Raw genomic sequence first — 119,135 nt, forward strand, 5'->3', positions numbered from 1 at the left:
GGTTCAATTCGTCTCTGTCACCGCCCTAGCTCACGTCGAGTCTGACACCATGCCACACACATCCTTAATGCAGGAGTCCCATACTTATCCACATTCACACGATAACGCTGCCAGTTTTAGACCGATGTAGGACTGAGTTATACTTTCCCCGCCTGGCTGACTCCCAGTGCAAAATTCCTGCCTCTGGGCTATGAATGCTTCTCCACCATGCACAGTGTGCCCCCCCATTATTTCTTAAGAGTTGTATATTTTTCTCTGCCACATTATCAAATTGAAACTTGTTCAATTTCCTCTTCTGCCTGCCACCTGGGCAAACCAAGCTGTTTGCAGCCATTCATCTACTTGTCTGCACGTTGCCCAGCTCAAATCATGGCTTCCACTTTCTCTGGTTCTCTGAGGTTCAAGAAGGACAAGTGCAGAGTCCTACACTTAGGACGGAAGAATCCCAGGCACCGCTACAGGCTGGGGACCAACTGGCTAAGCAGCAGTTCTGCAGAAAAGGACCTGGGGATTACAGTGGATGAGAAGCTTGATATGAGTCACCAGTGTGCCCTGACTGCCATGAAGGCCAATGGCACATTGAGCTGTATTTGTAGGAGTGTTGCCAGTAGATCAAGGGAAGTGATTATTCCCCTCTATTCGGCACTGGTGAGACCACACCTGGAGTATTGTGTCCAGTTTCGGTCCCCCCACTACAGAAGGGATGTGGACAAACTGGAGAGAGTCCAGCGGAGGGCAACAAAAATGATCAGGGGACTGGGGCACATGACTTACGAGGAGAGGCTGAGGGAACTGGGGTTATTTAGTCTGCAGAAGAGAAGAGTGAGGGGGGATTTGATAGCTGCTTTTAACTACCTGAAGGGGGGTTCCAAAGAGGATGGAGCTCGGCTGTTCTCAGTGGCGGCAGATGACAGAACAAGGAGCAATGGTCTCCAGTTGCAGTGGGGGAGGTCTAGGTTGGATATTAGGAAACACTATTTCACTAGGAGGGTGGGGAAGCACTGGAATGGGTTCCCTAGGGAGGTGGGGGAATCTCCATCCTTAGAGGTATTTGAGGCCCGTCTTGACAGAGCCCTGGCTGGGATGATTAAGTTGGTGTTGGTCCTGCTTTGAACAGGAGGATGGACTCCTGAGGTCTCTTCCAACCCTGATATTCTATGATTCTCTCCATATAGCCATCCTCAAATGTTCAAAAATCCTGAGTTGGGCTGTCCAAAAATCACAAGATCATGTAAACATATTTGATTTGGGGTTTATTTATTTGCCTTCTACCTTTTGAGCCTTTAGGGGGCACTAGGGTCACATTTGGAAACTTTCTCCACCGCCACGAGAGTTAGAAACTTCCTTTTTCTTTCAAGAGGGAAGGCTGAAATAATTACAGATGCATTGAGGCCAGAAGCTGGGGCTTTAAGGAAAACAATACTGGTTATGTGACACATGACAAAACCATGACAGTTTGCAACACTGGTTTTTTGAATGCTGACGTTACTGGAGATGTTAGTTGTCCAGTTCTTGTTTGTTCTCCTCTTTTCTTTGTGTTTTGTTCTGACACCACGGCAACAACTGTTGCCAACTAGCTGTTATAAGAGAAGCCGCCGTCCCACATCTGCATGGTTAAGTCACGCTTTGTTATTGTTGGATCTTGTTCACACACACGCCAACCAGTATTGATCTGGGAATGTGGCTCGCCCTTTGGGGATCAGAAAAACATTTTGTGTAGTGAATAGAGTTTTAAGTAAATTCTCATTTTACTGGACCTCTTTTGCTGACTGGGAGCCTAGACTGGAATGCAATAGAGGGGGCTGTGGGATTTTTCTTTTTTCTTGGCTTCTTGATAACCAGTGTGGGGGATCAGGAGCACAGCTTGTGACTGGTTGGTGAATCTAACCTCTGTATTAACTACCGGTTTTGGGATAAACTGCTCTCCTTTTTGCAGCCTGCCCTGATCTTGGGATTTTCAATGTGGGCTGCCCTCTGCACCTCTGGTCACAGGTCAAAGTAACGGTGAAGATCTCACTTGCCAGCTCCAGCCAAGTTACAAAACCTTGGCCAAGGCTGGGGGCCAGCAGATCCAAAAGATGATAAGGACTAAAAAAGACCAACCCGGTTTCTCCATCACCAACAATTTTTAATGCAGGACTGGATGGTATCTCTAACAGTTCTTGGGCAGTTCTGAGCTCAGCATCTGCAGCACCTGGTTGCAAGCAGCCCCCTGAATCCAACGGCCCTTTCCTCTCTGCACCCTCACGTCCAACCTTGGGGCATCAGCCCGGCCATACTCATGCCAGGCGCCGTGGCTGCATCTCTGGGGCATGTGCCTCTTTGAGAGCCCCGTTGAAGCTCTAGTCCGTTTGAACATGCAACTCCCTCCAATGGGCGGTGGGTGGAGTTGATATTTGCCCAGGGGGTATCGCTGGACTCCACATTTCTATTAATCCCTGGCCCTCCAAGCCCAACTGGTCTAAGGAACCCGGCTGGGCAGTAGCAGATTATCCAATGGACTGACGGATCCTGTGCCCAGGGGCTCTGGTCAATTGGGGGCCCCTGGAAAAATAGATGTCCCACTCCAACGGAAATCCGAGAGACCTGGCAGAAGCACTGGGTGGGGAGGAGGAAGCCCCAAAGCCCGGACCCCCGCTGCAGCCTTCGGACTGGAGGGCTCTTGCTCCCTGCCGAGGCCTCAAGGTTAGTGGTCAGAGCAGGGGAGGGGTGACTCAGTGGGAGGGGAGTGGGGTCTAGTGGGTTAGAGAAGCTGGGGGCCTGGGAGCTAGGGCTCCTGGGTTCTATCCCTGGCTCTGGCAGGGGAGTGAGGGCTAGTTTTAAAGCAATGGCAGTTTCTTAGGTGGTTTCTCTGCTAAGACAGTGTCCGAAGGTTCATTTCTGTTTATGGGTTGCAGCTTCTCCATCTCAGAGAGGAGGCGGAGCGTGTAGAAGACACAGAGTTAAGGGGAGTGACCTTAATACACAGGGAAGCACAGACTCACGGACGCTTTGCTGGGCAAACACAGACCATCTGAGTCTCTCTCTGCGCTGGGTCCTGCGCTGCCCAGGTGAGTCGAAACGATGGGCAGGGGCCCCTCCTTGTGTCTGAAGGGGAATTTCTTTGCTAATCCTACCCAGAAGCCACAGACATTTGCTATTACCAAGGCAAACTGTGGGACTCCCTGCCACTGGGTATTAGTGGGCTTAGCCTGTGGGATTCCCTGCTACTGGGTATTAATGGGGTTAACGTGGGGACTCAATAGGCAGAGTTGTTAGGTTAGATCTGTGACCTGGGTGAATTTTTCTCCCTTGTTTCATGTTAATCAAATGAGATATTCCCCATTTATGAATCTCTAAGCCACAGGTCACTCCCACAGCCCAGGAGTTCTGACCTCCCACCCCTTCTCAACCCCTCCCCACTCCCAGAACTGGGGATAAAACCCACGAGTCCTGGCTCCCACACCCCCTTCTCCAACCATTAGGCCATTCTGCAGAGCACAGAGGTCGCCAGTCTAACAAGTCTGTGAGGGGCACATTCTGGGACAGAGGCAATAGCCCAGAGGTCCCTGGTGCAGAGCTGCAGCCCGACTGTGGGGTAGAGAAGCAGCTCGGTGGCTTGAAGCTTCCTGTGTTACAGTGAGGCTGAGAAGGACCCTGCGTGCTCTCATGAGTCAGGGTGTAGCAGCAGTTCCTGTGACAGGCAGATGAGAACAAGGTGGGTGGGGGTGGGGTGGCTTTTTCTACCTTGTAGCAGTGAGTTCCACAGGCATCAGCTCCAGCATGCTAGGAGCCAATAGCAACGATCCCCACCTCCCTTGGCCAGCCAGTCCTAGGCCCTGAAACCAGATGAGTCGGTGCCTCCTAGTGGGGAAAGGCCCCGTGTCCCATTCCCTGCCCCACTGAGCCAACCATCCCTCCAGGTCACAGCCAATGTGATGTTCTCTGCATAGCTGTAACTTGATCTATTAGACAATTGTCCCCTTCCTCACTCGCTGCACATCTGCTATCCCTCTTTCCCTTCCCTGCTGCCCACAACTCTATCTTGTAGCAGTGAGTTCCTCTGGCCATGGTCCGTTGCTGAGAATACCCAGCCTGGACATTCTGGAGGACCAGAGGGTGCCCAGAGAGGTCCCCTCTGTTATTTCTCCCTTCCTCTTCTTCCACTCTCCCTTTCCCCCTCCTCTGTCATCCCTTCCAACCCCTCCTCTGTCTCTCCCCAGGGCACCATGGACCGAGGCAACATGACCCTCTCACCCGTAACCTGGACAAACTCCAGCCAGCCTCCAGCATCCATGAAGAGCACTAACCTGGCCATTGCTGTGTTGTTCTTTGCCACCTTCCTAGTGGGTGTGGTGGGGAACGGGCTGTACCTGTGGGTGCTGGGGCTGAAGATGAGGAGGACAGTGACCACGCTCTGGTTCCTCCACTTGGTCTCCTGTTCTCTCCTCTTTACCCTGATTCTCCCTTTCTTCACTGTCCATGTTCTCCTTGGTTTCCACTGGGTCTTCGGCACGGTCATGTGCAAGGTCCTCAGTGCCTGCACCTACCTGGGCATGTTCTCCTCTGTCTTCCTCCTTGCCCTCATCAGCCTGGACCGCTACACCCTCACCTGCCGCCCAGTCTGGTCCCGGCGTCACCGCACCATGTCCTGGGGCAGGAAGATGGTCCTGGGTGTGTGGCTGGCCTCCTTTACCCTTAGTGCTCCCTACCTGGCTTTCCAGGAGACCTGGGAGAAGGAGGGGGGCAAGGTCATTTGCGCCACTTATTACATCCTCTCCAGAGACCAGGACAGAGCTGAGACGCAGGCCTGGAGGATACACATTTATGTTGTGCTGTTCGTGGTCCGGTTCCTGCTGGGCTTTCTGCTGCCCTTCTGCATCATCGCCGGATGCTACGGCCGGATGGGGCTGGAGATGAAGGAGAAGGGGCTGGCACGGAGCAGGAAGCCCTTCAAAGTCATGGTGGCCGCAGTGGTGTCTTTCTTCTGTGGCTGGCTGCCTTACCACCTCTACCAGAGCTTGACGCTCATCAGAGATGTGCCACAGTCATTGACTGATGCCTTCCTGCTTGTTAGCATCATCATGTTCTGCTTCAACGTCTGCTTCACTCCAGTCCTCTACCTCTTTGTGGGGCAGACGTTCCATCAGGTGCTCAGGACGTCCCTCTTCGCTCAGGTCAAAGCGGCTTTTCATGAGGATCTCGATAGTGATGTGTCTGGACCAGATTCTAGAGGGAGAACAGGCGAGAAGCTAACTGCGTGGAAGTAGAGAAAAACTTGAAGTCCTGCAAGATCTAGATACCTGTTAGTTTTAAACTGGTTGGGTTCTAGGTATCTCAAGATGTCCTAACTGAATAGAGTTTCTTTGGGTCTAGATTCGCAGCTGGCTCTAGATTCTCTTGTGTTCTATGTCTCATGGCATATTATAATTAAGGCTCAGAGTCTGTCACGGAGGTCATGGATTCTGTGACTTTTTGTGACCTCCGTGACTTCTGCAGCGGCCGGTGCTGGCTCAGGGGCTGCCTGAGCCGGGCAACCCCTGGGCCAGCAGCAGCGGTTTGGGTGTGTGGGATGGGACTCAGGACTAGGGGAAGGGGTGGAGGATGCGGGGGGGGGTACTTACTTTGGGATGGGGCCTTCCTGGCTCCCACTGGCATGGCCCTGCCACTCCTAGTCAGAGGAGGGGACAGGGAGCTCTGCGCGCTACCTGCACCCACAGGCTCCACCCCTGGAGATCCCATTGGCTGTGGTTCCTGGTGAATGGGAGCTATGCACCTGTGGATTGTGGTGGGAGCAGTGTGCGGAGCCCCCTGGCCCCTGTGCTGCCTAGGAGCTGCAGAGACACACGGAGGGGGGTAGGGAGCCGCTGCCAGCCCTGCCTCCCCCCCAGCATCAGCAGGGATCCCAGGCCAGCTCCCCCAGCACCTGCAGCACCTCTGGAATGCCCCCCCAAGAGCACCTGCAACCCCCTGCCCAAGCTTTAGTTAGGGGTATATAGTAAAAGTCAGGCACAGGTCATAGGCCATGAATTTTTGTTTACTGCCTGTGACCTGTCCATGACTTTTACTAAAATTACTCATGACTAAAATGGAGCCTTAATTATAACCCCCTAGGGTCCAGAGGCTTCTAGATTCCTGTTTGGTTCTAGAACGCTATAGCTGCCATGGGTAGAAATAGTCTAAAACTCCATGTGAGCCCAAGAGGTCTATATTAGGCTGACTCTGGAAGTGCGTGTAGTTTTGGATGTCAAAATGCTTTTCAACCGCATAAAAGTCCACGCATTCTAAATCCATCACTGTTGGTAGGTCTTCATGGATTCCAAGTTTCTTAAAGCCTGGTAGGGTCCCTTGGGCTCTAGGTTCCTGGATAGTTCCAGAATCTTGCACTTGGGGATATGGTTTTTATACCCGGTGGTATTTCACAGGTTCTAGAATCCTGGCATTCTAGAACCTCAGGGGTTCGACCACTCTCAAACTTTAAAAACCAGTCTTTTCTCGAACCTTGTTCATCCCAAGCACCTGGTATTAAAACTGATTTCATGGTGGGGTAGCCCCCCCCTCCAAATGGAATAACCAGACATCACTGGTTACTTTGGGGCATGGAGAAAATGGGTCAGATTGTGAGCTGATGTAAATCAGCATGGCTCAGCTGAGCTTATTTCAGGACTCCTGAGTTCTATCCCCAGCTCTGGGAGGTGAGTGGGGTCTGGTGTGTTAAAGCATCCTAAATTGGGAATGGCTCATCTGATAGACTTGTGTTCAATGGCACAGAGCCCCCTAGGTTGATGCTGCTTGTGTTCGGTTGCAGGGAGTCCCACAGGTTAACTCTAATGATATCAAATTTCTGTGGCTTCTTATATTCGTAGATTCTAAGGTCAGAATTGACCATTGTAACCTTATAGTCTGACTTCCATATAACACAGGCCAGAGAACTTCCCCAAACTAATTCCTACAGCAGATCTTCCAGAAAAATGCCCAACCTTGATTTAAAATAGCCAGTGAAGGTGATATGATACAGTGAAAATGATACAGTGAAGGTGAATCCACCGCAAACCTCAGTCAGTGGTCCCAATGGTAAATTCACCGTGCTGTTAAAGACAAGCACCTTATTTCCTGCCTGAATTTGTCTAACATCAGCCTCCAGCTACTGGATCATTTTAGACCTTCCTCTGCTAGATTGATGAAACCACGGTCAAATATTTGCTCCCCATGGAAGTACTGACAGATGGGTATCAGGTCCCTGCTTAACTTTCTCTTTAAGCTACAGTGATGGAGCTCCTGGAGTCTCTCAGTCTCAGACTGTGTCTACACTGGGGGCAGTGCATAGAACTCCACATATCAGTCCAAAGGGAATTAAAACACTCCCCTTCTGGGGGCCAATTTATTAGGCCTGTGGCAGGCTGGACGAGGCCCTAAGAGCCCCTGCTGGAGGCCTCATGGCCCTGCCACATCCTGACCCAGCGCAGTGGAGAGGGTCCTCTAAGCTCTTTTGCTGGAGCTGGAGGAGTGCAGATGGCCTGGCTGAGCTACAGGACCTTGGACAGAGCCCTGCTAGCAGAGACCAGGGGGAGCGAGAAGGAGCTCTGGGCTGGCTGCTGAGACTCAACCAGGACAAGCCCCTGCGGTGTGGGTGAAGAACACGCTGGGGCTCTGGGGAAGTGGCCCCGGGAAGTGTAGCAGTGATACAGTTTATTTAAAGGCACAAGGCAGATGGCTGATATCGATCCAGTCCCTAGGCTGGGCTCCGGAGTCGTGAGTGGGCTGGGATCCCGCCACCCACTAGCCACTCGGAAAGTGGGCTGGACTCTGTGTACCCCAGAAGGTGGAACTGGACTCTTTTAGTGGCCTAGCAGGAGAGCTGGGGCCAGAAAGGCCCAGAGAAGGCAAAGACCTCGCCTCCTGGGAGGGAGCCCTGGGGCACCACTCCATACCAGAGCAGGGACAATTTGAGAGAGCCCAGAAGGGGCTGGGAGCCCGTTTGAACCAGGGTGCTGTGATGGACGGAGGAGCGAGTCCAAGGAGAGAGCTGCAGACAGAGACATTCCAGAGGGCAATGAAACAGAGGGCCTCTGTTGGACTTGTACCCTGGCCAGAGTTTGATTTGTATTTCACATACAGACTGTGTGTGACTCCTCCGGAGGGCTGAGTTGCTGAGGACTCACCACAAAGCTCTGATCCGGGGGGGGGGGCCACTGGTGATAGGCCACTGCCACCCCGTTACAAGGCCTGACACGCATCAGTCGTCCAGACAGCAACAAAAGGCTCCGGCAGCGGGACACTACACTGCTAAAGTGAGGTGTGGAGGACACCGCATGCAGGTGCAGAGAGCTGCACTGGGTACATACCCCAAAAATCTGGGGTGTCTTTACTAACCTATGCTGGGCCTCTCAGTCCACCTGTCTGCTTACACCTGGGCGAGCTGTCCAGGCAGCGTTCGTACTCTGTGTGCTCTTGTAAGCTGCGTAAGGCAGGCTTTCCACCCTTTTAATCCTTCTCTTGGCTCTTCTCTGACCTCTCTCCAATTGATCACCATCCCCCTGGGACTGTGGGCACCGGAACTGGACACAGGATGCTGGCAGGGCTCTAGTACATCCAGTGGTCTAGATCCTAGCAGGGACTGTCTGGGGTCAGGACTCCTGGGTTCTTTCCCGAGCTCTGGGAGGGGAGTGGGATCTAGTAGTTAGAGCAGGGGGCTGGGAGTCAGGACACCTGGGTTCTGTCTGAGTTTGTTGGGGTGGAAGGGAGTGGCCTCTAGTAGGTTAGACCAAGCTGGCCTGGGGGCCAGGACTCCTGAGTTGTATCCCCAACTCTGGGAGTGGGGTGGAGTCTGGTGGTTGGAGCGGTGGGGTGGCTGGGCATCGAGAAAAGAGAAGTGAGGGTTCCTGTTTCACCTACATGTTCTTGCTAAGTCCCTTGGTGAAGGAATTCATGGAAAGGCTGCCACTTCCTCTTCTAGCTTAAAACCCTCAGTGACTCGGAGCTCTCCCCGGCGCGTCCGTTGCACAGACCCTGGCCACGGAGCTGGGACCCAAAGACCCGTGACGGGAGCCCAACACGACTGGGAAAAGAGACCCCCCAGTTGCACGGTATGCGACAACAAGGGTGAACTGTGGGGTGTGGGGTCTAGTTGGCAACCGCAGGGGATCTGCAAGTGCGGAGTCCTGGGTTCTGGCTCAGGGAGGGGAGTGGGGTCTAGTGGTTAGAGCAAGGGGAGGAGCCGGTAGCCCGATCTCCTGGGTTCTATTCTGTTAGAGTGTCTTTGGCTGGGTGGTAAAGGAGATACTGTTCTTCCACTACTGAGGCATGAGGGTCCCTGTATCTCTGTCTGCCCCACTTTCTCCAAACTCTTTCAGTCCCTCCCTCCTACTCCAAGGATCTCCCCGGCCCTGACACTGCTATCGACCCCCGCGCCAGCACAGGAGCCATCTCTGGCCACCCCCAGGGAAGGTGGGAGGGGAAATCAGCTCACAGCTGCGAGTTTTCTTCTTTGCCATCATCCTGCCATAGGGGGCTGGACCTGCGGGGCTGGGGCTGAAGATGAGGAGCACGGTGACCAGCCAGCGGTTCCTCTACCTGGTTCTCAGCCCCCTGTTCTCCTCCTATTGTATACCGGTGTTTGCTGCAGTTCTGCTGGATGCAGCGTCCCCTGAGGGGAAACTCTCCATGTCCCTTTCCTCACGCCCCTGAGTCAGCCAAACATCCAGATCAGAGCCACATCGTTTTCTCTCTGTGGTTCTGTGTTTGACCCTCTAGACTATTTTCCCCTTCTCCGCTCCTCCCACTTGCGCTGTCCTCCTTTCCCCTCTCCACCTGCCATCCAGTCTTGTAGCAGTGAGTTCCAGCAGTGAGGAAGGGTGCTGCAGAGTGAGCTCTGGCCACAAGGGGGCACTCGGGTAACAGGCACCCTGTTGCAGAGACCCACAGGTAAATATCTCTTGTGTGTAGTGGCAGGGGGTCCCGTGGGTTAACCCTGATCGTTTCCAGTGGTGGGAGGTACCTTGAGTTAATGGCACCGGTGTCTAGTGGCAGGGGGTCCCCTGGCTTAGCCATCTTGAGGAACAGATCTTGCGATTGCTCTTCTGCTTCAGTGAGGAAAAACATCTATTTGCCCTGGGACTTTCCCTTTCCTGAGTTGCACACTGGCAAAATGATTGTGTTTGCCACACCTTGGGCATCCGTGCCCACACGCAGGACAGTTCCATATGGCTACGACTGCATTTCTAACAACCCTTCCTTGCTTCTGGCTTCTCTTGTTTTCACAGCTCTTGATGGCAGGCTTTTATGAGCAGCAGGATGCCCTCCAGCCCGTGACCGCAGGTCTGGGCGCTTACGAAGGTGGATTTACACTGTAACGTACGCACGTGGTTTTCTGGCTCACCTGTACGTCTCGATCGTCTTGCCGTGGTTTCAGCTGCCTCCTGTACGGCCCCCAGCTCATTCGAGGGGTTCAATTCGTCTCTGTCACTGTCCTAGCTCACGCTGAGTTTCACACCAGGCCACACACAGTCCTAATGCGGGAGTCCCCCATGTCTCCACATTCACAAGATCACGCTGCTAGTTGTAGATCGATGTCGGACTGATTTATATTTTCCCCGTCTGGCTGACTTCCAGTGCAAAATTCCTGCCTCTCGGCCATGAACGCTTCTCCGCCCTGCACAGCCCCACCCCTTCTTCCTTAAGGCTTGTATATTTTTCTCTGCCACATTATCAGATTGAAAAGGAGGACTTGTGGCACCTTAGAGACCAATCCATTTATTTGAGCATAAGCTTTCGTGAGCTGCAGCTCGCTTCATCGGATGCTGTAGCTCACGAAAGCTTCTGCTCAAATAAATGGGTTAGTCTCTAAGGTGCCACGAGTCCTCCTGTTCTTTTTGCGCATACAGAGTAACACGGCTGCTCCTCTGAAAACTATCAAATTGAAACCTGTTCAGTTTCCTCTGCCACCTGGGGAAACCGAGCTGTTTGCAGCTGTTTGTCTCTTTGTCTGCACGCTGCCCCGCCCAAATCATGGCTTCCACTTTCTCCGGTTCTCTGGTGAGGTTCAACAAGGACCAGTGCAGAGTCCTGCACTTAGGATGGAAGAATCCCAGGCACCGCTACAGGCTGGGGACCGACTGGCTAAGCAGCAGTTCTGCAGAAAAGAGTCTGGGGATTACAGTGGACGAGAAGCTGGATATGAGTCCCCAGCTCTGGGAAGCCCCGATGCCTGGACCCCCTCTGCAGCCCTGGGACTGGAGGATTCTTGCTCCTTGCCGAGGCCTCAGGGTTAGCGGTTAGAGCAGGGGAGGGTGACTCAGGAGATCTGGGTTCTATCCCTGGCTCTGGCAGGGGAATGGGGACTGGTTTTAAAGTGATGCCTGTTTCTTAGGGGGGGTCTCTCTACTAAGACAGTGTCCAAATTTATTCATTCATTCCCATTTATGGTTTGCAGCTTCTCCATCTCAGCGAGCAGGCAGAGGCGGAGCGTGTAGAAGACACAGAGTTAAGGGGAGAGACCTCAACACCCAGGGAAGCACAGACTCACGGACGCTTTGCTGGGCAAATACAGACCATCTGAGTCTCTCTCTGCACTGGGTCCTGCGCTGCCCAGGTGAGTCGAGACAATGGGCAGCTCCCCTCATTGGGTCTGAAGGGGAATTTCTTTATTAATCCTACCTAGATGCCACAGACATTTGCTATTACCAAGGCAAACCAGGGGGACTACCTGCCGCTGGGTATTAATGGGGTTAACATGAGGACTCAATAGGCAGAGGTAGTAGGTGGGGTCTGTGACAGGGGTGATTTTTCTCTCTTGTTTCAGGTTAATCAGATGAGGTGTTCCCCATTTATGAAGCTCTAAGCCACAGGACCCCCCCCCCCCCCGCGTTCCTCCCACAGCCCAGGAGTCCTGCCTCCCAGTCTGCGGCTCTAACGCACTAGACCTGACTCACCTGCCAGAGCCAGGAATAGAACCCAGGAGTCCTGGCTCCCAGTCTCCCCAGCTGTAACCATTAGGCCAGTCTGCAGAGCACAGAGGACACCGTGCTAACGAGGCCTGGGGAGGGGGGCTGCAGTCCCTGACAGAGGCAATAGCCCAGAGGTCCCTGGTGCAGAGCTGCAGCCCGGCTGAGGGGCAGAGAAGCAGGCTGGTGCATTGAGGCTTCCTGTGTTACAATGAGGGTGAGAAGGACGCTGCATGCTCTCGAGTCAGGGCGTAGCAGCAGTTCCTGTGACAGGCAGAAGAGTACAAGAGGCGGGGAAGGATGTTTTTTTTTCCTCATCTTGTAGCAGTGAGTTCCACTGGCCCCAGCTCTTGCATGCTAGGAGTCAACACCCCCGATCCCTACCTCCCTGACCGTGCTAGTCCCAGGCCCTGAAGCCAGATCAGAGCCAGCGCCTGCTAGTGGGAACAGGTCTCATGTGCTGGGCAGGAATCTGCTTGGGAAATGGGTGACAAATTGGTTGGGGAGGTCATGAGATGCAGCCCTCTGAATGTGAGCTGCTGCTAAGATCCAAATTGCACTGACACCCCCGTGTGTAGAGCAACTGCCCTGAAAACCGGCGCTCTGCAGCGGAGGCTGGGGTGGGGTTTGTGTGGCAAATGTGGGAGCGTTGGGTCAAGGAGCTCCCAGGATTCAGCCCCTCTCCCCAAAATATGAGCCGATTTCTCGTTTTCAGATTGTCAGGACGTTCTCGGTGCAGAGCCGGGGAAAAACCAAAGATTCAGGCCTTCCTGAAAGGCAGAGCACGTACAGCCCCTGATCTGGGCTATTGAATGGGGGCTGGGACTGGTACAGAAATATTTCAGACGTTGTTCCATTACTAAAGTGTTTGTACTTTGGCTCACAGGCAGTTCACACCTCTGCAGGCTGTAGCTTGCACAGGAACTCTCCAGTGAGTAACACACGCCCTGAGCTGTGTGCTGACGGGGGGCGGACCACGGGCACCGTTCTTAGTCTTTGCACCTAGAGATGAGGCGTGTGACGTTGTCCTCCCCCATCTTAGCACATCCAAGCTGCCGTGCGTGAGCTGTCCCAGCTGGCTGGGCATTCCTGGGGCTTTTTAGCCAGAGCAGGAGGATGCAGCCTTTCACGGGAATCAGTTCACAATTCGATGCAGGGGTAAAACGTAGAGAATGCAGGAATCCTTGCTTTTATTCTTCACCTACCCTAACCACTGGACCCCACTTCCCTACCAGGGATAGACCCCAGGAGCATTCCCTGCTCTATCCACTAGATGCCACTCCCTATCCAGAGCTGCGGATAGAACCCAGGAGTCAAAGCTTCCAACACCCCCACCCACTCTAACCACTAGATCCCACTCCCCTCCTAGAGCCAGGGATAGACCCCAGGAATCCTGGCTCCCAGCCCCCGCTGCTCTAACCCACCAGACCCTACCCCCCACCCAGAGGCAGAATTACTCAGTAGTTCTGAAGTGAAGTCAACAGACATACACTGCTTTACACAAGCTGAGACTCTCGCCGGTTCACTCCATTGCCTTATTGACTTTCAGCTTAGTCTCCCAAAATTTTTTGCAATTTTTTGTGCTTCTAGTTTTTGGGATGTTTCCCAGCTGAGCACCCTTAAAGAGACCTGATTTTCCACAGGGAAGGTGCTTGACACTTTCTGAACATCAGACCACTCAAGTTGGAAACACCTAAAACCTTGAAGCTCCAAGCATGACCAGCCACCCTAACCCTAACCCCAGCCCTTTGCCCTTTGCACAAGAGTCTTGGGCCACAAAGCTCCAAGTAACACTCCTTCCAGAGCTGGGACCTTCCCTAGATGCACAGTGTGACAGGTTGCCCCCTTAGGATATCACCAGATGTGCTGAGATACCACTGAGCCTGCCTGTTATGCCAACCTGGGCACCCTTTTTACCGGTCTTGCTGAGCCAAGCGATTAAGCTTCCTCCAGCCCACACACAGGCAGGGCCACACCAAACTGCAGAACGAAACAGACACTGAGATCAGCTCTGGGAAGCCTCAGCTTAAGGGACTTGCCCCAGCACTCAGGTATCCACCTCCCTTGGAGTGCAGACCGAAAGGTATATTATGAAATCCACCTCCTCCCTCAATGTGGAGGAGGGTATACACAGCCTCTTCCCCCCCTCCCCACCATGTCCATTATGAAATGTACAAATTGAGTTATATTATGAACAAGAAATAAGTTTATTATTAACAAAAGGTGAATTTTAAGTGAATATAAAACACCAAACAAAGCAGATTCCTGAGCAAATAAAACAAAGTAAGCTCAATATACAAATTGTAACCTGTAATTTCTTATCCTAAATGTTATTTTCGGCTGGTTTCAAAGTTTCTGTGGTTCAGAGTTTCAGTTACATTTCTTTTCAGATTGGACCCCTCTCTGTCTGGACTCTCCCCACCCCGCCTTCCCTTCAGGTGGCTTTACCAGTCTTTCTTCTTGGGCAGAAAGGCCATGGAGAGGAGGAATCACATTTGCCTTCCTCTCGACCCTTAAATAGGATTTACATGATGCGGGAATCCTTTGTTTCCCAAACTTGACCCCCTCTTGCCTTCCGATGGAAAGTTACAAAAAGTCCCAGGTAATGTTTAGCATCAGGTGTCAAGACCACCTGACATAGTAGTGTCACAGTTAGGTCCCTGGAAGCCTCACAGGAGGGAGAGAGATTAGTATCTTCATAGTTTAGTTGTTCCTTCCTGATGGCTTATCACATTTGATGGCCTGTCGTCTGGTGGGTGTCTTCCCAATATACACCCAGATTCAAAGAATCTGGAACCTGTTCAATTCTATATGGTTTGAAAACACTCCAGAATCCAATGGGATCCTAGCTCCAGTCAGGAATCTGGAACTCATGGACCCTATTGAGTGTAAACACATTGAGAGATTTAAAACGAAGATTCCAGAGCCAGCCAATGATGCAGATCCCATGAGAATCAGTTAGGTTCGAACACATTGAGAGACCTAAAACAAATGAGATTCTGGAACCAGCTAGTGATCTGGAATACCCTTGAACACACACAGAGTTTCATAACATTGAAAGACCAAGAACAAATGAGGTTCTAGAGGTGGATAATAATCTAGATTCTTTAAAGACCTATTGATGTTGAAAAGATTGAGAGACCTAGAACACATGGGATTCTGCAGATGACAAGGAACCTGGAATCCCAAGGACACTGCTCGGTTTATAAACATTGAAATACCGGGAACCCATCACATTTTAGTTCAATCAGGGATGAAGGAACAGGTGGGATGACAAGTTTCCAGTGTTCTCTTACTCCAGGCACTTTCAGTCCATCTCCAGTTCTGGTCCCTCAACTTCTGTCCCTTGTTTCCCACTGGGCTCAGGTGCTTCGCTGCCGAGATCATCAATGAAAGCTGCCTTGACCAGAGTGTGTGTGGGGGGGTGGAGGGTGAGAAAACCTGGATTTGTGCTGGAAATGGCCCAACTTGATGATCACTTTAGATAAGCTATTACCAGCAGGAGAGTGGGGCGGGAGAAGGTATTGTTTCATGGTCTCTGTGTGTATATAATGTCTTCTGCAGTTTCCACAGTATGCATCCGATGAAGTGAGCTGTAGCTCACGAAAGCTCATGCTCAAATAAATTGGTTAGTCTCTAAGGTGCCACAAGTCCTCCTTTTCTTTTTGACCAGAGTCATGAGGGACATCCTGAGCACCTGCCAGAACATCTGCTCCACAAAGATGTAGAGGACGGGGATACAGCAAGTGTTGAAACACGTCAGGAGGGTGTAAATAAGCAGGAAGGTGCTCGTGAATGACACCAGCAACGCATTCTCGTAGGGCAGCAGGCCGTGGCAGAGGTGGTAGGGCAGCCAGCAGACGAAGGATGACACCACGGCAGTTACCATGACTTTGAAAGGCTTCCTTCTCTGCGCCAGCCCCCTCTTCTTCATCTACAGCCCTGTCCAGCCATGGCATCCCACGTTTGTGCAGAGGGGCAGCAGGAAGCCTATCAGAAACTGCACCCTGAACAGAACGTGTCCTCCAGGCCTGGTCTTGGCTCTGTCCCCCTCTCCAGAGAAGGTGTAACTATTCGTGCAGACAACCCTGATCCGTCCATCTCCAGGAGCTCCCGGAAACCCAGTTAGGGAGCACTGAGGGTGAAGGTGACCAGCTACATGCCCGCGAACAGCTTCCTGACCTGGGCCACGGTGGGGTGATGCCGGGACCCAACAGGGCGGCAGGGGAGAGTGCAGTGGTCCCGGCTGGTAAGGGTGAGGAGGAAGATGCAGAGAACATGCCCAGGGAGAGGCAGGCGTTGAGTTCATACATGGCCATGCCGAAGACCCAGTGGAAACCCAGGCAGAGGTAGACGCGAACAGAGTTATAAAGCAGGACGTGAGCAGGTAGGTGAGCACCAGATGGAAGGAGAAGAGGGAGGTCACCATCATCCTCAACCTCGGCCCCAGAACCCACAGGCACAGCCCACAGCCAGCCATCCCAGCAGGGGATGCCACAAGCAGCTGCCATTTGATTTCCCTTCCCGACAAGCTGGGGGTTGCTCCCATTGGCTGCTGGGCTGGCTGGGAAGGTGGAGGAGCCATGAGGGGCGGGCTGGCTGGGAAGGCGCAGGGACTGTGAGGGTCTGGGCTGGCTGGGAAGGTTGAGGGGCCGTGAGTTGTGGGATGGCCAGGAACGGGGAGGTGCCGTGAGGGGCTGGGATGACTGGGAAGGCAGAGGGGCCATGAGGGGCTGGGCCAGCTGGGAAGGTGGAGGAGCTGTGAGGGGTCGGGTTGGCTAGGAAGGCGGAGGGGAGGTGAAGAGCCTGGCAGTGGAGGGGCCGGGCCAGACGGGAACTGGAGGGGCCGGGCTGGGTGGGAAGTGGAGTGGCCATGATGGGTCAGGCCAGTCAGGAAGGTGGAGGGGCCGTGAGGAATCAGGCTGGTCGGGAAGGCGGAGGGGCTGTGAGGGTTCGGGCTGCCCAGGAAGGCGGAGGTGCCAGGAGAGACCTGGCTGGTTGGGAAGGCAGAGGGGCCGTGAGACCCTAAGGAGGTGTGGGAAGAACACAAAGGGAATTGGAGAAGAGGGAGAGAGCGACAGACGTGTGGAGCCCTAACGCTGACAATCCCTGCATTTCATTCTCCTCCCTGCACAAACCGGCAAGTCCCCCAGCCCGATCCAGGGAGAACCAGGAGTCCTGGCTCACAACACCCATGCCCCCGATCTATCTCACTGGACCCCATCCCTTCCCGGAGCCATGGATAGAACCCCAAAGTCCCGGCTCCCACCCCACTCTAACCACTAGATCCCACTCTCCACACAGACCTGGGGATAGAACCCAGGAGTCCTGGCTCCCAGTTAGCCACTCTAACCACTAGACCCCACTCCCCTCAGAATTCAACCTTGGTCTCGTGTACCATGCCGTTGGGGGCAGTTTTCCCCCTAGCGTTGGGTTCCTGTCGGGGGTCTCAGGGTCCCAGCTCCGAGGATGGGGCCTGTGTAACGAACACCCCGGGGGGGCTGGGTGTGACTGAGATTTTATCTAGAACAGGAAGGGGCCGCATTTCACAGGAGTTGTCTCACCCAGGGACGTACCCACAACATGTAGATAACACAGGACCCCACACAACTATTGACCTGCTCTAACCACTAGACCCCCACCTCAGTCCCAGAGCTTGGGACAGAACCCAGGGTCCTTACTCCCAGTGTCCCCCGCCCCCACTCCAAACCACTAGACCCCCCCCCCCAGGCCTCGGCTGGGAGTTGTATCATTTGTGACTCAGCATTTGTTCTGAGCTAACAGCGCTGGGTTATCTCTGGATCGTGGTGCAGCCCGTATCAGGAAAGGACTTGTGCAAAATACAGGCCCTTCCTCTTCCCAGGGGCACGCCTCAATAGAAGAGCTTCTGGCCAAGCATCTAGTTCATTACAGCAGGGGGGCTGGGAGCCAGGACTCCTGCCTTCTATGCCAGGCTCTGGGAGGAAGTGGGGGCCAGTTTTAAAGCAATGGCTGTTGTTTAGGTGATTTCGCTGCTAAGACAGTGATGGATGATCATTTCCATTCACGGTTTGCAGCTTGTGGATCTCAGGGAGTAGGTGGGGGTGGAGCATGTAGAAGACACAGAGTTAAGGGGAGTGAACTCAACACACAGGGGAGGGCTCCGGCGTGCTGGGGACAGAGTCACGTACGCTTTGCTGGGCAAACACACACCATCCAAGTTTCTCTCTGCGCTGGGTCCTGCGTTCCCCAGGTGAGTCGAGACGATAGGCAGAGGCCCCTCGTTGGGTCTGAAGGGAAATTTCCTTTCTAAAACCACCTAGAAGCCACAGAAATTTGCCACTGTCAGGAGGACTCCCTGTCACTGGGTATGAGCAGGGTTAGGCTGTGAAACTCCCTGCCACTGGGTGTCAGTGGGGTTAGCCCAATAAACTCCCTGCCACTGGGTAGCACTGGGGTTAACCTGGAGCATTCAACAGACAGAAGTAGGAGGTGAGATCTCTGACATGGGTGAATTTTTCTCTCCTTTTCACATTTAATCTGATGAAGTGTTTTCCACTTATGAAGCTCTAAGACAATGGACCCCACATCCCTCCCACAGCTCAGGAGTTCTGACCCCCATCCCTGCACCCCATTCTAAGAGCTGAGAATAGAACTCAGGAGTCCCAGCTCCCACCCCCCCTTCTTTAACCATTAGGCCATTCTGGAGAGGAGAAAGAACTCCAATCTAACAAGGCCATGGGGGGCGCTGTCCCAGGTAGAGGTAAGGACCCTGAGGTTCTAGATCCAGTTGGGAATCTAGAACCCATAGACTTTGAGTTTGAACACATTGAGAGGCTTACAAGAAATGAGATTCCAGAGCCAGCAGAATCCAAGAGAGTCATTTAGCATAGAATACATTGTGCAGGGCTGGCAGCAAGGCGGGGGGCAGAGAAGTAGGTCAGTAGATTGAGAATGTGTTATAATGAGGATGAGAAGGACCCTGCCCACTCTCACAAGTCAGGGTGTAGCATGAATTCCTGTGACAGGCAGATGAGCACAGAAGGTTGGGAGTGGGGCGGCTTTTTCCAGTTTGTAGCACTGACTTCCACCATCACCAGGTCCTGCATGCTAGGAGTCAACAGCACCCATCCCTGCCTCCCTGAGCCAGCTAGTCCCTGCCCTGGAGACAGGTTGGAGCTGGCGATTGCTAGGGAGGAAAGGCCCTGTGTCCCAATCCCCACCGCTCTGAGCCAGCCCGTCATCAAGATCACAGCAATGTGGTATTCTCAGCTTCGCTGTGTATTTGACCTACCAGATTGTCCCCTTTCCCCACTCCTTCCAAGTCTGCTACCCCTCCTTTCCTCCTCTGCGGCCCATAGTTCTGCCTTGTAGCAGGGAGTTCCACCGGCTATAGCCCAGTTGCTGAGAATACCCAGCCTGGATATTCTGGAGGACCAGAGCGTACCGAACTATGTCCTGTCCAATAGTGTGTTCCTAACCCCCTCTGTTATTTCTTCACTCCTCGTCTTCCATTGTCCCATTTCCTGTCTTTTGTCACCCCTTCCAACCCCTCTTCTGTCTCTCCCCAGGGTACCATGGACACGACTCTCCCACCAACCACTGGGGAAAATTCCAGCCATACCCCAGCAGCTGCGAGCTCCGCTCACCTGGCCTCTGCAGTGTTGCTCTTTGCCACCTTCCTGGTGGGTGTGGTGGGGAACGGGCTGTACCTGTGGGTGCTAGGACTGAAGATGAGGAGGACGGTGAACACAGTCTGGTTCCTCTCCCTGGTCTCCTCGCACCTCCTTCTCACCCTGCTGATCCCCTTCTTCATTGTCTCCCTCCTCATGGGTTTACACTGGGTTTTCGGCACAGCCATGTGCAAGATCCTCAATACCTGCATCTCTCTGGGCATGTTCTCCTCTGTCTTCATTCTCACACTCATCAGCCTGGACCGCTACACCCTCACTCACCACCCCATCTGGAGCCGGAATCACCGCACCGTGCCCCGGGCTGGGAAGATGGTTGTGGGCGTGTGGCTGGCCTCCTTCTGTATCAGCACTCCCTACCTGGCTTTCCGGGAGACCCGGGTGTTGGACGGGGACAGAATCATCTGCATTAACAATTACACCCTCTCCAGAGACTGGAATGGAGCCGCGCCACAGGGGCTGGGGAGACGGGTCCACGTGGCTGTCTTCACAGTCCGGTTCCTGCTGGGCTTCCTGCTGCCCTTCTGCACCATCACGGGATGCTATGTCCATGTTGGGCTGAAGATGAAGGAGAAGAAGCTGATGTGGGCTGGGAAGCCCTTCAAAGTCATGGTGGCCGCGATGGTTTCCTTCTTTCTTGGATGGCTACCCTACCACCTCTATCACGGTTTGAAGCTCTCCAAGAAGGAGGTGCCAGAGTCAGTGATTGGCACCCTCTTGGTCATTTACACCTTCACGTCCTGCTTCAATGCCTGCTTCACCCCCATCCTCTATCTGTTTGTGGGAGAGAAGTTCTGGCAGGTCTTCAGGACATCTTTTCTCACTCTGGTCAAAGCGGCTTTTGTCGATGATCTCGGCAGCAGTGCCTCCGAGTCTAGTGGAAGATATGAGAATGCAAAACAGGTGTCAAGGTTCCTTCGCCACTTTGAACTCTAGGGTACAGATGTTGAGACCTGCATGAAAACCTCCTAAGCTTACTTTTACCAGCCGAGGTTAAAACTTCCCCAAGGTACAAACTATTTTACCTTTTGCCCTTGGACTTTCTCTGTCACCACCAAACGTGTAACTAGTATTATTATTATTAGGAAAGAGACCGTTTGGAAACATCTTCCCCCCCCAGAAATCCTCCCAAACACTACGCCCACCCTTTCTGGGGAAGGTTGATAAAAATCCTCACCAATTTGCGTAGGTGAACACAGACCCAAACCCTTGAATCTTAAGAACAATGAAAAAACATTCAGTTTCTTAAAAGAAGAATTTTAATAGAAGAAAAAGTAAAAAAGAATCACCGGTAAAAAAGAATCACCTCTGTAGAATCAGGATGGTAAATACCTTACAGGGTAATTAGATTCAAAACAGAGAGAATCCCTCTGGGCAAAACCTTAAGTTACAAAAAGAAACAAAAACAGGAATATCCATTCCATTCAGCACAGCTTATTTTCTCAGCCATTTAAAGAAAATAGAATCTAACGCATATCTAGCTAGATTACTTACTAAGTTCTAAGACTCCATTCTTGTTCTGTCCCCGGCAAAAGCATTACACAGACAGAGAGAGGCTTTGTTTCTCCCTCCCCCCAGCTTTTGAAAGTATCTTGTCTCCTCATTAGTCATTGTGGTCAGGTGCCAGCGAGGTTATCCTAGCTTCTTAACCCTTTACGGGTGAGAGGATTTTTCCTCTGGCCAGGAGGGATTTTAAAGGTGTTTACCCTTCCCTTTATATTTATGACAACAGGTTATGGCCTGAAGATGCGCAGCCTTAGGGAGAGTTGAAAACTTGGCATCCCATTTGTTTCTAGATCCCTGATCGTTCTAAATACTAATGGGTTCCAGGTATCTCACTGTTCAAACACCCTGCAGTGTCCCTGGATTCTAGATTCCCTGCTCTCTCCAGCACTCCACACATTCTAGGTCCCTCAATTTTTTCAAACTCAATGGGTCATCAATGGCACTTTTGTAGTGGTAATCAGGGTGGCTCATTTCAAACAGTTAACAAGAAGATGTGTGGAACAGTAGGGGCAAATTAGCATGGGGAAATTAGTTTTCTGGTTTTTTTAAGTTCTTGTAGTGACTCATCCACTCCCGGTCTTTATTCAGGCCCAGTGTGGTGGTGTCCAGTTTGCAAATTAATTCCAGTTCTGCAGTTTCTCGTTGAAGTCTTTTTTTGAAGTTTTTTTGTTGAAGGATTGCCACTTTTAAATCTCTTATTGAGTGTCCAGGGAGGCTTGCTGGTTTTTGAATGTTAGAATTCTTGACATGTGATTTGTGTCCAGTTTATTCTTTTGCGTAGAGACTGTCTAGTTTGGCCAATGTACATGGCAGAGGGGCATTGCTGGCACATGATGGCATATATCACATTGGTAGATGTGCAGATGTTCACCATCACATTAGGCCTCAATAAAGACTGGGAGTGGATGAGTCACTATAAGAAATATATCTTCCCATTTTTTTTTACTCTCCCTGCACCTGATGAAGTGGGTTTTAGCCCACGAAAGCTTATGACCAAATATATTTGTTAGTCTTCCAGGTGCCACAAGTACTCCTCGTTGTTTTTGCTAATACAGACTAACACGGCTACCACTCTGAAATCTATAATTTAGAAGAGTCTGTATATTACAATAGCGGCATCTAGCTCTTCTCCGGTACTTCTAATCAGTAGATCTCAAAGAACTTTATCAAGGAGATCAGTAGCACTCTTCCAGTTTTTACAAATGGGGAAACTGAGACACAGAGTGGGGAAGTTTCTTGGCCAAGGTCACCCAGTAGAACCTTCGGTCCATCCAGTGGCACAACCAGGAAGAAATCCATGCCTGCTGTGTCCCACCCCAGGTCTCTATCCATGCATCTCCTTAGATTGTGAGCTCTGGGGGACAGGGACTGTCTTTTTGCTCTGTGATTGTATAACGACTAGCACAGTGGGGTCCTGGGCCAGAACTGGGGCTCCCAGCTGTACCGAAATAAAAAATAATAATAATTAATCATTCCCAGGTGTTCCTTGAACTACATAAATTCTGTGAGTTTTGTGGGGCAACTCAGACATAATTTACAAACACCACGTGACACGCTCACTGGGATATTTCGTGTGAGGAATCTCTGGCTTAGCTTAACAGCAGCTGGTAAGGAGAGCAAGCCCGCAGAACGAAGAGCGGCTCCAAAGAAACCCCCTGCCCGTGAACATTCAGGGTGGTGAAGAGGTAACGTCCAAGCTAGTAACTGAGGTGCTATATGGAATGTGGGTGATCACTTCTAATATTATGGATACCGATATTACAAATTTGCATGAATCAGACCACAGATGCCATGGAAGGTATCAGTGGAAAAGGAATGATTTGCTAAATATGGTAAGCTTGTTTATATGTATGTGTCATCTTTGAATTATGAGTTATAAATATGTGTGGTATATTGATAGCTCCAACTCGTGCTGTGTCTCTCGGTGTAACCCCCAGACATTGGCATTAGCACTGCCTAGTCTGTTCGATCAGCTGTACGGTAAACACATTGAGAGAAGCCGGGGGTACGCCTCTGAGTCAGCAGGACTTGTAGGAACATGCCTGTTGGCAGGGGACTCCGAGAGCTTCTCCATACCCCCAGGCTGGGAACTTGTGTTTGGGACAGAGGATGTACCCAGGATATAAGAAGGCAGCTGCATCTTCTCCATTTTGTCTTCAATCCTGCTTCCGACCTCTGGAGTAACTTCTCTGCAAACTGCAGCTCTGAACACAGGACTGAATGACCCATCCAAGCTTTGGTTGTGTTCCAGAGGGACTTGACAAGCAAGGAAACTCACCAATGCCTTATAGAGGTATAAAAGAAAGAATCAAAATCACTGACTGCCGGTGTAAGGGCCTTTTCTCCCTGTGACAGTCTGAGGCCCTGTGCTTAGGCTAAGGCCTTTGGCTAAGCAGCAGGGACAGCCCCAAGCTGGGAAGCGACCAGTCACCTCCTCACATTCCAAACTAGTCAAGCTGGGGCTGTTCGGAAGGGGATCCGATCTATCACCTCCAGAGAAAGGGAAGAGCCTAGAAGATGTAAAAGGAAATTTAGGTTGATAGTTTTCTGTCTGGTAAGAACTCACTTATCAACAGACACAGCTGGGAAACCCTTATGTCTTTAGAGATGTAGTTGTGAAATCCTCACTTCTGTATTGTTTTCTCATTATAGTTCCCACTTTGCTGTTGTTTATTTGCACGGTCTCTGTCTGGTTCTGTGATTGTTTCTGTCTGCTGTATAATTAATTTTGCTGGGTGTAATCTAATTATTGTGGTGGGATATAATTGGTTAGCTAATCATGTTACAATATGTTAGGATTGGTTAGTTACATTTCAGTAGAATGATTGGTGAAGGTATAGCTAAGAATATTACTATATAAATTAGGGGCAAACAGGAAGTAAGTTGGGATTCGAAAATAAGGAAAAAGGAACTTGGATTTAAGCTTGCTGGAAGTTCACCCCAATAGACATCGAATTGTTTGCACCTTCGGACTTCGGGTATTGTTCCTCTCTGTTCATGAGAGAAGGACCAGGGAAGTGGGAGAGTGAAGGAATAAGCTCTCTAACAACGATTATTACTTACTATATTTTATTTCAGGTAGCTCTGGAAGCCCCAGTCCTGGCCCCAGGCCCTGCTGTGCAAGGTTCTGTACAAACAAAGAGCAAAAAGGGAGTCCCTTCCCAAGAGAGCTCACTGTCTAGGCCTCAGGAGGCCTTGGTACTATTCCTGGCTCTGCCACTGGCCATCTGGGTGACTTTGGCCCAGTCACTTCCACACTCTGTGCCTCAGTTTCCCCATTTATAGTAACCAGGAGACTGCTACTGACCTCCTTGGTAAAATACTTTGAGAACTACTGAGGACATGCACTAGAGAAGAGCTAGATAATGCTATTATAATACACAGATTCTCCTATAATACACTACGCCAAATAGATTTTAAACCATTAGGAAATCTAGAACCCCTATGAGATTTTTAGATCCAGCAAAGAATCTGGAACCTCTTGGCTTCTATATGGTTTGAAAACACTCTAAAATCCACTTGGGTCCTAGAACCAGTCACGAATCTGGAACTCACAGACCCTATTGAGTGTGAACACAATGACAGACATAAAACAAAGATTCCAGAGCCAGCCAATGATGCAGATCCCATGAGAACCAGTTAGGTTCGAACACATTGAGAGACCTAAAACAAATGAGATTCTGGAACCAGCTAGTGATCTGGAACCCCTGAACGCACACTGAGTTTCACAACATAGAAAGACCAAGAACAAATGAGGTTCACGAGGTGGATAATAATCTAGATTCTTTAAAGACCTATTGATGTTGAAAAGATTGAGAGAACTAGAACACATGGGATTCTGAAGATGACAAGGAACCTGGAATCCCAAGGACACTGCTCGGTTTAAAAATATTGAAATACCAGGAACCCATCACGTTTTAGTTCAATCAGGGATGAAGGAAACAGGTGGGATGACAAGTTTCCAATGTTCTCTTACTCCAGGCACTTTCAGTCCATCTCCAGTTCTGGTCCCTCAACTTCTGTCCCTTGTTTCCCACTGGGCTCAGGTGCTTCACTGCCGAGATCATCAATGAAAGCTGCCTTGACCAGAGTCATGAGGGACATCCTGAGCACCTGCCAGAACATCTCCCCCACAAAGATGTAGAGGACGGGGATACAGCAAGTGTTGAAACACGTCAGGAGGGTGTAAATAAGCAGGAAGGTGCTCGTGAATGACACCAGCAACGCATTCTCGTAGAGCAGCAGGCCGTGGCAGAGGGTGGTAGGGCAGCCAGCAGACAAAGAATGACACCACGGCAGTTACCATGACTTTGAAAGGCTTCCTGCTCCGCGCCAGCCCGCTCTTTTTCATCTACAGCCCCGTCCAGCCATGGCATCCCATGTTTGTGCAGAGGGGCAGCAGGAAGCCTATCAGGAACTGCACCCTGAACAGAACGTGTCCTCCAGGCCTGGTCTCGGCTCTGTCCCCCTCTCCAGAGAAGGTGTAACTATTCATGCAGACAACCCTGATCCGTCCATCTCCAGGAGCTCCCGGAAACCCAGTTAGGGAGCACTGAGGGTGAAGGAGACCAGCTGCAAACAGCTTCCTGACCTGGGCCACGCTGGGGTGATTCTGGGACCCAACAGGGCGGCAGGGGAGAGTGCAGTGGTCCAGGCTGGTGAGGGTGAGGAGGAAGATGCAGAGAACATGCCCAGGGAGAGGCAGGCATTGAGTTCATACATGGCCATGCCGAAGACCCAGTGGAAACCCAGACAGAGGTAGACGCGAGCAGAGTTATAAAGCAGGATGTGAGCAGGTAGGTGAGCACCAGATGGAAGGAGAAGAGGAAGGTCACCATCATCCTCAACCTCAGCTCCGGAACTCACAGGCAGAGCCCACAGCCTGCCACCCGGACCAGGGGGTGCCAGACGGAGTTGCAACTTGACTTCCCTTCCCGAGCAGCTGGGGGTTGCTCCCATTGGCTGCTGGGCTAGCTAGGAAGGTGGAGGAGTAGTGAGGGGCTGGGCTGCCTGGGAAGGTGGAGGAGTAGTGAGGGGCTGGGCTGCCTGGGAAGGCGGAGGGGCCGTGAGGGACCGGGCTGGGTGGGAATGTGGAGGGGCCATGATGGGGCGGGCCGGATGGAAAGGCGGAGGTGCTGTGCAGGGCTGGGAAGGCAGAGGGGCTGTGAGACCCTAAGGAGGTGTGGGAAGAACACAAAGCGGATTGGAGAAGAGGGAGAGAGAGACAGAATTGTTCCCTGATCTTTCACACTGGACCCTATCCCCTCCCAGAGCCATGGATAGAACCCCAGAGTCCTGGCTCCCACCCCACTCTCCCCGTTCCAGCTCACTAGATTCTACTCTTCACCCAGAACTGGGGATAGAACCCAGGAGTCCTGGCTCCCAGTCTCCCGCTCTCGCTATTAGATCCCACTCCCCTCAGAATTCAATCTTGGTCTTGTGTACCATGCTGTTGGGGGATGCTTTCCCAGTCGCGTTGGGTTCCCGTCGGGGGGTCTCAGGGTCCCAGCTCCGAGGATGGGGCCTGTGTATCGAACACCCCGGGGGGGGCTGGGTGTGACTGAGATTTAATCTAGAACAGGAAGGGGCCGCATTTCACAGGAGTTGTCTCACCCAGGGACGTACCCAGAACATGCAGATAACACAGGACCCCTCATGAATATTGACCTGCTCTAACCACTAGACCCCACCCCCGTCAAAGAACCGAGTACAGAACCCAGAGTCCGATCTCCCAGTGCCCCCTGCCCCCACTCCAAACCACTAGACCCCCCCCCATCCAAGAACCGAGGACAGAACCCAGGAGTCCGATCTCCCAGTGCCCCCCGCCCCCACTCCAAACCACTAGACGCCCCCACTCCTTGGCTGGGAGTTGTATCATTTGTGACTCAGCATTTGTTCTGAGCTAACAGCGCTGGGTTATCTCTGGATCGTGGTGCAGCCCGTATCAGGAAAGGACTTGTGCAAAATACAGGCCCTTCCTCTTCTCAGGGGCATGCCTCAATAGAAGAGCTTCTGGCCAAGCATCTAGTTCATTACAGCAGGGGGGCTGGGAGCCAGGACTCCTGCCTTCTATGCCAGGCTCTGGGAGGAAGTGGGGGCCAGTTTTAAAGCAATGGCTGTTGCTTAGGTGATTTCGCTGCTAAGACAGTGATGGATGATCATTTCCGTTCATGGTTTGCAGCTTGTGGATCTCAGGGAGTAGGTGGAGGTGGAGCATGTAGAAGACACAGAGTTAAGGGGAGTGAACTCAACACACAGGGGAGGGCTCAGGCGTGCTGGGGACAGAGTCACGTACGCTTTCCTGGGCAAACACACACGATCGAAGTTTCTCTCTGCGCTGGGTCCTGCGTTTCTCAGGTGAGTCGAGACGATAGGCAGAGGCCCCTCGTTGGGTCTGAAGGGAAATTTCCTTTCTAAAACCACCTAGAAGCCACAGAAATTTGCCACTGTCAGGGAAAACCAGGAGGACTCCCTGCCACTGGGTATGAGCAGGGTTAGGCTGTGAAACTCCCTGCCACTGGGTGTCAGTGGGGTTAGCCCAATAAACTCCCTGCCACTGGGTCGCACTGGGGTTAACCTGGAGCATTCAACAGACGGAAGTAGGAGGTGAGATCTCTGAAATGGGTGAATTTTTCTCTCCTTTTCACATTTAATCTGATGAGGTGTTTCCCACTTATGAAGCTCTAAGACAACGGACCCCACATCCCTCCCACAGCTCAGGAGTTCTGACCCCCATCCCTACACCCCATTCTAAGAGCCGAGAATAGAACTCAGGAGTCCCAGCTCCCACCCCCCCTTCTTTAACCATTAGGCCATGGAGAGCAGGAAGGTGCTCGTGAATGACACCAGCAACGCATTCTCGTAGAGCAGCGGGCCATGGCAGAGGTGGTAGGGCAGCCAGCAGACAAAGAATGACACCACGGCAGTTACCATGACTTTGAAAGGCTTCCTGCTCCGCGCCAGCCCCCTCTTCTTCATCTACAGCCCCGTCCAGCCATGGCATCCCACGTTTGTGCAGAGGGGCAGCAGGAAGCCTATCAGGAACTGCACCCTGAACAGAACGTGTCCTCCAGGCCTGGACTCGGCTCTGTCCCCCTCTCCAGAGAAGGTGTAACTATTCATGCAGACAACCCTGATCCGTCCATCTCCAGGAGCTCCCGGAAACCCAGTTAGGGAGCACTGAGGGTGAAGGAGACCAGCTGCAAACAGCTTCCTGACCTGGGCCACGCTGGGGTGATTCTGGGACCCAACAGGGCGGCAGGGGAGAGTGCAGTGGTCCAGGCTGGTGAGGGTGAGGAGGAAGATGCAGAGAACATGCCCAGGGAGAGGCAGGCGTTGAGTTCATACATGGCCATGCTGAAGACCCAGTGGAAACCCAGACAGAGGTAGACGCGAGCAGAGTTATAAAGCAGGATGTGAGCAGGTAGGTGAGCACCAGATGGAAGGAGAAAAGGAAGGTCACCATCATCCTCAACCTCAGCTCCGGAACTCACAGGCAGAGCCCACAGCCTGCCACCCGGACCAGGGGGTGCCAGACGGAGTTGCAACTTGACTTCCCTTCCCGAGCAGCTGGGGGTTGCTCCCATTGGCTGCTGGGCTAGCTAGGAAGGTGGAGGAGTAGTGAGGGGCTGGGCTGCCTGGGAAGGTGGAGGAGTAGTGAGGGGCTGGGCTGCCTGGGAAGGCGGAGGGGCCGTGAGGGACCGGGCTGGGTGGGAATGTGGAGGGGCCATGATGGGGCGGGCCGGATGGAAAGGCGGAGGTGCTGTGCAGGGCTGGGAAGGCAGAGGGGCTGTGAGACCCTAAGGAGGTGTGGGAAGAACACAAAGCGGATTGGAGAAGAGGGAGAGAGAGACAGAATTGTTCCCTGATCTTTCACACTGGACCCTATCCCCTCCCAGAGCCATGGATAGAACCCCAGAGTCCTGGCTCCCACCCCACTCTCCCCGTTCCAGCTCACTAGATTCTACTCTTCACCCAGAACTGGGGATAGAACCCAGGAGTCCTGGCTCCCAGTCTCCCGCTCTCGCTATTAGATCCCACTCCCCTCAGAATTCAATCTTGGTCTTGTGTACCATGCTGTTGGGGGATGCTTTCCCAGTAGCGTTGGGTTCCCGTCGGGGGGTCTCAGGGTCCCAGCTCCGAGGATGGGGCCTGTGTATCGAACACCCCGGGGGGGGCTGGGTGTGACTGAGATTTAATCTAGAACAGGAAGGGGCCGCATTTCACAGGAGTTGTCTCACCCAGGGACGTACCCAGAACATGCAGATAACACAGGACCCCTCATGAATATTGACCTGCTCTAACCACTAGACCCCACCCCCATCCAAGAACCGAGGACAGAACCCAGGAGTCCGATCTCCCAGTGCCCCCCGCCCCCACTCCAAACCACTAGACGCCCCCACTCCTTGGCTGGGAGTTGTATCATTTGTGACTCAGCATTTGTTCTGAGCTAACAGCGCTGGGTTATCTCTGGATCGTGGTGCAGCCCGTATCAGGAAAGGACTTGTGCAAAATACAGGCCCTTCCTCTTCTCAGGGGCACGCCTCAATAGAAGAGCTTCTGGCCAAGCATCTAGTTCATTACAGCAGGGGGGCTGGGAGCCAGGACTCCTGCCTTCTATGCCAGGCTCTGGGAGGAAGTGGGGGCCAGTTTTAAAGCAATGGCTGTTGCTTAGGTGATTTCGCTGCTAAGACAGTGATGGATGATCATTTCCGTTCATGGTTTGCAGCTTGTGGATCTCAGGGAGTAGGTGGAGGTGGAGCATGTAGAAGACACAGAGTTAAGGGGAGTGAACTCAACACACAGGGGAGGGCTCCGGCGTGCTGGGGACAGAGTCACGTACGCTTTCCTGGGCAAACACACACGATCGAAGTTTCTCTCTGCGCTGGGTCCTGCATTTCCCAGGTGAGTCGAGACGATAGGCAGAGGCCCCTCGTTGGGTCTGAAGGGAAATTTCCTTTCTAAAACCACCTAGAAGCCACAAAATTTGCCACTGTCAAGGAAAACCAGGAGGACTCCCTGCCACTGGGTATGAGCAGGGTTAGGCTGTGAAACTCCCTGCCACTGGGTGTCAGTGGGGTTAGCCCAATAAACTCCCTGCCACTGGGTAGCACTGGGGTTAACCTGGAGCATTCAACAGACGGAAGTAGGAGGTGAGATCTCTGACATGGGTGAATTTTTCTCTCCTTTTCACATTTAATCTGATGAGGTGTTTCCCACTTATGAAGCTCTAAGACAACGGACCCCACATCCCTCCCACAGCTCAGGAGTTCTGACCCCCATCCCTGCACCCCATTCTAAGAGCCAAGAATAGAACTCAGGAGTCCCAGCTCCCACCCCCCCTTCTTTAACCATTAGGCCATGGAGAGCAGGAAGGTGCTCGTGAATGACACCAGCAACGCATTCTCGTAGAGCAGTGGGCCATGGCAGAGGTGGTAGGGCAGCCAGCAGACAAAGAATGACACCACGGCAGTTACCATGACTTTGAAAGGCTTCCTGCTCCGCGCCAGCCTCCTCTTCTTCATCTACAGCCCCGTCCAGCCATGGCATCCCACGTTTGTGCAGAGGGGAAGCAGGAAGCCTATCAGGAATTGCTCTTCTCTGGAGAGGAGAAAGAACTCCAGTCTAACAAGGCCATGGGGGGCGCTGTCCCAGGTAGAGGTAAGGACCCTGAGGTTCTAGATCCAGTTGGGAATCTAGAACCCGTAGACTTTGAGTTTGAACACATTGAGAGGCTTACAAGAAATGAGATTCCAGAGCCAGCAGAATCCAAGAGAGTCATTTAGGATAGAATACATTGTGCAGGGCTGGCAGCAAGGCGGGGGGCAGAGAAGTAGGTCAGTGGATTGAGGCTTCCTGTGTTATAATGAGGATGAGAAGGACCCTGCCCACTCTCACAAGTCAGGGGGTAGCATGAATTCCTGTGACAGGCAGATGAGCACAGAAGGTTGGGAGTGGGGCGGCTTTTTCCAGCTTGTAGCAGTGACTTCCACCATCACCAGGTTCTGCATGCTAGGAGTCAACAGCACCCATCCCTGCCTCCCTGAGCCAGCTAGTCCCTGCCCTGGAGACAGGTTGGAGCTGGCGATTGCTAGGGAGGAAAGGCCCTGTGTCCTATTCCCCACCGCTCTGAGCCAGCCCGTCATCAAGATCACAGCAATGTGGTATTCTCAGCTTCGCTGTGTATTTGACCTACCAGATTGTCCCCTTTCCCCACTCCTTCCAAGTCTGCTATCCCTCCTTTCCTCCTCTGCGGCCCATAGTTCTGCCTTGTAGCAGGGAGTTCCACCGGCTATAGCCCAGTTGCTGAGAATACCCAGCCTGGATATTCTGGAGGACCAGAGCGTACCGAACTATGTCCTGTCCAATAGTGTGTTCCTAATCCCCTCTGTTATTTCTTCACTCCTCCTCTTCCACTGTCCCATTTCCTGTCTATTGTCATCCCTTCCAACCCCTCTTCTGTCTCTCCCCAGGGTACCATGGACACGACTCTCCCACCAACCACTGGGGAAAATTCCAGCCATACCCCAGCAGCTGCGAGCTCCGCTCACCTGGCCTCTGCAATGTTGCTCTTCGCCACCTTCCTGGTGGGTGTGGTGGGGAACGGGCTGTACCTGTGGGTGCTAGGACTGAAGATGGGGAGGACGGTGAACACAGTCTGGTTCCTCTCCCTGGTCTCCTCGCACCTCCTTCTCACCCTGCTGATCCCCTTCTTCATCGTCTCCCTCATCATGGATTTAGACTGGGTTTTCGGCACAGCCATGTGCAAGATCCTCAATACCTGCATCTCTCTGGGCATGTTCTCCTCTGTCTTCATTCTCACACTCATCAGCCTGGACCGCTACACCCTCACTCACCACCCCATCTGGAGCTGGATTCACCGCACCGTGCCCCGGGCTAGGAAGCTGGTTGTGGGCGTGTGGCTGGCCTCCTTCTGTATCAGCACTCCCTACCTGGCTTTCCGGGAGACCCGGGTGGTGGACGGGGGCAGAATCATCTGCATTAACAATTACGCCCTCTCCAGAGACTGGAATGGAGCCGAGCCACAGGGGCTGGGGAGACGGGTCCACGTGGCTGTCTTCACAGTCCGGTTCCTGCTGGGCTTCCTGCTGCCCTTCTGCACCATCACGGGATGCTATGTCCGCGTGGCGCTGAAGCTGAAGGAGAAGAAGCTGACGTGGGCTGGGAAGCCCTCCAAAGTCATGGTGGCTGTGATGGTTTCCTTCTTTCTTGGCTGGCTGCCCTACCACCTCTACCACGGCTTGAAGCTCTCCAAGAAGGAGGTGCCAGAGTCAGTGATGGGCACCCTCTTGGTCATTTACACCTTCACGTCCTGCTTCAATGCCTGCTTCAGCCCCATCCTCTATCTCTTTGTGGGAGAGAAGTTCTGGCAGGTCTTCAGGACGTCTTTTCTCACTCTGGTCAAAGCGGCTTTTGTCGACGATCTCGGCAGCAGTGCCTCCGAGTCTCGTGGAAGATATGAGAACGCACAACAGGTGTGAAGGTTCCTTCCCCACTCTAAATTCGAGGGTACAGATATGGAGACCTGCATGAAAACTTCCTAAGCTTACTTGTACCAGCCGAGGTTAAAACTTCCCCAAGGTACAAACTATTTTACCTTTTGCCCTTGGACTTTCGCTGCCACCACCAAACATTAAACCGGTCTTTTTGCTCTGTGATTGTATAATGACTAGCACATTGGGGTCGTGGGCCAGAACTGGGGCTCCCAGCTGTACCGAAATAAAAAATAATAATAAATAATCATTCCCAGGCATTCCTTGAACTACATAAATTCTGTGAGTTTTGTGGGGCAACTCAGACATAATTTACAAACACCACGTGACACGCTCACTGGGATATTTCGTGTGGGGAATCTCTGGCTTAGCTTAACAGCAGCTGGTAAGGAGAGCAAGCCCGCAGAACGAAGAGCGGCTCCAAAGAAACCCCCTGCCCGTGAACATTCAGGGTGGTGAAGAGGTAACGTCCAAGCTAGTAACTGAGGTGCTGTATGGAATGTGGGTGATCACTTCTAATATTATGGATACCGATATTACACATTTGCATGAATCAGACCACAGATGCCATGGAAGGCTAAGACTCAGAATTCAATCGTGGTCTTGTGCACCATGCTATTGGGGGATGCTTTCCCAGTAGCGTTGGGTTCCCGTCGGGGGGTCTCAGGGTCCCAGCTCCGAGGATGGGGCCTGTGTAACGAACACCCCGGGAAGGGGGGCTGGGTGTGACTGAGATTTAATCTAGAACAGGAAGGGGCCGCATTTCACAGGAGTTGTCTCACCCAGGGACGTACTCAGAACATGCAGATAACACAGGACCCCTCATGAATATTGACCTGCTCTAACCACTAGACCCCACCCCTGTCAAAGAATCGAGCACAGAACCCAGAGTCCGATCTCCCAGTGCCCCCTGCCCCCACTCCAAACCACTAGACCCCCCCCCATCCAAGAACCGAGGACAGAACCCAGGAGTCCGATCTCCCAGTGCCCCCCGCCCCCACTCCAAACCACTAGACCCCCCCACTCCTCGGCTGGGAGTTGCATCATTTGTGACTCAGCGCTTGTTCTGAGCTAAAGCGGCTGGATTATCTCTGGATCGTGGTGCAGCCCGTATCAGGAAAGGACTTGTGCAAAATACAGGCCCTTCCTCTTCACAGGGGCACGCCTCAATAGAAGAGCTTCTGGCCAAGCATCTAGTTCATTACAGCAGGGGGGCTGGGAGCCAGGACTCCTGCCTTCTATGCCAGGCTCTGGGAGGAAGTGGGGGCCAGTTTTAAAGCAATGGCTGTTGCTTAGGTGATTTCGCTGCTAAGACAGTGATGGATGATCATTTCCGTTCACGGTTTGCAGCTTGTGGATCTCAGGGAGTAGGTGGGGGTGGAGCATGTAGAAGACACAGAGTTAAGGGGAGTGAACTCAACACACAGGGGAGGGCTCCGGCGTGCTGGGGACAGAGTCACGTACGCTTTGCTGGGCAAACACACACGATCGAAGTTTCTCTCTGCGCTGGGTCCTGCGTTTCCCAGGTGAGTCGAGACGATAGGCAGAGGCCCCTCGTTGGGTCTGAAGGGAAATTTCCTTTCTAAAACCACCTAGAAGCCACAGAAATTTGCCACTGTCAAGGAAAACCAGGAGGACTCCCTGCCACTGGGTATGAGCAGGGTTAGGCTGTGAAACTCCCTGCCACTGGGTGTCAGTGGGGTTAGCCCAATAAACTCCCTGCCACTGGGTCGCACTGGGGTTAACCTGGAGCATTCAACAGACAGAAGTAGGAGGTGAGATCTCTGACATGGGTGAATTTTTCTCTCCTTTTCACATTTAATCTGATGAGATGTTTCCCACTTATGAAGCTCTAAGACAACGGACCCCACATCCCTCCCACAGCTCAGGAGTTCTGACCCCCATCCTTGCACCCCATTCTAAGAGCCGAGAATAGAACTCAGGAGTCCCAGATCCCACCCCCCCTTCTTTAACCATTAGGCCATGGAGAGCAGGAAGGTGCTCGTGAATGACACCAGCAACGCATTCTCGTAGAGCAGCGGGCCATGGCAGAGGTGGTAGGGCAGCCAGCAGACAAAGAATGACACCATGGCAGTTACCATGACTTTGAAAGGCTTCCTGCTCCGCGCCAGCCTCCTCTTCTTCATCTACAGCCCCGTCCAGCCATGGCATCCCACGTTTGTGCAGAGGGGAAGCAGGAAGCCTATCAGGAATTGCTCTTCTCTGGAGAGGAGAAAGAACTCCAGTCTAACAAGGCCATGGGGGGCGCTGTCCCAGGTAGAGGTAAGGACCCTGAGGTTCTAGATCCAGTTGGGAATCTAGAACCCATAGACTTTGAGTTTGAACACATTGAGAGGCTTACAAGAAATGAGATTCCAGAGCCAGCAGAATCCAAGAGAGTCATTTAGGATAGAATACATTGTGCAGGGCTGGCAGCAAGGCGGGGGGCAGAGAAGTAGGTCAGTGGATTGAGGCTTCCTGTGTTATAATGAGGATGAGAAGGACCCTGCTCACTCTCACAAGTCAGGGTGTAGCATGAATTCCTGTGACAGGCAGATGAGCACAGAAGGTTGGGAGTGGGGCGGCTTTTTCCAGTTTGTAGCACTGACTTCCACCATCACCAGGTCCTGCATGCTAGGAGTCAACAGCACCGATCCCTGCCTCTGGGTTTTCGGCACAGTCATGTGCAAGATCCTCAATACCTGCATCTCTCTGGGCATGTTCTCCTCTGTCTTCATTCTCACACTCATCAGCCTGGACCGCTACACCCTCACTCACCACCCCATCTGGAGCCGGAATCACCGCACCGTGCCCCGGTCTAGGAAGCTGGTTGTGGGCGTGTGGCTGGCCTCCTTCTGTATCAGCACTCCCTACCTGGCTTTCCGGGAGACCCGGGTGTTGGACGGGGGCAGAATCATCTGCATTAACAATTACGCCCTCTCCAGAGACTGGAATGGAGCCGAGCCACAGGGGCTGGGGAGACGGGTCCACGTGGCTGTCTTCACAGTCCGGTTCCTGCTGGGCTTCCTGCTGCCCTTCTGCACCATCACGGGATGGTTGATAAAAATCCTCACCAATTTGCGTAGGTGAACACAGACCCAAACCCTTGAATCTTAAGAACAATGAAAAAACATTCAGTTTCTTAAAAGAAGAATTTTAATAGAAGAAAAAGTAAAAAAGAATCACCGGTAAAAAAGCATCACCTCTGTAGAATCAGGATGGTAAATACCTTACAGGGTAATTAGATTCAAAACAGAGAGAATCCCTCTGGGCAAAACCTTAAGTTACAAAAAGACACAAAAACAGGAATATCCATTCCATTCTGCACAGCTTATTTTCTCAGCCATTTAAAGAAAATAGAATCTAACGCATATCTAGCTAGATTACTTACTAAGTTCTAAGACTCCATTCTTGTTCTGTCCCCGGCAAAAGCATTACACAGACAGAGAGAGGCTTTGTTTCTCCCTCCCCCCAGCTTTTGAAAGTATCTTTTCTCCTCATTGGTCATTGTGGTCAGGTGCCAGCGAGGTTATCCTAGCTTCTTAACCCTTTACAGGTGAGAGGATTTTTCCTCTGGCCAGGAGGGATTTTAAAGGTGTTTACCCTTCCCTTTATATTTATGACAACAGGTTATGGCCTGAAGATGCCCAGCCTTAGGGAGAGTTGAAAACTTGGCATCCCATTTGTTTCTAGATCCCTGATCGTTCTAAATCCTAATGGGTTCCAGGTATCTCACTATTCAAACACCCTGCAGTGTCCCTGGATTCTAGATTCCCTGCTCTCTCCAGCACTCCATACATTCTAGGTCCCTCAATTTTTTCAAACTCAATGGGTCATCAATGGCACTTTTGTAGTGGTAATCAGGGTGGCTCATTTCAAACAGTTAACAAGAAGGTGTGAGGAACAGTAGGGGCAAATTAGCATGGGGAAATTAGTTTTCTGGTTTTTTTAAGTTCTTGTAGTGACTCATCCACTCCCAGTCTTTATTCAGGCCTAGTGTGATGGTGTCCAGTTTGCAAATTAATTCCAGTTCTGCAGTTTCTCGTTGAAGTCTTTTTTTGAAGTTTTTTTGTTGAAGGATTGCCACTTTTAAATCTCTTATTGAGTGTCCAGGGAGGCTTGCTGGTTTTTGAATGTTAGAATTCTTGACATGTGATTTGTGTCCAGTTTATTCTTTTGCGTAGAGACTGTCTAGTTTGGCCAATGTACATGGCAGAGGGGCATTGCTGGCACATGATGGCATATATCACATTGGTAGATGTGCAGATGTTCACCATCACATTAGGCCTGAATAAAGACTGGGAGTGGATGAGTCACTACAAGAAATATATCTTCCCATTTTTTTTTACACTCCCTGCACCTGATGAAGTGGGTTTTAGCCCACGAAAGCTTATGACCAAATATATTTGTTAGTCTTCCAGGTGCCACAAGTACTCCTCGTTGTTTTTGCTAATACAGACTAACACGGCTACCACTCTGAAACCTATAATTTAGAAGAGTCTGTATATTACAATAGCGGCATCTAGCTCTTCTCCAGTACTTCTAATCAGTAGATCTCAAAGAACTTTAGCAAGGAGATCAGTAGCACTCTTCCAGTTTTTACAAATGAGGAAACTGAGACACAGAGTGGGGAAGTTTCTTGGCCAAGGTCACCCAGTAGAACCTTCGGTCCATCCAGTGGCACAACCGGGAAGAAATCCATGCCTGCTGTGTCCCACCCCAGGTCTCTATCCATGCATCTCCTTAGATTGTGAGCTCTGGGGGACAGGGACTGTCTTTTTGCTCTGTGATTGTATAACGACTAGCACAGTGGGGTCCTGGGCCAGAACTGGGGCTCCCAGCTGTACCGAAATAAAAAATAATAATAATTAATCATTCCCAGGCATTCCTTGAACTACATAAATTCTGTGAGTTTTGTGGGGCAACTCAGACATAATTTACAAACACCACGTGACACGCTCACTGGGATATTTCGTGTGAGGAATCTCTGGCTTAGCTTAACAGCAGCTGGTAAGGAGAGCAAGCCCGCAGAATGAAGAGCGGCTCCAAAGAAACCCCCTGCCCGTGAACATTCAGGGTGGTGAAGAGGTAACGTCCAAGCTAGTAACTGAGGTGCTATATGGAATGTGGGTGATCACTTCTAATATTATGGATACCGATATTACAAATTTGCATGAATCAGACCACAGATGCCATGGAAGGTATCAGTGGAAAAGGAATGATTTTCTAAATATGGTAAGCTTGTTTATATGTATGTGTCATCTTTGAATTATGAGTTATAAATATGTGTGGTATATTGATAGCTCCAACTCGTGCTGTGTGTCTTGGTGTAACCCCCAGACATTGGCATTAGCACCGTCTAGTCCGTTCAATCCGCTGTACGGTAAACACATTGAGAGAAGCCGGGGGTACGCCTCTGAGTCAGCAGGACTTGTAGGAACATGCCTGTTGGCAGGGGACTCCGAGAGCTTCTCCATACCCCCAGGCTGGGAACTTGTGTTTGGGACAGAGGATGTACCCAGGATATAAGAAGGCAGCTGCATCTTCTCCATTTTGTCTTCAATCCTGCTTCCGACCTCTGGAGTAACTTCTCTGCAAACTGCAGCTCTGAACACAGGACTGAATGACCCATCCAAGCTTTGGTTGTGTTCCAGAGGGACTTGACAAGCAAGGAAACTCACCAATGCCTTATAGAGGTATAAAAGAAAGAATCAAAATCACTGTCTGCCGGTGTAAGGGCCTTTTCTCCCTGCGACAGTCTGAGGCCCTGTGCTTAGGCTAAGGCCTTTGGCTAAGCAGCAGGGACAGCCCCAAGCTGGGAAGCGACCGGCCACCTCCTCACATTCCAAACTAGTCAAGCTGGGGCTGTTCGGAAGGGGATCCGATCTATCACCTCCAGAGAAAGGGAAGAGCCTAGAAGATGTAAAAGGAAATTTAGGTTGATAGTTTTCTGTCTGGTAAGAACTCACTTATCAACAGACACAGCTGGGAAACCCTTATGTCTTTAGAGATGTAGTTGTGAAATCCTCACTTCTGTATTGTTTTGTCATTATAGTTCCCACTTTGCTGTTGTTTATTTGCACGGTCTCTGTCTGGTTCTGTGATTGTTTCTGTCTGCTGTATAATTAATTTTGCTGGGTGTAATCTAATTATTGTGGTGGGATATAATTGGTTAGCTAATCATGTTACAATATGTTAGTAGAATGATTGGTGAAGGTATAGCTAAGAATATTACTATATAAATTAGGGGCAAACAGGAAGTAAGTTGGGATTCGAAAATAAGGAAAAAGGAACTTGGATTTAAGCTTGCTGGAAGTTCACCCCAATAGACATCGAATTGTTTGCACCTTCGGACTTCGGGTATTGTTCCTCTCTGTTCATGAGAGAAGGACCAGGGAAGTGGGAGAGTGAAGGAATAAGCTCTCTAACAACGATTATTACTTACTATATTTTATTTCAGGTAGCTCTGGAAGCCCCAGTCCTGGCCCCAGGCCCTGCTGTGCAAGGTTCTGTACAAACAAAGAGCAAAAAGGGAGTCCCTTCCCAAGAGAGCTCACTGTCTAGGCCTCAGGAGGCCTTGGTACTATTCCTGGCTCTGCCACTGGCCATCCGGGTGACTTTGGCCCAGTCACTTCCACACTCTGTGCCTCAGTTTCCCCATTTATAGTAACCAGGAGACTGCTACTGACCTCCTTGGTAAAATACTTTGAGAACTACTGAGGACATGCACTAGAAAAGAGCTAGATAATGCTATTATAATACACAGATTCTCCTATAATACACTACGCCAAATAGATTTTAAACCATTAGGAAATCTAGAACCCCTATGAGATTTTTAGATCCAGCAAAGAATCTGGAACCTCTTGGCTTCTATATGGTTTGAAAACACTCTAAAATCCACTTGGGTCCTAGAACCAGTCACGAATCTGGAACTCACAGACCCTATTGAGTGTGAACACAATGACAGACATAAAACAAAGATTCCAGAGCCAGCCAATGATGCAGATCCCATGAGAACCAGTTAGGTTCGAACACATTGAGAGACCTAAAACAAATGAGATTCTGGAACCAGCTAGTGATCTGGAACCCCTGAACACACACTGAGTTTCACAACATAGAAAGACCAAGAACAAATGAGGTTCACGAGGTGGATAATAATCTAGATTCTTTAAAGACCTATTGATGTTGAAAAGATTGAGAGAACTAGAACACATGGGATTCTGAAGATGACAAGGAACCTGGAATCCCAAGGACACTGCTCGGTTTAAAAATATTGAAATACCAGGAACCCATCACGTTTTAGTTCAATCAGGGATGAAGGAACAGGTGGGATGACAAGTTTCCAATGTTCTCTTACTCCAGGCACTTTCAGTCCATCTCCAGTTCTGGTCCCTCAACTTCTGTCCCTTGTTTCCCACTGGGCTCAGGTGCTTCACTGCCGAGATCATCAATGAAAGCTGCCTTGACCAGAGTCATGAGGGACATCCTGAGCACCTGCCAGAACATCTCCCCCACAAAGATGTAGAGGACGGGGATACAGCAAGTGTTGAAACACGTCAGGAGGGTGTAAATAAGCAGGAAGGTGCTCGTGAATGACACCAGCAACGCATTCTCGTAGAGCAGCAGGCCGTGGCAGAGGTGGTAGGGCAGCCAGCAGACAAAGAATGACACCACGGCAGTTACCATGACTTTGAAAGGCTTCCTGCTCCGCGCCAGCCCGCTCTTTTTCATCTACAGCCCCGTCCAGCCATGGCATCCCATGTTTGTGCAGAGGGGCAGCAGGAAGCCTATCAGGAACTGCACCCTGAACAGAACGTGTCCTCCAGGCCTGGTCTCGGCTCTGTCCCCCTCTCCAGAGAAGGTGTAACTATTCATGCCGACAACCCTGATCCGTCCATCTCCAGGAGCTCCCGGAAACCCAGTTAGGGAGCACTGAGGGTGAAGGAGACCAGCTGCAAACAGCTTCCTGACCTGGGCCACGCTGGGGTGATTCTGGGACCCAACAGGGCGGCAGGGGAGAGTGCAGTGGTCCAGGCTGGTGAGGGTGAGGAGGAAGATGCAGAGAACATGCCCAGGGAGAGGCAGGCATTGAGTTCATACATGGCCATGCCGAAGACCCAGTGGAAACCCAGACAGAGGTAGACGCGAGCAGAGTTATAAAGCAGGATGTGAGCAGGTAGGTGAGCACCAGATGGAAGGAGAAAAGGAAGGTCACCATCATCCTCAACCTCAGCTCCGGAACTCACAGGCAGAGCCCACAGCCTGCCACCCGGACCAGGGGGTGCCACACGGAGTTGCAACTTGACTTCCCTTCCCGAGCAGCTGGGGGTTGCTCCCATTGGCTGCTGGGCTAGCTAGGAAGGTGGAGGAGTAGTGAGGGGCTGGGCTGCCTGGTAAGGTGGAGGAGTAGTGAGGGGCTGGGCTGCCTGGGAAGGCGGAGGGGCCGTGAGGGACCGGGCTGGGTGGGAATGTGGAGGGGCCATGATGGGGCGGGCCGGATGGAAAGGCGGAGGTGCTGTGCAGGGCTGGGAAGGCAGAGGGGCTGTGAGACCCTAAGGAGGTGTGGGAAGAACACAAAGCGGATTGGAGAAGAGGGAGAGAGAGACAGAATTGTTCCCTGATCTTTCACACTGGACCCTATCCCCTCCCAGAGCCATGGATAGAACCCCAGAGTCCTGGCTCCCACCCCACTCTCCCCGTTCCAGCTCACTAGATCCCACTCTTCACCCAGAACTGGGGATAGAACCCAGGAGTCCTGGCTCCCAGTCTCCCGCTCTCGCTATTAGATCCCACTCCCCTCAGAATTCAATCTTGGTCTTGTGTACCATGCTGTTGGGGGATGCTTTCCCAGTAGCGTTGGGTTCCCGTCGGGGGGTCTCAGGGTCCCAGCTCCGAGGATGGGGCCTGTGTATCGAACACCCCGGGGGGGGCTGGGTGTGACTGAGATTTAATCTAGAACAGGAAGGGGCCGCATTTCACAGGAGTTGTCTCACCCAGGGACGTACCCAGAACATGCAGATAACACAGGACCCCTCATGAATATTGACCTGCTCTAACCACTAGACCCCACCCCCGTCAAAGAACCGAGTACAGAACCCAGAGTCCGATCTCCCAGTGCCCCCTGCCCCCACTCCAAACCACTAGACCGCCCCCCATCCAAGAACCGAGGACAGAACCCAGGAGTCCGATCTCCCAGTGCCCCCCGCCCCCACTCCAAACCACTAGACGCCCCCACTCCTCGGCTGGGAGTTGTATCATTTGTGACTCAGCATTTGTTCTGAGCTAACAGCGCTGGGTTATCTCTGGATCGTGGTGCAGCCCGTATCAGGAAAGGACTTGTGCAAAATACAGGCCCTTCCTCTTCCCAGGGGCACGCCTCAATAGATGAGCTTCTGGCCAAGCATCTAGTTCATTACAGCCCGGGGGGCTGGGAGCCAGGACTCCTGCCTTCTATGCCAGGCTCTGGGAGGAAGTGGGGGCCAGTTTTAAAGCAATGGCTGTTGCTTAGGTGATTTCGCTGCTAAGATAGTGATGGATGATCATTTCCATTCACGGTTTGCAGCTTGTGGATCTCAGGGAGTAGGTGGGGGTGGAGCATGTAGAAGACACAGAGTTAAGGGGAGTGAACTCAACACACAGGGGAGGGCTCAGGCATGCTGGGGACAGAGTCACGTACGCTTTGCTGGGCAAACACACACGATCGAAGTTTCTCTCTGCGCTGGGTCCTGCATTCCCCAGGTGAGTCGAGACGATAGGCAGAGGCCCCTCGTTGGGTCTGAAGGGAAATTTCCTTTCTAAAACCACCTAGAAGCCACAGAAATTTGCCACTGTCAAAGAAAACCAGGAGGACTCCCTGCCACTGGGTATGAGCAGGGTTAGGCTGTGAAACTCCCTGCCACTGGGTGTCAGTGGGGTTAGCCCAATAAACTCCCTGCCACTGGGTAGCACTGGGGTTAACCTGGAGCATTCAACAAACAGAAGTAGGAGGTGAGATCTCTGAAATGGGTGAATTTTTCTCTCCTTTTCACATTTAATCTGATGAGATGTTTTCCACTTATGAAGCTCTAAGACAACGGGCCCCACATCCCTCCCATAGCTCAGGAGTTCTGACCCCCATCCCTGCACCCCATTCTAAGAGCCGAGAATAGAACTCAGGAGTCCCAGCTCCCACCCCCCCTTCTTTAACCATTAGGCCATTCTGCAGAGGAGAAAGAACTCCAATCTAACAAGGCCATGGGGGGCGCTGTCCCAGGTAGAGGTAAGGACCCTGAGGTTCTAGATCCAGTTGGGAATCTAGAACCCATAGACTTTGAGTTTGAACACATTGAGAGGCTTACAAGAAATGAGATTCCAGAGCCAGCAGAATCCAAGAGAGTCATTTAGGATAGAATACATTGTGCAGGGCTGGCAGCAAGGCGGGGGGCAGAGAAGTAGGTCAGTGGATTGAGGCTTCCTGTGTTATAATGAGGATGAGAAGGACCCTGCCCACTCTCACAAGTCAGGGTGTAGCATGAATTCCTGTGACAGGCAGATGAGCACAGAAGGTTGGGAGTGGGGCGGCTTTTTCCAGCTTGTAGCAGTGACTTCCACCATCACCAGGTCCTGCATGCTAGGAGTCAACAGCACCGATCCCTGCCTCCCTGAGCCAGCTAGTCCCTGCCCTGGAGACAGGTTGGAGCTGGTGATTGCTAGGGAGGAAAGGCCCTGTGTCCTATTCCCCACCGCTCTGAGCCAGCCCGTCATCAAGATCACAGCAATGTGATATTCTCAGCTTCGCTGTGTATTTGACCTACCAGATTGTCCCCTTTCCCCACTCCTCCCCAGTCTGCTATCCCTCTTTTCCTCCTCTGCGGCCCATAGTTCTGCCTTGTAGCAGGGAGTTCCACCGGCTATAGCCCAGTTGCTGAGAATACCCAGCCTGGATATTCTGGAGGACCAGAGCGTACCGAACTATGTCCTGTCCAATAGTGTGTTCCTAACCCCCTCTGTTATTTCTTCACTCCTCCTCTTCCACTGTCCAATTTCCTGTCTATTGTCATCCCTTCCAACCCCTCTTCTGTCTCTCCCCAGGGTACCATGGACACGACTCTCCCACCAACCACTGGGGAAAATTCCAGCCAGACCCCAGCAGCTGCGAGCTCCGCTCACCTGGCCTCTGCAGTGTTGCTCTTTGCCACCTTCCTGGTGGGTGTGGTGGGGAACGGGCTGTACCTGTGGGTGCTAGGACTGAAGATGAGGAGGACGGTGACCACGCTCTTGTTCCTCTCCCTGGTCTCCTCCTATCTCCTCTTCACCCTGCTGATCCCCTTCTTCATCGTCTCCCTCGTCATGGGTTTCCACTGGGTCTTCGGCACAGCCATGTGCAAGATCCTCAATACCTGCATCTCTCTGGGCATGTTCTCCTCTGTCTTCATTCTCACAGTCATCAGCCTGGACCGCTACACCCTCACTCACCACCCCATCTGGTGCCGGAATCACCGCACCCTGCCCCGGGCTGGGAAGATGGTTATGGGCGTGTGGCTGGCCTCCTTCTGTATCAGCACTCCCTACCTGGCTTTCCGGGAGACCCGGGTGTTGGACGGGGACAGAATCATCTGCATTAACAATTACGCCCTCTCCAGAGACTGGAATGGAGCCGAGCCACAGGGGCTGGGGAGACGGGTCCACGTGGCTGTCTTCACAGTCCGGTTCCTGCTGGGCTTCCTGCTGCCCTTCTGCACCATCACGGGATGCTATGTCCATGTTGGGCTGAAGATGAAGGAGAAGAAGCTGATGTGGGCTGGGAAGCCCTTCAAAGTCATGGTGGCCGCGATGGTTTCCTTCTTTCTTGGCTGGCTGCCCTACCACCTCTACCATGGCTTGAAGCTCTACAAGAAGGAGGTGCCAGAGTCAGTGATGGGCACCCTCTTGGTCATTTACACCTTCACGTCCTGCTTCAATGCCTGCTTCACCCCCATCCTCTATCTGTTTGTGGGAGAGAAGTTCTGGCAGGTCTTCAGGACATCTTTTCTCACTCTGGTCAAAGCGGCTTTTGTCGATGATCTCGGCAGCAGTGCCTCCGAGTCTAGTGGAAGATATGAGAACGCACAACAGGTGTTAAGGTTCCTTCCCCACTCTGAACTCTAGGGTACAGATATGGAGACCTGCATGAAAACTTCCTAAGCTTACTTTTACCAGCTTAGGTTAAAACTTCCCCAAGGTACAAACTATTTTACCTTTTGCCCTTGGACTTTCGCTGCCACCACCAAACGTTTAACAGGTATTATTATTATTATTAGGAAAGAGTCCATTTGGAAACGTCTTTCCCCCCCAAAAATCCTCCCAAATGTTACCCCCCCCCGCCTTTCTGGGGAAGGTTTGATAAAAATCCCCACCAATTTGCATAGGTGAACACAGACCCAAACCTCTGAATCTTAAGAACAATGAAAAAACATTCAGTTTCTTAAAAGAAGAATTTTAATAGAAGAAAAAGTAAAAAAGAATCACCGGTAAAAAAGAATCACCTCTGTAGAATCAGGATGGTAAATACCTTACAGGGTAATTAGATTCAAAACAGAGAGAATCCCTCTGGGCAAAACCTTAAGTTACAAAAAGAAACAAAAACAGGAATATCCATTCCATTCAGCACAGCTTATTTTCTCAGCCATTTAAAGAAAACAGAATCTAACGCATATCTAGCTAGATTACTTACTAAGTTCTAAGACTCCATTCTTGTTCTGTCCCTGGCAAAAGCATCACACAGACAGAAAGAGGATTTGTTTCTTCCTCCCCCCCAGCTCTTGAAAGTATCTTGTCTCCTCATTAGTCATTGTGGTCAGGTCCCAGAGAGGTTATCCTAGCTTCTTAACCCTTTACAGGTGAGAGGATTTTTCCTCTGGCCAGGAGGGATTTTAAAGGTGTTTACCCTTCCCTTTATATTTATGACAACAGGTTATGGCCTGAAGATGCCCAGCCTTAGGGAGAGTTGAAAACTTGGCATCCCATTTGTTTCCAGATCCCTGATCGTTCTAAATACTAATGGGTTCCAGGTATCTCACTATTCAAACACCCTGCAGTGTCCCTGGATTCTAGATTCCCTGCTCTCTCCAGCAGTCCACACATTCTAGGTCCCTCAATTTTTTCAAACTCAATGGGTCATCAATGGCACTTTTGTAGTGGTAATCAGGGTGGCTCATTTCAAACAGTTAACAAGAAGGTGTGAGGAACAGTAGGGGCAAAGTAGCAGAGCAAGCCCGCAGAACGAAGAGCGGCTCCAAAGAAACCCCCTGCCCGTGAACATTCAGGGTGGTGAAGAGGTAACGTCCAAGCTAGTAACTGAGGTGCTGTATGGAATGTGGGTGATCACTTCTAATATTATGGATACCGATATTACAAATTTGCATGAATCAGACCACATATGCCATGGAAGGTATCAGTGGAAAAGGAATGATTTGCTAAATATGGTAAGCTTGTTTATATGTATGTGTCATCTTTGAATTATGAGTTATAAATATGTGTGGTATATTGATAGCTCCAACTCGTGCTGTGTGTCTCGGTGTAACCCCCAGACATTGGCATTAGCACTGCCTAGTCTGTTCGATCAGCTGTACGGTAAACACATTGAGAGAAGCCGGGGGTACGCCTCTGAGTCAGCAGGACTTGTAGGAACATGCCTGTTGGCAGGGGACTCCAAGAGCTTCTCCATACACCCAGGCTGGGAACTTGTGTCTGGGACAGAGGATGTACCCAGGATATAAGAAGGCAGCTGCATCTTCTCCATTTTGTCTTCAATCCTGCTTCCGACCTCTGGAGTAACTTCTCTGCAAACTGCAGCTCTGAACACAGGACTGAATGACCCATCCAAGCTTTGGTTGTGTTCCAGAGGGACTTGACAAGCAAGGAAACTCACCAATGCCTTATAGAGGTATAAAAGAAAGAATCAAAATCACTGTCTGCCGGTGTAAGGGCCTTTTCTCCCTGCGACAGTCTGAGGCCCTGTTCTTTGGCTAAGCAGCAGGGACAGCCCCAAGCTGGGAAGCGACCGGTCACCTCCTCACATTCCAAACTAGTCAAGCTGGGGCGGTTAGGAAGGGGATCCGATCTATCACCTCCAGAGAAAGGGAAGAGCCTAGAAGATGTAAATGGAAATTTAGGTTGATAGTTTTCTGTCTGGTAAGAACTCACTTATCAACAGACACAGCTGGGAAACCCTTATGTCTTTAGAGATGTAGTTGTGAAATCCTCACTTCTGTATTGTTTTGTCATTATAGTTCCCACTTTGCTGTTGTTTATTTGCACGGTCTCTGTCTGGTTCTGTGATTGTTTCTGTCTGCTGTATAATTAATTTTGCTGGGTGTAAACTAATTAAGGTGGTGGGATATAAATGGTTAGCTAATTATGTTACAATATGTTAGGATTGGTTAGGTAAATTTCAGTAGAATGATTGGTGAAGGTATAGCTAAGAATATTACTATATAAATTAGGGGCAAACAGGAAGTAAGTTGGGATTCGAAAATAAGGAAAAAGGAACTTGGATTTAAGCTTGCTGGAAGTTCACCCCAATAAACATCGAATTGTTTGCACCTTCGGACTTCGGGTATTGTTCCTCTCTGTTCATGAGAGAAGGACCAGGGAAGTGGGAGAGTGAAGGAATAAGCTTTCTAACAATGATTATTACTTGCTATATTTTATTTCAGGTAGTTCTGGAAGCCCCAATCCTGGCCCCGGGCCCTGCTGTGCAAGGTTCTGTACAAACGAAGAGGAAAAAGGGAGTCCCTTCCCAAGAGAGCTCACTGTCTAGGGAGGCAGGGTAGATTGCGACTAGGGCTGGGTCTCAGGAGGCCTTTGTACTATTCCTGGCTCTGCCACTGGCCATGTGGGTGACTTTGGCTCAGTCACTTCCACCATCACCAGCTCCCGCGTGCTAGAAGTCAACAGCACCGATCCTGCCTCCCTGAGCCAGCCAGTCCCTGCCCTGGAGATGTACTGGAGCTGGCATCTGCTATGGGGAAAATGCCCCGTGTCCCATTCCCCATCTTTCTGAGCCAGCCCATCACCCAGATCACAGCGACATGGCATTCTCAGCATAGCAGAGTATTTGACCTATCAGACTGTCCTCATTCTGCACTCCTCGTACGTCTGCTATCCCTCCTGTCCAATAGTGTGTTCCTAACCCCCTCTGTTATTTCATCATTCCTGCTCTTCCATTTTCTCCTTTCGCCTATTCTGTCATCCCTTCCAACCCCTCTTCTCTCTCTCCCCAGGGCACCATGGACCGAGGCAACACGACTCTCCCACCAACCGCTGGTGCAAATTCCAGCCAGACCCCAGCAGCTGTGACCTCCGCTCACCTGGCCTTTGCAGTGTTGCTCTTTGCTACCTTCCTGGTGGGTGTGGTGGGGAACGGGCTGTACCTGTGGGTGCTGGGACTGAAGATGAGGAGGACGGTGACCACGCTCTGGTTCCTCTCCCTGGTCTCCTCTCACCTCCTTCTCACCCTGCTGATCCCCTTCTTTATTGTCTCCGTCCTCATGGGTTTCCACTGAGTCTTCGGAATAGCCATGTGCAAGATCCTCAATACTTGCATCTCTGTGGTCATGTTCTCCTCTGTCTTCCTTCTCACACTCATCAGCCTGGACTGCTACACCCTCACTCACCACCCCATCTGGTGCCGGAATCACCGCACCATGCCCCGGGCTGGGAAGCTGGTTGTGGGCATGTGGCTGGCCTCCTTCTGTGTCAGCGCTCCCTACCTGGCTTTCCGGGAGACCCGGGTGGTGGACGGGGGCAGAACCACCTGCACCAATAATTATGCTCTCTCTGGAAACTGGAATGGAGCCGAGATGCAGGACCTGGGCAGATGGGTCCACCAGGCTGTCTTCATAGTCCGGTTCTTGCTGGGCTTCCTGCTGCCCTTCTGCACCATCACGGGATGCTATATCTGTGTGGGGCTGAAGATGAAGGAGAAGAAGCTGGCATGGACTGGGAAGCCCTTCAAAGTCATGGTGACCGTGGTGGTTTCCTTCTTCCTCGGCTGGCTGCCCTACCACCTCCACCATGGTATGAAGGTCTACAAGAAGAAGGTGCCAGAGTCAGCATCAGGTGCCCTCTTTGTCACTCACATCTTCATGTCCTGCTTCAATGCTGGTTTCAACCCCGTCCTCTACCTCTTTGTGGGGGAGAAGTTCTGGCTGGTCTTCAGGATGCCTCTTCTCACTCTCATCAAAGCAGCTTTTGTCGATGACCTTGGCAGCAGTGTCTCTGAGTCTAGTGGAAGACAGGGGTCAGAGGTCGAGAACACAAAACAGGTTATGGCCTGAAGATGCTCAGACTGAGGGAGAATTGAAAAGTTTGCATCCCCTTTGTTCCTTGATTCCTACTGGTTCTAAATCCCACTGGGTTCCAGGTTCTGGATTCTAGATTCCCTGCTCTCTCTCCAGAATTCCATGAGTTCTAGGTCACTCAATTTTTTCAAAGTCAGTGGGTCATCAATGGCACCAGATCAGTAACCAGCTCCAGAATCGTCTTTCTTTGACATCATTCAATGTGTTCTCACCTAATTGACTCTCTTGGATTCAACGTCACTAGCTGGCTCTGGAATCTCATTTCTTGTAAGCCGCTCAGTGTGTTCAAACTCAAAGTCTATGGGTTCTAGATTCCCAATTGGATCTAGGACATCACTGGATTCTACAGTGTTTTCAAACCACATAGAATCCAACAGGTTCCAAATTGTTTCCTTAATGTTTCATCGTGGGTCTAGATTTCCAAATGGTTTAAAATACAAATGATTTTATATTTTATATTATATTTTATATAAAATTTTTTTATTATAGAAGAGTCTGTGTATTACAGTCGCAATATCACGCTCTTCTGTAATGCTTGTCATCAGCAGATCTCAAAGAACTTTTCCAAGGAGGTCAGTAGCAGTCTTTCAGTCTTTTTTATAAATGGGGAAATTGAGACACATAGTGGGGAAGTGACTTGGCCAAAGTCACCCAGTAGAAACTTCGGTCTTTCTAGTGGCACAACTGGAAACAAACTCATGTCTGCTGTGTCCCACCCCAGGTCTCTACCCATGCATCTCCTTAGATTGTGGGCTCTGTGGGACAGGGACTGTCTTTTCACTCTGTTTGTACAGTGCCTAGCACAGTGGGATTCTGGCTTAGGATTTGGCCTCCCAGAACTACCAAAATAAAGAATAATAATAAATAATTATTCCCGGGCAGTGCTTGAATTACATAGATTCTGTACATTTTGTGGGGTGGCTCTGACATAATTTATAAACACCACGTGCCAACTGTGACAGATAACACCTCTTGCTGATTCAAAATTCAGTCGGCTCTCATGGATTCTAGGAATCCTGGCCAGTTCTTAACATCTTGCGTCTCAGGTCTGTCCATGTTTTGAATTTGAACTGATCTGATGTGGGCTAGATTTAGAGCATCATGTTTTCCAAGCCACTGTATGTTTCAAAAGCCAATAAAATCCTATGTATTTTAGATATTTGGCTGGTTCTTGAACCCCTTGTGTTCTAGATCTGCCAAAGTATAAAAATCCAAACAGATCCTATCGGGTCTAGGACATTCTAGTTTTCAACCTCATATATGATGTCCTAGACCAGTGGTCTCCAAACTTTTTTGATCACCCGCCCTCAGGAAAAAAAACTGCAGCAGGCATGCTGCCGAAGAAAAAAGGTGGAAGAGCTGCTACGTAGAAGAGCTCCTCCCACCACGCACCCCCAGGGATCGTCTTGTGCACCCCCTGGGGTGCAGGCACCCCACTTTGGAGACCACTGCCCTAGACCACATAGGACCAGGTTGGGTTTTAAAAAAACTTTGGCAGACCTAGAACCCAAGAAATTCAAGACCCACTCAAATGTCTAGACCTCATGGTGTACGAATGGGTTTTTAAATGTGTGTGTGTGTGTGTGTGTGTGTGTGTGTGTGTGTAATACACACACACACACACTAGTACCACATGAGTAATGCTAAGATTATGTCACGGAGCTTATGGAAACCGTAACTCAGTGATCTCAGTGACACTGGGGGCTTTGCAGCTGACCTGCCGCGGCCGGCGGTGACCCCTGAGCTGCCGAGCCGCCACCGCTGCCAAAGGTCCCCCCTGAAGTGTCTCAGCTGCTGCGAGCAACCAGGGCCCCTCGCAGCTCCCAGCTGCCACCCCCGGTGGCAGAGGGACCCCGGAGCTGCTCAGGGGCTGTGGGCGGGGGGACCCCCACAGCTCCAGCCCCGCAGTGTGGCAGGGGGATCCCTCCCAGCTACTGGGCAATGGGGCTCCTGCAGCTTCCAGCCACTGCGAGGGGTGGGGGCAGGGTGCTGGACCCTCCTCCCTCCCCATTTTGTCAGGGAAGTTTTTAGTAAAAGTCAGGGACAGCTCACAGCTTCCACGATACTTTGCTTATTTCCCATGGTCTGTCCGTGACTTTTCCTAAAAATATCCATGACAACATCGTAGCCTTACGCATTGGTTCTAGATATTTGGCTAGGTCTTGAACCCTTGAGTTCCTGGTGTGACAATGGTTTGAAACCCAATCAGACCTGACATGGTCTAGTCCTTCAAGGGATCCAAGCACTTATCTGTTTCAGGATACTGTGAATTCTAGGTATGTGGCTAGTTCTCGAAACTCTTGGGTTCCAAATCAGTCCAGGACTCCAACCCCCATTACCACCGATTATTCAGAGCAACCAGAGACCCGAAGAATCGGTTATTGGCACAGGACTTACACGCCATCTGTGGTCCCAGTTCAGCCCCATTGTGGCTGAAGACACCAGGTCAAAGCTGATAATAGGGACAAGAACTCAAACATCTCCATGTTTAGATCAAAACAGCAGTGGCTGTGTCTCTAAGCCCCTACGTGTCAGCTCAACGTGGGTGTTACTCACCCTCAATTTCCAGTGGAAGACGTAGCTCGCAGAGGTGTGAACTGCTATTAAACACAGGTGTGACCAGCTTGAGGAGCGGACTCACTTTTGCTATCCGGCTGCACCGGCCCTCGGTCCCGTTGCGTAGCTGAACTCAGGGGCCGTCCAGGCTCAATGTTTCCCAAAGTTCGGCCTCTTTGCTATCATCTGAAAATGTACGGGGCGGGGGGCCCTGTATCATGGGAACCCCTGGACCAAATGACCCAAATTTGCATCACAAACCCCACCCTGCCTCCACTGCTGAGTGCCGGTTTTCAAGGCAGTTGCCCCCCCGCATGGGGGGCGTCAGTGCAATGTGTGAGTATTAACAGCAGCTCATCATCAGGGGGCTGCATCTCGTGACACCCGCAATCGAACGACCGCCCTTTGCTCCCGCAGACTCCAGCAGAGCCCCTGCGGCTTGGTGCCACTTTCCAAGTCAATGCGAGTCTGCAACTGGTTTTCAGAGCGGTGTGAAAAAATTAAGAACGGCTCCTTTTCATGTGGCTTAAACTGAGGGCCCCAGATCACGACCCTCTGAACCTGCCCCTCTCACTCCGCCCCCGGGCCTTGCTCAGAGACGGCCAATTTCAAGCCAAGCCGAGCGGGCGGGTGGATTTCAGAGCACTTGGGCTCGCCGGCTCTGACAGGAAGAGGTTTCTCTGCAGGCCCGGAGGCAGGAGTGCCCTTAGCAGATCTGCTACGGGAGGACTCGGGCTCCCAGGCCTTGGGCAGTTCTCAGCTCAGGGTCTGCAGCACCTGGTTGCAAGTGGCCCCCTGAATCCAACAGCCCTTTGCTCTCTGCACACTCACGTCCAACCCCAGGCCACCAGCCCGGCCGCACTCATGCCAGCCACTGTGACCGTGTCTCTGGGGTGCGGGCCTCTTTGAGAGCCCTGTTGAAGCTCTAGTCCCTTTGGACACGCGACTGCCTGGGGGTTCCGCTGGACCCCACATTTCTGTGCATCCCTGACCCTCCATGACCGACCTGTCTAAGGAGCCTGGCTGGGCAGTAGCGGATTAGCCAATGGGCTGATGGGGTCTGTGCCCAGGGGCTATGGCCAATTGGGAGCCCGCAGAAAAATGGATGCCGCACCCCAGCAGAAATCCCAGAGCCCTGGCAGAAGCACTGGGTGGGCAAGGCGGGGGAAACCCCTGCATGCCGAGACCACTCCCCGGCAGAAGCACCGGGCAGGATGGGGGAAGCCCCAGCACCCAGACCCCCACTGCAGCTTTGGGAGAGGAAGGCTCTTGTTCCCTACTGAGGCCTCAGGGTTAGTGGTCAGAGCGGGGGAGGGGTGACTCAGGATATCTGGGTTCAAGCCTCAGATGGGGGAGGGGAGTGGGGTCTAGGGGGTTAGAGAAGCTGGGGGGCTGGGAACCAGGGCTCTGGGTTCTATCCCTGGCTCTGGCAGGGAAGCGGGGGCTAGTTTTAAAGCAATGGCTGTTTCTTAGGTGGTTTCTTTGCTAAGACGGTGTCCAAATGAGCATTTCCATTTATGGGTTGCAGCTTCTCTATCTCTGAGAGCAGGCGGAGGCGGAGCGTGTAGAAGACACAGAGTTAAGGGGAGAGACCTCAACACCCCGGGCAGCGCAGACTCACGGACGCTTTGCTGGGCAAACACAGACCATCTGAGTCTCTCTCTGCGCTGGGTCCTGCGCTGCCCAGGTGAGTCGAGACGATGGGCAGAGGCCCCCCGTTGAGTCTGAAAATGAATTTCTTTGCTAAACCTACTTAGAAGCCACAGACATTTGCTATTACCAACTCAAACCAGCTCTAGATCCTAGCAGGGAGGTCTGAGGGTCAGGACTCCTGGGTTCTTTCCCGAGCTCTGGGAGGGGAGTGGGATCTAGAAGTTAGAGCAGGGGGCTGAGAGTCAGGACACCTGGGTTCTGTCTGAGTTTGTTGGGGTGGTGGGGAATGGCCTCTAGTAGGTTAGACCAAGGTGGCCTGGGGGCCAGGACTCCTGGGTTGTATCCCCAGCTCTGAGAGTGGGGTGGAGTCTGGTGGTTTGAGCGGTGGGGTGGCTGGGCATCGAGAAAAGAGAAGTGAGGGTTCCTGTTTCACCTACATGTTCTTGCTAAGTCCCTTGGTGAAGGAATTCATGGAAAGGCTACCACTTCCTCTTCTAGCTTAAAACCCTCAGTGACTCGGAGCTCTCCCCGGCGCGTCCGTTGCACAGACCCTGGCCACGGAGCTGGGACCCAGAGACCCCTGACGGGAGCCCAACACAATTGGGAAAAGAGACCCCCAGTTGCACGGTATGCGGCAACAAGGGTGAACTGTGGGGGGTGGGCTCTAGTTGGCAACCTCAGGGGATCTGCAAGTGCGGAGTCCTGGGTTCTTTAAATGGCTCAGGGAGGGGAGTGGGGTCTAGTGGTTAGAGCAGGAGGGAGGAGCCGGTAGCCTGATCTCCTGGGTTCTATTCTGTTTATAAAGTGGATTGTCTTTAGCTGGGTGGTGAAGGAGATACTGTTCTTCCACTACTGAGGCATGAAGGTCCCTGTATCTCTGTCTGCTCCCATTTCTCCAACCACTTGGTCCCTCCCTCCTACGCCAAGGATCTCCCCGGCCCTGACACTGCTATCGACCCCCGCGCCAGCACGGGAGCCATCTCTGGCCACCCCCAGGGAAGGTGGGAGGGGAAATCAGCTCACAGCTGCGAGTTTTCTTCTTTGCCATCATCCTGCCATAGGGGGCTGGACCTGCGGGGCTGGGGCTGAAGATGAGAAGCACGGTGACCAGCCAGCGGTTCCTCTACCTGGTTCTTAGCCCCCTGTTCTCCTCCTATTGTATACCGGTGTTTGCTGCAGTTCTGCTGGATGCAGCGTCCCCTGAGGAGAAACTCTCCATGTCCCTTTCCGCACCCCCTGAGTCAGCCAAACATCCAGATCAGAGCCACATCGTTTTCTTTTTGTGGTTCTGTGTTTGACCCTCTAGACTATTTTCCCCTTCTCCGCTCCTCCCACTTGCGCTGTCCTCCTTTCCCTTCTCCACCTGCCATCCATTCTTGTAGCAGTGAGTTCCAGCAGTGAGGAAGGGTGCTGCAGAGTGAGCTCTGGCCACAAGGGGGCACTCGGGTAGCAGGCACCCTGTTGCAGAGACCCACAGGTAAATATCTCTTGTGTGTAGTGGCAGGGGGTCCCGTGGGTTAACCCTGATCGTGTCCAGTGGTGGGAGGTACCTTGAGTTAATGGCACCGGTGTCTAGTGGCAGGGGGTCCCCTGGCTTAGCCATCTTGAGGAACAGATCTTGTGATTGCTCTTCTGCTTCAGTGAGGGAAAACATCTATTTCATAGAATCATAGAATATCAGGGTTGGAAGGGACCCCAGAAGGTCATCTAGTCCAACCCCCTGCTCAAAGCAGGACCAACACCAACTAAATCATCCCAGCCAGGGCTTTGTCAAGCCTGACCTTAAAAACCTCTAAGGAAGGAGATTCCACCACCTCCCTAGGTAACGCATTCCAGTGTTTCACCACCCTCCTAGTGAAAAAGTTTTTCCTAATATCCAACCTAAACCTCCCCCACTGCAACTTGAGACCATTACTCCTTGTTCTGTCATCTGCGACCACTGAGAACAGTCTAGAGCCATCCTCTTTGGAACCCCCTTTCAGGTAGTTGAAAGCGGCTGTCAAATCCCCCCTCATTCTTCTCTTCCGTAGACTAAACAATCCCAGTTCCCTCAGCCTCTCCTCAGAAGTCATGTGTTCCAGTCCCCTCATCATTTTTATTGCCCTCCGCTGGACGTTTTCCAATTTTTCTACATCCTTCTTGTAGTGTGGGTCCCAAAACTGGACACAGTACTCCAGATGAGGCCTCACCAGTGTCGAATAGAGGGGAACGATCACGTCCCTCAATCTGCTGGCAATGCTCCTATTTATACATCCCAAAAATGCCATTGGCCTTCTTGGCAACAAGGGCACACTGTTGACTCATATCCAGCTTCTCGTCCACTGTAACCCCTAGGTCCTTTTCTGCAGAACTGCTGCCGAGCCATTCGGTCCCTAGTCTGTAGCAATGCATGGGATTCTTCCGTCCTAAGTGCAGGACTCTGCACTTGTCCTTGTTGAACCTCATCAGATTTCTTTTGGCCCAATCCTCTCATTTGTCTAGGTCCCTCTGTATCCTATCCCTACCCTCCAGCGTATCTACCTCTCCTCCCAGTTTAGTGTCATCTGCAAACTTGCTGAGGGTGCAATCCACTCCATCCTCCAGATCATTAATGAAGATATTGAACAAAACCAGCCCCAGGACCGACCCTTGGGGCACTCCAGAGAGGTCTGCTTCAATGGTGCCTTCCTAACCCCCTCTTATTTCTCCCTTCTTCCTCTTCCCCTCCCCCTTTTCCCCTTCTCTGTCATCCCTTCCAACCCCTCTTCCGTCTCTCCCCAGGGCACCATGGACCGAGGCAACATGACTTCCCCACCAACTGCTGGGGCGAATTCCAGCCAGACCCCGGCAACCACGAGGGTCACTCACCTGACTGCGGCCGTGTTGCTCTTCACCACTTTACCAGTGGGTGTGGTGGGGAATGGGCTCTATCTTTGGGTGCTGGGGCTGAAGATGAGGAGGACGGTGACCACGCTCTGGTTCCTCCACCTGGTCTCCTGCTACCTCCTCTTCACCCTGCTGATCCCCTTCTTCGCCATCTACATCTTCCTGGGTTTAGACTGGGTCTTTGGTACAGCCATGTGCAAGCTCCTGAATGTCTGCCTCTCTATGGACATGTTCTCCTCTGTCTTCCTTATCACTCTCATCAGTCTGGATCGCTACACACTCACCTGCCACCCCATCTGGTCCCGGCATCACCGCACTGTGGCCCAGGCATGGAAGCTGGCTGCAGGTGTGTGGCTGGTCTCCTTCGCTCTCAGCACTCTCGACCTGGCTTTCTGGGACACCCGTGTGAATGCGGGCAGGATCAACTGCATCAATAATTACACCCTCCCCAGGGACAGGAATGGAGCCGAGACGCGGGACCCGGGGAGACGGATCCACCCGGCCATCTTCACAGTCCATTTCCTGCTGGGCTTCCTGCTGCCCTTCTGCACCATCGTGGGCTGCTACGTCCGCGTGGGGCTGGAGCTGAAGGTGAAGGGGCTGGCACAGAGGGGGAAACCCTTTAAAGTCATGGTGGCTGCGGGGGTGTCCTTCTTCCTCTGCTGGCTGCCCTTCCACCTCTACTATGGGTTGATGTCCTACAGTAATGTGCAGCAGTCAGTGACAGACAGCTTCCTGGTCATTTCCATCATCATGTTCTGCCTCAACGTCTGTTTCACCCCAGTCCTCTACCTTTTTGTAGGGGGGACATTCCAGCAGGTGGCAAGGATGTCTCTGTTTGCTCTGGTCAAAGCAGCTTTTGATGAGGATCTCAGTAGTGCTGTGTCTGGAACAGAATCTAGTAGGAGACATGGGCCAGAAACTGACACCATGGAAATGGAGAAAAACTTGGAATCTTGTGGGTTCTAGAGATGTGGATATTCTGGACATGAGTTCCAGGTGTCTCGATGTTTTAAAACTGAATGGAGTCCCTTGGGTTCTAGATTCCTAGCTAGCCCCATAATCGTGTGTGTTCTATGTTTCCTGGTGTGTTTAAAAAAACCCAGTAGGGTCCAGAAGGTTCCAGGTCCCTGTTTGGTTCTAGAACCCAGGAGGTGCCATGTCTACACATGGTTTTAATCTTGATAGGATCCCATGGGTTCTAGATTACAGGCTGGCTCTACAACCCTGTGTAGTTTTTATATGTCCAAATAGTTTTGCATAGCATAATATCCCATGGGTTCCAGATCTCTCAATGTGCCAAGGCCAGGTAGGGACTGGTGGGGTCTAGGTTTCTCACTAGTTCTAAAATCATGATTTATGAATGATTTAAAACTCTGTGGTATCTTGTGGGTTCCAGAATTCTGGCTGTTTCTAGAAACTTCTGTGCTCTCAAAATGTTAAAACCTGATCAGATACCATTTGTTCTAGAATGTCGTCAGTTCTAAAGCCAGTCAATGTAGTAAAACTGATTTAATGGTGGGGTTCTAAGCTCCTGTCTGCTTGTATAACCTCATGGTTGTAGGTCTATACATGGTTTTTAATATCCAGAACAGTGATCTTATTAAAAGAAAACCCCTCCTGCTGCTGTATCTAAAATAGAGAAGATGCTCTGTTCTGCTGACAAAGTGCATGAACAAATGATCTCTCCTTCTAGAGCTGTGTTTTTGCAGAAGTCCAAGTTCTGTGGCTTCATTGCAGGAGATTCTTATCAAAACACGAAGGGCTGCAGACCTCTGCTTTCTAAAGTGCTTTTCAGGGGTTATTGTTCTCTGAAAACCTGGACCCTGTAAGTGGTGTCAAGATGGGCACCCCCTCCCCAACCATGGAGACACTGAAAATCACTAGTTTGGGAAACTGATCCCCAAATCCAGTGGGGGCATGGAGTGAACAAGCCAGATCTTGTATTGATGTAAATCAGTATAGCTCAATTATCCTCAGTTCAGAACTCATGGATTCTATTCCCAGCTCTGTGAGGGGAGAGGGGTTTGCTGGTTGGGGGCAGAGATAGGGTGCAGGACTCCTGGGTTTCATCCCCAGCTTTGGGAGAGTTGTAGGGTCTAGTGCGGGGGTGGCCAACCTGACCAAGAAGGAGCCTGAGAAGGAGCCAGAATTTACCAATGTACATTGCCAAAGAGCCACAGTAATAGGCCAGCAGCCCCCCATCAGCTCCTCCCCCAAGCTCCTAGCACCTCCCACCCACTGTCAGCCCCGGCAATCAGCGCCTCCCCCACCCTCCCTGTACCTCCCGATCAGCTGTTCTGTGGCATGCAGGAGGCTCTGGGGGCGGGGAAGAGGAAGAAGTAATGGCACGGCGGGCTCAGGGGAAGGGGCGGGAAGGGGTGGAGTGGGGGTGGGGCCTGTAGCAGATCCAGGGGTTGAGCAGTGAGCCCCCCCTGGCAGATGGGAAAGTTGGCACCGGTAGCTCCAGCCCCAGGGTCGGTGCCTAGTCAAGGAGCCGCATCTTAACTTCTGAGGAGCTGTATGTGGCCCTGGAACCACAAGTTGGCCACCCCTGGGCTAGTGGGTTAGAGCGGGGGCGGGGGCTGGGATCCAGGACTCCTGGGTTCTCTCCCTGGTCCTGGGAGGGGAGTGGGAGCTAGTGGGTTAGAGCAGGGGGGGCTGGGAGCCAGGACTCCTGGGTTCTTGCCCAGCTTTGGCAGGGTTGTAGGGTCTAGTGGTTGGGGTGCGGGGGGGGAGGCTGGGACCCAGGACTCCTGGGTTCTATCTTTGGCTCTGGGAGGGAAGTGGTGTATTCCGTGCTTTGACCTCTCCAGCTCATCGCTCCCAGCAACACGCCGAGGACCAGCGTCTGTTACAACAGCCCTGCCCCCCTTCCCTGTAACACTGGCTTTGTGCAACACCCTGCAGTGGTGAAATGAGCCCAGAAGTCGCTTTTGCAAGCTGGTGTTCGAACACTTCCCCCCCCGCATCCCCATCCTGCTGCAGGCAGAGCCATGGGCAAGGGGAGCTGCTGGCCACCTGCTCGCTGGGGTCCAGAAATGGGCTGGTCTTAGATCGGCCAGTGGGGTCCGCTGAGGTGGTGGTGTGGGGAGCTGGGATCTACACAGGGCATGGGGCAGGGGGAAGAGGAGCTGGGATCCAGCTTGGGGACAAGGTGGGATCTGCGCAGGGCAAGGCCTGGTCAGGGATCTGCAAGAGGCCGTCTGCCCTGTGCAGTGCAAGTTGGGAAAGTGCTGTGGTGGAAACCAAGATGTAGCCTGTGTCCTTCCGTCAAGCTCTGGAAGGGGAAGTGCCCGTCGCTCAGAGGAGCGGCTCAGACGTGGGACCCAACCCCACGAGGGAACTGAGCTGCCCCGGGCTATTGACTGCTCCGGCAGTGATAGGGGAAAAGGTCACTCCACTCCCCTGGTGCCCACCCAATACATAGCCAGGTAAGCTTTGATTCCCTTTGAGCAAAGAGGGCTGGGAGTCAGGACTCCTGGGTTCTCTCCCTGGCTCTGGGAGGGGAGTGGGGTCTAGTGGTTAGAGCTCTTATAACAGGCTCGTCCCCTGGCAGTTCCCGGGTTTTGTGCACTGGTGCACTTTGAACAACTGGGCGGTGCTTCCCTTCCAGCGAGGGGTGGGGGCAGGAGTGGGCTCAGCACCCTTGGGGTCGGGATCTGGTAATCTAGGCCCGAAGCGGGGAAGTTGTGGTGGTGACTTTGAGACCGCAGAGCCGTGTGGTTTCCCAACACCTCTTCTGGGACCAGGGGTGCGGGTGGGGGAGTGTGGATGGGGGAGGGAGATAGAGTTTGGGGGGAGGAGCAGCATGATGGGGGAATGAGGGGGCCAGGAGTTTGGGGAGCTGGGGGATGAGGGGTCAGGGGCATGGAGCAGTGGGGTGGGGGGGCCTTGGGGGTTAGCAGGAGGGACTGGGAGTCCAGGGGAAGGGGGGGATTTGGGGGAGGTGGGGGATGGGTGGAAGTGTGAGGCGGCCGGGGCCAGAGGAGAGGTGGCAGTTTGGGGGAATGAGGGGGTCCTGTGGCCAATGTCTCTGGTCCTCTTTCACACCCCTCCCCAGTAGCCTCCCTCGCCTCCTAGCCATGAACGGCTCCTGTGCCCCCCGCAACACCACGGGGGCTGTGGAGGACACCATGCGGCACATCGCCATCGGCACCAACGCCCTGGTTTTGGGGCTGGGCCTGGCCGGCAATGGGCTGGTGATCTGGATCACCACGGTTGGCCAGGCCGGGCCGCCCACCTTCCCCTCGGCTTGCTACCTCCACCTGGCCGTGGCCGACCTGCTCTTCTCCGCCGGGCGCATCCCCGCCATCGTCCAGGAGGCCTTGAGGTCCCGCTGGCCCTTCGGCCGAGCTCTCTGCAAGCTCCACTCCTTCGCTCGCTACTTGGTCGTCTTCGCCGGCGTCTTCGTGCTCACCCTCATCAGCCTCCACCGCTGCTTGCTGGTGGCTCAGCCCGTCTGGGTCCGGAACCACTGCAGGCCCCGGCTTGGGTGTTGGCTGATCGCTGGGGCCTGGTTCCTGGCCATCTGCTTCAGCGTCCCTTACCTGGTGCTCAGGGACGTGGAGACCAGACACGGGGAGTCCTTCTGCGTCTACCGGAGAGACCTGCGGCGTTTCGCCGAGATGCCCCTGAGGTTGAGCCGGTTCCTGGGCGGGTTTCTGGTCCCTTTCGCCATCATCGCCACATCCTACGTGGTCTTGACTTGGAAGCTGAGGAGAAGAAGCTGGGAGGGCTCCCGGCGGACCTCCGCCTTGGTGCTGGCCGTGGTGGCTCTCTTCTTTGTTTGCTGGTTGCCCCATCACATCCTGGTGCTGCTGGGCCTTGGCCTACCTCCACAGCTGTCTCAACCCTGTGCTGTATGGGCTGGTGGGGTACGCCTGGAGCAGGGGGCGCCGGAGGGGCTCCTTCCTGGGCATCTTCCGCAGGGCCCTGGCTGAGGAAGAGGAGGGATCGGGTGCGATGGAGGCGTCGCAGAGCACCAGACGGACTAGCTGAGAGAAGAGGACTTGGGACCCCTGGGTTCTATCCCCAGCTCTGGGAAGGGACCAGAAGCTGGTGGGTTAGGGCAGGGTGAGCGAGGAGTCAGGACTCCTGGATTCTATTTGCCAGGTCTCCCATTATTTCCTTGTGTGTGTGAGCTAAGGCCAATCTCTGAAACTGTCTCTCGCCTTCTGCTTCAATTTCTTAATCCTTAAATAGGGGTAGTAATCCTTCTGTTGTCTATTTAGACTGTAAGCACAATGGGGCATGGACCGTCACTCACTGTGGGTCTGTGCAGTCCCCGGCACAATGGAGGGCTCTGATCTCATTCAGGATCTGTCTATGTTGGGGATCAGGAGACAGATTCATCAAAACTGTAAGACTTTGTGTGAATGACTCAGTTTTCTGCAGTTTCTTGACTCAAAAAAGTTTTGGAAGAAAACTTTCAAAGTTGTCCCCAGCTCATGTTTTAAAATGTCCAAAGTGAAAATTCCACCTTTCTGGTCCCAAATGCTTTTTTCTTTTTTAAATTTAGGATAACTTGTGTTTTTTTTTTAAAAAATGTTTTCAAATGGTCAAAATTTAAAATGAAACATTGAAATGATCAAATCAGAATATTTGGATTGACTCAAATTGAAATTTGGTTCAAAAGGACAAAGAGTTCCCAGGAAAAGACAGGGTCCCAGGGTGCCCTGTCCCCCTCAGTGTAATTCCTAGCGTGGGTAGACGTACCTGAGATAGCTTTGATGGAGGTAGCATGCTTAAAATAGATGATTTAGCCACAGCTGCAGGGGCTGGCTGCCCTGAGGATGTACCTAGCGTCTGGGACAGGATCACACCGCTGGGGCTACACCACTAGCGGGTGGCGGGGGAGTGTCTCCCCGAGCTGAGAATCTCACTTCCAGCTTCAGTGTCGACGGACCCCGACTGGTAGAAGGCAGGTGACGCCTGAAGCGTTGCCAAGGGAGATGGTTCATAATTTCCCAATGGAACAGTTTCCCATCAGAAAACACTGATTTGAGAACATGGAGACGTTTCGGGGGGGGATCAATTTTTGTCGGAATTTTTGAAGCAAAATTATCAAAATGTTAAGGCCGAAGCATTTTATTTTGTCTTGATTGTGTTGATTTTTATATCACTAATATCAAAGGAGGGTTGGCAGGATTCACATTGTATTGGTTTATAACATCGTTTGTTTTTAAGCACACTGTGTTTTAAGGTTTGTTTTTAAGCCCACTCTTTAGACCGTTTTTGATCAACTTCACCTCTCACAGTCACAGGGAATTATGTGGAGGGAGGTGAGACAATAACTATTTAAGAGCAGTAGCATATGGGATTCACAGCTTTATAACCGTTCAAACACAAATCGTCAACATCACATGACAGAATATACAAAGTAAATCACCTTCAACCAAACTCAAAGAAGGTCACAAGTGGGGTTTTTCTTACTTTGCCCATCTGTAAATTTCAATGATTATCCATGAAAATATGTTTTGGTGTGTGTGCAGTGAAATTGACGGTTACCGACAATGGCCGATAAAAATTGAATCCTTCCCAGCCTAAATAAATTACATCTGCATAGACTCATAGATTTCAAGGCCAGAAGGGCTCGTTGTGATCATTTAGTCTCACCTCCTTTGTAACGTAGGCCAGAGAACTATCCTGAATTGATTTGTAGTTGATCTAGAGTGGATCTTTTAGGGGAAAAAAAGTCCCATCTTGATTTAAAAATGGCCGATGATGGAGAATCCACCATGACCCTTGGTAAACTGTTGCAATGTTGAATTGCCCTCACTGTGAAAAATGTACACCGTTATATATTGGACTGGGATTCAGGAGACCTTGGTTTTATTCCAACCTCTGCCCCTGGCTGGCTGGGTGACCTTGGGGAAAGTAGTCACCAGTCTGTACGTCAGTTTCCCAGACTAAGGAGGGACCTGATAACAGTTCTCAGTGGTGGGAAGGGCTGTTATAAAGAGGCCATGGATCAGTTGTTCTCCATGTCCACTGAAGGTAGGACACGAAGCAATGGGCTTAATCTGCAGCAAGGTTGGTGGAGGTTGGATATTAGGAAAAACTCTCTCAGGGCAGTTCAGCTCTGGAATCAGCTCCCAAGGGAGGTTGTGGAATCCCCGTCACTGGAGGGTTTTAAGACCAGGTTGGACAAACACCTGTCAGGTTTTGCTATTTCTGAAACAACACTGGGTTTGGGGGAATTTTGAAATTTGAAATTTCAGCTTTGGATAAAAGAAAATTGGGAACTGTCAGAATTTCCCATGGGATGCAAATTCCAAACGGCTCCTGCCACCAACCCGAAAGGATGAAAAATCATGAGCTCAGCCTCCCCCCCACTAATCACAAGATTGGCTTAAAAATCATGAGATTTGAATAATAATGATGGGTTTGAGGTCCTTTTATTGGATTTCTGGTTCTTTTGGATTCATGTTTTCCAGCTCCTCATCTCAAACTATGAGGGCTAAAACCTGATTGTTTGTTTGTGGTAGTGAGGGCTGAGATTTTCCCCAGTCACATGCCTTCAGCAGCTGGGGATTTCAGATGAAATATGAGGGTCTGGTTTGTTCACATAGCTGGACCTTGTAAATAGTTAACAGTCACTGAGTTTACACAGTCTTTCAGGTAAAGCATTATAAGCAGCCGCTTGTGACGGACTTGGTTTTGTCTGCAAGTGAAATCTCAGACTCAACTTTTTGCCAATGTTTTGTTGGGCTAACGGGCAGCTTGTAAACATCTGAAGGTGTTATGGCTGGTGGCACGGGGCATGCAAAGCTACATCACCCAGGTAGACCAAATCAGGACAGTTTCATTGTCTTGAATCTGGCCCACTGACACCAATGGAGATATGGCCGATTGACCCCAGATGGGGATCTGGCCCCATTAAGTCCAATGGAGCAATGTTGATATCAGCCAGTCCCTTGCCCCAGGGTTAGATCAATGCTTGTGCCCCCTAGAGGGGAAAGGCCCCAGGCCCCATTCACCACCCCCTTGAGCCAGCCAGTCCCCACCCTGGGACTGGATCGGAGCCAGCGCCCGCTAGAGGGGACAGTCCCCATGTCCCATTACCCCCCCCGTGAGCCAGCCAGTCCCTCCCCTGGGGCTGGATACGAGCTAATGCTCCCTAGAGGGGAAAGGCCCCATGTCCCATTACCCCCCCGTGAGCCAGCCAGTCCCTCCCCTGGGGCCGGATACGAGCTAATGCTCCCTAGAGGGGAAAGGCCCCATGTCCCATTACCCCCCCGTGAGCCAGCCAGTCCCTCCCCTGGGGCCGGATACGAGCTAATGCTCCCTAGAGGGGACAGTCCCCATGTCCCATTACCCCCCCGTGAGCCAGCCAGTCCCTCCCCTGGGGCCGGATACGAGCTAATGCTCCCTAGAGGGGAAAGGCCCCATGTCCCATTCCCTGCACCCCTGAGCCAGCCTGGGGCACTGAGGACAGACGGCGAGAAATTAACAGGTTGTTGCTATCTGCAGGTGCCAGAGGCCAGCTGGGTTTCAGTCGTTCGGCACCGTCTGTGCCGACCGGGTGTTGGGTTACAGGCTCTGAACAGGTAAAGGTCATTGTCTTAGCATCTCGTGGCTGGCTTTAAATCCACACGACCAGAAAATCCTCTAGACACTGCCTCGCCGAACGACCTTCAGCCGCCCCCTTTGTTCAACCTCATTTCTACCTTCTAGGTGCTAAACCAGCCCTGGGCTCCCCCCCTCCCCTAGCTCCATGGGTGCCTTTCACTCCTGACCCGCAGCCCCCTGCTAGTCCAGCCCTGCGTCCATAGGCCCCTTACCCTGTAAATGTCAGTGTGATAATGTCTCGTCTGGGACCAGCCCCCGTGTAGGACAAGCACCTGAATTGCACATATGCTGCTACCTACTGGCCAGATGCCATTGTCAGCCCTGGGCCTTTGGATAACAGTCTACAGCAAAAAGAAAAGCAAGAAAGCGTCTGCTCAAATAAATGCGTTGGTCTCTAAGGTGCCACACGTCCTCCTGTTCTCTTTGCGGATACAGACTCACACGGCTGCTCCTCTGAAACCAGCCTATGGCAGAGGTTCTCAACCAGAGGTTCGTGTACCAATGGAGAGGCCTCAATCCATCTAGATATCTGCCTAGATTTACAACAGGCTACACAAAAAGCACTAGCAAAGTCAGTGGAAACTGTAATTTCATACAGGCAATGACTTGATTAAGCTGCTCTACATACCAGTTGTTTTCAAACTGTGGGTCGCGACCCATTTCCGGGTCGCAGAATGGAAGGCGCTGGGTGGCAGCGGCTCTGGTCAGCACGTTAAAGGTCCCGTCGGCGGTGCTGCCTGGCTAAGGCAGGCCAGTCCCTACCTGCTCTGACACCGCGCTGCGCCCCGGAAGCGGCCAGCAGCGGGTCCGGCTCCTAGGCGGGGGAACCACGGGGCTCCACGCGCTGCCCCTGCCCTGAGCACGGGCTCCGCACTCCCATTGGCCGGGAAAGGACCAATGGGAGCTGGAGGGGGGTGGTGCTTGCGAGCGAGAGATGCGCAGAGCTGCTTGCGCAGCTCCGCCGAGGAGCCGGACCTGCTGCTGGATGCTTCGGGCGCGCAGCGTGGTCCACAGTGCCAGGAGAGGCAGGAAGCCTGCCTTAGCGCCCGTGCTGCGCCGCTGACCAGGAGCTGCCTGAGGTAAGCTCGTGCCCCAACCCCAATTCCCTGTTCCAGCCCTGAGCCCCCCCCAAACCCAGAGCCCCATCCTGCACCCCAAGCCCCTCATCCCTGGCCTCACCCCGGAGCCTGCACCCTAGACCAGAACCCTGACCCTCTCTCGCACCCCAGCCCCCTGCCCCAGCCCAGAGCCCCCTCCCACACTCTGAACCCCTCATTCCCGGCCCCACCCTGCAGCCCTCACCCCTGCACCCCAACCCTGTGTCCCAGCCCTGAGCCCCTCCCAAACTCCTCATTCCCAGCCCGGCCCTGCAGCCCACACCCACCCACACCCCAACCATCTGCCCCAGCCCTAAACCCCTCCCACACCCCAAACCCCTCATTCCCAGCTCCACTGGGTCATGGGCATCAACAATTTTCTTCAACTAGGTCCGCAGAAAACAAGTTTGAAAAGCACCGCTATCTAGTATACACTGAAATGAAAGTACAACATTTATATTCCAACCGATTTATTTGATAATTACATGGCAAAATGAGGAAGTAGATTATCTGTCAGTAGGAGTGTGCTGTGACACTTGTATTTTTATGTCTGCTTTTGTAAACAAATCATTTTTAAGTGAGGAGAAACTTGGGGGTACACAAGAAAAAGGAGAACCCTGAAAGGGGTACAGTAGTCTGGAAAGGTTGAGAGCCACTGGTCTATAGGGTCTTTTCCCGCTGAGATGTGGCCACCTCTGGGGTGGGGCGTGGGGGCTATTGAAAAAGGTGACAGGGAGGAATGGGAGAGGGGCTGCTGTGGGGAGTAGGGTGGGGGTCAGGATTTCTGGAACAATTTGTACAGTGAGGGGGCTGAGAGCCGCTGAACCAAACTGTAAACCCTGTATATGATGGCAACCACTTCAAGCCAGGGGGTGCAGCACCTATGGGGGGGACAGGGAAAGACCTGGGGAGGCTGTTTTGGGGACTGGGGTGGGGAGCAGGGACGGATCTGGAGGGCTGCTGTGTGTGGTGGGGCCAGGGAGGAATCTGGGGTTCGGGGCAGAGACAGATCTAAGGAGGCCATTGTGGATTTCACCCTAGCATTGAAGCTGGAAGGTTTAATCTCACTTTCTTACCTATGTCCTGGGGGAATCAGATACGGCATCTCAGAATTGATTCCCCCAACACACACACACCATGTGCAGCTCTGCCTCCCCTCCCTCCCCCATGAACTCTGTCTGGGGGCAGGAAGCTGTCCTCTTGGGTGCGGGGGGAAGCACTGAGGGGGTGGCTCAGTGGGGGAGGGAGATGCTCAGAAAGCGGAGTCTGCCAAGCCTCCAAGACGACCAGCTCCGTGCAAGCCTCAACCAGCTCGGCTCAGCTCTGGGGCCGCTCGTGACAAAGGGTCTGAGGTCCCGTCTGCAGAGACGGTCGCCCACATCCGGGGCAGCCACAGCCCCAGAGCAGGAGCTGAGCTGCGACCGCATCGTTGCAAAAATTCAGCCCGTTCACACCTGGAAGCACACCAGACCCAGCTTGGGCCCCTGAAGTGCTGCTGGGTCAGGAATGATTCGTGGGTTTGCCTTTGGCCCCGGTCACCCCTCCAACATCCAGGAGAGACCCTGCCAGGTGGTGAATGGGTCGTGAATCTCTCGTTTCATTGGATGTTAGCCACACAACATTGTGTCTGCTCCACGACTGGCCGGTGGATTGGTTTACGCTGGAGAACAGACAGCGACATTGCAAAGGGCGAAAGCTGTGTGAATTTTGGCCAGGAATATCAGGATTAATTGAGTCATTAGTTTAAAAAGCCACTGTGATGGGGTACCCAGCGTGCAAGCTGGACTGTGGGACCCCTGAACCCTTTGTCCCACCAACCTGGGGAATTCTTCTCACACTGTGATGCTGTGTCAAGCGACAAACCTCTGGCAGGCCCTGCACTTACACAGCCATCCCCAGGCAGGGACACACCCAGCTGAGTTCCATAAATGACCTCCCAGCCACTCATGAACCATCAATAGGGAGGCTCCAGCCAATTTCTCCGGGCTCCCCAGCTTTGCACACTAGACCTGTGCCATCCTACCCTGGTTAGAAGCCTGGCCAGTGTTAGTTCATTGCCCAGTCCACCCCTTCCCCGATGTGGAGGGGACATGCACCAGCTTTTGTAAACTGAGCTTAGATTTCCTAGCACTTCAACCAAACACACAGTTTTAGCGAGAATATAAGACAGGTTTATTAACTACAGACAGATTTAAAGTGATTTTAAGCAGCGAGCGTAGAGATCACAGTTGGTTACCGAAGAAATAAAAGTAAATTCGCAGTTTGAGTTCTTCAAACTAAACCGAATTGGAATCAAGCCACGTCTCACCCTGATAGATGGTACAAGCAGGTGACACATCCTCAATGAACAGGGTGGGCCTCTCCTCCAGCTTGGGACCCCCTCCCCAGTTCAAAGTCTTTGTCCTCCAGACGTGTTTCCAGCTGTTTAGTTGCGGGGGGAGTGAGGCCAAGTGAGCATGTCACTTTCCCTCTTTTCTAGTTTCTTCTAGTTTGCTGGAAATATATTTTGCTATGATGTGGGTCAAACAGTCTCCATTGTCTACGTGTTTTCTCTGAGAAATCTCCATTGTATACAGTTCCTGTGAGATAGTGAATTCTTGGGTGGGTGTTGATGAACCATTAACACTGTCTGGCTCCTGCACCTGAAAGGCTGCTTGTGGTTATTCTGAACATCACAACTTATTTCAATAACACACACACAGAAAAACTTCACAACCTCACATACAACGACCGCACGTATAGTCCACCAGGATATTAATGTTCAACAGATCAGTATTTTTAAAATGATACCTCACAAGGCAGACTTTGTTCATATTTATACGACAGTGATGAAAATGGGGTTTCCAGGGTGCTGTTTTGAGGTACAGCGTGCCACAGCCACCCACATTTTATTAAAAGTCCCCAATATTTTAAATACCTCCTCACTCCATTGGCTTCCCAATCAGAGCTTGATATTTCTGGTGTTCCAAAACTTTTGGCGGAGTTTTGTACCATCACCGACTATTACAATTTGGTTGCAACATTAGCCATGCTTGTCGTTTTCCTCCAAGCCCCAGATCCTGGAATCATATGATGATGTGGGAATTTCAATTTTTTGGGGGGGGGAGAGGGTAAGATTCTAGCCTTCGTTGCTGCAGAGAAAAGACTGAAATGCTCCCTAAAAAAATCATAAGGCAAAAAAGAAGAACCCAAATGTCTTTCTTTTCAAACCAATCTCATGATGTTTTAGGGGGTGGCTCATGAGGTTTGAAGGCTCAGACTTGGCAATAAAGAGGTTTTTAAAAGTGGCTAAGGGAGTTAGGTGCCAAATTCCCATTGACAGTCCAAGATAAGCACCCAACTCACATAGGTGCTTTTGAAAATCTCACTCATAGAAGCCTAAGTCAATTCAATTATATCACGTTATGGCAGACAGCTAACAAGTAGGGAGTCCAGATGTCCCAATTTTATAGGGACAGTCCCGATATTTGGGGCTTTGTCTTACATAGGTCCTAATACCCCCCATCCCCAGTCCCGCTTTTTCACACTTGCTGTCTGGTCACCCTACTAAAAAGTGACATTTAAGTTCTGATATACAAATACTAGAAATCTAAATAATAAGATAAATGAACTAGAGTGGCTCACATTAAATGAGGATATCGATATAACAGGCATGGAATGAAGATAATCAATGGGACACAGTAATACCCGGTTACAAAATATATCAGAAGGACAGAACAGGTCATACAGGTTGGGGAGTGGCACCATTTGTGAAAGAAAGGGTAAAATCAAATGAAGTAAAAATCTTGAATGAACCAAACTGAACCACAGAATCTCTATGGATAGTAATTCCATGCTTAAATAATAAGAATACAACAGTAGGGATATATTACCGACCGCCTGACCAGGGTGGTGATAGCGACTGTGAAATGTTCTGGGAGATTAGAGAGGCTATAAAATTTAAAAAATCAATAATTATGGGGGATTTCAGTTGTCCCTATATTGACTGAGTACATATCATCTCAGGACGGGACACAGAGATAAAGTTTCTTGACACCTCAAAGGACTGCTTCTTGGAGCAGCTAGTCCTGGAACCTACAAGAGGAGAGGCCATTCTTGATTTAGTCTTAAGTGGAGCAAAGGATCCGGTCCAAGGGGTGAATATAACTGAAGAGCTTGGTAATAGTGACCATAATATAATTAAATTTAACAGCCCTGTGGCAGGGAAAACACCACAGCAGCCCACCACGGTAGCTATTAATTTCAGAAAGGGGAACAACACAAAAAGGAGGAAGTTAGTTAAACAGAAATTAAAAGCTACAGTGCCAAAAGTGTAATCCCTGCAAAGTGCATGGAAACTTTTTAAAGACCCCATAATGAAGGCTCAAATATATCCCCCAAATTAAAATACATAGTAAGAAAACCAAAAAAGTGTCACTGTGGCTAAACAAAAAAGTAAAAGAAGCATAGACAGGCAAAAAGGCACCCTTTAAAAAGTGGAAGTTAAATCCTACTGAGGAGAATAGAAAGGAGCATAAAACTCTGGCACGTGAATATATAATTAGGAAGGCCGAAAAGAATTTGAAGAACATCTAGCCAAAAACTCAAAATGTAATAGCAAAAAATTGTTGAAGTACATCAGAAGCAGGAAGCTGCTAATCAATCAGTGGGGCCACTGGACGATCGAGGTGCTAACGGAGCACTCCAGTATGATAAGCTCCTTGCAGAGAAAACACATGAATTCCTTGCATCGGTCTTCATGGTTGAGGATGTGAGGGAGATTCCCAAACCTAAGCCATTCTTCTGAGGTGACAAATCTGAGGAACTGTCTCAGATTGAGGTGTCATTAGAAGAGGTTTGGGGACAAATTGATAAACTAAACAGCAATAAGTCACCAGGACCAGATCGGATTCACCGAAGAGTTCTGAATGAACGCATATGTGAAATTGCAGAACTATTAGCTGGGGTATGTAACCTAGCATTTCAATCAGCTTCTGTACCAGATGACTGGGGGAGAGCTAATGTGACACCAATTTTTAAAAAAGGCTCCAGAGGTTATCCTGGCAATTACAGGCCAGTAACCCTGACTTCAGTAATGGGCAAACTGATTGAAACTATAGTAAAGAACTGAATTATCACACACATAGATGAACATAATTTGTTAGGGGAGAGTCAACATGGTTTTTGTAAAGGGAAATCATGTCTCACCAATCTACTAGAATTCTTTGTGGGGGTCAAAAAGTATATGGAGAAAGGGGATCCAGTGGATATAGTGTACTTCGAGTTTCAGAAAGCCTGTGACAAGGTCCCTCACCAAAGACTCTTAAGCAAAGTAACCTGTCGTGAGATAAGAGGGAAGGTCCTCCCATGGATCAGTAACTGGTTAAAAGATAAGAAACAAAGGGTAGGAATAAACGGTCAGTTTTCAGAATGGAGACAGGGGTCTGTACTGGGACCAGTGCTGTTTAACATATTCATAAATCATCTGGGAAAAGGGATAAACAGTGAGGTGGCAAAATGTTCAGATGATACAAAACTACTCAATATAGTTAAGTTCAAAGCAGACCGGGAGGAGTCACAAAGGGCTCTCACACAACTGGGTGACTGGGCAACAAAATGGCAGATGAAATTTAATGTTGATGAATGCAACGTAACGTATATTGGAAAACAGAATCCCAACTATACATATACAATGATGGGGTCTAAATTAGCTGTTTCCGCTCAAAAAAGAGATCTTGGAGTCAGTGTGGACAGTTCTCTGAAACCATCCACTCAATGTGCAGCGGCCGTCAAAAAAGCGAACAGAATGCCGGGAATCTTTAACAAAGGGATAGATAATAAGACAGAAAATATCATATTGCCTCTATATAAATCCATGGTACACCCACATCCTGAATACTGCATGCACATGTGATTACCCTATCTCAAAAAAGATATATTGGAATTGGGAAAGGTATAGAAAAGGGCAACAAAAATGATTTGGGGTATGGAACAGGTTCCGTATCAGAAGGGATTAATAAGACTGGGACTGTTCATCTTGGAAAAGAGACGACTAAGGGGGGATATGATAGAAGTCTATAAAATCCTGACTGGTGTTGAGCAAGTAAATAGGGAAGTGTTATTTATTCCCTCTCATAACACAAGAACTAGGAGCAGGGATGATGTCCCTAGCCTCTGTTCGCCAGAAGTTGGGAATGGGTGACAGGGGATGGATCACTTGATGATAACCTGTTCTGTTCATTCCCTTTGGGGAATCTGGCATTAGCCACTGTTGGAAGACAGGATACTGGGCTAGATAGACCTTTGGTCTGACCCAATCTGGATGTTCTTATGTTCTTACATTATGTTCTCATTGATTCTCAGCGAGGTTTCTACGGGCCAAAACACTTTTAAAAATAGGATTTAGACCCTTTCGAAAACGTTGCCCTTTGTTTCATAGACCCGTTGATCTTCAGGAACCACCAGACAGAATAAGAGCTGGAGCTCCACCGGGTGCAAAGATGACATGAGGACAAAAACAACAAAACAAAGAAGTAGAAAAGTATGGACTATAAATTACAAATGCCCCAAAATAATCTAAAAATGAACAAAACCAAAAATCTATATATTTCTTTAAAATGACAGATTCATACTTTCCAAGGCTGGAAGGGACCATTGTGATCATCTCATCTTATCTCCTGGGTCACACGGGCCAGAGAACTGGCCCCAAACCATTCCTAGAGCAGAGTTTTAAAAAAAAACATCCTAGCTTGATTTAAAATTGCCAGTGATGGAGGATCCACCAGGACCCTTGGGAAATTGCTCCAATGCTCAGTTACTCTGACCGTTACAAATTTACACCTCCTTTCCAGTCTGAATTTGTCTAAATTCAACTAGGGTTCACTAGATCATGTTAGACCTTCCTCTACTAGACTGAAGAGCCTGTTATTAAATATCTTACCCACATAGCTACTTACAGACTGTGATCAAATCACTCCATCACCATCTCTTTGTTAAGGTGAATAGATTGAGCTCCTTGTTACTCTCACTCTGAGGCAGGTTTTCTAATCCTGGAATCATTCTCATGGCTCTTCTCTGAATAAGGCAAAAAAAAAATCTCTTTCTAAAAAGACATTTTTGGGGTCAAGAGAATGTCACAGGTCCGAGCTAATAAAATTCTTTTTCCATGCAAATATTGACAATTCCATCCATTCCCCTATTCAGCCAGCTCCAGCCCTGAGTTGTTGGTGGTTTGGGGGTTGCGTGCACATTGCCGGTACTTCAGAAACTCTTCTTCCATGGTGAGGTAGAAGATGGGGTTGAGGCAGCTGCTGAAATATGCCAGGATATAAGGAAAATTGCTTTCTGTTACAAGAAAAGGCAGGGGGTACTTCGTTGAAATCAGCAGGAAGGAGAGGACGTGATACGGCAGCCAGCAGAGGAAAAAGGTCGGGATCAAGCCAAGAAGGATCTTGAGTGGCTTGGTGGACTGGTTCAGCCTGTTCCTTCTCGGCTTGGCAGCTAGAACGATGTAGAAGGTTGGGATTAAGATCAAGGCTAATGGGATCAGAAACCCGACCAGGAACTGGATTGTAACGGCAGCCCTCACCCTCCTTTCATACAATCGGGAATTCATGCTGATGCTGGCTGGTGCAAGGAGGGATTCCCAGAGATCACAATACCTCAAGCTGAACCCAAGAGACAGGGCCCCTATGCCCATGACAATCATGAAAGCCAGGGGGGACATGCGGTAGTTCCGGACCCACTCAGGGCGTGCCACGAGGATGCAGCGATTGACACTGAGGGCCGTGAGGAGGAAGGCGCTGGAGAACATGTGAAAGGAGATGATTGTGTTGCTCAGCCTCTTGACCCAGTCTAAATCCTGGATGAAGAGGGAGGTGAATTTAAGGGGTAAGAAGACAATAAAGATGAAATCGGTCAGAGCCCGGTTCTGGAACCACACGGTGCTGGCTGTCCTCACCATACGCCAGCTGGCGACAAAGAGGACGTAGCTGTTCAACAACACCCCGGCAAGGAAGGCCACGGCACACAGCACCAGAGAGACGATTGGGAACACCATTCTCAGAGGAGCTGCGTTCACAATATCCCCTCCTTCTCCTCAGGGCTCGGCAGGGTAGTGTAGACGCTGTACTGAGCAAGGGAAGGAAGAGCAATGAAACGGGCTCCAGGAGAGGACACAGACTGAGAGAGACAGCCGCAGAGTTTATAATCTCCTCACAGTTTATAAACTCCCCAGATCCTGAGCTGAACTCAAATAGGTTCAAATCCTTGTAGGCCAATAGCACCAATGGTTCGAAGACCTTAGGGTTAGAAGGGACCCCAAGGGTCACCCGTCTAACCCCCTGCCAAGATGCAGGACTTGCGTCTATTCTCTGCCCAAACATTTTTTGTTTTTACATAATATCGTTTATTCAACTAAAGCAAATATTGAAAAAACACACATTTGCTTCTTGCTGAAGAGTTGGATACCTAGGAAAGGGGAGGTGGAAAATGGGGGGAGCGGTCCAGGATGCAGAGACAGAGATAGGAGAGACACCCCCGTCTCCGGAGGCCTCAAGAAAATTCCGAAATAATCATCCTGCTGTTAATTTCCCAAAGGAGCTGGTTGTTCCCATTCCGGTTAAAAAAAAAATGATAGTTTCCCCCCTTTCCTTTGAAATACTGGAATTTTTGAAAGTCATTCTTCTCCCCCAACATTTCATTTTGAAGCGGAGTTTTTGTGTGGTTAGGGGCCATTTGGCGGGGGTGGAGTTAGTGGAGCCAGGTGGGCAAAATCCCCACTGAAAGACCCCACCCTGTAAAAACCTCAAGTGATGGAGAGCAACTTCCAAGGAGGAGAAAAGTAAGACAACAAAAAAGCCACCCGTCAAAACACAAGAGGAAGAAGAGACCAGTTACAAGCCAAAAAAGCTTTTTTTAAAGGAAGGTTACTGCAAGAGTCTATTGTAGTGGACAGATGTGGAGTCAGGACTCCTGAGTTCCATCCCAGACTCTGCCACTGAACTGCTCACGGAGTTTGGACAAGTCACGTCATGGCCCCGTGCCTCAATTTCCCCTCCAAACATTTGTCTGTTTAGAGTTTGAGCTCGCTGTGGCCAGGCCTGTTTCACCCTGTGGGTCTGTGCAGAGACTGAGGCGACGGGGCCCCCGATCTCAGTCAGGGTCTGTGCAACAGTCAGCATGATGGGGAACCCTGACCTGTGACAACAGAACCCACAAATAATTTCAACTGGCTCTATGCAGAGCAGATGAGGGGAGGGAATGGGGGCAGAAGGAAGAGGGGAGATCCAGGGGGCAGCAGGAGTGGGGGGGCAGAATGAGATCCAGGAAGGCAGATGAAGGGTTTACCTCATTTCCTTACCAGTGTCTTGGGAGGATGCAGTGTGTCAGAGTCGACCCCCCGTCCAGGTCTCTGACACGACGCAGGCAGCTCACCTAGACTGGCTCAGCCTGGAGCAGGAAGCTGTTCATGTGGGGTTATATCTGAGAGGAGGGACAATGCGGGGAGATCACAGGACGTGGCTGGGTCCGATCACGTCTGCAAAGCCTGGAAAGGCTCTGGCGCCCACTGCTACATGCAGACGTCACACGAACCACAAGCTCCCCTCTGCTTGGCCCTAGCAAGGTGTCTGCATTTGGCTGCCCACATCCTGGGGCAGCTGGTGGGGCTCCCAACAGAGAGGAGGGGCTGAGAAAGCCATTTCCTGCTGACTCCTTCGGGCAAGGTCCCAGGAGCAGAGACGCCAGCTGGGACTCTGCCCTCCAGCCCCTCGTGGCTGAAGAAAGTGAACAGAGCCCTGGTGGGAGTGGGACGCGTGACATTCTCAGCCTTGTCTTTGCTGCAGGGAACCCACCCCTCTGCCCGGGCCATGTTACAGGCCAGCCAACGCTAAGGAAACCCTCGCTCTGTGCTAGAGACCACACAAACCACAGCCCGACCTGCAACCTGCCTTCCTCTCTCGTCATTTGCCTGGAGGCCTCAGGCGTGGGGGCACTTTTCAGCTCAACGTGACCTCCCAGAGCCAACACAGCACCGGTCGTGCTGGGATACTTCAACAGGGGAGTCTCGATTAGCAGCAGGGAGGCGATTTTCCCTCTGGATTCAGCCCTGGTGCGACCGCCGCTGGGATGCTGTGTCCGGTTCTGGCGCCCACCCTTCAAGAAGGATGTTGAGCAACTAAAGAGGGGTCAGAGAAGAGCCACGAGAAGGATTAACGGACTGGCCCCCGGGCTTGGCAGAGAGAGACTCCAGGAGCTCAGTCAGTTCAGTTGATCAGAGGACACGTCTACACGGGGAAGGCTGCACCGATGCAGCTGCGGCGCTGTCGCGGCTCGGTGAAGACGCTGTCTGTGCTGACTCGAGAGCTTCTCCCATTGGCGCCGTTAATCCACCCCCCCGAGAGGCGGGAGCGGTGCTGACGGGAGAAGCGTTGTCTACACCGGGAGTTAGGTCGGTGTAACAGCGTCACCCGCCTGGGGGGAGGGGGGGTCCAGACACGCGAGTGGCGTAGTTATACCAACATCCGTTACTAGTGTAGACCCAGTGAAAGGGAAGGGGACGGGGTGACGCGATTACCAGTTTCTGACCAGCACCTGACTTGCACGTATGCTGCCACCTGCTGGCCTGGTGCTTTTACTGCCATCGTCAGCCCTGAGCCTTTGGATACCAGTCTGTAGCAGTGGGTCCCAACGTTCCCCTGGGGGTACGCAGAGGTCTTCCGGGGGTACATCAGCTCACCTAGATATTTGCCTAGTTTTACTACAGGCTACATAAAAAGCACTAGCGAAGTCAGTAGAAACTAAAACTTCGAACAATGACTTGTTTATACTGCTCTACATACTGTCCACTAGAATGTAAGCAGCATATTTATATTCCAATTGATTTACGTTTTAATTATATGATAAAATGAGAAAGTAATCCATCTGTCAGTACCAGTGCTCTGTGACACTTGTGTTTGTATCTGATTTTGGAAACAAGTAGGTTTTAAGTGAGGTGAAACCTGGGGGTACACAAGACAAATGAGAACCCTGAAAGGGGTACAGTAGTCTGGAAAGATTAGAAGCCACTGGTCTATAGCGTCTTTTCCCACTGAGATGTGGCCACCTCTGGGGTGTGGCATGGGGGTTGTTTATACAAGTGACAGGGAGGAGTTTTGGGGAGGCTGCTATGGGGAGTGGGGTGGGGTCATGGTTCCTAGAACAATGTGTATAGTGGGGCTGCTGAGAGCCACTGAATCAAACTTTAAACCCTGTATATGATGGGAACCACTTCAGTTCTGGGGGTGTAGCACCAATGGGTTGGGCAGAGAGTGATCTGTGGAGGCTGCTTTGGGGAGCAGGGTCGAGGGGCCAGAGGATCTGGGGAGGCTTCTATGGGGAGCGGGTAAGGAAATGGGGGCTGTTGTGGGAGGGTAAGTGGGGGCAGCGAAGAACCTGGGGTAGAGGTGGCGGGGCAGAGACAGATCTGCGGGGGGGACATTGTGGTTTTCACCCTAACAATCAAGCTGGAAGTTTTAATCTCACTTTCTTACCTATGTCCTGGGGGAATCAGACACGGCATCTCAGAATTGATTCCCCCAACACACACACACCACCTGCAGCTCCCCCCCCCCCCCCACCATAGATTCTGTCTGGGCGCAGGAAGCTGTCCTCTCGGGGTGGGGGGGAAGCACAGGGAGCTGGCTCAGTGAGGTAGGGAGATGCTCGCAAAGCTGAGTCTGAAAAGCCTCCGAGGCGGCCAGCTCCGTGCAAGCCTCAAACAGCTCGGCTCAGCTCTGGGGCCGCTCGTGACAAAGGGTCTGAGATTCCATCTGCAGAGACAGTCGCCCACATCTGGGGCAGCCATAGGCCCAGAGCAGGAGATGAACTGCCACTGCCTCATAGCAAAAATACAGCCTGTTCACATCTGGACACACACCAGATCCAGCTGGGGCCGCTGAAGTGCCGCTGGGTCAGGAGTGATTCATGGGTGGGCCCTGCCACCCTTCACCCCCAGTCACCCCTCAAATATGCTGGAGAGACCCAGCCAGGTGGTGAGTGGATCGTGAATCTCTCGCGTCATTGGCTCTAAGCAACACAACCTAGTGTCTGCTCCACAACTGGCTGGTGGATTGGTTGGATGCTGGAGAAGGGCCAGCAACAGAGTGAAGGGCGAAAGCTGACTAAATTTTGAGTGGGAATATCAGGATTCATTGAGACATGGGTTTAAAAATCCACTGTGATGGGGTTCTCAGTGTGCAAGCTGGACTGTGGGACCACTGAGCCCTCTGTCCCACCAACCTGGGGTATCCCTCTCACACTGTGATGCTGTGTCAAGCTAAAAACCTCTGGCAGGTCCTGCATTTACACAGCCGTCCCCAGGCAGGGACACACCCAGCTGAGTTTCATGAATGACCTTCCTGCCACTCGTAAACCATCAACAGGGAGGCTCCAGTCAATTCCCCCCAGCTCCCTGGCCTTGAAACCCAGAAATGTACCGTCCTGCCTTGGTCAGAAGCCTGGCCAGTGTAAGTTCATTGCTCAGTCGGTGCCTCCCCCGATGTGGAGAGCACAAACATCACCTTTTGTAAACTGAGCTGAGATTTCCCAGTGCTTCAATCAAAACACACAGTTTTAGGTAGACTATAAACAGGTTTATTAACTACAGACAGAGAGATTTAAAGTGGTTATAAGCCGCGAGCATAGATCACAGTTGGCTACCCAAGAAATAAAAGTAAATTTCCAATCTGAGTTCTATAAACTAAACAGGCTTTGAATTAAGCTGTGTTTCACCCTGATAGATGGTAGAAGCAGGTGACAGATCCTCAATAAGCAGGCTGGGACTCACCTCCAGCCTGGGACCCCTCCCCAGTTCAAAGTCTTTGTCCTCAAGACTTGTTTCCAGGTGTTGAGTTGCGGGGGGAGTGAGGCAAAATGGTGATGTCACTTCCCCTCTTTTATAGTTTCTTCCAACTCCCTGGGAATATATTTCGCTATGACTTGGGTCAAACAGTCTCCATTGTCTCCGTTCTCTCGCTGAGAAATCTCCATTGTATACAGTTCCTGAGATAGTGGATTCTTGGATGGGTGCTGATGAGCCATTAACGCTGTCTGGTTCTTCCACTGTCGTACCTGAGAGGCTGGTTGTGGGTGTTCCCCAACATCACAACTTACTTCAATAACACACACATAGAAAACTTCATAACCTCACATACAATGATAGCACATACAATCCAAAGGGATATTAATGTTCAACAGATCAAGACTTTTAAAATCATACCTCACAAGGCAGACTTTGTATGGAACATATCATATTGATATGACAGTGGTGAAAATGGGGGTTCCATGGTGCTCTTTTGAGGTACAGAGTGAAATAGCCACACATTTTATTTAAGGTGCCCAATATTTTAAACACCTCCCCACTCCATTGGCTTCCAAAACAGAGCTGGATATTTCTGGTTTTCTGAAACTTTCGACAGAGTTTTGTAGCGTCGCCGACTCTTACAAAATTTGGTTGAGGCATTCACCATTCTTGTTGTTTTCCTCTAAATTCCAGATCCTGGAATCAGATGATTAGGTAGAAATGTCAGCTTTCATTTCTATTTTTTTAGATAAGTTTCCAGCCTTTGTTGTTGCAGAGAAAAGCTTGAAATGGTGCAAAAAGGTTCATAAGTCAAAAAAGAAGAACCCAAATGTCTTTCTTTTCAAACCAATCTCATGATGTTTGGCTCATGAGGTTTGAAGGCTCAGACTTTGCAATGAAGAGACAGGACTAGATTTTTAAAGTGGCTAAGGAAGTTATGTGCCAAATTCCCATTGAAGTTATGAGTTAAGCACCTAACTCACATAGGTGCTTTTGAAAATTTCACCCGTAGAAGCCCAAGTCAATTCAATTACGTCATGTAATAGCAGACAGCTAAAAGGTGACATTGAAGTGCTTATATACAAATGCTAGAAGTCTAAATAATAAGATGGGTAAACTTGAGTGCCTTGTTTTAAATTAGGATACTGATATAATAGGCATCACAGAAACTTGGTGGAATGAGGATAATCAATGGGACACAGTTTTGTAATACCAGGTTACAAAATACATCGGAAGGACAGAACAGGACATGCTGGGGAGGGGACTGGCACTATATGTGAAAGAAAGCATAGAGTCAAATGAAGTAAAAATCTTAAATGAACCAAACTGTACCATAGAATCTCTCTGGATAGTAATTCCATGCCCAAATAATAAGAATGTAGCAGGAGGGATATATTAGCAACCAGCTGACCAGGATGGTGATAGTGACTGTGAAATGCTGGGACTGTGAAGTCCCAGACTGAGGTGTCATTAGAGGAGGTTTTGGAACAAATTGATGAACTAAATAGCAATAAGTCATGAGGACCAGATGGCATTCAGCCAAGTGTCCTAAGGAACTCAAATGTGAAATTGCAGAACTACTGGCTGTGGTATGCAACCTATCATTTCAATCACCTTCTGTACCAGATGACTGGAGGATAGTTAATGTGACGTCAATTTTTTAAAAAGGCTCCAGACGACAATTACAGCCAGTAAGGCTGGTAACCCTGACTTCAATAATGGGGAAACTGGTTGAAACTATAGTAAAGAACAGAATTATCACACATATAGATGAACATAATTTGTGAGGGGACAGTCAACATGGTTTTTGTAAAGGGAAATCATGCCTCACCAATCGACTAGAATCCTTTGTGGGGGACAAAAGGTATATGGACAAGGGTGATCCAGTGGATACAGTGTACTTGCAGTTTCAGAAGGCCTTTGACAAGATTCCTCACCAAAGCTTTCTTAAGCAAAGTAAGCTGTTGTGAGATAAGAGGGAAGGTCCTCCCATGGATCAGTAACTGGTTAAAAGATAAGAAACAAAGGGTAGGAATAAACGGTCAGTTTTCACAATGGAGACAGGTAAATAGCGGAGTCCCTCAGGGGTCTGTATTGGGAACAGTACTGTTCAACATACTCATAAACTATCTGGAAAAAGGGGTAAACAGTGAGGTGGCAAAATTTACAGATGATACAAAACTACTCAAGATAGTTAAGTCCAAAGCAGAATGCGAGGAGTTACAAAGGGTTCTCACACAACTGGGTGACTGGGCAACAAAATGGCAGATGAAATTCAGTGTTGATAATTGCAAAGTAATGCACATTGGAAACCATAATCCCAACTATATATATAGAATGATGGGGGTCTAAATTAGCTGTTCCCACTCAAGAAGGATCTTGGAGTCATTGTGGACAGTCCTCTGAAAACACCCACTCAACGTGCAGCTGCTGTCAAAAAAGTGACCAGAATGTTGGGAATCATTAAGAAAGGGAGAGATAATAAGACTGAAAATATCATATCGCCTCTATATAAATCCATGGTACAACCACATCTTGAATACTGCGTGCACATGTGGTTGCCCCATCTCAAATATATATATATTGGAATTGGAAAAGGCACAGAAAAGGGCAACAGAAATGATTAGGGGGATGGAACGGCTTCCGTATGAGGAGAGATTAATAAGACTGGGACTTTTCAGCTTGGAAAAGAGACGACTAAGGGGGGACATGATTGAGGTCTATAAAATCCTGACTGGTGTGGAGAAAGTGAATAGGGAAGTGTTATTTATTCCTTCTCATAACACAAGAACTAGGGGTCACCCAATGAAATTAATAAGCAGCTGGTTTAAAACAAACAACAGGAAGTATTTCTTCACGCAACGCACAGTGAACCTGTGGAACGTTATACCCGAGGATGTTCTGAAGGGCAAGACTATAACAGGGTTAAAAAAAGAACTAAATAAATTCATGGAGGGTAGGTCCATCAATGGCTTTTAGCCAGGATGGGCAGAGAAGGTGTCTGTAGCCTCTGTTTCCCAGAAGCTGGGAATAGGCAACAGGGATGGATCACTTGATGATGATCTATTCTGTTCATTCCCTCTGGGGAACCTGGCTTTGGTCACTTTCGGAAGACAGGATACTGGGCTAGATGGACCTTTGCTCTAACTCAATCTGGCCGTTCTTATGTTATGTTCTCATTGACTCTCAGCAAGGTTCCTACGGGACAAAACACTTTTAATAAAATAGGACTTAGACCCTTTCAAAAATGTTACCCTTTCTTTCATAGACTCATTGATCTTCAGGAACCACTGGACAGAATAAGAGCTGGAGCTCCACCGGGTGCAAAGATGACATGATGACTAAAACAATGACATGAAGACATAGAAAAGGACAGACCATAAAGAACGAAATGCCCAAAAATAATCTAAAAACTAACAAAACTAAGAATCCATATATTTTGTTATAATGACAGATTTTTAGATTTCAAGGCTGGAAGGGACCGGTGAGATCATCTCATCTGACCTACTGGATCACATGGGCCAGAGAACTGCCCCAAAACAATTCCAGGAGCAGAGCTTTTAGAAAAACATCCAAGCTTGATTTAAGATTGCCACTGATGGAGGATCCACCACGACCCTTGGGAAATTGCTCCATGGTCAGTTACTCTGACCATTGAAAATTTACACCTCATTTCCAGTCTGAATTTGTCTAGGTTTAACTTCTGTTCACTGGATCATGTTAGACCTTCCTCTGCTAGACTGAAGAGCCCATTACTAAATACTTGTTCCCCATGTAGGTACTTACAGACTGTGATCAAGTGACCTCTTCACCTTCTCTTGGTTAAGCTAAATAGATTTGGCTCACTCCAAGGCACGTTTTCAAATCCTGTAATCATTCTTATGGCTCTTCTTTGAGTAAGGCCAAAAAATTCACTTGCTAAAAAAGACAATTTTGGGATTAAGAGGAAGTTACCGGTCCAGTGAACAGAATTCTTTCTCCATGCAAATATTCACAATTTCATCTGTTCCCCTATTCATCTGGCTGTGGCCCCGAGTTTTCGGTGGTTTGGGGGTTGCGTGCACATTGCCAGTACCTCAGAAACTCTTCCTCCATGGTGAGGTAGAAAATGGGGTTGAGGCAGCTGCTGAAATATGTCAGGACACAAGCAAAAGCACCTCCTATCTTCAGAAGATGTAGAAGGTAAGTAGCTGAGATCTGCAGGAAGGAGAAGACGTGATACGGCAGCCAGCAGAGGTAAAAGGTCAGGATCAAGACAAGAAAGATCTTGAGTGGCTTGGTGGACTGGATCAGCCTGTTCCTTCTCATCTTGGCAGCTAGAATGATGTAGAAGGTTGGGATTAAGATCAAGGCTAATGGGATCAGAAACCTGACCAGGAACTGGATCACAACTGCAGCCTTCACCCTCCCTTCATCTGCATGGAAATATCTGTTCATCCTGGGATGTGGGAGCAGGTATTCTGAGAGATCACCAGACCTCAAGCTGAACCCAAGAGACAGGGCCCACAAGCCCATCACCACCCCAAAAACCAGAGGGAGTGTGTGGTGCTTCTGGGCCCACTCAGGGCATGCCAGTGAGGGCCATGAGGAGGAAGGTGCTGGAGAACATGTGGAGGGAGGTGATGGTGCTGCTCAGCCTCCAGGTGCCATCAAAGTACAGGATGCTGATGGAGATTACTCTGATTGGCAGGAAGATGATGAAGATGAGATCGGCCATGGCCCGGTTCCAGAACCACAGGGCACTGACTCTCCTCTCCACATGGCAGCCAGCAACGAAGAGGACGTAGCCATTCAATGGCACCCCAGCGAGGAAGGCCATGCCACACAGCACCAGGAGGAGGATTGGGAGGAACTCCATTCCTGGAGGAGTTGCAGTCACAATATCCTCAGGGCTCGGCGGGGGCAGCGCAGACATTGTTGTGAGTAAAGGAAGGAAGAGGAATGAAATGGGCTCTAGGAGAGGACAAGGACGGAGAGAGACAGCCACAGAGTTTATAATCTCCTCAGAGTTTTTCAGGTCCCCATATCCTGAGCTGAACTCAGATAGGATCACATCCTTGTAGGCCAATGGAACCAATGGTTCAAAGACCTTAGAAGCATAGAGCCAGAGGGTTAGAAGGGGACCGCAAGGGTCATCTCCTCTAACCCCCTGCCAAGATGCAGGATTTGTTGTGTCTATTATCTGCCCGAACGTTTTTTTGTTTTTACATAATATCAGTTGTTTTTACTAAGTCAGTCAGTTACTAAATCAAATATTTTTTAAAAACCCACATTTGCTTCTTGCTGAAACGTTAAATTTCCTGGCAAGGGGAGGTGGATAGTGGGTAGTGGGATGTCCTGAATGCAGAGATAGAGTGGGAGACACCCCACAACCTAACTAAAATTCCCAAATAACCTTCTTGCTGTTAGGTTCCCAAAGAAGCTGGCTATTCCTGCCTTTGTTAAAAAATGTTAATGAATGATTGTTTCCCCTGCCCCCCTTTTTTTAAATAGTGGAATTTTTGAAAGTGATTCTACTCCCACCCGCCTTCATTTTGAAGTGGAGTTTTTGTCTGGTTTGGGCCATTTTGGGAGGTGAGTTAGTGGAGCAGGCAAAACCCCATCGAAAGATTCCCCCCTATGGAAACCTCCGGTGACGGAGAGCAACTCCCCAGGACAAGAAAAGTAAGATTGAAATGACAACAACAAAAAAGCCGTCAAAACACCAGAGGAAGAAGAGATGAGTAACAAACCCAAAGACCTTTTTTTAAAGGAAGGATATTGCAAGAGTCTGTTTTAGTGGACAGACATGGAGTCAGGACTCCTGGGCTGCAACCCAGACTCTGCCACTGAACTGTTGGAGGAGCGTGGATAACTCATGTCATCGCCCCACCACTCAGTTTCCACTCCAAACATTTCTCTGTTTAAATGTGAGGTTGCTGTGGCCAGGCCTGTTTCTCCCTGTGGATCTGTACAGTGCCTGGCATGATGGGACCCCCGAGCTTGGTCAGGGTCTGTGCAACACCCAGCTTGATGGGGGCACCTGGCCTCTGACAAGGGGACCCACAAATAAATGTCAACCAGCTCTATCTGGAGTGGATGAGGGGAGGGGATGTGGGGAGATCCAGGGGGCAGTGATGTGGGGGGAAGAATGAGATCCAGTGGGGCAGCTGGGGGGTTTACCTCATTTCCTTACCCGTGTCTTGGGGGGATGCAGCGTTTCAGAGTCGACCCCCCTTCCCAGGTCCCCGATGCGACAGCTGCAGCTCGCCCAGAGCAGAAAGCCGTTCATGTGGGGGTATATCTGGCGGTGGGGTGGGGGGAACAATGTGGGGAGATCACAGGATGTGGCTGGGTCCGAGCACGTCTGCAAGGCCTCAAAGGTCTTCGTCAACCACAGCTGCATGCAGACATCACACCAACCACAAGCTCCCCCGACCCTGCTGGGCCCTAGCAAGGTGCCTATATTTGGCTGTCCACATCCGGCGGCAGGCTGGCAGGGCCCGCATCGGAGAGCAGGGGCTGAGACAGCCACGTCCAGCTGACTCCCCCGGGCGAGCTTCCAGGAGCAGAGACACCAGCTGAGACTCTGCCCTCCAGCCTCTCCTGGCTGGGGAAAGTGAACAGAGCCCCCCGGGAGATGGTGCGTGAGATTCTCAGCCCGGCCTTTGCTTCTGGAAACCCACCCCTCGGCCCGGTCATGTTACAGGCCAGGCAACGCTAAGGAAACCCTCGCTCTGTGCTAGAGACCACACAAACCACAGCCTGGCCTGCAACCTGCCTTCGTCTCTCGTCATTTGCCTGGAGGCCTCAGGCATGGGGGCACTTTTCAGCTCAACGAGACCTCCCAGGGCCAACAGGGCTCAGGCCGTCCTAGGATGCATCAACAGGGGAATCTCCATTATGAGCAGGGAGGTGATTTTGCCTCTGGATCTGGCCCTGGTGCAACCACAGCTGGGATCCTTTGCCTGGTTCTGGTGCCCACTCCTCAACAAAGGTGTTGAGTAACTGGAGAGGGGTCAGAGAAGAGCCACGAGAAGGATTAAAGGACTGGACCCCAGCCTTGGCGAAGAGAGATTCCAGGAGCATAGGTGCCAACTCTTCCCGGCGCCGGTGGGTCCCCGCCCCGACTCCACCCCCATTCCAACCCCTTCCCAATGTCCCCACCCCAATTCCCCCCCCTCCCTGCCCCTATTGGACTCCTCCCCAAATCCCTGCCCCAGCCTCACCTCTTCCCAGAGTGCGCTGCGTTCCCCCTCCTCCCCCCTCCCTCCCAGAGCTTGCCACCACGAAACAGCTGTTTCACGGCGACATGCACTAGGAGCGAGAGGGAGAGGCGGGGACGCAGCGGGGAGGACGGGGCGGGGAGCTGCTGGTGGGTGCAGAGCACCCTTCAATTTTTCCCCGTGGGTGTTCCCGTCCCGGAGCCCCCACAGAGTCGGGGCCTACATCCCCGAGCTCAGTCAGTTCAGCTGATCAGAGGACACGTCTACATGGGGAAGGCTGCACCGATGCAGCTGCGGTGCTGTCGCGGCTCGGTGAAGACGCTGTCTGTGCTGACTCGAGAGCTTCTCCCATCGGCGTCGTTAATCCACCCCCCGAGAGGCGGGAGCGGTGCTGATGGGAGAAGCGTCGTCTACACCAGGCGTTAGGTCAGTGTAACAGCGTCACCCGGGGGTGGAGGGTGGAGGGTTCCACACCCCCGAGCGATGTAGTTGTAGCAACTTCCGTTACTAGTGTAGACCCAGCAAAAGGGAAGGGGACGGGGTGACTCGATTGCCAGTTTCTGACCCACACCTGACTTGCACGTGTGCTGCCATCTACTGGCCAGGTGCTTTTACTGCCATCGTCAGCCCTGAGCCTTTGGATACCAGTCTGTAGCAGTGGGTCCCAACCAGGGGTACGTGTACCACCAGGGGTACACAGAGATCTTCCGTGGGGTACATCCACTCACCTAGATATTTGCCTAGCTTTACAACAAGGTACAGAAAAAGCACTAGCATAGTCAGCACAAACTAAAATTTCAAACAATGTCTTCTTTCTACTGCTCTACATACTGTCCACTAAAATGTAAGTACAATCTTTTTATCCCAATTTATTTATTTTATACTTATATCATAAAATGAGAAAGTAAACTATTTATCAGTACTAGTGCGCCGTGACACTGGTATATTTGTGTCTGATTTTGTAAACAAGTCATTTTTAAGTGAGGAGAAACTTGGGGGGACACAAGACAAATGAGAATCCAGAAAGGGGTACACTAGTCTGGAAAGGTTGGAAGCCTTAATCTATAGGGTCTTTTCCCGCTGAGATGTGGCCACCACTGGGGTGGGGCATAGGGGCTGTTTATACAAGTGACAGGGAGGAATTCGAGGGCGGGGGGGTTGCTGTGGGGAGTGGGGTGGGGTCAGGGTTGCTAGAACAATTTGTATAGTGGGGGTGCTGAGAGCCACTGAATCAAACTGTAAACCCGGTGTACGATGGGAACCACTTTAAGCAAGACGATGTGGCACCGATGGGGAGGGGAAGGGAGAGATGTGCAGAGGCTGCTTTGGGGACCAAGGTGTGGAAGTCGGAAAGGATCTGGGTAGGCTGCTATGGGGAGCGGGTTGGAATCTGGGGGGGCTGCTGTGGGGGGTGGATTGGGTGCAGGAAGGAACCTGGGGCAGGGGATGGGGGGGCAGAGACTGATCTGTGGGGGAGGGAGGGCATTGTGGATTTCACCGTAGCATTGAAGCTGGAAGGTTTAATCTCACTTTCTTACACACCACCTGCAGCTCCCACCCCCCATCCCCATGGACTCTGTCTGAGGGCAGGAAACTGTATTCTCAGAGTAGGGGGGAGAGCACGGGTGGTGGGCAGTTCAGTCGGGATGGGAGATGATCACAAAGTGGAGTCTGCAAAACCTCTGAGGAAACCAGCTCCACACAAGCCTCAAACAGCTCAGCTCAGCTCTCAGGCCTCTCGTGACAAAGAATCTGTGATCCCATCTGAAGAGACGGTTGCCCACATCCGGGGCACCCACAACTTGAGCAGGAGCTGAGCGGCAGCCACATCATTGCAAAAATTCAGGCCATTCACACTTGGAGAACCAGCAGACCAAGCTTGGGCCCCTGAAGTGCCACTGGGTCGGGAGTGATTAGTGAGTGGGTCCTGCCACCCTTCTCCCCCGGTCAACCCCTGAAAGTCCTAGAGAGACCTTGACAGGTGGCGAGTGGATCATGAATCTCTCTCTTCGTTGGCTGTGAGCCACATGACATAGTGTCTGCTGTACAATTGGCTGCTGGATTGGTTGGACGCTGGAGAACAGCCAGCAACGTAATGAAGGGTGAAAGATGCATGAATTTTGGCAAGGAATATCAGGATTCATTGAGACATTGGTTTTAAAAGCCACTGTGACGGGATTCCTGGCATGCAAGCTGGACTGTGGGACCACTGAACCCTCTGTCCCACCCACCTGGAATGTTCCTCTCACATTGTGATGCTGTGTCAAGTTACAAACCTCTGGCAGGTCCTGCACTTACATAGCCATCCTCATTCAGGGACACACCCGGCTGAGTTACATGAATGCTTCTCCCAGCCACACATGAACCATCAATACAGAGGCTCCAGTCAATTACCCCAGGCTCCCTGGCCTTGCAGCCCAGAAATGTACCATCCTGCATTGTTCAGAAGCCTGGCCAGTGTAAGTTCATTACCCAGTCCACCCCTCCCTCAATGTGGAGAGGACACGCACCAGCCTTTGTCAACTGCGCTGAGATGTCCCAAGCACTTCAACCAAACACACAGTTTTAGGTAGAATAATAAACAGGTTTATTAACTACAGACAGATGGATTTTAAGTGATTATAAGCAGTGAGCGTAGAGATCAAAGCTGGTTACCTAAGAATAAAAGTAAATTCACAGTCTGAGTTCTATAAACTAGACAGGATTTGAATCAAGTCGTGTCTCACCCTGGCAGATGGTACAAGCATGTGACAGATCCTCAATACACAGGCTGGGCTTGTCTTCCAGCCCGATACCAGACTTCCCCAGGTCAAAGTCTATGTACTCCAGATGTGTTTCCAGGTGTTGAGTTGCGGGGGGAGTGAGGCAAAGTGGTGATGTCACTTCCCCTCTTTTATAGTTTCTTCCAACTCCCTGGGAATATATTTCGCTATGACTTGGGTCAAACAGTCTCCATTGTCTCCGTTCTCTCGCTGAGAAATCTCCATTGTATACAGTTCCTGAGATAGTGGATTCTTGGATGGGTGCTGATGAGCCATTAATGCTGTCTGGCTCCTCCATTGTTGTACCTGAAAGGCTGGTTGTGGGTGTTCCCCAACATCACAACTTATTTCACTAATACTCACATAGCAACTCCCCATACAGTGACAGCACATACAATTCAACCAGATATTAATAATCAACAGATCAAGACGTTTTTAATGATACCTCAGAAGGCAGACTTTGTTCATATTTATATGACAGTCATGAATATGGTGGTCCCAGGATGCCGTTTTGAGGTACACAGTGACAGACACACACTTTATTTTAAAGTCCCCAATATTTGAAACAGCTCCTCACTCCATTGGCTTCCAAAACAGAGCTGGATAGTTCTGGTTTTCTGAAATTTTGGCAGAGTTTTGTACTGTCACCAACCCTTACAATTTGGTTGCAGCGTTCACCGTGCTTCTCATTTTCCTCCAAGCCCCAGATCCTGGAATCATATGATTAGGTGGGAATTTGAGCTTTTGTTTCTGTTTTATTTTTTATTTTTTTAGCAAGTTTTAGCAAGTTTTTTAGCAAGTTTCTGTTTCGTTGTTGCAGAGAAAAGCTTGAAACTGCCCCCAAAAATTAGGAGGCAAAAAAGAAGAACCTAAATGTCTTTTTGTTAAAACTCATCTCATGATGTTTTATGAGGCGGCTCATGAGGTTTGAGGCTTGGCAATGAAGACACAGGACTAGGTTTTTAAGGTTGGTTAAGGGAGTTAGATGCCAAATTCTCATTGAAGTCAATAGGAGTTAAGCACCTAACTCACATACGTGCTTTTGAAAATCTCACCCATAGAAGCCTAAATGAATTCAATGACATCATGTAATTGCAGACAGCTAAAAAGTGACAGTTTTTAAAAGTGATTATATACAAATGCTAGAAGTCTAAATAATAAGATGGGTGAACTAGAGTGCCTTTTATTAAAGAGGAGATTGACATCATAGGCATCACAGAAACTTGGTGGAATGAGGATAATCAATGGGACACAGTAACACCAGGGTACAAATTACATCGGAAGGACAGACCAGATTGTGCTGGTGGGGGAGTGGGAATATATGTGAAAAAAGCGTAGAGTCAAATGAAGTAAAAATCTTAAATTAACAAAACTGTAGCAAACAATCTCTGTGGTTAGTAATTCGATGCTCTAATAATAAGAACATAGCAGGGGTGATATACTACCGACCACCTGATCAGGATGGTGATACTGACTGTAAAATGTTCAGGGAAAGTAGAGAGGCTATAAAAATAAAAAACTCAATAATAATGGGGGATTTCAACTATCTCCATATTGACAGGGTACATGTCACTTCAGGACAGGATGCAGAGATAAAGTTTCTTGACACCTTAAATGACAGCTTCCTGGAGAAGCCAGTCCTCGAACCCACAAGAGGAGAGGCAATTCTTGAGTTAGTGCTAAGCAGAGAACAGAATCTAGTCCAAAGAGTGAATATAACTGAACTGCTTGGTAATAGTGACCATAATATAATTAGATTTAACATCCCTGTGGCCAAAGACTGAAAAAGTAATAGCAAAAAATTATTTAAGTAATCAGAACCAGGAAGCCTGCTAAGAAAACAGAGGGGCCACTGGACGTTTGAGATGTTAAAGGAGCACTCAAGGACGATACGGCCATTGCGAAGAAACCAATTGAATTCTTTGCATCAGTCTTCACAGCTGAGCATGTGAGGGAGATTCCCAGAGCTGAGCCAATCATTTTAGGTGAAAGGAACTGTCCCAGGAACAGTCCCAGATTGGGGTGTCATTAGAGGAGGTTTGGGGACAAATTGATAAACTAAACAGTAATAAGTCACCAGGACCAGATGGGATTCACCCAAGAGTTCTGAAGGAACTCAAATGTGAAATTGTAGAACTACTAACGGTGGTATATAAATCAGCTTCTGTACCAAATGAATGGAGGACAGCTAATGTGACACCAGTTTTTTAAAAAGGCTCAACAGGTGGTCCTGGGAGTTACAGGCCGGTAAGCCAGACTTCCGTACCCGGCAAACTGGTTGAAACTATAGTAAAGAACAAAATGGTCAGACTCATAGATGAACGTGATTGGTTTGGGAAGAGTCTGACTCATAAACAATCTGGAAAAGGGGGTAAACAGTGGGCAGGGACGAAATCTGCAGATTATACAAAACTACTCAATATAGTTAAGTCCAAAGCTGACTGTGAAGAGTTACAAAGGGACCTCACAAATCTGGGTGACCAGGCAACAAAATGGCAGATGAAATTCAATGTTAATAAATGCAAAGTAAGGCACATTGGAAACCATCATCCCAACTATACATATACAACGATGGGGTCTAAATTAGCCGTTACCACTCAAAACAGAGATCTTGGAGTGTTTGTGGGCAGTTCTCTGAAAACATCCACTCAATGTGCAGCGGCCATCAAAAAAGCGAACAGAATGTTGGAAATCATTAAGAAAGGGACAGATAAGAAGATTGAAAATATCATATTACCTCTATATAAATCCATCTAAAAAAAGATATATTGGAATTGGAAAAGGTAAAGAAAAGGACAACAGAAATGATGAGGGGTATGGAACGGATTCCGTATTAGGATAGATTAATAAGACTAGGACTTTTTAAACTGGAAAAGAGATGACTAAGAGGGGATATGATTGAGGTCTATAAAATCCTGACGGGTGTGCAGAAAGTAAATAAGGAAGTGTTATTTACTCCTTCTCATAACACAAGGACTAGGGGTCACCAAATGAAATTAGTAGTCACCAGGTTTAAAACAAACAAAAGGAGGTATTTCTTCACACAACGCACAGTCAACTTGTGGAACTTTTTGCCAGAGTATATTGTGAAGGCCAAGACTATAACAGGGTTAAAAAAAGAACTAAATAATTTCTTGGAGGATAGGTCCATCAATGGCTACTAGCCAGGATGGGCAGTGATGGTGTCCCTAGGCTCTGTTTACCAGAAGCTAGGAATGGGTGACAGGGAATGGATCACTTGATGATCCCCTGTTCTGTTCATTCCCCCTGGGGCACCTGGCATTGGCCACTGTCAAAAAACAGGATACTGCGCTGGATGGACCTTTGCTCTTACACAATATGGCCATTCTTATTTTATGTCTCATTGACTCTCAGCAAGGTTCCAAGGGCCTAAACACTTTAAAAAATAGAACTTAGACCCTTTTGAAAATGTTACCCTTTCTTTCATAGATCCATTGATCTTCAAGAAACACAGGGAAGAAGAGCTGGAGCCCCACTGGCAGCAAAAATGACATGATGAGAAAAATAAGGACATGAAGACATAGAAAAGGACATATCGGGGTGAAGGATAGCTCAGCGGTTTGAGCATTGGCCTGCTAAAGCCAGGGTCAGTTACTCTGACCGTTACAAATTTACACCTCCTTTCCAGTCTGAATTTGTCTAGGTTCAACTTCTGTTCACTGGATCATGTTAGACCTTCCTCTGCTAGATTAAGGAGCCCGTTATTAAATATTTGTTCCCCATGTAGGTACTTACAGACTGTGATCAACTCACCCCTTCACCTTCTCTTTGTTAAGCTAAATAGACTGCGCTCCTTGAGTCTCTCACTGTAAGGCAGGTTTTCTAATCCAGAAATCATTCTTGTGGCTCTTCTATGAATAAGGCCAAAAAATTCACTTGCTAAAAAAGACAATTTTGGGATCAAGAGGAAGTTACGTGTCCCAGCGAACAGAATTCTTTCTCCATAGAAATATCAACGGTTCCATCCATTCCCCTATTCAGCCGGCTCCGGCCCTGAGTTGTCGGTGGTTTGAGGGTTGCGTGCACGATGCCGGTACCTCAGAAACTCTTCCTCCATGGTGAGGTAGAAGATGGGGTTGAGGCAGCTGTTGAAATATGACAGGATACAAGCAAAATTGCTTTCTGTGACAAGAAAAGGCAGGGGGTATTTAGGTGAGATCAGCAGGAAGGAGAAGACGTGATATGGCAGCCAGCAGATGAAAAAGGTCGGGATCAAGCCAAGAAGGATCTTGAGTGGCTTGGTGGATTGGATCAGCCTGTTCCTTCTCATCTTGGCAGCTAGAATGATGTAGAAGGTTGGGATTAAGATCAAGGCTAATGGGATCAGAAACCCGACTAGGAACTGCATCACAAAGGCAGCCTTCACCCTCCCTTCATCCAGTGGGACATTCATGTGTATACTGGCCGGTGAGAGCAGGGATTCCCAGAGATCACCATACCGCAAGCTGAACCCAACAGACATGGCCCACAGGCTTATAACAATCATGAAAGCCAGGAGGGGTGTGCGGTGGTTCCGGGTCCACTCAGGGCGCGCCACGAGGATGCAGCGATCGACACTGAGGGCCGTGAGGAGGAAGGCGCTGGAGAACATGTGGAGCGAGATAACGGTGTTGTTCAGTATCTTGGCCTGGTCTAAGTTCAGGATGAAGATGAATCTGATTGGCAGGAAGACGATAAAGAGGAAATCGGCCACGGCCCGGTTCAGGAACCACACGGCGCTGGCCGTCCTCCCTGTACGGCAGCTGGTGACAAAGACGACGTACCCGTTCAACGGCAGCCCGGTGAAGAAGGCCACGGCACTCAGCACCAGAGAGAGGATTGGGAACACCATTCTCAGAGGAGTTACCGTCACAATATCCCCTCCTTCTCCTCAGGGCTTGGTGGGGGCAGCGCAGACGTTGTACTGAGCAAAGGAAGGAAGACCAATGTAACGGGCTCCAGGAGAGGACAAGGACAGAGCAAGACACCTGCAGAGCTTATATACTCCCCCAGTCCTGAGCTGAACTCAGACAGGATCAAATATTTTTAGGCCAATGGTACCAATGGTTCAAACACCTTAGAAGCGTAGAGCCAGAGGGCTAGAAGAGGACCCCAAGGGTCATCTAATCTATTCCCCTGCCAAGATGCAGGACTTGTGTCTATTCTCTGCCCGAACATTTTTGTTTTAACATAATATCGGTTTTTTTGACTAAACGAAATATTAAAAAAAAATCCAGCTTCTTTCTGAAAAGTTGGATTTCTAGGAAAGGGGCAGTGGACAATTAGGGTGGTGGTGGACCAGAATTCAGAGACGGAGAAAGGAGAGACCCCTTCCCCCCGTCTTGGTTTAAAAAAAAAATTAATGAATGATCGTTTCCCCCCTTTCTTTTGAAATAATGGAATTTTTTAAAGTGATTCTTCCCCCTCGCCCCCTTCATTTTGAAGCAGAGTTTTTGTGTGGTTTGGGCCTTTTTAGGAGGGTGAGTTAGTGAAGCCGGGTGGGCAAAATCCCAACCGAAAGAACCCCTCCCTGTAAAAACCTCAAGTGATGGAGAGCGGCTTTCAAGGAGGAGAAAAGTAATATTGAAACAACAACGACAAAAAAAGCAACCCGGCAAAACACAAGAGGAAGAAGAGACCAGTCACAAGCCAAAAGGAAGGATATTGCAAGAGTCTATTTTAGTCTTTAGACGGGGAGTCAGGATGATTGGGTCCCATTCCAGACTCTGCTTGGGGAGGTTGGAGAAGTCATGTCATGGCCCCGTGACTCAGTTTACCCTCCAAACAGTCGTCTGTTCAGAGTGTGAGCTTATTGTGCCCAGGCTTGTTTCACCCTTTGGGTCTGTGCAGTGCCTGGCACGATGGGGCCCCCGATCTCAGTCAGTGTCTGTGCACTGCCTGCTGTGATGGGGCCCCCGACCTTGGTTGGGGTCTGTTCAGCACCCAGAACGATGGGGGACCCTGACCTCTGACAACAGGACCCACAAATAATTTCAACTGGCGCTATGCGGAGCAGATGAGGAGAGGGGATGGGGGCAGCAGGAAGAGGGGAGATCCAGGAGCTAGTGGGGGTGGGGGTAGAATGAGATCCAATGGGACAGCTGAAGGGTTTACCTCATTTCCTTACCCGTGATTTGGGGGCACGCAGTGTCCCAGAGTCAACCCCTGTCCTAGGTCTCCAACGTGATGCCTGCAGCTCGCCCAGACTGGCTTAGCCCGGAGCAGGGAGCTGTTCATGGGTGGATATATCTGAAAGGGGGGGACAATGGGTGGAGCTCACAGGACATGGCTGGGTCCAATCACATCTGTAAAGCCTGGAAGGCCTCTGACACCCACTGCTGCATGCAGACATCCCGAGAACCACAAGCTCCCCCCTGCTGGACCCTAGCCAGGTGTTTGCATTCGGCTGTCCACATCCGGGGGCGGATGGTGGGGCCCCAGCAGAGAGCAGGGGCTGAGACAGCCACTTCCAGCTGAGTCCCCCTGGCGAGCTTCCAGGAGCAGAGACGCCAGCTGGGACACTGCCCTCCAGCCCCTCCTGGCCGGGGAAAGTGAATAGAGACCCACTGGTGGTGGGACGCGGGAGATTCTCAGCCCTGCCTTTGCTGCAGGGACCCCACCCCTCAGCCTGGGACACGATATAGGCAAGGCAACGCTAAGGAAACCCTCGCTCTGTGCTAGAGACCACACAAACCACAGCCCAGCCTGCAACCTGCCTTCGTCTCTCGTCTTTTGCCTGGAGGCCTCAGGCGTGGGGACACTTTTCAGCTCAACGTGACCTCCCAGGGCCAACAGGGCTGCAGCCATGCTGGGATACTTGAAGAGGGGAATGTCACTTAGGAGCAGGGAGGTGATTTTCCCTCTGGATCTGGCCCTGGTGCGACCGCTGCTGGGATCCTGTGTCCGGTTCTGGCGCCCCCCCCCCGTCCCCCCCAAGAAGGATGTTGAGCAACTAAAGAGGGGTCAGAGAAGAGCCACGAGAAGGATTAATGGACTGGCCCCCGGGCTTGGCAGAGAGAGACTCCAGGAGCTCAGTCAGTTCAGTTGATCAGAGGACACGTCTACACGGGGAAGACCGCACCGATGCAGCTGCGGCGCTGAAGCGGCCCAGTGAAGACGCTGTCTGTGCTGACGGGAGAGCGTCTCCCATTGGCGCCGTTAATCCACCCCCCCGAGAGGGGGTCGCGGTGCTGACGGGAGAAGCATCCTCTACACCAGGCCTTAGGTCAGCATAACAGCATCACCGGGGGTGGAGGGTTTTCCGCACCCCCGAGCGACGTAGTTATACCAACATCCGTTACTAGTGTAGACCACGCGAAAGGGAAGGGGACGGGGTGACTCGATTGCCAGCTTAGGACAAGCACCGGAATTGTACATCTGCTGCCATCTAGTGGTCAGATGGTTTTACTGGCATCGTCAGCCCTGAGCCTTTGGATAACAGTCTACAGCAAAAAAGAGAACGAGGAGGACTTGTGGCACCTTAGAGACGAACAAATTTATTTGGGCGTAAGCTTTCGTGGGCTAAAACCCACTTCATCGGACGCATGCAGTGGAAAATACAGTGGGAAGATAGATAGATATATACAGAGAACGTGAAACAATGGGTGTTGCCATACCAACTGTAACGAGACTAATCAATTAAGATGAGCTATTATCAGCGGGAGAAAAAAAAACTTTTGTCGTGATAATCAGGATGGCCCCTTTCAAACAGATGGCAAGAAGGAGAAATGGGCCATCCTGATGATGGCCGCCTCTGGGGTGGGGCATGGGGGCTGTTTAGACAGGTAACAGGGGGGCTGCTGTGGGGAGTGGGGTGGGGTCAGGGTTGCTGGAAAAATTTGAACAGTGGGGGTGCTGAGAGCCACTGAATCAAACTGTAAATCATATATATGATGGGAACCACTTCAAGCCAGGGGGCTGCAGCCAGAGGGGCAGGGAGAGGTCGGGGGGGGGGAGAGAGAGGGAGGGGATTGTGGATTTCACCCTTGCATTGAAGCTGGAAGGTTTAATCTCACTTTCTTACCTATGTCCTGGGTGAATCAGACTCAGAATCTCAGAATTGATTCCCTTAACACATACACAACACCTGCAGCTCCCCCCCCACCCCAGAGTCTGTTTGGGGGCAGGAAGCTGTCCTCAAAGGGGAGGGAGCATGCAGGGTGAGAGATGCTCACAAAGCTGAGTCTGAAAAGCCTCCAAGGCAGCCAGCTCCGTGCAAGCCTCAACCAGCTCGGCTCAGCCCTGGGGCCGCTCGTGGGGAAGGGTCTGAGATTCCGTCTGCACAGACGGTCGCCCACATCCGGGGCAGCAACAGCCCCAGAGCAGGAGCTGAGCTGCGGCTGCATCATTGCAAAAATTCAGCCCGTTCACACCTGGAAACACACCAGACCCAGCTTGGGCCCCCGAAGTGCTGCTGGGTCGGGAGTGATTCATGGGTGGATCCTGCCACCCTTCCCCCCCCGTCACCCCTCAAATGTCCTGGAGAGACCTTGCCATGTGGCGGGTGGATCGTCAATCTCTCACTTCGTTGTCTGTGAGCCACATGACATAGAGTCTGCTCCGTGACTGGCTGGGGGCCAGCGACATAGTGAAGGGTGAAAGTTGCATGAATTTTGTCCGGGAATATCAGGATTCATTGAGACACGGGTTTAAAAAGCCAATGTGACAGGGTTCCCGGCATGCAATCTGGACTGTGGGACCGCTGAGCCCTCTGTCCCACCAACCTGGGGTATCCCTCTCACACTGTGACACTGTGTCAAGCTGCAAACCTCTGGCAGGTCCTGCACTTCCACAGCCATCCCCAGGCAGGGACTCACCCAGCTGAGTTCCATGAATGACCTCCCAGCACTGATGAACCATCAACAGGGAGGCTCCAGTCAATTCCCCCCGGCTCCCTGGCCTTGCAGCCCAGAAACGTACATTCTTGCATTGGTCAGAATCCTTGCAAGTGTAAGTTCATTACCCAGTCTGTGCCTCTCCTGATGTGGAGAGCACAAACACCAGCCTTTGTAAACTGAGCTGAGATTTCCCAAGGACTTCCATCAAAACACATCGTTTTAGGTAGAATAATAAACAGGTTTATTAACTACAGACAGATAGATGTTAAGTGATTATAAGTGGTGAGCGTAGAGATCAGAGTTGGTTACACAGGAAATAAAAGTAAATTCACAGTCTGAGTAAAATAAACTAGACAGGATTTTAATCAAGCCATGTCTCACCCTTGCAGATTGTACAAGCAGGTGACAGTCCCTCAATACACAGGCTGGGCTTGTCTTTCAGACCGATACCAAACTTCCCCAGGTCAAAGTCTTTGTCCTCCCGACATGTTTCCAGGTGTTGAGTTGTGGGGCGAGTGAGGCCAAGTGGTGACGTCACTTCCCCTCTTTTATAGTTTCTTCCAGCTTGCTGGAAAGATCTTTTGCTATGCTATCACATAGGTGCTTTTCAAAATCTCATCCATAGAAGCCTAAATCAATTCAATTACATCATGTAATGGCAGACAGCTAAAAAGTGACAATTTTTTAAAGTGCTTATATACATATGCTAAAAGTCTAAATAATAAGATGGGTGAACTAGAGTGCCCTGTTCTAAATGAGGAGATTGACATAATAGGCATCACAGAAATGTGGTGGAATGAGGATAATCAATGGGACTCAGTAACACCAGGGTACAAATTACATCGGAAGGACAGACCAGACCGTGCTGGTGGGGGAGTGGGAATATATGCGAAAAAAGCGTAGAATCAAATGAAGTAAAAATCTGAAATGACCCAAATTGTACCATAGAATCTCGATGCATAGTAATTCCATACCTGAATAATAAGAATACAGCAGTAGAGATATACTACCGACAACCTGACCAGGATGCTGATTGTGACTGTGAAATGTTCTGGGAAATTAGAGACGTTATTGAAACAAAAACAATTCAATAAGAAGGGGGGATTTCCACTATCCCCACATTGACTGGATACATGTCACCTCAGAATGGGATGAGGAGATAGAGTTTCTTGACACCTTAATTGACTGCTTCTTGGAACAGCTAGTCCTGGAACCAACAAGAGGAGAGGCAATTCTTGATTTAGTGCTAAGTAGAGCACAGGATCTGGTCCAAGATGTGAATATAACTTAACCGCTTGGTAATAGTGACCATAATGGCTGTATTTTAAAGAATCCTTATTGAGGTTACAGGGACAAACCATCCTGATGTGTAGAAAGAATAGTAAATATGGCAGGCGACCAGCTTGGCTTAACAGTGAAATCCTTGCTGATCCTGAACACAAAAAAGAAGCTTACAAGAAGTGGAAGATTGGACAAATGACCAGGGAAGAGTATAAAAATATTGCTCGGGCATGTAGGAGTGAAATCAAGAAGGTGAAATCACACCTGGAGTTGCAGCTAGCAAGAGATGTTAAGAGTAACAAGAAGGGTTTCTTCAGGTATGTTAGCAACAAGAAGAAAGTCAAGAAAAGTGTGGGCCCCTTACTGAATGAGGGAGGCAACCTAGTGACAGAGGATGTGGAAAAAGCTAATGTACTCAATGCTTTCTTTGCCTCTGTCTTCACGAACAAGGTCAGCTCCCAGACTACTGCACTGGGCAGCACAGCATGGGGAGGAGGTGACCAGCCCTCTTTGGAGAAAGTGGTGGTTCGGGACTATTTAGAAAAGCTGGACGAGCACAAGTCCATGGGGCCGGATGCATTGCATCCGAGAGTGCTAAAGGAGTTGGCAGATGTGATTGCAGAGCCATTGGCCATTATCTTTGAAAACTCATGGTGATTGGTGGAAGTCCCGGATGACTGGAAAAAGGCTAATGTAGTGCCAATCTTTAAAAAAGGGAAGAAGGAGGATCCTGGGAACTACAGGGCAGTCAGCCTCACCTCAGTCCCTGGAAAAATCATGGAGCAGGTCCTCAAGGAATCCATTTTGAAGCACTTAGAGGAGAGGAAAGTGATCAGGAACAGTCAGCATGGATTCACCAAGGGCAAGTCATGCCTGACTAATCTAATTGCCTTCTATGACGAGATTACTGGCTCTGTGGATGAGGGAAAAGCAGTGGACGTGTTGTTCCTTGACTTTATCAAAGCTTTTGACATGGTCTCCCACAGTATTCTTGCCAGCAAGTTAAAGAAGTATGGGCTGGATGAATGGACTATAAGGTGGATAGAAAGTTGGCTAGATTGTCAGGCTCAACGGGTAGTGATCAATGGCTCCATGTCTAGTTGGCAGCTGGGATCAAGTGGAGTGCCCCAAGGGTCGGTCCTGGGGCCGGGTTTGTTCAATATCTTCATTAATGATCTGGAGGATGGTGTGGATTGCACCCTCAGCAAGTTTGCAGATGACACTAAACTGGGAGGAGAGGTAGATACGCTGGAGGGTAGGGATAGGATACAGAGGGACCTAGACAAAATAGAGGATTGGGCCAAAAAAAATTTGATGAGGTTCAACAAGGACAAGTGCAGAGTTCTGCACTTAGGACGGAAGAACCCAATGCACTGCTACAGACTAGGGACCGAATGGCTCGGCAGCAGTTCTGCGGAAAAGGACCTGGGGTAACAGTGGACGAGAAGCTGGATATGAGTCAACAGTGTGCCCTTGTTGCCAAGAAGGCCAATGGCATTTTGGGAGGTATAAGTAGGGGCATTGCCAGCAGATCGAGGGATGTGATCATTCCCCTCTCTTCAGCATTGGTGAGGCCTCATCTGGAGTACTGCGTCCAGTTTTGGGCCCCACACTACAAGAAGGATGTGGAAAAATTGGAAAGAGTCCAGCGGAGGGCAACAAAAATTACTGGGGGACTGGAACACATGACTTATGAGGAGAGGCTGAGGGAACTGGGATTGTTTAGCCTGCAGAAGAGAAGAGTGAGGGGGAATTTGATAGCTGCTTTCAACTACCTGAAAGGGGGTTCCAAAGAGGATGGATCTAGACTGTTCTCAGTGGTAGCAGATGACAGAACAAGGAGGAATGGTCTCAAGTTGCCGTGGGGGGGGTCTAGGTTGGATATTAGGAAAAACTTTTTCACTAGGAGGGTGGTGAAACACTGGAATGCGTTACCTAGGGAGGTGGTGGAATCTCCTTCCTTAGATGTTTTTAAGGTCAGGCTTGACAAAGCCCTGGCTGGGATGATTTAATTGGGGATTGGTCCTGCTTTGAGCAGGGAGTTGGACTAGATGACCTCCTGAGGTCCCTTCCAACCCTGATATTCTATGATTCTATGATAATATAATTAAATTTAACATCCCTGTTGCAGTGGAAACACCACAGCAGCCCACCACGGTAGCATTTAATTTCAGAAAGGGGAACAACGCAAAAATGAGGAAGTTAGATAAACAGAAATGAAAAGGTCCAGTGCCAAAAGTGAAATCCCTGCAAGCTGCATGGAACCTTTTTATCAACACCATATTAGAAGCTCAAATGTATACCCCAAATTAAAAAACATAATAAGAGAACCAAACAAGTGCCACCATGGATAAACAACTAAGTAATGAAGCTCTGAGAGGCAAAAAGGCATCCTTTAGAAACTGGAAGTTAAATATTATTGAGGAAAATAGAAAGGAGCATAAACTCTGGCAACTGAAAATATAATTAGGAAAGAAAAAACGATTTGAAGAACTAGCTAAAGACTGAAAAAGTATTAGCAAAAAATTATTTAAGTACACCAGAAGCAGGAAGCCTGCTAAAAAACAAGAGGGGCCAGTAAGAGCTAATTTAGACCCCATCATTGTATATGTATAGTTGGGTTATGGTTTCCAATGTGCATTACTTTGCATTTATCATCACTGAATTTCATCTGCTATTTTGTTGCCCAGTCACCCAGTTTTGTGAGACACCTTTGTAACTCCTTGCAGTCCTCTTTGGACTTAACTCTCTTGAGTAGTTTTGTATTATCTGACAAATTTGCCACCTCACTGTTTACCCCTTTTTCCGGATAGTTTATGAATATGTTGAACAGCACTGGTCCCAGTACAAAACACAAGCGCCTGTTAGAATATAGAAATTCAGGCCTGCCCCGTACAGGTCTATTCTTTAAGAGCTTAGGTGTATTTTTATCACTTAGCTAGTTACAGGGGTATAAAAACAAAGAATGAAAATCACAGTCTGCCTGTGTCTGGGCCTTCTCTCACTGGGATATTCTGAGGCCTTGTTCTTAGGCTACGGCCTTTGGCTAAGCAGTAGGGGCAGCCCTAAGATGGGAAGCAAAAAGTCACATCCTCACATCCCAAACCAGTCACATTGAAATAAGGTGCTATTGGGCTGTTAGGAAGACGATCCTATCTTGATAGTGTCGGTCAAGGTTCCTTCCCCACTCTGAATTCTGGGGTACAGACGTGGGGACCCGCATGAAAGACCCCCTAAGCTTATTTCTACCAGCTTAGGTTAAAAACTTCCCCAAGGCACAAAATCTTTGCCCTTGGACTAGGGTACGCTGCCACCACCAAGCGCACTAACAAAGAACCAGGGAAAAGGACCACTTGGAGTTCCTCTTCCCCCAGCAATGCCCCCAAGTCCTTACACCCCCTTTCCTGGGGAGGCTTGAGAATAAACAAGTTGAGCACAGACCAGCTTGGGTTTCTTAGGACCCTAAAAACCCAATCAGATTCTTAAAAAAACAGAACTTTATTAGAAGAACAAAACAAAGATAAAAGAAACACTCTGTAAGATTAAAATGGAAGATAATCTCACAGGCAGTCAGATTCCAAACATAGAGAATCCCTCTAGGCAAAACCTTAATTTACAAAAAGACACAAAACCAGGAATAGACATTCCCTCCAGCACAGCGAATTTACAAGCCAAAACAAAGAAAACCTAACACATTTTCTAGCCAGATTACTTACTAACTTTACAGGAGTTGGAGGGTTTGCATCCTTGATCTGTTCCCGGCAAAGGTATCACACAGACAGACAAAAGCCTTTTTCCTCCCCTCCAGATTTGAAAGTATCTTGTCCCCTCATTGGTCATTTTGGGTCAGGTGTCAGCGAGGTTATCTTAGCTTCTTAACCCTTTACAGGTGAAAGGATTTTGCCTCTGGCCAGGAGGGATTTTATAGCACTGTATACAGAAAGGTGGTTACCCTTCCCTTTATATTTATCACAGTGTCCATCTCCACCAGATAAAGAAACAGATCTTAATATGGTTAAAGAAAATTTAGTTTGATGGCATCCTGTCTGGCAAGAAATCACTTAACAATGGTTGTGGTTGTGAAACCCTCTTTTCTGAATGCTTTATCTTTATGCCCCGCACTTTTCTATTCTTAATCTGTCTGGTTCTCTAATTGTTTCTATCTGTTGTATAATTAATTTTACCAGGTGTAAATTAATTAGGGTAGTGGGATATAATTGGTTAGAGAATGATTTTACAATCTGTTAGGATTGGTTAGTTAAATTTCAGTAAAATAATTGGTTAAAGTATAGCTGAGAATATTACTATATAAACTGGGGTCAAACAGGAAGTGGGGGGAAGGGAAATTGGAATCATGCTTGCTGGACAGTAACCCCAATAAACATCCCATTGTCTGCACTATGGACTTCTGGTCTTTTGCTGCTTGCTGTCTGTGTGACAAGAACCAGGGAAGTGGGAGTGTGAAGGGAAAGCCCTCTAACAGCTCCCCTCCCGCTGCTGGTCCTTAGCAAGGTGTCTGCATTCGGCTGTCCACTTCTGTGGGCAGGCAGGCGGGGCCCCCATCAGAGAGCAGGGGCTGTGACAGCCACATCCAGCAGACTTCACCGTGTGAGGTCCCAGGAGCAGAGACGCCAGCCGGGACTCTGCCCTCCAGCCCCTCCTGGCTGGAGAAAGTGAACAGAGCCCCGCTGGGAGTGGAATGCATGAGATTCTCAGCCCCACCTTTGCTGCAGAGAACCCACCCCTCGGCCCCAGGCCACGTAACAGGCCAGCCAACACGAAGGAAACCCTCGCTCTGTGCTAGAGACCACACAAACCACACCCCGGCCTGTAACCTGCCTTCATCTCTCGTCATTTGCCTGGAGGCCTCAGGCGTGGGGACACTTTTCTCAATTAGGAGCAGGGAGGTGATTTTCCCTCGGGATCCGGCCCTGGTGCGACCGCCGCTGGGATCCTGTGTCCGGTTCTGGTGCCCACCCTTCGAGAAGGATGTTTAGCAGCTGGAGAGGGGTCAGAGAAGAGCCATGAGAAGGATTAATGGACTGGACTCCAGGCTTGACAGACAAAGACTCCAGGAGCTGAGGCTGTTCATTTTATCAAAGGGCACGTCTACACGGGGAAGGCTGCACCGATGCAGCTGCGGCCCTGTCGCGGCTCGGTGAAGACGCTGTCTGTGCTGACGGGAGAGCTTGTCCCATCGGCGTCGTTAATCCACCCCCCCAAGAGGCGGTAGCTGTCCTGATGGGAGAAGCATTGTCTACACCGGGCATTAGGTCAGTATAACAGAGTCACCCAGGGGTGGTGGGTTTCCACACCCATGAGCGACGTAGTTACACCACAATCAGTTGCTAGTGCAGACCAAATGAAAGGGAAGGTGACGTGGTGACTTGATTGCCAGTTTCTGACAAGCAACTGAATTTCATGGATTTTTCCAACTACTGGCCAGGTGGTTTTACAGCCATTGACAGCCCTGAGCCTTTGGATACCAGTCTACAGCAGTGGTTCTCAACCAGGGGTACATTCACCCCTGGGGTTACACAGAGATCTTCCTGGGGGTACGTCATCAGCTCATCTAAATATTTATCTATTTTACAACAGGCTACATAAAAAGCACCAGCATGGTCAGTACTAACTTAAATTTCATACAATGACTTTTTTATACTGCTGTATATACTATCCATTGAAATGTAAGTACAATATATATATTCCAATTCATTTGTTTTACAATTATATGGTAAAATGAAAAAGTAAACTATTTATCAGTACTAATGTGCTGGGAAACTTGTGTATTTATATCTGATTTTGTAAGTAATCAGTTTTAAAGTGAGGAGAAACTTGGGGGTACACAAGACAAATGAGAATCCTGAAAGGGGTACAAGTAGATTGTGATTCTCTTGATTCAGTGGCTGTGAGACACATGACATTGTGTTTGCTCCACAACTGGCTGGTGGATGGGTTGGAATCTGGAGAATGGCCAGCAACGCAGCGAAGGGTGAAAGCTGCATGAATTTTGACTGGGAATATCAGGATTCATTGAGACACGGGTTTAAAAAGTCACGGTGAAGGGGTTCCTGCTGTGCAATGTGGACAGTGGGACATCTGAGCCCTGTGCCCCATCAACTGGGGGTACCCCTCTCACACTGTGATGCTGTGTCAGGCTGCAAACCTCTGGCAGGTCCTACACTCCACAGCCATCCCCAGGCAGGGACACGCCCTGCTGAGTTCCATGGATGACCTCCCAGCCCCTCATGAACCACCAATAGGGAGGCTCCCATCAATTCCCCCCAGCTCCCTGGCCTTGCAGCTCAGAAATGTACAGTCCTGCATTGGTCAGAAGCCTGGCAAGTGAAAGTTCATTACCCAGTCTGCACCTCCCCTGATGTGGAGAGCACAAACACCAGCTTTAGAAACTGAGCTGAGTTTTACCAAGAACTTCAATCAAAACACACAGTTTTACGTAGAATATAAAAGCAGGTTTATTAACTACAGACAGATTTAAAGTGATTATAAGCAGCAAGCATAGAGATCACAGCTGTTTACACAACAAGTAAAAGTAAACTTGAAGTCTGAGTTAAATAAACTAGACAGGATTTGAATCAAGCCATGTATCACGCTGGCAGATGGTTCAAGCAGGTTACAGTTCCTCAGTTCACAGGCTGAATACCAAATGGAGGTATCAGTTCCTCAATATCCAGTTCCTCAATATCCAGCTGGATACCAAATTGCTACAGTTCAAAGTCTCCATTGTCTACTTGCTCTCTCTCAGAAATCTCTATTTTATACAGTTCCTGAGATAGTGGATTCTTGGGTGGGTGCTGGTGAGCCAGTAACGCTGTCTGGCTCCTCCATTGTCGAACCTGAAAGGCTGGTTGTGGGTGTTGCCAACATCACAACTCATTTCAGAAACAGACACATAGCAAAACTTCATAACTCCCCATGCAATGACAGCGCATACAATTGACAAGGATATTAATAATCAACAGATCAAGACTTTTTAATGATACCTCACAAGGCAGACTTTGTTCATATTGGTATGACCGTGGTGAATATGGGGGCTCCAGGGTGCTGTTTTGAGGTACAGAGTGCCACAGCCACCCACATTTTATTTAAAGTCCCCAATATTTTATACACCTCCTCACTCCATTGGTCTCCAAAACAGAGCTGGATATTTATTGTTTTCTAAAACTTTTGGTGTATTTTTGTAGTGTCGCCAACTCTAACAGTTTGGTTGCGGCATTCGCCATGCTTGTCCTTTTCCTCCAAACCCCAGATCCTGGAATCGGATGATTATCTGGGAATTTCAGCTTTCTTTTCTTTTTTTTTAAGTAAGTTTCCAGCCTTCATTCTTGCAGGGAAAAGCTTGAAATGTGCACCCCGCAAAAAAAATCGTAAGGCAAAAAAAGAAGAAACCCAAATGTCTTTCTTTTCAAACAAATCTCATGATATCTTAGTTGCTCATGAGTTTTGAAGGCTTGGGTTTGGCAATGAAGAGACAGGACTAAATTTTAAAAAGTGGTTAAGGGAGTTAGGTGCCAACAAGAAGCTGTTCATGTGGGGATATATCTGGGAGGGTGGGGGCAATGCGGGAGATCACAGGACGTGGCTGGGTCCGATCATGTCTGCAAAGCCTGGAAGGCCTCTGGTGCCCACTGCTACATGCAGACGTCTCATGAATCACAAGGTGTCTGCATTTGGCTACCCACATCTGGGGGCAGACGGCAGGGCCCCCAGAAGAGAGCAGGGGTTGAGACAGCCATGTCCAGCTGACTCCCCCATGTGATGTGCCAGGAGCAGAGACACCAGCTGGGACTCTGCCCTCCAGCCCCTCCTGGCTAGGGAAAGTGAACAGAGCCCCACTGGAAGTTGGCCACATGAGATTCCCAGCCCTGCCTTTCCTGCAGGTTACATACCCCTCGGCCTGGGCCACGTTACAGGCCAGCTAATGCTAAGGAAACCCTCGCTCTGAGCTGGAGACCACACAAACCACAGCCCGGCCTCCAACCTGCCTTCGTCCCTCGTCATTTGCCTCGAGGCCTCAGGCGTGGGGACACTTTTCAGCTCAACGTGACCTCCCAGGGCCAACAGGGCTCCAGCCATGCTGGGATGCATCAACAGGGGAGTCTCGATTAGCAGCAGGGAGGTAATTTCCCCTCTGGATGCAGCCCTGGTGCGATCGCTGCTGGGATCCTGTGTCCGGTTCTGGCGCCCTCCCTTCAAGAAGGATGCTGAGCAGCTGGAGGGGGTCAGAGAAGAGCCACGAGAAGGATTAACGGACTGGCCCCCGGGCTTGGCAGAGAGAGACTCCAGGAGCTCAGTCAGTTCAGCTGATCAGAGGACACGTCTACACGGGGAAGGCTGCACCAGTGCAGCTGTGGCGCTGTAGCGGCTTAATGTAGAAGCTCAAGCCAAGGGTAAGGGTAAGGGGTGACTTGATTTCCAGTTTAGGACAAGCACCTGAATTGCACGTGTGCTGCCATCTACTGGCCAGGTGATTTTACTGCCATCGTCAGCCCTGAGCCTTTGGATACCAGTCTATAGCAGAGGTTCTCAACCCGGGGTATGCATACCACTTCGGGTACGCAGAGATCTTCCAAGGGGTGCACCAGCTCACCCAGATATTTGCCAAGTTTTACAACAGGCTACATAAAAAGCACTCGCATAGTCAGTAGAAACTAAAATTTCATACAATGACTTGTTTATACTGCTCTATATACTGTCCACTGAAATGTAAGTACAATATTTAAATTCCAATCAATTTATTTTATAATTATATGGTAAAGTGAGAACAGAAACCGTCTGTCAGTACGAGTGTGCTGTGACACACTAGCACACTTTTTAAGTGAGGAGAAACCTAGGGGTTTACAAGACAAACGAGACTCCTGAAAGGGGTACAGTAGTCTGGAAAGGTTGAGAGCCACTGGTCTATAGGGTCATTTCACACTGAGATGTGGCCACCTCTGGGATGGGGCATGGGGGATGTTTATACACGTGAGAGGAAGGAATTTGGGGGGCACTGTTTTGGGGAGTGGGTAGGGTAGGGAACAGGGTTCCTGGAACAATTTGTATAGTGGGGGTGCTGAGAGCCATTGAATCAAACTTTAAACGCTGTATATGATGGGAAACACTTCAATCCAGGGGATGCGGCACCGACTGGGGGGTCAGGGACAGATCTGGGGAGGATGCTTTAGAGAGCAGGTGGGGGGGGGCAAAAGGGATCTGGGGAGTCTGCTATGGGGAGAGGGTAGGGATCTGGGGGGTGCTGCTGTGGGGGGTGGGATGGTGGCAGGAACCTGGGGTAGGGCTTGGGGGGCAGAGACATATCTGGGGGGGCACTGTGGATTTCACCCTAGCAAGGAAGCTGGAAGGCTTAATCTCACTTTCTGCCTATGTCCTGGGGGAATCAGACACGGCATCTCAGAATTCATTCCCTCAACACACATACGCCACCCACAGCTTCCCCAGCACGGATTCTGTCTGGTGACAGGAAGCTGTCTTCTTGCGGGGAGAGCACGCGGGGGTGGGGGTGGGGGCAGCTCAGTGAGGGTGGGGGATGTTCGCAAAGCTGAGTCTGCAAAGCCTCTGAGATGGCCAGCTCCATGCAAGCCTCAGAAAGCTCGGCTGAGCTCTGGGGCCTCTTGTGATGAAAGGTCTGAGATCCTGTCCACAGCGAGGGTCCTCCACATCCGGGGCAGCCACAGCCCAAGAGCAGGAGCTGAGCTGTGGCTGCATCATTGCAAAATTTCAGCCCGTTCACACCTGGAGACTCACCAGACCCAGCTTGAGCCCATGAAGTGCCGCTGGAACCTGCCGCCCTTCACCCCCGGTCACCCCATGAACATCCCGGAGAGACCTTGCCAGGTGGCGAGTGGATCATGAATCTCTCGCTTCATTGGCTGTGAGCCACATGACACAGTGTCTGCTCCACGACTGGCTGGGGGATTAGTTGGATGCTGGAGAACGGCCAGCGATGTGAAAGCTGAGTGAATTTTGGCCGGGAATATCAGGATTTATTGACACGCTGGTTTAAAAAAAACCACTGTTTCGGGGTTCTCGGAGTGCAAGCTGGACTGTGGGATTTCTGAGCCCTCTGTCCCACCAACCTGGGGAATCCCTCTCACACTGTGATGCTGTGTCAAGCGACAAACCTCTGGCAGGCCCTGCACTTACACAGCCATCCCCGGGCAGGGACACACCCAGCTGAGTTCCACGAATGCTTCACCCAGCCACTCATGAACCATCAATAGGGAGGCTCTAATCATTTCCCCCCGGCTCCCTGGCCTTGCGCCCCAGAGCTGTACCGTCCTGCCCTGGTCAGAAGCCCGGCCACTGTAAGTTCATTACTCAGGCGGCGTCTCCCCCGACGTGGAGAGGACATGCACCAGCTTTTGTAAACTGAACTGAGATTTCCCAAGCCCTCAGGCAGTCCCCATGGGTCAAGAAGTCTCCATTGTGTACACTTCCCGGACTAGTGGATTCTTCCCTTGACGGGTGCTGATGAGCCATTAAGGCTGTCTGGCTCCTCCATTGTCGTACCTGGAAGGCCGGTTCTGGGTGTTTCCAACATCACAACATATTTCAGTAACAAACACACAGCAAAACTTCCTAATTCCCCATAAAATGGCAGCACACACAATTCAATAGGATATTAAAATTCAACAGATAAAGACTTTTTTAATGATACCTCACAAGGCAGACTTTGTTCATATTGATATGACAGTGGTGAATATGGGGGTTCCAGGGTGCTGTTTTGAGGTACAGTGTTCCACAGACACCCACATTTTATTTAAAGTCCCCAATATTTTAAACACCTCCTCACTCCATTGACTTCTAAAACAGAGCTGAATATTACAATTTGGTAGCGGCATTCAGCATGTTTCTCATTTTCCTCCAAGCCCCAGATCCTGGAATCAGATAATTAGGTGGAAATTTCAGCTCTTTTCTTTTCACAAGTTTCTGGTCTTTGTTGTTGCAGAAAAAGGCTTGAAATAGCCCCAAAAAATCAGGAGGCGAAAAAGAAGAACCCAGATGTCTTTCTTTTCAAACCAATCTCATGATATTTTAGGGGGTGGCTCATCAGGTTTGAAGGCCTGGGCTTGGCAATGAAGAGACAGGACTACATTTTTAATAGTGCCAAGGGAGTTAGGTGCCAAATTCCCATTGATGTTATGATTTAAGCACCTAACTCACAGAGGTGCTTTTCCAAATCTCACCCGTAGAAGCCCAAGTCAATTAAATTACATCATGTAATGGCAGACAGCTAAAAAGTGACATTTAAGTGCTTATATACAAATGCTAGAAGTCTAAATAATAAGATGGGTAAACCAGAATGCCTCGTATTAAATGAGGATATTGATATAATAGGCATCACAGAAACTTGGTGGAATAAGGATAATCAATGGGACACAGTAATACCAGGGTACACAATATATCGGAAGGGCAGAACAGGTCATACTGGTGGGGGACTTGCATTATATGTGAAAGAAAGCATAGAGTCAAATGAAGTAAAAATCCTAAATGAACCCAACTGTACCATAGAATCTTGATGGATAGTAATTCCAGGCTTGAATAATAAGAATATAGCAGCAGGGATATATTACTGACCACCTGACCAGTATGGTGATAGCTACTGTGAAATGGTCAGGGACATTATTGAATTTTTTTATGTTTATAGCCTCGCTAATAATGGGGGATTTCAAGTATCCCCGTATTGACTGGATACATGTCAGCTTAGGATGGGACGCAGAGATACAGTTTCTTGTCACCTCAAATGACTGCCTCTTGGAGCAGATAGTCAACCCACAAGGGGAGACGCAATTCTTGATTTAGTCCTAAGTGGAGCACAGGATCTGGTCCAAGGGGTGAATATAACTGAACCGCTTGGTAATATAGACCATAATATAATTAAATTTAACATCCCGGTGGCAGCGAAAACACCACATCAGCCCAACATGGTAGCATTTTATTTCAGAAAGGGGAACACAGAAATGAGGAAATTAGTTAAACAGAAATAAATGGTACAGTGCCAAAACTGAAATCCCTGCAAGCTGCATGGAAATGTTTTTAAGACACCATAACAGAGGCTCAAATGTATCCCCCAAATTAAAATACATAGTAGGAGAACCAAACAAGTGCCCCCATGGCCAAACAACAAAGTAAAAAAGTGTTTGAGAGGCAGAAAGGCATCCTTTAAAAAGTGGAAGTTAAATCTTAGTGAGGAAAATAGAAAGGAGAATAAACTCTGGGAAATGAAGTGTAAAACTATAATTAGGAAGGCCAAACAAGAATTTGAAGAACAGTGAGCCAAAGAGTCAAAAGGAAACAGCAAAAAAATTTTAAGTACATCAGAAGCAGGAAGCCTGCTAAAAAATCAGTGGGGCCACTGGGCGCTCGAGATGTTAAAGGGACCAGAGTGACCTAGACAAATTGGAGGATTGGGCCAAAAGAAATCTGATGAGGTTCAACAAGGACAAGTGCAGAGTCCTGCACATAGGAAGGAAGAATCCCAGGCACCGCTACAGGCTGGGGACCGACTGGCTAAGCAGCAGTGCTGCAGAAAAGGACCTGGGGATTACAGTGGATGAGAAGCTGGCTATGAGTCAGCAGTGTGCCCTTGTTGCCAAGAAGGCTAACAGCATATTGGGCCGTATTAGTAGCAGCATTGCCAGCAGATCAAGGGAAGTGATTATTCCCCTCTATTCAGCACTGCTGAGGCCACACCTGGAGTATTGCATCCAGTTTTGGTCCCCCCACTACAGAAGGGATGTGGACAAATTGCAGAGAGTCCAGCAGAGGGCAACGAAAATGATTAGTGGTTTGGGGCATATGACTTACGAGGAGAGGCTGAGGGAACTGGGCTTATTTAGTCTGCAGAAGAGAAGAACGAGGGGGGATTTGATAGCAGCCTTCAATTACCTGAAGGGGGGTTCCAAAGAGGATGGATCTAGACTGTTCTCACTGGTGGCAGATGACAGAACAAGGAGCAATGTTTTCAAGTTGCAGTGGGGGAGATCTAGGTTGGATATTAGGAAAGACGATTTCACTAGGAGGGTGGTGAAGCACTGGAATGGGTTCCCTAGGGAGGTGGTGGAATCTCCATCCTTAGAGGTTTTTAAGTCCAGCTTGACAAAGCTTTGGCTGGGATGATTTAGTTGGTTTTGGTCCTGCTTTGAGCAGGGGATTGGACTAGATGACCTCCTCTATGATTCTGTGAGCACTCAAGGACTATAAGGCCATTGTGGAGAAACTAAATGAATTCTTTGCATTGGTCTTCACAGCTGAGCATGTGAGGGAGATGCCCAAACCTGAGCCATTCTTTCTCGGTGACAAATCTGAGGAACTGTCCCAGATTGAGGTGTCATTAGAGGAGGTTTTGGAACAAATTGATAAACTAAATAGTAATGTCATGAGGACCAGATGGGATTCAAACAAGAGTTCTGAAGGAATTCAAATATGAAATTGCAGAACTACTGGCTGTGGTATGCAAACTATCATTTAAATCAGCTTCTGTACCAGATGACTGGAGGATAGCTAATGTGACACCAATTTTTAAAAAAAGGCTTCAGAGATGATCGCAACAATAACAGACTGGTAAGCCTGATTTTAGTACAAAGCAAACTGGTTGTAACTATAGTAAAAAACAGAATTATCAGACACATGGATGAACATGATTTGTTGCGAGAGAGTTAAAATGGATTTCTAGAGGAAAATCATGCCTCACCAATCTAGTAGAATAATTTGAGAGGGTCAAAAAAGAGTGGACAAGGATGATCCAAATGATGTACTATACTCAAATTTTCAGAAAGCTCTTGACAAGGTCCCTCACCAAAGGCTCTTTAAGCAAAGTGAGCTGTCAGGGGAAAAGAGGGAAGGGCTTCTCATGGATCAATAACTGGGTAAAAGATAGGAAACAAAGATCAGGAATGAACGGTCAGTTTTCAGAATGGAGAGAGGTAAATAGTGGTGTTCCCAGGTGTCTGTACTGGGACCAGTCCTATTCATCATATATATAAACTATCTGTAAAAAGGGGTAAACAGTGAGGTGGCAAAATTTGCAGATGATACAAAACTACTCAAGATAGTTAAGTCCAAAGCTGATTGCAAAGAGTTGTAGAGGTACCTGTAGCAGGGCGTAGCAGGGCCCCTCTTGGTTCCGCCTCTGCTCTGCCATAAAAATCACGGAGAGACCTTCTGGCTTAGCAGTCACTGGTGCTGTTTATTTACACGCTGCAAACCCACCACCTCTCATCACATAGTACTGGGGGTTCCAGCCATAGGGGCTTCTCTTTCTTGTAGCCGGCAGGGCAGGGCAGGGCAGGGCTATCCCTCTCCTTCCAATCTCTGGCTTCTCCTTCCCCTTCTGTCTGCCCCTCTCTGGCTTCCTTCCTCTGAGGCTTTTATGCAGCCCTGGGCTAATTAGGCTAGCAACTGGTTCCCCTTTGCCAATCAGGTGCAGGTTTCTCTAGGCAGCTCCAACCTACCTCCCTTAATTGGAGCTGGCTAAGCAATTCATACCCACCACCCTGTCACAGGACCTCACAAAACTAAGTGACTGGGCAACAAAATGGCAGATGAAATTCAGTGTTAATAAATGCAAAGTAATGCACATTGGAAAAAATAATCCCAACTATACATATACAATGAGCTGTTTCCACTCAAGAAAGAGATCTGGGAGTCACTGTGGACAGTTCTCTGAAATCATCCACTCAATGTGCAGTGGCTGTCAAAAAAGTGAACGGAATGTTGGAAATAATTAAGAAAGGGACAGATAATAAGACAGAATATATCATATCACCTTTATATAAATCCCTGGTACGCCCACATCTTGAATACTGTGTGCAGATGTGGTCACCCCATCTCAGAAAAGCTATATTGGAATTGGAAAAGGTACAGAAAAGGGCTACAAAAATGATTAGGGGGATGGGACATCTTCCATATGAGGAGCGATTAACAAGACTGGGACTTTTCATCTTGGAAAAGAGACGACTAATGGGGGTTATGATACAGGTCTATAAAATCCTGATGGGTGTGGAGAAAGTAAATAGGGAAGTGTTATTTATTCCTTCTCAGAACTAGAAGTTACCTATTGAAATTAATAGGCAGGTGGTTTAAAACAAACAAAAGGAAGCATTTCTTCACACAATGCACAGTTAACCTGTGGCACTCTTTGCCAGAGGATTTTGTAAATGCCAAGTCTATAATTGGGTCCAAAATAGAATGAGATAAGTTCATGGAGGATAGGTCTATCAATGACTATTAGCCAAGACGGGCAGGGATGGTGTCTGTAGACTCTGTTTCCAGAAGCTGGGGATGGATCACTTGATAATTACTTGTTCTGTTCATTCCCTCTGGGGCACCTGGCATTGGCAACTGTCAGAAGACAAGATACTGGGTTAGAGGGACCTTGGGTCTGACTCAGTCTGGCCGTTCTTATGTTCTTATGTTGTGTTCTCATTGACTCACAACTGGGTTCCTATGGGCCTAAAGACTTTTAAAAATAGAACTTAGACCCTTTTGAAAATGTTTCCCTTTGTTTCATAGACCCATTGATCTTCAACACACATAGGAAAGAAATAGAGCTGGAGCCCCACTGCTATGGGAGTTAAGATGAGATGATGAGAAGAATAATGACACAGCGATGCAGAAAAGGAAAGACCATAAAGAACCAAATGCCCCAAAATGATCTAAAACTGAACAAAAACAAAAGACTCCAATATATTTCATTAAAATAATAGATTCATAGATTCCAAGGCTGGAAGAGACCAGTGTGATCTCATATGACCTCCCCGATCACACAGGCCAGAGAACTGCCCAAAATAATTCCTAGAGCAGAGCTTTTAGAAAAATAATTCCTAGAGCAGAGCTTTTAGAAAAATATCCCAGCTTGATTTAAAATTGCCAGTGATGGAGAATCTACCATGACCCTTGGGAAATTGCTCCAATGGTCAGTTACTCTGATCATTACAAATTTACACCTCCTTTCCAGTTGGAATTTGTCTAGGTTCAACTTCTGTTCACTGGATCGTGTTAGACCTTCCTCTGGTAGATTGAAGAGCCCTTTATTAAATATTTGTTCCCCATGTAGGTACTTACAGATTATGATCAAGTCACCCCTTTTCCTTCTCTTTGTTAAGCTAAATAGATTGGGCTCCTTGAGTCTCTCACTCTAAGGCAGGTTTTCGAATCCTGCTATCATTCTTGTGGCTTTTCTTTGAGTAAGGCAAAAAAAATTCTCTTGCTAAAAAAGACAATTCTGGGATCAAGAGGAAGTTATGGGTCACAGCTAACAGATTTCTTTCTCCATGCAAATATCGAAAATTCCATCCATTCCTCTATTCAGGCACCGCCAAATTCTCTGTGCTTTGGGCTCTGCGTGAATGTTGCCGGCACCTCACAAACTCTTCCTCCATGGTGAGGTAGAAGATGGGGTTGAGGCAACTGTTGAAATATGTCGGGACACAAGCAAAAGCGCTTCCCATTTTCAGAATAGCAGAGGGTACTTAGCTGAGATCTGCAGGAAGGAGAAGACGTGATACGGCAGCCAGCAGACGAAAAAGGTCGGGATCAACCAAGAAGGATCTTAAGTGGCTTGGTGGACTGGTTCAGCCTGTTGCTTAGCTTGGCAACTAGAAAGATGTAGAAGGTTGGGATCAAGATCAAGGCTAGTGGGATCAGAAACCCAACCAGGAACTGGATCACAACGGCAGCCTTCACCCTCCCTTCGTCTAGTTGGAAATTCATGTCGGTGTTGGCAGGTGAGAGCAGGAACTCCCAGAGATCACCGTACCACAAGCTGAACCCAGCAGACAGGGCCCACATACCCAAAACCATTCTGAAAGCCAGGAGTGGGGTGCGGCATATCTGGGCCCACTCAGGGTGTGCCACGAGGATGCAGCGATCGACACTGAGGGCCGTGAGAAGGAAGGCGCTGAAGAACATGTGGAAGGAGGTGAGGGTGCTGCTCAGCCCCTTCGCCCAGTCTAAGTCCAGGATGAAGATGAAGGTGAATCTGAGGGGCAGGAAGACGATGAAGATGAAATCGGCCACGGCCCGGCTCCAGAACCACACAGCACTCACCGTCCTCTCCACACGGCAGCTGGCGACGGAGAGGACATAGCCGTTGAACGGCACCCTGGCGAGGAAGGCCACGCCACACAGCACCAGGAAGAGAATTGGGAGGAACGCCATTCTTGGAAGAGTTGCAGTCACAATATCCCCTCCTCCTCCTCCTCCTCAGGACATGGCACGAGAAGCGCAGATGTTGTACTGAGCAAAGGAAGGAAAAGCAATGAAACGGGCTCCAGGAGAGCACACGGACAGAGTTTGGTTTCTACTAACCCAAATGTTTAAGAAACACACAGCTTTGCTTCTTGCTGAAAAGTTGGAGTTCTAGGCAAAGAGAGGTTGACAATGGGGGTGTCCAGGATGCAGAGACAGAGATATGAGAGACCCCCGACCAATACTTACTAAAATTCCCAAATAATCTTTTTGCTGTAGCTGGTTATTCCCTTCTTGGTTAGAAAAAATTAATGAATGATCGTTTCCCCCTTTTCTTTTGAAATAATGGAATTTTTGAAAGTGATTCTTCTCCACCCCCTTCATTTTGAAGTGTAGTTTTTGTATGGTTTGGGCCATTTTGGTGGGCGGGGGGGGAGGGGGGGCGGCAACCTGAGTTAATAGAGCCGTGTGGGCAAAATCCCCACCGAAAGAACCCCCTATGGAAACCTCCACTGACGGAGAGCAATTCCCCAGAAGGAGAAAAGTAAGATTGAAAAGACAATGATAACAAAAAAGCCACCCGGCAAAACACTAGGGGAAGAGGAGACCAGTAGCAAGTCAAAAGATTATTTTTAATTGCTAGTCTATTTTAGTGGGTAGACAGGGAGTCTGGACTCCTCGGCTTCATCCCAGACTCTGTCACTGAACTGGTTGGGGAGCCTGGACAAGTCACACCACGGCCCCATGCCTCCATTTCCCCTCCAAACATTTGTCTGTTTAGAGCGTGAGCTCTCTGTTTCTCCCTGTGGGTCTGTGCAGCACTTGGAAGATGGGGCCCCCAAGCTCGGTCACGGTCTGTGTACAACAAGCATGGTGGGGGACCCTGACCTCTGAAAACAGGACCAACAAGTAATTTCAACCGGCTCTATTCAGAACAGATGAAGGGAGGGGATGGGGGTATCAGTAAGAGGGGAGATCCAGGAGGTAGCGGGTGGGGGGGTCAGAATGAGATCCAGTGGGGTAGCTGAAGGGATTACCTCATTTCCTTAATTGTTTCTCGGTCTCAGAGTCGACCCCCATCCCAGGTCTGCGATGCGACATTTGCAGCTTGCCCAGACTGGGTCAGCCCAGAGCAGGAAGCCATTCACGTGCGGATATATCGGGGTGGGGGAATGGGGGGAGATCACAGGACGTGGCTGGGTCTGATCACATCTGCAAAGCCTCGAAAGACTTCATCAGCCACAGCTACATGCAGATATCACATGAACCACAAACTCCCCCCACCCCTCCCCCGTGCTGGGCCCTAGCAAGATGTCTGCATTTGGCTGTCCACGTCTGGCAGCAGGCGAGTGGGGCCCCCACTGGGGAGCAGGGACTGAGATAGCCATGCACAGCCAGCTCCACAGGGCGAGGTCCTAGATATGAGATGCCAACTGGGACTCTGCCCTCCAGCTCCTCCTGGCTGGGAAAGCGAACAGAGCCCCCCTGGGAGATGGATGCATGAGATTCTCAGCCCTGGCTTTGCTGCAGGGAATCCACCCCTCTGCCAGGACATGTTACAGGCCAGGCAACGCTACGGAAACCCTCGCTCTGTGCTAGAGACCACACAAACCACAGCCCGGCCTGCAACCTGACATCATCTCTCGTCATTTGCCTGGAGGCCTCAAGTGTGCGGGAAGTTTTCAGCTCAACATGAGTTCCCAGAGCCAACAGGGATGCGGCTGTGCTGGGATGCATCAACAGGGGAATCTCAATTAGGAGCAGGGAGGTGATTTTCCCTCTGTATCCGCCCCTGGTGCGACCACAGCTGGGATCCTGTGTCCGGTTCCGGCATCCACCCTTCAAGAAGGATGTTGAGCAACTGGAGAGGGGTCAGAGACGAGCCCTGAGAAGGATTAAGTGACTGGCCCCCAGACTTGACAGAGAGAGACTCCAGGAGCTCAGTGTGACATTCTATACCTTGGGGGAGCGTGCTGTAACCCCCATATTCCTCATTTTCATATAATCATGATCTTACGTATAAAGCAGGCCTCGTAAGGAAAGGTCATGATCTGCTGCAAGTCATTTCTCAATCCATATATATAAGCATCAATGCACATGAAGTTGTGAGAATTGTGTAGCATGGTGGTCACTAAAACATGCTGTAAGTTGGGGGAATCAGCCAGATCTTAGCTCCCCAGAGGCAGCAGCAAGGAAAGTCACCAACGCCTGTGTGGGATGTCAAACAACCCATCAGCAGCCATTGTTCTGCAAGGGAGCGACAATGCGATGTCTCACCTGCATGAGGCCACACCAGGGGAATTGCTCAACCTTGCTTAGAGAGACTCAGTAATGCTCACCTGACTCTGAAGGGTGGGCGGGAAAAGCCAAAAGAGAAGAAAGGACATGGTAAAAGGGAGAGACATTTGCCACATTTGTTCAAAGGGGAGAACCAGGGTAAAGAGCAACCAGCCAGCCTGTGGTGAGAAGCATCTAAGTTTGTAAGGGCACTAAAAGTGTTAAGATCAGCTTAGAGTGCATCTTGCTTTTATTTCATTTGACCACATCTGACTTGTAATGTTTTGACTTATAATCACATAAAATCTGTCTTTATTGTCATTACATTTGTTTGTTTATTCTACCTGAAGCAGTGCGTTTGGTTTGAAGCATGTCAGAGGATCCCCTTGGGATACCAACCCTGGTACATATCAATTTCTTTTTTAAATTGATGAACTCACATAAGCTTGCAGTGTCCAGTGGGCATAACTGGACACTGCAAGACAGAGGTTCCCAGGGTTGTGTCTGGGACTGGAGATATTGGCTAGTGTCATTTGGTTGCAAGTAGCTGGGCGTAGCTTACATGCCAGAGGCTGAGCGTGAGCAGCCCAGGAGTGGGGGTTCTCACAGCAGAGCGGGGTAAGGCTGGCACCCACAGTCGAGGAGTGGAGAGGCCTAGCAGACAACACCAGCGGGGAACGTCACACTCAGTGTGTTCAGTTTATCAAAGGGCACGTCTACACGGGGAAGGCTGCACCGATGCAGCTGTGGTGCTGTAGCAGCTCGGTGAAGACGCTGTCTGTCCTGAGACAAGAGCTTCTCCCATCGGCGTCGTTAATCCACCCCCCCGAGAGGCGGGAGCTGTGTTGATGGGAGAAGCGTTGTCTACACCAGGCATTAGGTCGGTATAACAGCGTCACCCGGGGGGGGGGGGGGGGGTTTCCCACATCCCCGAGCAACGTAGTTATACCAACATCCAGTAACTTGTTTATACTGCTCTACATACTGTCCACTGAAATGTAAGTACAATATTCATTTTCCAATCAATTTATTTTATAATTATATTGTAAAATTAGAAAGTAA

At 50.0% G+C, this 119,135-nt stretch overlaps 7 protein-coding genes and 6 pseudogenes across 14 annotated transcripts; 7 read left to right on the forward strand and 6 right to left on the reverse strand.

The window, feature by feature from the left end:
- Positions 1–2,987: 2,987 nt before the first annotated feature.
- LOC102937395 lies at positions 2,988–57,527 on the forward strand (annotated as a pseudogene).
- LOC122463797 (probable G-protein coupled receptor 33) lies at positions 4,209–5,249 on the forward strand. The gene has a single exon (XM_043535603.1). The coding sequence runs from the start codon at positions 4,209–4,211 to the stop codon at positions 5,247–5,249; it is 1,041 nt and encodes a 346-aa protein (XP_043391538.1).
- Positions 15,489–17,080, reverse strand: LOC119564183 (annotated as a pseudogene).
- LOC119564182 (probable G-protein coupled receptor 33) lies at positions 17,947–20,851 on the forward strand. The gene is made up of 2 exons (XM_037883261.2): positions 17,947–18,153; positions 19,472–20,851. The coding sequence occupies exons 1-2, from the start codon at positions 17,947–17,949 to the stop codon at positions 20,525–20,527; spliced, it is 1,263 nt and encodes a 420-aa protein (XP_037739189.1). The 3' UTR covers positions 20,528–20,851.
- LOC119564234 lies at positions 25,079–26,056 on the reverse strand (annotated as a pseudogene).
- On the forward strand, positions 27,732–33,165 carry LOC102932106 (probable G-protein coupled receptor 33). 3 transcript variants are annotated; one of them, XM_043535194.1, is made up of 2 exons: positions 27,732–28,520; positions 31,570–33,163. In XM_043535194.1, exon 2 carries the CDS (start codon positions 31,576–31,578, stop codon positions 32,596–32,598), a length of 1,023 nt encoding a protein of 340 aa, XP_043391129.1. In that variant the 5' UTR covers positions 27,732–28,520; positions 31,570–31,575; the 3' UTR covers positions 32,599–33,163. The 3 variants fall into 3 exon arrangements, with proteins under 3 accessions (XP_043391129.1, XP_043391128.1, XP_037738875.1); XM_043535193.1 differs by lacking the exon at positions 27,732–28,520 and adding an exon at positions 28,830–30,001 and having other exon boundaries at positions 31,570–33,165; XM_037882947.2 differs by lacking the exon at positions 27,732–28,520 and adding an exon at positions 30,091–30,757 and having other exon boundaries at positions 31,570–33,164.
- LOC102936258 (probable G-protein coupled receptor 33) lies at positions 33,566–44,827 on the forward strand. 5 transcript variants are annotated; one of them, XM_037883438.2, is made up of 3 exons: positions 34,083–34,136; positions 34,650–34,893; positions 43,681–44,827. In XM_037883438.2, exons 2-3 carry the CDS (start codon positions 34,699–34,701, stop codon positions 44,734–44,736), a joined length of 1,251 nt encoding a protein of 416 aa, XP_037739366.1. In that variant the 5' UTR covers positions 34,083–34,136; positions 34,650–34,698; the 3' UTR covers positions 44,737–44,827. The 5 variants fall into 5 exon arrangements, with proteins under 5 accessions (XP_037739364.1, XP_037739366.1, XP_037739368.1 ...); XM_037883436.2 differs by lacking the exon at positions 34,650–34,893 and having other exon boundaries at positions 33,566–34,136; XM_037883440.2 differs by lacking the exons at positions 34,083–34,136; positions 34,650–34,893 and adding an exon at positions 39,279–40,790.
- On the forward strand, positions 45,416–49,802 carry LOC102936024 (annotated as a pseudogene).
- Positions 57,528–58,694: 1,167 nt separating the features above from the next.
- LOC114018191 (C3a anaphylatoxin chemotactic receptor) lies at positions 58,695–62,594 on the forward strand. 2 transcript variants are annotated; one of them, XM_037882959.2, is made up of 2 exons: positions 58,695–59,440; positions 60,070–62,594. In XM_037882959.2, the coding sequence occupies exon 2, from the start codon at positions 60,092–60,094 to the stop codon at positions 60,947–60,949; it is 858 nt and encodes a 285-aa protein (XP_037738887.1). In that variant the 5' UTR covers positions 58,695–59,440; positions 60,070–60,091; the 3' UTR covers positions 60,950–62,594. The 2 variants fall into 2 exon arrangements, with proteins under 2 accessions (XP_037738887.1, XP_043391130.1); XM_043535195.1 differs by having other exon boundaries at positions 60,073–62,594.
- Positions 62,595–72,693: 10,099 nt separating this feature from the next.
- LOC102935573 (C3a anaphylatoxin chemotactic receptor) lies at positions 72,694–74,017 on the reverse strand. The gene has a single exon (XM_007053958.3). It carries the CDS (start codon positions 73,713–73,715, stop codon positions 72,852–72,854), a length of 864 nt encoding a protein of 287 aa, XP_007054020.2. The 5' UTR covers positions 73,716–74,017; the 3' UTR covers positions 72,694–72,851.
- Positions 74,018–82,482: 8,465 nt separating this feature from the next.
- Positions 82,483–83,355, reverse strand: LOC114021119 (annotated as a pseudogene).
- Positions 83,356–90,658: 7,303 nt separating this feature from the next.
- Positions 90,659–94,682, reverse strand: LOC102935356 (chemokine-like receptor 1). The gene is made up of 2 exons (XM_043535196.1): positions 94,592–94,682; positions 90,659–93,388 (listed from the first exon to the last, which is right to left on the reverse strand). The coding sequence occupies exon 2, from the start codon at positions 93,314–93,316 to the stop codon at positions 92,459–92,461; it is 858 nt and encodes a 285-aa protein (XP_043391131.1). The 5' UTR covers positions 93,317–93,388; positions 94,592–94,682; the 3' UTR covers positions 90,659–92,458.
- A 20,174-nt stretch (positions 94,683–114,856) lies between these two features.
- Positions 114,857–115,790, reverse strand: LOC114021112 (annotated as a pseudogene).
- Positions 115,791–119,135: the final 3,345 nt, after the last annotated feature.

The sequence above is a fragment of the Chelonia mydas genome, chromosome 24 (assembly GCF_015237465.2).
Source record: "Chelonia mydas isolate rCheMyd1 chromosome 24, rCheMyd1.pri.v2, whole genome shotgun sequence".
Lineage (NCBI taxonomy): Eukaryota > Metazoa > Chordata > Testudines > Cheloniidae > Chelonia > Chelonia mydas.

Bases quoted from the DNA above. Each gene is read 5' to 3' on its own strand.
- LOC122463797 (XM_043535603.1), top strand. From the start codon at position 4,209: ATGGACCGAGGCAACATGACCCTCTCACCCGTAACCTGGACAAACTCC.
- LOC119564182 (XM_037883261.2), top strand. From the start codon at position 17,947: ATGGATGATCATTTCCATTCACGGTTTGCAGCTTGTGGATCTCAGGGA. The intron at 18,154-19,471 runs GTGAGTCGAGAC...GTCTCTCCCCAG, and splicing joins CTGGGTCCTGCGTTCCCCAG to GGTACCATGGACACGACTCT.
- LOC102932106 (XM_043535193.1), top strand. From the start codon at position 29,795: ATGGATGATCATTTCCGTTCATGGTTTGCAGCTTGTGGATCTCAGGGA. The intron at 30,002-31,569 runs GTGAGTCGAGAC...GTCTCTCCCCAG, and splicing joins CTGGGTCCTGCATTTCCCAG to GGTACCATGGACACGACTCT.
- LOC102936258 (XM_037883436.2), top strand. From the start codon at position 33,930: ATGGATGATCATTTCCGTTCACGGTTTGCAGCTTGTGGATCTCAGGGA. The intron at 34,137-43,680 runs GTGAGTCGAGAC...GTCTCTCCCCAG, and splicing joins CTGGGTCCTGCGTTTCCCAG to GGTACCATGGACACGACTCT.
- LOC114018191 (XM_037882959.2), top strand. From the start codon at position 60,092: ATGAACGGCTCCTGTGCCCCCCGCAACACCACGGGGGCTGTGGAGGAC.
- LOC102935573 (XM_007053958.3), bottom strand. From the start codon at position 73,715: ATGGTGTTCCCAATCGTCTCTCTGGTGCTGTGTGCCGTGGCCTTCCTT.
- LOC102935356 (XM_043535196.1), bottom strand. From the start codon at position 93,316: ATGGTGTTCCCAATCCTCTCTCTGGTGCTGAGTGCCGTGGCCTTCTTC.